General features: G+C 43.1%; 1 protein-coding gene across 1 annotated transcript; it reads left to right on the top strand.

The window, feature by feature from the left end:
- Positions 1-50959: 50959 nt before the first annotated feature.
- Positions 50960-117528, top strand: TNFRSF21 (TNF receptor superfamily member 21). The gene is made up of 6 exons (XM_030870523.3): positions 50960-51493; positions 69709-70360; positions 71903-72397; positions 90170-90435; positions 113008-113236; positions 114580-117528. The coding sequence occupies exons 1-6, from the start codon at positions 51407-51409 to the stop codon at positions 114807-114809; spliced, it is 1959 nt and encodes a 652-aa protein (XP_030726383.2). The 5' UTR covers positions 50960-51406; the 3' UTR covers positions 114810-117528.
- The last annotated feature ends 26651 nt before the right edge of the window (positions 117529-144179 follow it).

Genomic DNA, 144179 nt, shown 5'->3' with positions numbered 1-144179 from the left:
TTTCTGAGTGCTGGCCCCTAGGCCATGCAGCCAGGATCCGTAGCCACAGGCCACATCATGCTGTACGCTGTGAGGGCTGCTGAAGGGGAGAGGGCTTCGCTGCTGCTGGCCACAGGGACCACGGAGCCAGTGATTCTGGGAACTCAGCACAAGTTTCACCAAGGACGTTCTGGAAGAGCTGATGCCTCTATTGTCATTTCTGTGAAATGGTAGATTGCAAGGACTCCTGCTTCCTAAGGTTGTTCACTTCCGGAGTGAAATCTTTATGATTATGTCTGATGGGTGAAACCTAACCGTCTCCAGAGATGGATGCCCCACGGAGCTAATGAAGCTTCAGCCGTGGGACCTCTCATCTGCACAGACCCCTTCCAAGGCCCTGGGAGAGTCTTAGGATGGTCATAGGTTTTGGAAAATTTACACAAGAAAGATACTGTAACTGCAGCCCTGTCTTCCCGGTCCCACTTACTAAATTTACACAACATGACCAGCTATGTGTTGTGAAGCGTAAAGAAACTTCTCTAAACTATTGACAATAATAAAAAAAACTTTGACCAACCTTACTAAAGGACAGTCTCGAGTGTCTTTCTATTCTTTATTAAAAATATATTATAAAGCCACTGCATGTGAAGAGGCAATCAAAGACTATGCAGCTAAAATAATAATAAATATATAATAAAGAATAATAAAGAAAAATATTAAAGAGGTGCATTAGGCAATTGAAATTACACTCTTTTTCGGGATTTGTGATGTTTATGGTAGTGGTCAGTTTTTTTAATTTTTAATTTTTTTTCTCATTCTATATAAGTACTTAATTTTTAAACCTAATTTTAAGTTCAAAATTTGGCTGCTTTTTATTATGAAAGAAATTTCCCCTAAATTGCATTAGCTTCAAGCCCTACGAAACCAAGATCTGCCCCTGGGTGAATCCCTGAACCTTAACTAAGCAGGTTAAGAAAACTATGGGGAATTCCCCAGACACAGGAAGGATATTTAAACATGCCAGGTGGCCCTAAACATGATGAATGTCCTTTCCATTGTGCTTGAGCATGTGTATGGAATGTGGGAAGAGCACCTCTTTTGAGGAAATAGGTTTTAGAAAAGGAATGGAGAGTCAGGAACTCGTAACAGAAATATTACATAGACATGGTGAGACACTAGATTGTGCATGACACCAGAGGACCCTGAGGATTAGCATAGACAGTGATCAGGATGGTGATGCTAATAGCCGGGATAGAGATCTCAGAGCTGATTCAGATTCAGGGAAGAATTGGGAAGACAGAGCTTGTTTTTGAATATTCTAGGACTCAGATTGTGTAAGCCTTCATAAAGACTAAAGTTAGTAGATCTTCTAGTATTAACTCATTCATTCATAGCCCTGAATGAAGGGTAGTAACAATTACAGTTATAAACTGTAACTTGGCAGCCAAAAGAAAATAAAGTAACAGATTAGTTTAGAAAAATACCAACAAACGTAACTGAAGGGCAAGGGTAACTAAAAGGCAGATCAGGCGAAATGTTACTCATGACTAAATACTAGAGATCCTGCTTTGATGTTAAACAAATTTTAATCTTGTTATGCTAAAAAAATAGCAAAACTAGGTAGGAAACCCAAAACAAAACATGGTTGTCTTGCAGAAATATTTGTAATAGCAGCGGGTATGTATGCTTTCTATGCTCTATGTATTATACTAAATAACATAAATAAATATATAAATATATATATATACATATATATATAAAACTTACATAACTTACATTATTTCTTATAACAACCCATTATGGTAGTGTCATTATTCTCATTTTACACATGGATAAACTGAGTTTTAGAGTGGTTAAATTACCTGCCAATTTGCAAACAGTGGTCTGGACTCTAAAACCTGTACCAGAGTGTATAACCAGTGCACTATACTGTTCTGCAGCATTCAGCTACCTTGCCTTCATTATTTTGCTGGAATATGTGGAGAGCATTATGCAAATATACATGCTTTGTTCCACCACAGACATATCAAGTTAAATGTATCTTTGATAGTCTCACACCCATACTAAGGAACAGTGGCCCATTCAGAGCTGCACAGGAACCAATGACCAGGTAGACTGGGTTCCCCGAATGAGTGGCTTTTGGCAGCCTTGCTGTTGGGGGTGTATAGGTTGTTTAAGAGAGGCAGCACGACTTAACGTGAGTCTGTTTGAAAAACAGGAAGAGAGAAATTATTTGTACATTGTGGATTACATTCAGTCTTTCTTTTCCTTTTAAGTTTCTGATGGGGGATTTAAACACCGGGCTTCAGGGAAAATGGGACCAGGAAGTTACGAGCATCCCTACCCACTGCTTACACAGGGCTAATGAAACAGTCCTATATTCCCGTACAACTGAGGTAGAGAAGGAAGAAAGATACGCAGAGGCTGCAGTTTGCTTCCTTTCCCTCTTTTAGTCAGTGCAAGCAACTGGTTATCTCTATGCAAAGTCACACACTCCAATTTTTGGTCCCTTTTGTTTCTTTCATTTTATTCATCATAATTGTTTATCTTATTTATTTTCTGACTTCTGTCTTTCCCCTACAGTATGCATTTTTCACAGGGATAATATCACCCCAAAGGGTAAAATTTGGTTCTTTGAGGGACAAAAAAATCTTAATCTTTCTATGTTTAAAGCACAGATATACACAATACGTAAACAGCTATATAATATATCTATAGTATTAAACACAATACATAAACAGATATACAGTATATCTGTAGTATTAAAATTTCATAGTGGAGCCAGTCAGAAAAAAACATTTCTAATAAATTTCCTTTGGTAGGGGGCAAGCATGGAAAAGGGTAGAGAAAGACTCTTCTAGGGGATGAGCTTCAGAAGGGCAGGAGCTGCAGAATCCTTGTAGATTGTAGCCCCAAAGTTTAGAAATGTCTTGCACAGAGTAAGGGTGTAATAAATATTGAGGCATCAACCCTTCATTTGCCTTGCTAACGACAGACATGTTCCACATGGAACCATTCCTTTAAAGGAGGGAGAAGGAGAGTGGGGAGAAGGGAATTATGTAGAGAATTTTTTTTTCCCCTGAAGGAAGCTAGGCAGAGTACATGTATAAATTATCAAGGTGTCAACTCAGACGTGAAGTTACTTCTCCATTTCTTTCAGAAAGCTACTTTGTCACCATCAGCTAGTGTGGACTTTTAGATATCTCCATGCAAAATGCTTAATTTAAAAACGGGCACACAGTGTTTCAATCAGAACTTTGCTGTCATTCTCACGCTCTGCCTCCTAACAGACTAATATTGAGTTCCTTTTAGATCAGGGTTGGGACAGCTTAAGATAATTGAGACAGTGGGGCATTTCTTGTGGTCTCTTTCTAATTCCCCAGTCCAAGACTTCCTCCTACATCTTCCTCTCAAGAAGTAAGAATCACAATCTTAAAGGGTTCTGCAGAAACAGAAGAAATGCCAGTCATGATCTGGTGCTAAATGATTTCTCCACAGCTCTATGCTTTAAAGGCCCATGATGGGCTTCCCTGGTGGTGCAGTGGTTAAGAATCTGCCTGCCAATGCAGGGGACACAGGTTCGATCCCTGGTCCAGGAAGATCCCACATGCCATGGAGCAACTAAGCCCGTGCGCCACAAATACTGAGCCTGCGCTCTCGAGCCGGCATGCCACAACTACTGAAGTCCCTGCGCCTAGAGCCCGTGCTCCACAACAAGAGAAGCCATGACAATGAGAAGCCCGCGCACTGCAACGAAGAGTAGCCCCCGTTCACCGCAACTAGAGAAAGCCCGCGCACAGCAACGAAGACCCAACACAGCCCAAAATAAAAACAAATAAATAAATTAATTTAAAAAATTAAATTAAATTAAAAAAATAAATGCCCGTGGTCATACCGGGAAACTTTCGATACAAGGATCTTCAAGGACACTCCATTCTTAAGTGTTGCTTCTGTATACCTCAAATGGCATGAGATTCTGTATGTTGACTTAACTAGACAGAAATACTCTTTACAACATATCATACCTAGATGGAATTTCTACATATTGATTAGAAAACTCCTGAGTAAGGCAATAATAGTAAGAGATAGGAAATAAATCTCTTTGGAAAAGATAAAATTATTTGTTTCTTCTGAAAGAGGTAACTGAAGAATTTTTTTTTTTTTAAAAAAGGTGGTACTTTATTTTATTTTATTTTTTTTTAATTACATTTTGCAACTTTTTGTTTTTCAATTAATTAATTAATTTGGCTGTGTTGGGTCTTCGTTTCTGTGCGAGGGATTTCTCTAGTTGTGGCAAGTGGGGGCCACTCTTCATCGCGGTGCGCGGGCCTCTCCCTATCGTGGCCTCTCTTGTTGCGGAGCACAGGCTCCAGATGCGCAGGCTCAGTAGTTGCGGCTCACGGGCCTAGTTGCTCCGCGGCATGTGGGATCTTCCCAGACCAGGGCTCGAACCTGTGTCCCCCGCATTGGCAGGCAGATTCTCAACCACTGCGCCACCAGGGAAGCCCTGAAGAATGTTTTAACAAACAGATGAGGTGTGAAAATATGTCCCCATAGTTCTTTGTCCATTTGAAAATGATCTAAAGGTTCACAGAAATGATTACGCAAGGATAAAGGAAAATTGGAGCATAGGAAAATGGGTTCCGTCGGACAAGAGGAGATTTCGACTCTGAGAAGTTGGTAGAATTTAGAACACAGGAGGATTGTTAGCCTTTGAGAAGGGTCCACTCTTCTCTGAGACTTTTGGAGAAAGAAAAGATGATGGAAACAGGGAAATAGAAAGGTGGAATGTTAGCCAGAGTTTCCATGGTGGGTGTCTCTTGCTCTCAAAAGGAACTTTCTCAAGATCTGGCCTCAGTAGAGCCCATATTCAAAATGATTTTCCCAGTGCAAGTAAACAGCCCCATGAGCCTCCTAACCCATTCCATCATCTGTCGTGCGTTTTGTGAAATCAGTGAGCTCCTGAGACAGTGAAGGTCAGAGCTGGCAGCTTGCTTCCAGGCAATGGAGAGCTTAGCCACCCTAACACTCCGTAAGCTGTCCTCCACCCCATTCCCCCCACAGGAGGGTAACAGAGGTCATCACCGTTAAGTGAGGGCAGTGAGGAGGAATCGGGAACTTTGAGTTGGGTGAGAGTTGGAAACAGCCCATGTGGGAAGTATATCTGTGAGTTCATGTGCCCTGAAAAAGTGTTACTGATCTTCAGTAATCAAAGATGAAGGACATTTATACAGATATATATTTTTTAATCTAGAGAATGCAAACAATCAGGATGAATTTTTTGAAAAAGAGTAAAATTTTGAAAGTACAGTAGAAGCTCTCTTAACAGACCTCCATTTAAGCGAATGTCCAGATTATCCAGTCCTCTCCCTCCTCTCTGTAACATTCTGGCAGATGCCCACGGCATGCTGTCATGAAAACTGCTCATAACTAGTTCACTATTTTCTAGCTCTCTTCTACTCCCATCTGTTGAATTGCTTGTGCTAAGAGCACTTGGTTTGTTTTTTTGGGTTTTTGTGGTTTGATCATCTTGAATATTTATTTATTTATTTGGTTATGCCGGGTCTTAGTTGCAGCAGGAGGGTTCCTCAGTTGTGGCATGCGAACTCTTAGTTGTGGTATGCATGTGGGATCTAGTTCCCTGACCAGGGATCGAACCTGGGCCCCCTGCATTGGGAACACAGAGTCTTAACGACTAGACCACCAGGGAAGTCCCAAGAGCACTTGTTATTTTAATTATACATTTTTTCCTTTTCAAATGATCATATATTAAAATTTACTTTTTTGGGGTACAGTTGTATGAATTTTGACATATTATATTGTATGTATGACCTACTGTATAGATTAGTATACCACAATCAGGATACAAAAAAATTCCATGGCCCCCTCGCAAAAGTCCCTCACGCTATTCTTTCATGACCACAGTGTCTCTCCATCCTTACACTGGCAATCACTGATCTGTTCTTCAACCCTACAGTTTTGTCCTCTTGGGAATGATATAAATTAGTTTATATAGTACCATAAGCTTTTGAGACTGGCTCCTTTCATTCAGCATAATGCTTTTGAGATTCATCCAAATTGCTGCTCATATCAATAGTTTATTCCTCTCTCTATATAGGATTTTATTGTATAGATGTACCACAGCTTGTTTAGCCATTCACCCACTGAAGGACATTTGGATTGTTTCCAGTTTGTGGTTACCATGTACAGAGGTACTAAAAACATTCAGGTACATATTTTTGCGTGAAGATAAGCTTCCATTTTTGTAGGGTAAATACAGCAGAAGTGGATTGTTGTGTCATGTTGTAAGGGTATGTTTAACTTTATATAACTGCCAAATTGCTTTCCAGAATGGCTGTCCCATTTTGTATTCCCATCAGCAATGTATGAGAGTTCTAATTGCACTGTGTTCTTATCAACACTTGGTACAGTCAGTATTTTTTTAAGCCATTTTAATAGATTTGAGGTGTTATCCCATCATGGTTTAATTTTCATCTCACTAATGGCTAAAGATATTGAATATCTTTTCATGTGCTCATCTGCCATCTACATAACTCTTTTGGTTAAGTGTCAACCATTATTCATTCAAAAATATTTTTAGCACCACACTTATACTTGTTTCCTTCTTGGACTCCAGTGAATCAAAGGTTAAACCTTTTGTTAATATCCCACAGTTTCCCGAGGCTAAGTCCATTTTCTTTCAATTCTTTTTCTCTGTTGTTCAAATTGGATATTTCTATTGATTTATCTTTGAGTCCATTGGCTCCTGCTCTATTATCTCCATTCTGCTCTTGAGCCCAGCATGTGAGTTTATTTCGGTTATTGTATTTTTCAGTTCTAAAATTCCCTTTTGGTCCTTCTTTGTATCTTCTCTGTGCTTGCAGAGACTTTCTAGTTTTCTATTTGATTCAAGTGTGTTTGTGATTGCTTTTGGAGCATTTTATAATAGCTTCTTTAAAGTCTTTACCGGGTAATTCTAACATCCATGTCACTCATCTTTGTAATTCTAACATCCAAGTCACTCATCTTTGGCATCTATTAATTGTCTTTTCCTATTCAGATTGAGATTTTCCTGGTTCTTTGATAGCAAATAATTTTGGATTGTATCCTGGACTTTTTGAACATTACGTTATAAGATTCTGGGTCTTGTTTAAATTCTACGGAGAATGAATGTTGCTATTTTTGTTTTAGTAGGCAATCAGTCTGGTTGGGTTCAGGTCACAATCTCTAACCCACCTCCAGTGGGCTATGTTTTTAATGCCAGTTTAGTTTTCATGCCTTTGCAGTGCTGTTTGGACCTGTCCCATGTGTGCACTTCCCGTTGGCCAACCTGAGACGTGAGCAGGTAGTCTGTCTGTTAAATTTAAATGCTGACTTGAGTCAGATCCATGTATGTGCTACTCTGGAGTGAGCTCAGAATTCATAAATAACTTCATGGGGTCACTTTCCTGAGCTGTACTCTCTCCCAGACATCCAGGTACTTTCCAGTTTCCTGAACTCCCATTTTGGTTCTCACGTCTGAAAGGTGGGGCTCTTTTTAACCATTCTTCTGCCAACTTGCACAACTTTGCCCACTTGTGGGGCTAAGCTTCAGGAGGACCAGAGGAAAAAATGCAGTAAGTTCAGTGCTGCTTCAGTCAGAGGTACTTCAAATTCTGGGCTTTTCCCTTCAATTTTCCATTATTCCAAAACTTCCCTTCAGTTTGCCATTATTTACTTTTCAGACAAATAGCTTCTCCATGCGTTCTGTCCAGATTTTATAGCTGCTATCAATGAAAGAGACAGGGAGAAGTGTGCTTATTCTTATTTGGAACTTGAACCTCTATAGATTCTAATTAAACATTGTGTGAACCAAAATCATATGAGTACAGAAACAAAAGTGGTTGAAGTTTTTCATAGTTTTGTGGGGTTTTTTTTTGCGGTACGCGGGCCTCTCACTGTTGTGGCCTCTCCCATTGCGGAGCACAGGCTCCGGACGCGCAGGCTCAGTGGCCATGGCTCACGGGTCCAGCCGCTCCGCGGCATGTGGGATCTTCCCAGACCGGGCAACGAACCCGTGTCCCCTGCATCGGCAGGCGGACTCTCAACCACTGCGCCACCAGGGAAGCCCTGGGCTGCTTGCTTTTTAACAGGACTGAGAATAACAAACAAAACACAAAGGAGAAAGAGGGGGGCTGGAGGCAGAGGATGCTGTTTGTTTTCTCAGCATGTTGATAAAATATTTGCCAAGATCAAAAGCAGGAGGTATTGAAGTTGAACTCCATGGCAGGAAGCTTAGAGCCAAATTCAGCTAACAAAATATAAAATTTTGGCATCATCGCTAAACATATAATAAGTACTGCATCTAATAAACGTGTGTTGGTTTATTGTTGACTTTTTGTTTCATTTTCCTGCCTTTCATCAATTTGTTATTAATTGGGGACTTAGGATCTCTAAGGGAAGCTTATTGTTGTTTAAAAACAATATGATAACTAATTGTACAATCGTTTGGGCTATTTCTTGGGAAAAATGAGGAAAGAAAGCCCAAGTTATCCAGTTACAGAAAACGGTAAGAAATTAAATTTGCTTTTTAATTGCTCCGCCCTTCTTTTGTCTTGCTGTAGTTCTGGGAATGGAGAGTCAATGTGATCTAATTGTAAATGATGGGGATTTGACATGCTGGATAATGATTATCCATGGGCAAGGAGAGTTTGCCAGTCTTATTCAGACCCAAAGTATTTCTCGACAAGAAGGAGTAATAGAGCCAAGGAGCCTGATAATTGGGGGAAATTCCTCTTCTTTAATTGGATGCAAGGCATACTAGTACTTAATGTAGGAAAGACATTTAAGAAGTGAATTGCCTCTGTGTACCTGTCCCTTTGCTTATTTCCTTTTCAGGAAACATTACTGTTTTTAAACTTTAGAGAGGAGAGAAAAGCCAGTGTGGGGATGGCTTTAGTTAAACTAGAAATGTGTGGTTCTGGAATGTTTACTCCTATTCTTTTTTTTTTTTTTTTTTAACATTATCTCTCTCCTTTCGACTCATTGCAATACTAATTTCTCGTAAGGTACCTTCAGGCTTAGAAAACGCATTTCAGTGTTTCCTATTAAAGCTGAAAGGCAGAGTTTTCTTTTCATTTCCTTCTTTAGGAGTTTTAAAAACCAAACTGTTTTTCTAAAGCTCCACCTCCAAAGTTCTAAACAATTAAATGCATTTTATAGGTTTTTCACAAAACCTAAGAATGATTTGAGGTTAAAAAATAAAATATCTTGAGCACAGGGAACTATACTCAATATTTTGTAATAAAATATAATGGGAAAGAATCTGAAAAAGAATATATATATACACACATACATATATATATATAACTGAATCACTTTGCTGTGCACTTGAAACTAACACAACATTGTGAATTAACTACATTTCAATAAAAAATAAAATAAATCAAAAAATAATAAAATGCCTTGAGCTTTATTGCTAATCAGACCTCAGTGCAAGACTTTGACCAGCATGACTTAAAAAAACATTTTCCCCCTATTCTGATTACATTTTTAAACAATATTTTGCTTTTCGACATGGTAAAGACATTTAGGTATTTGAAAATGATTTTGTTGGTAGCCAGCAATAGTTGTATTGGGAGTAAAGTTGGATAAATTTTTGTGTGTAATGGGGTGAAACAGGTTCTGTCCATGGATAATTATGTTTTAAGTGATCTCAAGCTACTGTTATGTATGTTTGGACTAGGAATGAATGTCATCTAATTTGTGGCTTCTTCATATTCTTTATGAGGGATATCCTTATCTCTTAAATATTACAAGTCAGTTTGCCCCTCCAAAGTCAGGAAAGAGATACTTGAGTTAAAACCATTCATTTGTGTACCAGTCAGACCTCATTTTTCAGATCCCACAGATTTCAGAATTATCATTCTTTACCTGCCATTGAATTAACTCTCTTATAAAGGCATGGATAATTGCCCAGAACTCCACAATGTACATGAGAATTTGAGAGGACTATTAAAGACAATAAACTATTCCCCCTTGCCTTTAGCAAAACAACTCATATTAATTCATAATAACCGAGGCTTTATTTTAAAAATTAATTTACCACATTATTTACCAAAAGAATGAAGTTGGACACTTACCTTACACCATAAACAAAAAATAACACAAAATGGATCAAAGACCTAAACATAAGACTTAAAACTATAAAACTCTTAGAAGAAAACATAGAAGAAAAACTTTCTGGCATTAGGTTTGATGCTGATTTCTTGAATATGACACCCAAAGCACAGGGAACAAAAGAAAAATAGATAAGTTAGACTTTATAAAAATTTAAAATTATCAAGAGAGTGAAATGGCAACCCAGAGAATGGAAGAGAATATTTTCAAATCATATATCTGATAAGGGGTTAATGTCCAGAATATATAAAGAATTTACTCCTAACCACTCAATAACAAAAATACAGATTACCTGACTACAAAAATGGATAAAGGATTTGAAGTGACATTTCTTCAAAAATGATATAAAAATGGCCAGTAAGCACATGAAAAAATGCTCAAAATCACTAATCATTAGAGAAATGCAAATTAAACCCACAACGAGATCCCACCCCATGTCCATTAGGATGGCTATTATAAACAACAACAATAACAATAGAAAATAACAAGTGTTGACAAGGAGGTGGAAAACTTGGACCCTTGTGTATAGCTGGTGGGAATGTAAAATGGTGCGATCACTGTGGAAACCAGTATGGTGGTTCCTCAAAAAATTAAACATGGAATTACCATGTGATCCAGCAAGTTCACTTCTGAGTATATACCCCAAAGAACTGATAGCAAACACTGGAAGAGGGGCCTGTACACCAGTGTTCATAAGAGCATTTTTCACAATAGCCAAAAGATGGAAATGAATGTCCATCAATGGACGAATGCGTAAACAAAACGTGGTCTATACATACAATGAAATATCATTCAGCTTTAAAAAGGGATGAAATTCTAATACACGCTACAACATGGATGAACCTTGGAGACATTCTGTTAAGTGAAATAAGCCAGATATAAAATAACACATAGTGTATGATTCTACTTATATAAGGTACCTCGAATAGTCAAATTTATAGAAGAGAAAGTAGAATCGTGGTTACCGGGGGCTGGAAAGTCCGGGGACGGTGGCAGGGGCAGGCGATGGGGAATTGTTAATGGGTACAGAGTTTCAGTTTGGGAGGATGAAAAAGTTCTGATGATGGATGGTTTGTGATGGTTGCACAATGATGTAATGCCATGGAACTGCACACTTTAAAATGGTTGAAGTGGTAAATTTTGTGTTATGTATATTTTACCACAATTAAAAAATCCATTTGTTTATATACTCTTAATTTGGATTTCCCCAAAAAACAGACCTCGTGGGACAAGGATTTAAGAGGAAGTGGTTTCTATGGGATCCCAAGTAATATCGGTGAGTGGGGAAAAGGGGCAAGGAAGAGAAAGCAACCGAGATGTGTGTCATCAAGCCAGTTACCACTATGAACAACTGAGACTTAATCCAGCTGGGAGCTCTGGGATCCAGTGCGGCACAGACCTCAGAGCTAACTCCCTGCGGATGAAGGAAATGGGATATTGCCCCACTAGCTCCCATCTGTCTTTTTTTTTTTTCACTCAAACTATAAACTTTATTCAAATTTCACCAGTTTTTTCCACTTACGTCCTTTTTCTGTTCCAGAATTCAATCCAAGATCCCACATTGCGTTTAGTCATCAGGTCTCCTTAATCTCTTCTAATCTGTGACAGTTCCTTAGTCTTGCCTTGTTTTTCATAACCTTGAAAGATTTGAACAGTAGTGGTAAGTTATTTTGTAGAATGTCCCTCAGTTTGCATTTGTCTGGTGTCTCCTCTGGTTAGACTGGGGTTATGGGTTTTGGAGAAGAGGTGACGTGCTCTTCATATCACATCACATCACATCATCACATCACAGGGCGCATGATAGCAACATGGCAATGCTGGTGATGTTGTCCTTAGTGACCTGGTTCATGTGGCATCTGCCAGGCTTCTCGAACACTGTAAAGTTCCTTTTTTGCCCTTTCTATACTCTTTGGAAGTTCTTTCTATGTTCTTTGGAAGTTGAGTCACCAAGACCAGTCTATAGCAAAGGAGAGGGAATTAAGCTCCACATCCTAGAGAGGAGAGTATCCTCATATGTTATTTGGAATTCTCCATCAGTCATTTTTTTAAGGGCTACTACCCAGGTGTCTAAGTCCTTTAAGCCAGGTGCAGCAGAGTGGACTCCAGTGTCCAGAGAAAGTCATTGGGCAAAGGGACCCTAAAGCTGGCAGCAAACTGGATGACATTATTTAAAATTGAAAGAGATTTCTTGATTCAATCCTGAATAAAGCACTGTAGGACCTACTGGATGTGAAGTATACATTAGGCATCACATCACCCCTTTCCTGTGACTGTCTGTCTTTGAACTGTGTGCTCTGCAGCATCCTCAGCTTGGGTCCAAGTCTTCGCTTCCCAATCTGCTCCTGAACCCCTGCTCTAGTAAGAAAAGACACACAACGACCTTCTTTTCCAAAGAAGGAAAACTTGGACAAAAATGTCTGTTTTCTTCAAATATACCCAATATCTTGTAATAATCTATAATGGGATATAATCTGCAATAACACTGAATCACTATGCTGTATACCTGAAACTAACACAATGTTGTAAATCAACTATCCTTCATTTAAAAGAAAAAAGAAAGAAAAACGTTTTCTTCTGAATGTAATTAAATCTTGTTATTTTTGTATTCCCAAACTGCTATATATATCTACAGCTTTTCCTGTAAGTATTGAGTAAATGAAGGAGGAAGGGGAGGCAAAGATGACAATGTCTTGGAGGACAAGAGCTGGGCAAGACTCTCAAGAACGAAGCTAAGGAATTCCCTGGTGATGCAGTGGTTAAGTGTAATAACACTGAATCACTATGCAAGGCACAAGGCCTGGTCTGGGAAGATCCCACATGCTGCGGAGCAACTAAACCCACTAAGCCCGTGTACCACGACTACTGAGCCCGCGTGCTGCAACTACTGAAGCCCGTGTGCCTAGAGCCCATGCTCCGCAACAAGAGAAGCCACCGCAATGAGAAGCAGGCGCACCGCAACGAAGAGTAGCCCCCACTCGCTGCAACTAGAGAAAGCCCGTGCGCAACAATGAAGACCCAAGACAGCCAAAATAGAATATAAATAAATAAATTTAAAAAAGAACTAAGTTAAACTTTAGAGTAGTGAGAACCATCAAAGCTTAATTTCACTTACGTTTCAATGAATACCAGGGACAAGTCTCATTGGGAGACAATTTATCGTGGAATTGTTTGAAACTTTGTAGCTTTCTCTTTGGTGTTTTAACCCCTTTGGGGTTTCCTGTTATAATTAAACAGTAAAACAAAATCGAACCAAACAAAAAGTCCTTGGAAAATCTTAAAAAGTTTCTGTGGTTTCAAGGCAGTCATGGGGTCTCATCGAATTTTTTGATGCATGGTGCACTGGGAGGGCTAAAGTCCCCATGGAAACACCATTGAAAATGAAGCTGATGACCCCACCCTGATGAGATGGGAAGAAAAAAAGAGCCCACCAAACTTTTTACCTTTGACCTCCAGCTACAACTTGACACTCTGGCTTGGAGCTGAAGAAATTCCCACTACCTGGGGGAGTGGGAAAACTAGAAGACAGTCTTTTGGCATACTAAGTTGAATCAAAACACTCCCCATGGAAACATTTTTAGATGTGATGGTTAGGTTCTGAAGTGCTGACAGCAAAATTACAGCTTAAATAAGTTTTGTGGTTTTAAGACAATAATGACTTACCATTTCTCACTTTGGGGACCAAACCCATTTTCATGTCAGGAAATTCCTCAGCTGGAAGATTTAGTAAGAAGAAAAGTTAATGTTAACCACTGAGGAGATTTTGCTTTCGCTTACCTGCCTGGCTTGTATTTTTAGATTTATACACGTATAGGTTTACACATGCCCTTTCTGAGGTAGGGATATTTGAGTTAAAAGTGTACTATATGACAAAGACCTATTGTATAGCACAGGGAACTCTACTCAGTATTCTGTAATAACCTATATGGGAAAAGAATCTGATATAGAATGGATATATGTATAAGTATAACTGTATCACTTTGCTGTACACCTGAAACTAATGCAGCATTGTAAATCAACTATACCCCAATATAAAATAAAAATTAAATGTAAAAAAGTGTATACTATATGAGCTATCAAGCCACGAACAGACATGGAGAAAACTTAAATGCATATTACTAAGTAAAAAAAAGCCAATCTGAAAAGGCTACAAATTGCATGATTCCAACTATATGACATTCTGGAAAAGGAAAAATTATGGCGATGGTAAAAATATTACCGGTTGCCAGGGACAGAGAATTTTGAGGGCAGCAAAATTACCCTGTTTGGTACTCTAATGGTGGGTACTTGTCATTATACATTTGTCTAAACCCATAGAATGTACAACACCAAGAGTGAACCCTAATGTAAAGTTAGGACTTTGGGTGATAATGTTGTGGCCATGTAGGTTCATCAGTTGCAACAAATGTACCATGCTGGTGGGAGATGTTGAGGATAGAGGAGGGACGCATGTGCGGAGCCACAGAGTATATGGGAAATCTCTGTACCTTCTGCTCAAAATCGCCGTGAACCTAAAACTGCTGTAAAAAAAATAATAAAGTCTATTTTAAAAAATGAACTGTATGTTCAGCTATTGTGTATGTACACCTACCTATTCCCCTGCTTTCCTTTCTCCTTTCTTAGAAGAGCAGCATTGTCTTGGGTGGATGCTGCCACCTCGTGGCCAATATGAGAAACTGTCAAAAGCAAGACTTCTGCAGGGTGAACTTAAACCAGGCTTTCTTTCAGATATTCACTAACAGCTCAGCAAATCCCACCAAAGTGCCTTAAATGTAATAAACACTGAGTCCTCATAAATACAGAGAACAGATTGTTGGTTGCCAGAGGCGGGGATTGGAGGTGGGCAAAATGGGTGTGAAGGGGGTCAAAAGGTACAAAATCTCAGTTATAAAATAAATAAATCATGGGAATGTAATGTACAGCATGGTGACTATAGTTAATAATATTGTATCGCATATTTGAAAGTTGCTAAGAGTGTAGGTCTTACAAGTTCTTGTTAAAATTTTTTGAAACTATGCGTGGTGATGGTGTTAACTGTGGTGATCATTTACTATATACACAAATAATGAATCACTATGTTGTACACTTGAAGTTAGTATAATGTTATATGTCAATTATATCTCAATTAAAAAATACTCAATGAAAACACAGAGCTTCATTTTAATTAGAATATGCCACTACAAAGGAAATTAAAAGTGATGGATTTTTATTTACAAAACCATCTTGGGCCAACGTATATTCAGATTCCTATTGAAGTTCAAATAGCTTAAAACTTTGAGAGGCTTTTAAGCAGTATATATGATTCCATTTTGGGTACCCTATTATCTGCCACTAATCCACAAGTCTATTTTTACCAAGAGGTCTAATCTCAGGGATTCATTATATTCTTAGAACTGGAGCACCGGCAGAAAGTTAGCTTTTTAAAACATGAAGTTTGTAGCAGATGCATGATTAAGAAGTAACTAAATCTCTTAAGAGAACAATTTTTGGATGGTTCCACATCCTCCAGAATCTCTTATTTGATTTAAGCTCCTTAGTAAATCAAAACATTTGTTCTAAGATTGACAACAAGCTTGGAAGCTTTCAACAGATGGGATCTCAAATAGCTCTGGATTATGTGAAACAAAAAAACAAAACAAAATAAAAAATCACTACAATCTTCCCAGGGCTTTATAAAATTATAAAAGAAACTATGATTTGCTTAGTTACGGATTTCTGCCTAACCCTGTTTGCAGAAATACTTCTGAGACCAGCCTCTGTGATCGCCCAGATATCATATGTCTGTGACTCAAGTCTTGGGTCCAAAGCTCTAGCTTTCAGTTTGTTACCAGGGGTAAAAGTGTTCTTTGTAGTTGTAGCTCTTTACAGACTTCATTCTGCTGATACCTTCACGGCTGCCATCTTCTCCAGGTTGTGTCTGTGATTTGGGAAGATGGCGAAAGCAGAGAACTGTGCTGCCCCTGCCCTGGCCCCAGTAACGGCTTAGAGACAAACACAAGACACACCCCTCCTAGATGGATTTTTATGATATTGTATCTTATGTCCGTAGTGCTCACTGCAATCTATGAAAACATGCTTGCGTTCATCTCAGGAGCACACCTTTGCACCCACATACTTCACAATAATTTTCCTCTACTCCACACCCATGTGACCAAGGAATATTTGCCAATCCTTTTGACTGAGTAATCATTTATGCGAGACATCCTTAAGTGCCTCGGGCCTGGCTCTGTCCTCCAGGGAGCTCCCGGTTGGGACGAGAAAGTACCTCGTCAGATTCTTTACCACCTAGAGTGAATTTGGTCGTTAGCAATGGAGACTGAGCCAGTGACATCACTCAGGAAGCTAATTTTTTTCTTTTATTGAAGTATAGTTGATTTACAATGTTGTGTTAATTCCTGCAGTAGAGCAAAGTGATTCAGTTATACATACATATACATTCTTTTTTATATATTCTTTTCCATTATCCTTTATCACAGGACACTGAATATAGTTCCCTGTGCTGTACAGTAGGACCTTGTTGTTAATCCATTCCATATATAATAGCTTACATCTGCTAACACCAACCTCCCACTCAGGAAGCTGAGTATTTTGAATGGCGTAGGTTTTTGTTTGTTTGTTTGTTTGTTTGTTTTGCCGCACTGCGCAGCTTGTGGGATCTTAGCTCCCTGACCAGGGATCGAACCTGGACGCTTAGCAGTGAAAGTGCAGAGTCAGAACCACTGGACTGCCAGGGGATTCCCTTGAATGACCTTTAAGGACTGGTATTTCCTAGGTTTCCTCAGTCCTCTTCTCCTCCCCAGGATATGCATTCTAATAGCTTCAGTTTCTATTTATATGTTGATGACTATCAATTCTATCATTTTAACCCCAAACTCTCTCCTGAGATCCAGACCCATAGAATCATCTGGCTATCGGACATCTCATCTTGGATGTCTCTTGGCTACCCTATGGAATTCGTCATCACTTCCCTCCCCTCCCAAAATGTTGCTGCTTTGGAGGGTGATTCTTATCTCGGTGAGTGACACACCATCCATCCAATTTCTCCAAGCAAATATCACACTTCACTTCTTTCCTCCAGCATCTCCAACATGCACACATATACACCCATTGTCTCTCTTCCTCCGTGTATCCAGAATCCATCTAATTCTCTTCACATCTGCGGCTACTATCTTCATCCTCGCTGCCCCTCTAAAAGCCTGCCTACACTTCCGGCCTCTGATCTTGTCCTTTTCCAATTTTCCAACTGCAACTAGAAAGATCTTTCTAAAACACAATTTAGATCGTTATCACTCCCCTGCTTAAACTCTTTCTAGAATCTTCTTTTGCCCTTTAAATAAACACCAATGCAGCAATCTTAGTTCTCATTGCCTTCAATGCTGTTTACCTCCTCACTTTCACTTGGCTAACTCCTATCTAATTCTAAGGGTTGAATTTTTAAATTATTTCCTTTGGGGCTTCCCTGGTGGCGCAGTGGTTGAGAGTCCGCCTGCCGATGCAGGGGACACGGGTTTGTGCCCTGGTCCGGGAAGATCCCACATGCCGTGGAGCGGCTGGGCCCGTGAGCCATGGCCACTGAGCCTGCGTGTCCGGAGCCTGTGCTCTGCAACGGGAGAGCCCACAGCAGTGAGAGGCCCGCGTACCGAAAAAAAAAAAAAAATTATTTCCTTTGGGAAACCTTCCCTAAATTCTTCAGACCAGGTCAGCTACTCCTCCATTTTCACAGCCCCTTGTGTTTATCCTTCATAGTAGCTATGTTATTTTATATTAACTTGTCTGTCTCCTTCATGTACTGTAAGTTCCTTGCTAGAGGGAAGTGTGTCTAGTTCAGCACTGTAATACCTACCAGTGCCTAGGAGGCACTCTGCAAATATTTACTGAATGAATGAAGGACCTCAAGCAAAAATCATCAGCACTGAGAAGTAGTTAGTGAATGTGTATGTGCCCTACAGCAACAGAATAAAACATAAAATGGGAAAATTTAAGATTCTGTGGTCCGAAACAACAGAATTGTGAGCCATTACTGGCAAAGTATGATTCTTGCTATATTCAGAAGGTATTGGAATTGTGGATGAAAAATGTCACCTGCCATATCAGGATGTTGTGGCCATCAAGCCATCAGCCACCACGCCACCTCCTGACTGTTCACCCTGAGGGTATTCAGGATGGGGAAAAAACAAAACAAAACAAAACAGGATACTGGCCTTAGATAGTTGTGGTGCATATCAAAGGAATGATTTCAATGAACCCAGACTCTTGCATCTTCCCAAATAGAGAAAAGCACTAAATTATTCATTCACTTGAGATGTATGATTTTCTTTAATTAGCAGTAATCTTTTGAGGTTCTGACTACCTGGGAAAACTCCTCTATATCCTGGCTCCCCCCCTACCTCTTTGGAGCAGTCCCCCAGAGCCATCTGAGAGGCTGTCTCCTGGCCTTAAGTCCTCGCAAGTCCACTGAATAAAACATAATTCTCAAATTTTACGTTGTGCATTTTTTCAGTCGACAGAACGAAGCATAAAAAAAGCAAGATGATTAATTCATTTATTAACAAACCAGTAATGGGGGCCTACTGTGGGCCAGGCCCTGTGAGGGGCTTTGGACATCCTGAGATGATTGTTCCCCAGTTCAAAGCTGAGTGAGTGACAGACTCACAGAATGCTAAAACCGGGAGGAGATACGCAGGAAATTCGATTCAGCCCCCGCATTTTACAGAGGAGACTTAGATGATTTCTACAATGTCTTCCAAATTACTCAATAACTGTATAAAAAGAGAATATTTTCCTTTTACACAACCAACTTTTCCCCACCTTCAATTAGGGAACCTCCTTAAAAAGGGAACACTGTATCAGTAATACTCTGAAATCCAGCCCACACAGGCTCACCTTGGAAGGGAAAAAAAAATGAATAGTCTGCCAAAGCTGCCTGGAAGGATACATTTCTATTTAAAATCTTGGCATCGTGAACGCTTTAGGGGTTAAAAAAAAAAAAAAAAAACCTGTCTGCATGAAATAGTTAAAAATGATCATGAATTAAAATCATCAAGCTATGTTAGCAGGATATGGGAAGAATCTGATCACATAATCGTTTGACTCAATGACCAGAAACTGGTTTTCAAAGAGAGACTGTCATTATTAAATTAAGATAGAATTAGTTTTTAGTGGACCTTTTAGACGTTTTGGTAAAGTGACAATTTGTACACACTTCAAGGTGTTGATGTCACGCAAAGATAGGCCAACTGCTTTGCATCAGGTGAGAGATGAGGAAGTGTCCTGTCAAAGGCTGTTTTTCTTGGATGAAACAGGCCTTATTCATAGGGTGTGTGCCCCACCATAGGAGACAAGAATAAGGCAGCCTAGAATTAAGAGGTTGAAAATATCTACATCTTCAAGTCAGAAAACCAGAAATGCTCACTTCTGGAGGATAGTGGATGCCTTAAATATCTGTTTCACTCACATGTCACCTGTTTCCTGAAGCTCTGAACACCCATACGTGGGGTTTCACACGTTCTGTTTTTATACTTAGAGGGTCACTGACCTTAAAAGATCTCACATGTGCAAAAAGTTAGAGCCTCTGTAGAGGTTATAGATTGGCCATTGATGATAGTTGTTATGTTATTATAACATCACATACACATATATGAATTATACTAACACATATACCCACGTGAACGTACACATTATTACATATACACATCACTATTACATATACACGCATACACATTATTACAATATGTTTTATTATTACATGCACATATATACATTATTATAACTGTTGGGAGCAATTTTATTAATAAATCAGACTCTTCCTCGGTCAAACTTTGGGCATGATTTTCCCTGTCTTTTTTTTTTTTTTGCGGTACGCGAGCCTTTCACTGTTGTGGCCTCTCCCATTGCGGAGCACAGGCTCCAGACGCGCAGGCTCAGCGGCCATGGCTCATGGGCCCAGCCGCCCCACGGCATGTGGGATCTTCCCGGACCGGGGCACGAACCTGCATCCCCTGCATCGGCAGGCAGACTCTCAACCGCTGCGCCACCAGGGAAGCCCCTTCCCTGTCTTTTTGATTTTATAGTCCACGAGGATGAGGGGAGATAAAAAAGCTTTCCTTTTTTCGGTTATTTAGTAGAGTGGCAATGGTACTGTTCCTTCAAGCAGAAAAGTCAAAAGTTGTATCTCATCTCAGAGAGTCCAACAGCTTTTAATTTATATGTTGATCCGGACTGGAATGCAATGGAATTTAAATTAGGCACACTCACCACAGTGAGAGCAAAACACCCTGCATTTTCTAATTACATAAGCACTGAGGCTTGGATGATAGACGATGGGGGAAACAAATCCCTAAGCAGGAGAGCAGCGCTTTCTTATTGCTCACAGCACTTATTTTCTTCAATGTACGTTTTGAAACATGTGCCTCCTTTGGCTGCTCCCTGTAACAGCGATGTGAATCTGGTCTCTTGCCGTCTGTGATTCTCTGTACTTGTTTTGAGTGTGTGAGGCCTATTTCCCTTTCTCAGTTGCCCACTTCTAGAGATTAGGGATTAATGATACACTGAAAAGAATATAATAAGTGATTTTATTATTACGTGTTGTATGTATGTGTGTGTTTATTATGCTATTTTAGAGATATATATGATTTGAATTTGTTTGCAAATACAATTTCCTCAAATTTGGGATTATGACCCCATTTTGCAGTGGAGGGGATGTGGTGTGTGTACGACTTGCCCAAGTTCTCCCTGCTGGTCTGTAGCGGAGCCAGGGTTAGAAGCCAGAGTCTGACTCCAGAGCTGTATTCTTTCCTCCATCAATTTCTCTGTAAACCCTACTCCTCCTCCAGGCCAGCCACCCCAGCATTTAACAGGGTACCCAACCTTATGGTGATCACTCAACAAATATTTGTGAAATTGATGTGAACTCTAATTGTAGATTTGCTCACCATATTACTTGAACAAGACTTTGCAGGAAGTGGAGAACAAAGCAGACACACACACCCAGAGGTTAACGTGAGTCCGGAATGCCACGTGGGCCCGGAATGCCGCGTGCTGCTTCCCTCCCCCCTTCCCAGCCCAAAGGAGAAAGACTTCAAAATGACCCCAAATTAATTCTGCATAAGTAGGACAAAGAATGCAAAGCAAGTATTGCCAACTCACTTGAGAGATGGCTAGGAATGAATCTGGTTCCAACTGAGCAGAAATTCAATTTTGGCATCCACTCAGCTCAGAAATAAGGTCAGTTGTTTAAAACTGTGTCCCAAGGAAAGCCTGAGTGTCACAGGTGATTATCTTCAAACTTCCGCAGCATCCTGGGGGACCCAACATCAGTCGTAGCATTCTCTCCTGAGAGCATTTGCGTAAGTGTTGATGACAGCCTTGTTCCCAGCTTGGTTTTTATAGTCACAGGGTTAACTCCAGGGCTCCATACCACTGGGTTTTCCCAGGTCATTTAAAAATCTCATGTCCCTACAGCAATGACTTTTTGTTTGTGTCCATCTTGCATATCCTTCTCGGGGAAGACAAGCCATCATTCTCTTTGTTCCTAAAGAGGCAGCCGATTATGGATTTTTATACTTAGGACTCTGAACTATGACATTTGGGACAGGCTTACTTTCATCTACCAATCCCTAGGGCATAATCTAATTACCAACAATGCCCACAGTCTTGTAGAGAACTCTAGAGTAAATGCTCTATATTGACCAGAGACGGAAATAATAGGTAATTAATTCATGAGCCAGCATTTATTGGGCACATTGAACATTACTGAGTGTTAGATAGGCCACATGATGGTAACTAAGTGGTGAAACTTCTCAAGGGATTCCCCCAGCGGCTTGGTGGGGTCAATTTCCCATCCAGTAGTGATGAAGCCATAAGGATTAGTTCACATTTCAGTGAAGACGAATAGGTCTCATCTACCCTTCCACTGGAGGGACAGCAGCACGTTCCCTGAGTTGAGAGGATGCTGGTTGCCAGGTGTGGAGGAGAAGGGAAAAGAGTGGGTATAGGAGTTCTTGGATGGGCGGCTTAAAGACCAGCTATGTATGGGGAGCTAACCCATAAACAGTGTCCAGTCCTTCCTCCAACAAGTCTCCATTGAGTAGCTGGAGGCAACTTCTCCGTCCTGAGAGTCACACAGCTTAAAGTTCTAGAGTGAATTTCCAACATATATGTGTGTGTTCATGGGGGCAGGGGGATCCCGTACATCCAAGTAATTCTCTGACTCCAGCTGCGTGTCCTACAATTCAACCCAATTCTAACGCTGCAGTTGGTCCTTTCTGTCTTCGGTTTCTGCATCCGTGCATGTGGAGGGCCTGCTATACTATGCCATTTTATACAGGGGACTTGAATATCCTCAGATTTCGGTATACGAGGGGGTCCTGGAAACAATCCCCCTGCAGATACAGAGGGTTGACTTGGAGATAGCATCAGATCCCACAGGCTAAGGACTCAGTCCTACAAGACTGTCTCCCCTCCTACTTCAGATGCCAATTACAAGTCCAGGCAGTCACTTGGGCTTCTGACCAACAGGCTATAGATCAGAGATTCCCACAACCCCCTACTTGGGGGGTTGATTAATTTGCCAGCACACTGAACTCAGAACGTTTTACTTACTAGATTACCAACTTTTGAAAAAAAAAAGATATCACTCAAGAACAACCAGGTGGAAGAGATGCATAGGGCAAGATATGAGGAAAGGGCACAGGGCTTCCATGTGCACCAATGGTTCCCACGTACACCATTTTCCCTGAACCTCCACAGGTTCACCAGCCTGGAAGTTCTCCAAACCCTGTCTTTTTAGGGTTTTATGGAGGCTTCATTACACAGACATGACTGATTAAATCATTGGCCATTGGCCATTGATTAAACTTCCAGCCCCTCTCCCCTTTCCAGAGGTTGGAGCGGGGTGCGAATTGGGACTGAATGTTCCAACCCTCTAATTAAATGGTTGGTTCTCCTGGCAAGTTAGCCTCCTTAGGTTCCTTCCAAAAGTCACCCATCAACATAACAAGACACCTTTGTTGCTCTCTTCACTTGGGAAATTCCAAGGGTTTTAGGAGCTCTGCCAGAAAGAAGTTTGAATATATATACATATCCTTATTATATATATTTCTTCTTATAAATCACAGCATCACAACAGCCCTTCATCTAGACAGCTCCCAGTGCAAGGGCTTTGTCTATTCTGACCTTGGCTCCCCTGGTAGTATTTGGCTTGCTTCATATCTCAATCCTGGATCCTGACTATCCCTGACAGGGAATGCACAGTGAGTTTGACCTGTCCTAGATTAAGCCCAGGTTTAACTATGTCTTTATGGTTCTGATGTGACCTGTTGAAATGCTAAACAGTGTGAAAAAGCTGATCATTTTGTCAAGTAAGTTGTCAATCATTCATTCATTCAACAAGTATTTACTGAGTGCCTACCAGGTTGCTTGGCTCTGTCCTGGGTGCTGGCAATACAACAGTGAGCAACACCCCCCAAAAACCCCTCCCCCAAAATCAACCCCCCGCAAATCCTTGACCTCATGGACACACAAGAAAATTAGATAAGACCTTAGACTATAGTGTGTTAGCTGATGTTAAACCCTAAGGAGAAAATAAGGCAGGGAAGAGGGATAAGGAGTTTGTTTGTGGGGTGAGGCTGCAATTGTAGAAAGGCTAGTCAAGAAAGGATGCTCGAGGAGGCAGCATGTGGGTCAGGACCAGGGAGCGGTGAGGGAGTGACTCATAAAAGCCCTGTGGGTGGAGAGCATCCTGGCCAAATGAAAAAGCAAGTACGAAGGTCCCGAAGCTGAAGTATGACTGGAAAGTTCCAAGGCCATGAAGGAGGCCAGAGTGGCTGAATTGAGTGAGGGAGAGGCACAGTAGTAGGAAATGGGGTCAGAAAGGGAATTGCAGAGGGGAGGGAGAAGGTTACAGGCAGGGCAGAGTAGGTAGGACTTTGGGGCCACTGATGATACTTTGACACTTAACTCTGAAGGAGATGGAGGGTCAATGGCATCTGTTATATAGACATTTTTATTTAATAAAAACTTTGATGAGCAGACAGGAAGGGTACAGTGGTGTAGCTAAATGTGTAAGAAGTGAAAATACTTTGCGCTCATTTACGTAGAAGGACATTTCTCTAAGTAGGTCACTGCGGTAGCGACAATTATCTGCTATGTATTCAAATCTTGCCTTTCCTTCTGCCCCCTAATATATCCGCCATCTCACTCCCTCACTTGATTCAGGCTTATTTCCAATGTCATCTACCAGCGAGCCCTTCTTTGACGATTCTACCTGAAATGCCACCCCCGACTGCTCTCTTGTCCCCATCCTAGTTTTGTTTTTCTTCAAAGTACTTAACGGTCCCAGCACTATACAGATGTCCTCAGTATCCCCTGGGGGATTGGAGACCCTGTGGGTACCAAAATCCAAGGATGCTCAAGTCCCTTATATCGAATCGTGTAGTGCCATGAATACCGTCTCAGGTGTTACAGTGTAATACTTGACAGTTCATTTAGAAGAGCTTGTATACACATTAATATCATTTATCCATTTACTGTTATGTACCTGGAGTTTGTTACGGTACACACATTCTCTATTCTTAAACAATCCCGAAAAATACAATGCAATATCTGACAATTGTCCCCGGAATTTTTCATCTAAATAACACAGAATAACAGACAAAGACACTTAGAAAACATTCCCCTAAACTGAGAAACGGCATTGTGCCAAGAAGAGATGGATTTATTGTCCTCATAGTGAAACAAAGCCGCCATCTTCCACCAAGAGAAATATTTATCAGATACAAACAGACTTTGTGATAAGGATTAGAGAGGACAGACTTTTTAGAGTTGATCTCTCTGGGTCACTTATTTACTCTGCCTCTAGGGCATCTGCCACTTTCAGGCCCAGAGGACCCTCCCTGGGACTTCTGGTCTCTTCATTAGACAGGAACAAAAAGGAAGACTCGCCTAGTCAGATGCTTCAGCTCTGCAGGATCTGGAATGAACTGCACTTCTGTAGAGGAGCAGAAACGGTGCAGCTTTGCACCAGCAAAGGGTCTTGCATCTACCAATCCCATCTCAGGCAAGGTCTGTGTTGCTTTGAGGGTAGCATCGAGACCAGGCAGCGTAGGGGATGAAGACATAAAGATTTCAATTCTGTTCAGTCACTAAATGGGTCCTAGTCCTGGACTGTAATCATTTCACCTTTCTGGCCCTCAATTTCCTCAACTTTAATCACGGAATGAAAACAAAAAACAAGTTGCAGAATAACGTGTCTAGTAAGATTTCATTTCCTTTTTTGTTTTGATACTAAAAAACCCTTTACGGGAATTCCCTGGTGGTCCAGTAGTTAGGAATCAGTGCTTTCACTGCAGTGGCCCGGGTTCAATCCCTGGTCAGGGAACTAAGATCCCACAAGCTGCACGACGCGGCCAAAAAACAAACAAACAAAAAAAAGCCCAACCAAAAACTCCCCACTTTATATATGTGTTATGTGTCACACACATAACATACATATACTGTATAGATATATATGGAGGATGCATACATACACATACATTTGCAATACATATGTCTACTTCTACATAGAGATATAGATACGCACACACGGATAAACACAAAGAAAGCTTTGAACATAAGTTATTCTAAAGAGACAAGCAGAATGCTTGGATATTTGGCCCCTGAGTCTCATTTAGTGTCCATAGCAGTAGGTGGGCTGGGTCAGGGACTGCTCCTCCCTGGGGCTGGGGAGGTGAGACTCCAACTCAGTTTCTCACAAGGCTATCAGGTGCTAGCAGATAATGGTCCTAGAAGCCTGGGAACAGCTGGCACCCACGCTCACCCTTTTGGTACTCAAGCGCAAAGCTCTTTTTCCCTACTTGCAAGCACATCCCAATATGTGCCCCATAAAAAGGAAGAGTCACAGAGAGGTGGGATCCTTCCTCTGGAACACAGCCCCATGGTATGTCTGGTAGCATCTATAGCCCAGTCTTTCTATCCACAGAAGAGAAGGGACCCCTGTGGTTGCTTCCTTTCTTCCCTGAGTTGCAGCCTGCACTAAAGGATGCTCGCAGGTACTCATGGGCCCTTGACTTGACGGGAATTCAAAGTGTTCATTTGAAAGTGGGGAGTGTCGTTTGGGGAGTGGGGATGAGGTAATGAGGGGAGAGATTATTAACGTTTCCTGTACTTTTATAGCATACTTTCACTATGCTTTTACTTGTTAAAATGAGAGCACATTTGTAATTAAAAATCTAGTTAATAAAAGCAGGCACCAGGGATACTAAGTATACTTTCCAAGTGCAAAGTACGAGCGATTTTACACGCCGACTCACTGTCCTGTGACATTTCATGTTATTAGGAACACAGTCAAGCATTTGGGTTTTGCTTCTGCTGACCACATTTATCATTGTAAGATCAGAGCCATTGATCGAGACTCATTGTTGCTAGATTTGCAAAATAGAAATAGAGACATTTCGATGTTCATGCAGATCTTTTAAAGACATTGAGATTTTAAAGACACTCTTAAAGCATGAGGTAATTTTAGTAAGAAATTAAAGCTCCAGGCTACCCTAGTCAAGAGTAAATTTGGGGACGTCCCTGGTGGCGCAGTGGTTAAGAATCCGCCTGCCAATGCAGGGGACACGGGTTCGATTCCTGGTCAGGGAACTAAGATCCCACATGCCGCGAAGCAACTAAGCCCATGCGCCATAACTACTGAGCCCGCACGCCACAACTACTGAAGCCCGCGCGCCTACAGCCCATGCTCCACAGCAAGAGAAGCCACCGCGACGAGAAACCCGTGCACCACAATGAAGAGTAGCCCCCGCTCGCCTCAACTAGAGAAAGCCCATGCTCAGCAATGAAGACCCAATAGTCAAAAAAAAAAAAAAAAAAAAGGAAAAAAAAGAGTAAATTTGAACAAGGAAAGAAGGAATTGGATTAAAACTGGTTAAAAGAAACTGACTTTGAGAGCTAAGGGAATCACAGGGAAAGAAAAGCATCTCTGGAGCATCCCAGACAACGTCTGACCCTTCGGACCCTTCAGCATCTTGTTCTTCTGCATAAGATTCTTCAGGATTACACCCCTTACAACCAGTTCTGACACCACAGCTCTACATGAGTTAAAAGGGCAAGAAAAAATATACCCTTCTAATGTGCCACATGGACCAATCCCAGAGGAGAAGGATGCACGCGGCTTTCATATTCCTTACATTTGATTCAAGCAAGACTTATTTCTTACTCTCAGTGGTTTCTTGAGCTATTAGGATAATATTTTGGAAACGGATAGACTGCTTAATAAAAGGCCATTTGGTTACCATGTCTCATTTTCTCATAAAGCAGTATGGACAGCAGTGTAAGGACACTGCTGATTTTCCAGATGGCTTTGGAATAAGTTGAATTCCATTCTTCCCTCAAATTGGTCAATTGCTCTAGGTTTCAAAGACAGGCAACTTCCTGGTACTTTACATGAAAAAAATTAAAAGCTTGCCTGAACTTTACAAACAGGGAATTTGTGAGATGGAAAGAAGGAGAAGGGGAGGAAGGAGGAGGGAAGACAGGAAGGAAGGAAAGAAGGAAGAAAACGTCATTTGACCTGTACCCCTTTAGAACCAAAAGTTAATATGGTCCTCTTAGCTTCTGTGGATACTCCTCTCCTGCATTCAGGTTCCTACTTTTCTATTTCTCTCCCAAACTGGAAAACACGGCAATGATCTCACTTTTAAATCATAGATATGATATCCATGTTACTCCATTTCTGTGGCTTCTGTTAAAGGCAGTCAGCTCGTTAAATACTATCACCTAGGCTGCGTTTCAGATTTTGTGTACAGAACTGCATCAGTGAATGCCATTGCATTCAAAGTTGAGGGCATGACTCCAGAAATATGTCTGCACCCAAAAGTTGAGCGTGTTGCACGGTTTCTGTTGCTTGGATGAAGTAATCCAATAATTAATGTTGTTTTCCATTGAGTAAGTCTTCTCAAGAGGGTATTTTAAAAAGACGTGGCCTGAAAACACTGTGTGTGTGTGTGTGTGTGTGTGTGTGTGTGTGAATTTTAATGGCAGGCAAATAATCAACATGGATTGTGTTTACCACAGGCTTTCTGTGGTAAATATTCAGAACTTTCAAATAATGTACTTAAATGGTTACTAAGGCCACTTAAAACCATCCAATCTATTATTTATCCCCTCGTCCTCCCTCTCATTGTTTGAGAGGCATTTTGGCAAAAGTAATTTCTTCATTTTCCTATCTCCTTTTGTATTTTTTTTTCAAGTTACAGTTTTAAAGATGATTTGTTTATACTGGCTGTTGTGGTTCCCAAACATATCAGAAGCCTTATGTTTATGCATTTATATCCCCTGGGACTCCACAAAGCGACTCCTTTCATGGCATTCAATATCTGTCCTTTCCATACCAATGAGTTTCTTTTTCTTTTTAATAAATTTATTTATTTATCTATTTATTTTTATTTTTGGCTGCGTTGGGTCTTGGTTGCTCTGCGCGGCATTTCTCTAGTTGTGGCGAGTGTGGACTACTCTTGCGTTGCGGTGCACGAGCTTCTCATTGCGGTGGCTTCTCTTGTGGCAGAGCTCGGGCTCTAGGCGTGCGGGCTTCAGTAGTTGTGGCGCGCAGGCTCAGTAGTTGTGGCTCGCAGGCTCTAGAGCGCAGGCTCAGTAGTTGAGTAGCACGGGCTTAGTTGCTCCGCAGCATGTGGAATCTTCCCGGACCAGGGCACGAACCCGTGTCCCCTGCATCAGCAGGCGGACTTTCAACCCCTGTGCCACCAAGGAAGCCCGAGAAGCTACACTCATTTATCTCTATGTTTTTAAACGGAGTGTCAGCAGGGGGAAACCAGATCCTTTGTTTCACCCTCCACTAATACATCAGTGACCCAATCGCTCCTTATTCTGCTGTCACAAAGGGAGCCGGACACTTTATTTTTCCTATGACAAATCTAAAGTAGGTAATCACTCTTTTCTCTAGATAACCAGGCAACACCCACAGTCAAAGAGGATTCTCTCTTTCTAGTTCATTTAAACTCATAATTTCACATAGGCCCGTAATGATACACCAAACCACACAAATAGTTCAGTTTCATCCTACTGCTCCCAGGCAGAGAAAATACAGGTTAGCTGGTAAGGGAGGGTACTGAAAGCAGAAGTTCATCTCAAATCCTTAAGCCAAATGGACAATTTCATGGCTATGTTACCAGCCCATTTCCCCAAGATTCACTGGGAAAAGGGGTGCTTCCTATTTTGGGGGTGCAGGGAGCTGTGTGCCCTGCATGGTGGGAGTGCACAGGGAGTGCCCTTCTAGTTTCCATGTCATGGTCGTCCCCAGGAAGCCAATCACTCCAGGGTGACTGCCAAGGCACCTGGGCCAAAGGACTCTACGCCTTTTAATGTAATACAAGTTTCTATGAAGGGCTATCGCCTTCAAAGGAAGTTAAAGTAATTATAACCTGGCTTTAACATAGAGGCCATTTGTTCCATACGTTGAAATCAATCCAGTTACATTTTGATGCACACATCGTGCCAAGCGGTCACGATGAACAAAGCACTACCTAATGCTTAAGAAGAGCAATCCTCACCCGTGGAGGGAAGACAAGACCTGGGTAGCTTTCCCTTCCTTTTTTTTAAAAACAGCTTTTTTGGGCTTCCCTGGTGGCGCAGTCATTGGGAATCTGCCTGCCAATGCAGGGGACACGGGTTCGAGCCCTGGTCCGGGAAGATCCCACATGCTGCGGAGCAGCTGGGCCCGTGCGCCACAGCTACTGAGCCTGCGCTCTGGATCCAGCGGGCCACAACTACTGAAGCCCGTGCGCCTAGAGCCCATGCTCTGCAACAAGAGAAGCCACCGCTATGAGAAGCCCGCACACTGCAACGTAGAGTAGCCCCTGCTACTAGAGAAAGCCCATGCACAGCAATGAAGACCCAATGCAGCCAAAAAATAAATTAATTAATTAATTTAAAAAAATAAATAAAAACAGCTTTGTTGAGGTTTACTTTGCATACCCATAAAAGTGAAGTACAACACAAAGAGGTGAAGTAACTTGCCTAATATCTCGTAGCTGGCAAGAAGTCAAGTCAGGATGTGAAACATGACAGCCTGCATCCTATCCTCGTAACAACGAGATGGAAGTACCTGAGGCTCAGGGAGCTATAGAACTTGTCCAACACAGCTACTCGGTCACAGTGATTAAATTGAAACTTTGAGTTTGTCTATTCCCAAATCTTTACTTTTTTACTACATTACATTGGTCTCACTGCAAACTGTGGGGAGCTTTGAATACTGTAGCTTCCCAATTACTTTAAAAATGTTTCTTTCGTGCCCATTACTCATTCAACAAACAGTCATGTAGTGAGTGAATTGGGCCAGAGCCACAGAGCTACAGAGAACTAAGGCATGGTTGGATCCTGGGGGATCACAATCTCGTGTGGAAACAGACACGAAAACAATGAATTCTAACAGTAGGAACCTGTAAGAAGTACTCTGTTTGGAGAATAGGAAGGACTAAATTCCACCCAAGAAAGCAGAAACTTGAAGCAGCAGCCCAGGAGACATTGCTGATGACAGAGTCTATTCTTTTTTTTTTTTTTTGCGGTACGCGGGCCTCTTACTGTTGCCGCACACAGGCTCCAGACACGCAGGCTCAGCGGCCATGGCTCACGGGCCCAGCCGCTCCGCAGCATGTGGGATCTTCCTGGACCAGGACACGAACCAGTGTCCCCTGCACTGGCAGGCAGACTCTCAACCACTGTGCCACCAGGGAAGCCCGACAGTCTAGTCTTATTTCTTCTTAATAGGGCACAGCTGAGAGCAGAATCAGACTAGCATTTTAAGACTAGTTGATGGAGGATGGAAATTGATGGAGAGGAGATAAATTGTTAGGTAAATCAGGAACAAGATGCGAGATACCAGGGATCCTAAGTTAGAGCCGTGAATGCAGAGAAGGGAAGGTGGGGACAGATGGCACAGCAAACACACAGTTATGTTTTTTCCACTGTGTTTTTTTTTTATTTTATTAATACCACATCCATTTGCAGTTTTACAGGAACCAAGATTTGAGCTCCTTAGGTGCTGCTATACTTTCATGTTGCATGCACATATACGCACACAGTTTCACTAGTAATTTTTCACCTACAGATTTTTCTTAAAAAAAAAAAAATTCCCATGTGGCACAAAGATCTGTAGGTGTGGAGGCTTCCAGTGCAGAGAAAGGTCCTTTGGAGGGGAAGCCCAAAAAGATGATCAGTGATCAGTTAGTTATTAAGTCCACCAATGTGTTCAACACTGGGCAGGAGGACTTATAGAGGGAAAGGGCGTGAGGGCTCAAGGTGGAACCTCTAATTACTCCTTGATTCAGTGGGGAACTTTGTTGACCCAGAGAAAAGGAAGAGAATCCTAAAGTTCTCATGCATAAAACCTTCCCTCCCTTTTCCCCCACACACAATTCCTTCCTTTAGAGGTCTTTTGGGGTTAGAAAGTTGTCCTCTGGCAGTGCAAATGCTTTTGGGAGAGCACCTGACATCTGAGACGAAATGGATGAGAGGTTAAGACAAATGTTCTCCCATTTTTAATTTTGCTAAAGACTCTGCGGACAGTTTGTGAGAGAAAATTCTAATTTTGTGTAGCTCTTATTATTACAAGGGTACTATCTTCATTTCCATATTTGCACTAAATAATCAAGACCCAGCTCTTCTCTTTGCCATCTTTCCTCTTCCCTAGCAGCCGCAGACAAGAGGGTCGAGCTCTGCAGTTTTGGTGGGTATACAATCTACCCTGGACACCAGAGGCTCTACACCAGGACCTACTGGAAGGTTTTCCAACTTCATAACGCAAATTGCAAGTTGGCGTTCCTTTCCAAGAGGAATCCTTGGCAGGTAAACTAGACTGTTGTCTCCAGAAGAAAGCACAAAAAGGGAGAGGTGAAGAAATTTTTTTTTTTTTTAAACATCTTTATTGGAGCATAATTGCTTTACAATGGTATGTTAGTTTCAGCTTCACAACAAAATGAATCAGTTATATATATACATATGTTCCCATATCTCTTCCCGCTTGCGTCACCCTCCCTCCCACCCTCCCTACCCCACCCCTCCAGGCGGTCACACAGCACCGAGCTGATCTCCCTGTGCTATGCGGCTGCTTCCCACTAGCTATCTACCTTACGTGAGGTGAAGAAATTTTAAAAGGAGCCCACGGTATAGTCAAATTCCAGAGGCCATCACCGGTATAGCCCTTGCTGATATAAGGGCTAAGAGGAATCAGAAAGGCTCAACTAGAACAACCTAACAGGGCTGCCAAGGAAGCAAAAGAGGGCTAAGAAAGCACCTAAAAATACAGCAAAGGCTGCTGCTAAGCCTCCCTCGAAGGCAGCACCTAAGAAAAATATTGTGAAGCCCGTGAAGGTTTCTGCTCCCTGAGTTGGTGAAAAATGTCAAATTGCCACATCAGATTTTTAAAATCAATTAATTATTATTTGTTAGATCAGATTTTAAAATAAAGATCTGACTCTATAAAAGGGATTCCGTTCTTAAAACAAGGCATACATATTCACATCTTTCCCTTTCCTCTATACTCATTTCCTCTCATCTCTGCTTTCTTTTTTTCCCCAACAAATTTGTTCAGAGCCTTCTAGGAGTTAGCCATCAGCTGGACCTTCCCTGGTCCCAAATATCTAGACATGATTGTCTTGAGCCCCATTCTATGCCCCATGGGAGTGCAAAGCCCATCCTGAGATAACCACATTCCCAGGAAGCTTAGAGTTTGTTCTGATCTGAGCTCCTGTTTTTTCCTGAGTTCACAGGTTGATGAATCACCTGGCAAAATTCTAGGTGCTGCCCCTTCTTCCTGCTGAAACTTTCACTCCAAGCATGTGATACAGGACTTCCTGAAGACTTAAGGGGACAGAGGGAGGGTTTACAATGCAGTAAGGCAATATCTTCAAATCTACTGTCATCCAACCTTATCACTAACAGTGACTTTCCACAGTCCCAGCATAGACACCCAGTGACGCCACCTTCCTGCTCTCTTCCTCATGCCTCTTAAAATTCTTCTCTTTGCTTTCTGAGAAGGTACCCAGGTCCCAGGTCCCAGGCTAATGGGGTATTTGAGGGCTCAACAGCACAGTAGGGGGTCTCTATTTAACAGAATCCAGTCTTGGTAAATGGAAATTTGTGGTTGTAAGTAGCAGGTTTCCTCCTCCCCCAACTCTCATTACTCTCTGCCTCTACTACTGCATGTTATCTTCCCTTTAGGAGATTTTAGTCTCTTGGGAATAACACCTAATAAAGATATGTACAAAGTACTGAAAGGACATCAGGAAAGGGAAGACTTGCATGCAAAGGGGCCTGTGGGGATTAAGGGAAAGCGTTATGAACAGTCCATGCATGCCTGTATCCATCCTCCCATCCATCCTCCCACCCATCCATCCATCTATCCATCCATCTAACAATGACTGAGTGCCAGCTTAAGTGCCAGATACCACTCTAGCCATTGGAGATATAGTCATGAATAAGACAGCAAGGGCTCTGCCCTATCAGGGTTTATATTCCAGTTGGGGCCTATGAATTTTGATTCATGTCTTGCAGGAAGAAGAAGCATTCACTGCAGAGGTAAGGGAGTCAAGACTTTTCCAGCAGAGAGAACAGGATACATAAAGCCATAAAGGCAAGAAAGAAAATGAAATACAATTAAAGCACTAGGAAACTTAATATGCTTGGCTCATAGGATATGCAGTGGGAAGGCAAAGATGGAGGCAGGGCCAGGCACGCATATAGCTGGGAGTTTGGATATTATCCTGTGGCAAAGGGTAGGTTTGATCAATTCTACAACGTCCCTGTCTTTCTTTTTCCTGCTGCTGTGCCCTCTCTTCATCTCTATTCCAGTCAGCGTGTGTGCTTGTCATTCCCATCAAATGAGTCCATAGAGATAGGAGCACTGATTTATTTGAGCAGACATGTGTCAACATCATTTGGAGAAAAGGCACCAGACCCATTATATACACTCAAATAATGTAATTAGGACTAGTTTGAAAGCAGCAAACCTCAAGCTTTCTTAATTCAGTCCTGACTGTTTCAGCCCACTCTGCTTCTCAGCCTGTATTCTGAACTAATTTCTACTTCTCCATCTCTCCACTCGTCAGCTCCTTTTCCCCAACACACACACACACACACACATGCACGCACACACACACTTCAGTCATCTCAGGCTCTCCCCTATTGTCTTGACTCTTGTCATGGCAAGCCATGATAGTCACTGGATTTCCACAGCAAGGAAGGGGTAAATTCTTAGACACCATCTCCCTTAATGTGGGCGAAGGTACTATAATAAAAACATGTTTCAATCCTAATCTCTTCACATCTTTGTTGGATTCATGCAATTCTAAAGGCAAGATCTGGATGGGACCTTAGAGACCGTCTAGTGAAATCTAGCTCCTTCATTTTAGAAAAAAACAGATCAGGGGAATTTATCTCAAGCTAACAAGACTCTGGAGCTGAAAGCAACAGAGGCACATCTTGGTTCCCTACTCTGATGGGGGATATGCATGTGTGTGTGCGTGTGTGTGTACGTACATGTGTGTGCGTGTTGGAGAAGAGTGTGTGGTAGGAGACCCTGGTCCATGCAGGCAAGTGGAAAATGTAAGACGCAATCCCAGCAGCCATACACCCAGGCTTTATGGATGTTGGAACATTCTAAGGTTCTGCAGAGGTTGATACAGCACAGAAACCAGGCATCGGGCCACATACCCAGAATTAGGGAATTCTTAGTCCCACCCAAGCGTTACACCTGGTGACAGCCTCACTCCTCTTATCTCTGCCTCTGCTATTCCTGCTACTTCTGCTGCCACAGGTTAATGACTTGAGAAGATAAAAACCAACTCGTCTGTCTCCTTTACGGCTCCTGCTGGCTCTTGGCCTCCCCTAATTGCGGTTTCTGCTTCCTGCACCTCTGTGGATCATCGGCTGTTGCCCATGGCTAAGTCCTTCTCTCAGTCTAGCCTTTAAAGTTCCCAAGAGGGAGTTCCCTGGTGGCCAAGTGGTTAGGATTCCGGGCTTTCACTACTGTGGCCTGGGCTCAGTCCCTGGTCAGGAACTGAGATCCTGTAAGCTGCATGGTGCTGTCAAAAAAAAAAAAAAACCTCCCGAGAGAGGGGCTGATTGGTTCATTTAGTTTCCTCCTCCCTTCTCTCCTTCCTTCCTGCCTTCCTTCCTCCCTCCCTTCCTTTATTTTTGGCTGCTTTGGGTCTTCGTTGCTGCACACGGGCTTTCTCTAGTTGCAGCGAGTGGGGGCTACTCTCTTTTGCGGTGCGCAGGCTTCTCATTGTGGTGGCTTCTCTTGTTGCGGAGCACGGGCTCTAGGCATGCGGGCTTCCGTAGTTGTGGCACGAGGGCTCAGTAGTTGTGGCTCGCGGGCTCTAGAGCACAGGCTCAGTAGTTGTGGTGCATGGGCTTAGTTGCTCCGCAGCCTGTGGGATCTTCCTGGACCAGGGATGGAACCTGTGTCCCCTGCATTGGCAGGCAGATTCTTAACCACTGCACCACCAGGGAAGTCCCTCTTTAGTTTCATAGTTATTCTTCGTGGACAATATTCTTGTGTCAGATCTCGAAGACTGCCACCTGGCCTGGGCAACAGCTGTGCTGGGACTCATTGCCTGTGCCCAGGGTGGCAGTAATTTGCTTTTGTTAGACAGGACTGTGCTGGTGGCAGGGTTGAACCCCCTCTCCAAGCAGCCTCTCCCATAACTTTTAGTGGCTGAGGCAGGGCTCAAATCCAGGTGTTCAGACTCCTTGCTCTGTGCCCTTCTCATCATGCCAAACTCACCTGGTTCTCACTGGTCCTGTGTGTTTCTTCCTCACCAGCTCCCACTCCTCATGGCATCCACTCTCCCATCGAGCAGGACCCAGGGTCAGATCCTGGAGTTATAGAAAAGGACGTGATAAACTAATTATAACTGAGAATGGCTTAGTCTATATCCTGGGTATTTACATTTTAATGATGCCTTAAGCCGAACAAATTACCCTCTAATGCAGCATTTCATACTGTGCTAGAAGGAAAGAAAGATTTGGGAGGGAGCAAATTTCCCAGGGCTACTCCAATTACCATACAAACAACAACTTATTCTGCGTGCCAATAAATATAGCTTCCAGCCTCTTTTACATATATTATCTCCCCGGTCACCACTTTTATTTCACTGATGAAGATTAAGACATGAATAACTTTTCTGGGCATAAGCCAGATTAAGGATGTTGAGATGGGCACAAATAAGCACATTTTATGCTCTAAAAAAGGCTCAGAAGTCACAAGGTGAAGGATGGGAAGGTCCTTTTATAAGGGAAAAAGGTTCTAATTTAAGAATTCTCAAACTTTCCATTACCCATTGCACTCTCCTGCAAGGGAGAGAGGTAAGTTGTCATTCACGGACCTGAAGTTAATTCTCTTGTATTCCTGTAGAGTTATTGAAATGGAGCAGGACCCTGTGCAGCTCCTGGGTACAAACCTTTCTGCGTCTCTCATTTCTTATTTGTAGGAAATAGGCTTCATTCAGCCACCGTGACCTTCCCTGAGTTCCAAAGGGCAGATTCGAACAGTTGCTGATCAGAGAAGAGAGGGGATGCAGAAACAAGGGAGGAGTAGTCAAGAAACAACAGTGCAGCCTTGGGGCAGGGTCCTGGTTCCTCCTCAAGTAATAGACGTAACAATATCTTTGAGCCCTTCTGAAGAACCAAGGCCCCCCACCCAGGTGGAGGATGGCAACTTCAGGCTGAGCACAAGATTCCTGGAGCACCTCCCCACTACCTCACCACCAACCCATCAGAAGAAAGTCACACACCCTGCAGCCCTCACCTCAAATGTTGCCTATAAAAACCTCTTCCCCCAGACCAGCAGGGAGTTTGGGGGTTTTGAGCATGAGCCACCCCTTCTCCTTGCTGGGCCCTGCACTAAACCGTTCTCTGCTCCAGACTGACTTTTTGGTTGGTTTGGCCTCACTGTTTGTCAGGGACATGAACTTTGTTCGGTAACATTATTTTTTAATCAACAAATATTATTATAGTGCCTATTAGGGACTGGGTGATATTTTTAAAATGCCAGTTACATATCCACTGTAAATATTTTAATTTTTACATTCATTTTACCTTATTGTTATCAAACCCAAGTCCATGTGCCTGATACACGGTAAGGCCGAACAAACAGAAACGGAGTTTTGGGGCAGAGAAAGGTTTTTTGTCGGGCCAAGCAGGAGAACAGGTGGCTCATATTCAAAAGACACAAACTCCCCAATGTCTTTTAGGGAATAATTGTTTTAAAAAATTTATTTATTTTTGGCTGCATTGGGTTTTCGTTGCTGTGCATGGGCTTTCTCTAGTAGCAGCGAGCAGGGGTTACTCTTTGTTGCGGTGCGCGGGCTTCTCATTGGGGTGGCTTCTCTTGTTGCGGAGCACGGGCTCTAGGTGCACAGGCTTCATTAGTTGTGGCACATGGGCTAAGTAGTTGTGGCTCTCAGGGTCTAGAGCACAGGCTCAGTAGTTGTGGTGCATGGGCTTAGTTGCTCCGCAGCCTGTGGGATCTCTCCGGACCAGGGCTCGAGCCCATGTCCCCTGCATTGGCAGGCGGATTCTTAACCACTGCACCACCAAGGAAGCCCTGGGAATAGTTTTTAAAGGAAACGTTTGGGGTGAAGGCTGCAGGGGGCATGACTTTCTTCTGATTGGTTGTTGGGAGGTAACGGTGGTTACCGGGAATCTCAATCATCAACCTTCTGGTTCCAAACGGTCTGGGATCTTTGCAGGTAGTTAGCGTCCTTCACCTGGGTGGGGGCCTTAGTTCCTGCAGAACAACTCAAAGATACAGTATCAGATTGTTATGGATATCCCTTGAGGAGGAACTAGGACTCAGGTTTTATCGGTTTTATGTTACATTATTGTTTCTTGACTGCTTTTCCTCAGTTTCTGCATTCACTCACTTCTATAATTAGCAATTGCTTGAATTTGCTCTTTGGAACCCAGGGAAGGCCTAGGGGAATAAAGTCTTTTTCCAGAAACAAGAACTGGGGGACATGGAAAGGCTTTTGTACCCAGGAGGGCTCCACAGCGTCTTGCCTGGTTTCAATACCTCAAATAGAATTGAGAACGTGTGTATGTATATGCATATATGTACAATATTCTTAACTAATATTTACATTAATTTCATGTTATATTACAAAGATTTTTACATAACTAAACATATGGAAAGACATTATTCTCAAAACATATTATTGTAATAACTATATAATATTCCATTATTTCAATATATAATATAATTTAAATATTTCCCTCCTGGTGGATATCTAGGTTGTGAAATTTTCACTGTTGCAATGATGCTATAAGTCTCCTACATAAATTCTCGTTTGCATCAATGATTATTCCTTAGGATAGATTCCCAGATTGGGAAATAGTGAAAGAGCATGATGATGTTTAAGGCAAAAAAAGCTATCTCTGAGGCTGAGTTGTAAAGAAGCTGCAGTGTCAGACATAGGAACAAGGCCAGGAACCCCTTTCCAAGTACAGAGAAACATCTTTGAGTGAACATTCCGTTTCCTCCATCAAGGGAAGGGAGCCTGCACTGAGGCGTGGCTTGCATTTTGTCCTCCATTTTTCTGTTGGAGAATTGTACAGCCCGAGTTTGGAGGGCAAGTAAGTCCTTTCATATCGTTGACAACCTCTCTCGGCTTAAACCGTACTCTCCTTTCAATGGACTTTGCTGAGAATAACATCCAGAGGACTGTCGGGGTTCACAGCATCTGGCCCCCCCCCACCCCGTTGGCCATCTTCGGCATTCTGCCCTTCCTTCAGTGCCTTGAAGGGGCCACGTTCTTTAAAGGCTTTAGTCCATCCTTTTCTCTCTGTCTGGAATATTCTTCCCCACACTCTTTATGTGCTCTTGCTCTTTTTCTTCCTTTGGGACACAGTTTTTTTGTTTTGTTTTGTTTTTGCGGTACACGGGCCTCTCACCGCTGTGGCCTCTCCCGTTGCGGAGCACAGGCTCCGGACGCGCAGGCTCAGCGGCCGTGGCTCACCGGCCCAGCCGCTCCGCAGCACGTGGGATCTTCCCGGACCGGGGCACGAACCCGTGTCCCCTGCATCGGCAGGCGGACTCTCAATCACTGCGCCACCAGGGAAGCCCCTGGGACTTAGTTTTAAGCATACCTCCTCAGAGAGTTCTTGCCCATGTCACTCAGAATGTTGCTACTTTGTAGAACTTATTAAAACGTCTAATTATTTTACTTAATTCTCTTTTTACTTGTTTTTTACCCTCTGCTTCCCACCCGTGATGGAAGAGTGGGTTCTCTGGAATCCCTCGAGCCTCTCGCAGTGACTGGCACGTAGTAGGCATTCTATAACTATTTACTGTTGAATTTCTGGACAGTTTGGCCGGTTGTGACAGGGGGACAAAGTGTACAGTAAGATGAGATGTGGACTCCAGGGCCACATTTGGACAGCAGGGACCTGGGCGCCAGGTCCAAGGTTGAGTTGATCTGTGTTACCTGCCGTGGTAGCTGAATAATTTTCTTTTTCTTTTTTCCTTTTTTTTTTTAAATTGGGGTAGAGTTGTGTTACAATGATGTGTTAGTTTCTACTGTACAGCGAAGTGGAGTTCCCTGTGCTATACAGCAGGTTCTTATTAGTTATCCATTTTATGCATATTAGTGTATATATGTCAATCCCAGTCTCCCAATTCATCACCCCCTCCCACCTTCCCCACCTTGGTGGTAGCTGAATAATTAATAAAAGATGTCCATGTCCGCATTCCTGGAACCTGTGACTATCTCAGAATGAAATACTGAGGTTTGCTTGGCCAAGAAGCCAGCCAAGCAACCAACCCCAAGGTTGGGGTAGTTATGATCTGGGTTCAAAAGCTAGAACACCACCTATGAAGAGTCCAGTTCAGCAGAAATCTGAACTACAGTAGTCCCAGCACCCACGGAGGCCCCAGTTAAACCAAGACAAGACCAGATACTGAAGCCAAAGGTGAGTGTAAGCCTGAATGGACCTCAAGATATATACCCTGTTTGTGGGAGTTGAGTACAGAAAGTATGTAACTGAAACAACATGGACTGTGATATTACACTTTGGTTGGAATCTTGACTTAGCCACTTCCTAAGTATAATAGCCAGGTAAACTTGGGCAGTCCTTTAACCTAGCTGAGATTTAGTTTTCTCATCGATAAAATGTCAGTCAAAACACCTACTATACAGGATAGTTGTGAAGATTAGAAATTCCATTTATGGCATGCCCAGGACATAGTAGGTTTGCAAATGGTGATTATTATTATTACTGGAGTGTCTTCCAGGGACCCATTGCCAGAGTCATGGATCAGGGACTAGGGCTCTATCTTAGCTTGGTTCTAATGGATGGGGTGTTTGTTCCCCCACCCCAAATCCTCAAAAGGGAGGCAGACATAAGAAAGGGATATACTAAGGGATCAGATCCTTTACCCCACTGGCTCCCCTACTTCCGATCCCGAACCCTGTTTAGCACAATTTGGCAAACCATGAAACAGGAAATTTGTGCATTTCTCTACCTGGTAGACAGCCTATGAGACCTCTGTCCAGTAAGTTAACTTTCAATCTCATTTTCTTCATCTCTCAAGTAAGGGTAATAATAGTATCTTCCATGGAGGGTTATTATAGATAGGAAATTTAAATAATGCATATAAAACACTTATCAAGGAACCCGGTATATGGCAAGAGCTCAGTAAATACTAACTGTTGCTGAGGTTGGGGGCAGTGAAGGTAAGCCTGAAGATGCTAATGGTGAGGATGGTGAGAAGAACGAGGTTGAGGAGGATGATGCAATGAAAGTGGCTTCTTGATTAAATTCAGGGGACACCCTGGGACTTAACAGTTCTCACACAGCCTTAGGGCAGAACTCTTTTTGGAGGGAGGATGCTTAAAACGACACAAATTTCTTCTCTTACAATGGTGCAGTCAGAATTTTTAAATCAGTCTCACTGAGCTAAAGTCAAGGTGTCAGCACGGCTGGTTCCTCCTAGAAGCTCTAGGGGAGAGTCCATTTCCCTGTGTTTTTTAGCATCTAGAAGCCACCTACACTCCTGCACTCGTGGCCTTCGTCCATCTTCAAAGCGCATCACTCTAACCTCTGCTTCTGCCATCAAACTTCCTCCTCGATCCTTTGACCTTCTTACCTCCCTCTTCTAAAAACCCTTGTGACCACATTTATGACCCACCAGACAACCCTGAGTAATCTCCCCCCATCTCAAGATCCTTAACGTTATCACATCTGCAGAGTTTCTTTTGCCTTATGAGGTAACCATCACAGGTTCTGGGAATTAGGATGTGGCTTTGGGTGGGGCGGAGAGGCTCCTCCACCTACCCCAATCACCTGCCATCTGTCCCCACGTCCTTACTTCCTCAGCGTAGATTCCGGGACCCACCTCTGTGAGGCCCCCATTGCAGGCACCCTCCAAGCCCTGCTTCTCCCTTCTGTTGTAGGCTACAACTTCACCCAGTCCTCCATGTGCTTGCATCCAAGCAGCTCGACCAGTCTGGAGAAAAACACAACCGTGCCAGCGGGTCCCACCTTATGTTTTTTGCCCCAGATCTGAGGCAGGCCCTCAGCATTAGAGCAGACAGCTTGCCACAGACCAGGGCACAGACAGGTAAGGGAGAGGTAGAATGATTCATTTTGAGATAATAAAGTCCAAGGAAAAACAGATAGCAAAGGTTAAATGGGGATAAGGCAATCTCCTTTGGATCCACAAATGAATTGTGAGGACCATTTGCCCTGAGTGGGAAGAGTTTTTATGCAAAGCCCTCTGGGTGATGGAATTCTAAGGCAGAGGGAAAGTTACGTGGCCAATGCAGAAAAGGGGAATCTTTCCAGGTCTGCTAAGAAGCTAGAGGAAAAGGTTGTGTAAGTACAGGGCTTAAATTCTTATCAGGGAGACAGAACATGATAAGGTAAACACATAAAAATAAAATACAATGCCAGGTAAAGAAAAATGCTGATAAAAATAAAACAGGGAAGAGTACGGAAAATAACAAGGATTGTTATTTTAGAACGAGGAGTTGCAGTAATGACCTATATGGGGAAAGAAGCTAAAAAAAGAGGGGATAGATGTATACATGTAACTGATTCACTTTGCTGTACAGCAGAAACTACACAACATTGTAAATCATCTATACTCCAATAAAAATTAAAAAAAAAAAGAAAGAGGAGTTGGAGAGGGCTTCTCTGAGGAGTGGCATGTGAGCAGTGAGGGAGGAGGAAAGAGAGGCAGGGGAGGAGGGGAGGAAGTGCAAAAGCCCTGGGGCAGGATCTGGGTAGTGAGTTTGAGAACCTGCCGGGGAAGTGGGTGTGGCTGGAGAGGAGTGAGCCTGGAAAGGACTGGTAGGTGAAAGTGGGCAGGTTTCCAGGGGTTGTACCCCAGAGAGTCTTAGAGGACCTTCTGTCTTTGCTTGGCTGTTCCTCTGGTGGGGGAGACAGAGGCCCCTCTCCTCGTCCCGACGGCACAGCTAAGCTGGCTTCAGGAAAGCCATCCTCGTGTGTCATCTCTGCTGAGAAGCCCTCCTGTATCCCCTGAAGGTGTAACTGATCATGGCCGCTTGCATCCTTCCATGATCCTGAGAGTCCCCACCTCGGGCAAGTCTTTATTTCTCAAGATCCCAGCCTCTGCATCGGACCAGCTCAATCTTCCTGCGGGAGTCGAAAGGAACCATCCCTTCCCAAGTTCTGATACCCAAGTCATCAACCCATGACAGCTTCTTTCAGAGGATTTGCTTCTTCCTCTTATATTTGGAAAGATATTTGGCTTTCTTCTCCATTGTCTGGTTTGGTTCACTTCTCCTATTGTTGCTTTTGTTCCATGATTAGCATCTTGGACATAGGGGATGAAGAAGGACTCCAAAGTGTAAGTGAGGTCAGGGGGAGGTGGGAGAAAGCTTGGAAGGTGAAGCTGAGAACATGTGATTCAAGGAAGGGTAAAGAAACAAAACAGAGCAAAGAAGGAGAGTCTGACACCCCTGGGAATCAGCTTCCACACCACCGCTGCTCGCACCTTCTGCCTGGTCCAGGGGCCAGAGGGGACATCCTTGACTGTCTTTACCAGGCGGCCCAGCCCTGCCTGCTCTTGCAGCTGAAATGCCAGAGGGTTGGGGAGCTCATCTTTGAGGCTGAAAATGGGCCACAGGTTTTAAATCTGGTCATTACACTGGTCAAAATTGAGGACTGAAAAGGCAAAGCCCAATATTAACAACAACATAATTACAAAAACCAAATGTAATTTTTTTTTTTTTTTTGCCATGCTGCGCAGCTTGTGGGATCTTAGTTCCCCAACCAGAGACTGAACCTGGGCACTGGTGGTGAAAGCACGGAGACCTAACTACTGGACCGCCAGGGAACTCCCCGAATGTAACTTTTGAGACAAATCTCACCACTCTGGTTTATTGTACAAAATAATCCAAAGAGTAGGCCAGCTAGGCAAGCCTGGGTTCAAGTCTTGATTCTGAAACTTCACACCTGTGTAACTTAGGTATCTAAGTACACTGTAAGTACAAAGCTTAAATTCTTATCAGGGAGACAGAACACGATAACGTAAACACATAAAGATAAAATACAGTGCCAGGTAAAGAAAAATGCTGATTAAAAATGAAAGAGGGAAGAGTACGGAAAATAACACAGATTGCTATTTTAGAAAGAGGAGTTGGAGTAATGACCTGTATGGTGAAAGAAGATTTACTTCTTACAATGTAAGAAGTTACATTTCTTCACACTTGAGTTTTTCTTGCATGTAATTGTGGATAAAATTATCCAGCTCACAAGTGCACAAATTAACAAATGAGATCTACCTAGCAAGTTGCCTAGCCTGTAGTTAGCGCTCTTTCCCTTTCCTTTCTAGCTTTCCCTCCCTCGGTCCCTCCCTTCACCCCTTCCTTCTGATTTTTTAAAGAGTGCTATGACAGTCTAAAGATATTTAGAAAGTACAGATATACCAAAAAGATTTTAATAAACATGTTGACATGTTTCTAAGGAAAAGTTTCAGTGTGTATAACAGGTGTCATACCAAACCAAAAACAATAAGGAGAGAGAGACAGAGAAAAAGAAGGGAAGGAAAGTAAGAAGGAAGGAAAAAAGGAAGGAAGGAAAAGACTACATAATTCTCTTTCTCCCCTTCCTTTCTCTCTTGGAATATAAATTCCTGGGGGGTAAGCTTCCCAAACATATTCTTGTTTTTATATCAGCTCAAGTCAAAGTATCCCAGAAAAAAGTTTGGATTTACTACTAATCTTGAATTAAGCAGGCAAATGTTTCTCAAGCCCCTGTTTGAAGAGTATTGTTCCAAGTGCTGTGAGGTAATACAAACACGAATAAGAAATAAGAACTACCAGCAATCCCACTTCTGGGTATTTATCCAAAGAAAATGAAAACACTAATCCAAAAAGATATCTGCAGCCCCATGTTCACTGCAGTACTATTTGCAATAGCCAAGGTATGGAAACAGCCTAAGTGTCCATCAATGGATGAATGGATAAGGAAATTCTAGTATGTGTGTAAAAACGAAGTAAAGCGTGCCATTTGCAGCAACATGGATGGACCATAAAAAAGAAGGAAATCTTGCCATTGGCAATATAACAACATGGATGGAACTCGAAGGCATTATGCTAAGTGAAGTAAGTCAGACAGATAAAGACAAATACCGTATGACTCTCTTATATGTGGAATCTAAAAAAACAAAACAGGGACTTCCCTGGTGGCGCAGTGGTTAAAAATCCGTCTGCCAATGCAAGGGACACGGGTTCAAGCCCTGGTCCGGGAAGATCCCACATGCCGCAGAGCAACTGAGCTCCGTGGGCCACAACTACTGAGCCCGCACGCCACAACTACTGAAGCCTGCATGCCTAGAGCCCGTGCTCTGCAATAAGAGAAGCCACTGCAATGAGAAGCCCGCGCACTGCAACGGAGAGTAGCCCCTGCTCGCTGCAACTAGAGAAAGACTGCGCGCAGCAACAAAGACCCAACGCAGCCAAAAATAAATTAAAAAGCAAAACAAAACTCCCCAAAGACAAGCACATAGATACAGAGGACAGATTGGTGATTGCCAGAGGTGGAGGGTAGGGGTGGGAGAAATGGGTGAATGGGGTCAAAAGGTAGAAAAAGCCAAACAAACAAATTTGAAAAACTTTCAATAGTGTGGATATATAATGGCTGGGGGTAGGGGCAGTGTACATAGTGAATTTAGAGATCTGTCTTCAGCGAGGGTCGGAGGTAAAGGGAGGATGGATCTCAGGTTCTTTCCTGATCTGAGCTGAATAAAGTTGCATTTCTCAAACTGGTCTTAGTTTCTGCCACGAGCAGGAGTCATTGCCAAGCAGCTGGGTAGGATTCTAGCTTTACTACTTGGCCGTGTGAGCTTGGACCAGTCACTTGCCTCTGAAAATTTGTCTCTTCATCTGTAAAATATGATTAAGGATTCCTGACTCATAAGATTAATGTAGGATGATATTTGTGAAAACGTCTGGCATATAGTAATCACTCAAACTAAGAGCTTATGACCTGTGAAATTTCAAGTTATACCTTTCTCTGAGTTCCACAGAGATAACACTCAACCTTCTACCCCTGGCTTCCCCATCCTTAAATTTTGTTCTCTGCCTTGCAAATCCCTCTGTCTTCAGCCCACCAGACAGGAGAATTTGGAAAAAGAAGCAATAGGGAATTCCCTAGTGGTCCAGTGGTTAGGACTTGGCGCTTTCACTGCCAAGGGCTCGGATTCAATTCCTGGTTGGGGAACTAAGATTCCACAAGCCGTGTGGCGCGGCCAAAAAAAAAAGCAATAGGAATTAGGGTGCAGTTATTTTTTTTAATTGCTTGTAAACAGATACACTTATTTTATTAGGGAAACAGGAATTTAATGCCTTAAAATGAAACTCATTTTTACACTTACTTCTAAGAGAAAAATTGCATAAAATACCATTTTAGCAGCCAATCAACTCATTTACAATCCTTAATTTTAAAAGCAGTAAATGTTTCTATATAAAAAACAGGGTCTTACTGATTTGGGAAAAGACATAAGAGGAGGATGGGTTTTCAAACAACCCCGTTCATAAATCAGTTCTAGAAAAGACTACATTAGGATACAAATATCCATTGTGTTCATCATTATGAATCTTTTATTTAATATTAGTTTTAGTGCTGTGAAGAGAGACGGCTGAAAATCTCACAAAGTGACAACCACATTGTTGATTACTCTAAGGCTTTTGAATAGTTCAGATAATTCCATAAAATGATTATTTTCCAAGCAAAGTTCATGCTGCTTTAAAAGTGACTTCAGATACAAGCAAGCTACTTCAATTGAGCCTAAGGCATAGTGTGAGCAGAATGTCCCCAAAACCTTAAAGTGGTTTCAAGCTTTCATTACTTCAAGAGTATATATGTTACAAACAACAAAAAAATCATTTGAAAGTGTTAGTATTTCAATTTCTTTACCTTTATGCATTTTGGTGCATTTTGAATGACTTTGTGTTTTGTTTGTTTTTTGTGTTTTTGGCTGTACCACGTGGCTTGTAGGCGGCTTGTGGGATCTTAGTTCCTGGACCAGGGATTGAACCTGGGCCATGGGAGTGAAAGCACCAAGTCTTAACCACTGGACGGCCAGGGAATTCCCTTGAATGACTAATGTTTTCATTTTTGTTTGTTTGTTTGTTTTGGTCAATGTTTGCTAACTTCCATTAGAGGGACAAAAATTAAAATTAAATATGAATTATTCTAAAACGTTAAAAATGTAGTAATTGCATGAAGAAGTAAAAAAAACTGAACTTTCAAATGGTTTCTAAAGTTTGTAACGTATATACTTCTGAAAGGATGAACACTTAAAATTGCACTAAGACCTTTGGGACATCTTTTGTCAAATACTATACATAGTAAGTGCTGTGGAGAATAAAAGTGAAAAAGGTCGAATCAGAAGGGAAAATTCCCTCTAAAGAAAAAAAATCCCTTTTTCCTTAGATCAGTTGATGTAGGCAGGGCACCAAAGACCAATCATCCAAAAAAACCCTAAAGGCCCTTGACGGGGTGAGGCAGGGTGTGTGTGGGATGGTGAATTGGGGGGTATGTGATTATACTGCCTAAATTTCCATTGCTTAAATGATTCTGGGTCCAATTTTCTCTTGCTAATGAAGTTGTTTCTCTGTCCATTCCCCTGCATGGAAGAGCTTATGGTATAATGAGAACATTACAGGTGTGAACTCCTAAGGCACAGGTATGATGGGCAATTCAAGGTCAGGGCCACTTTTCACAGTGCTGCAGGTGAAAAAGAAAAAGGAACTAATTTAATCACCTCACTGTTCCTGGGAGTGAGACAAAGATGTCATACCTTCAAATGATCGGCTATTTTATTTTTTCAAATCATCCCCCTTTTACCATCCAAGAGAGAAGGAAGCTTCCAGAACCGTGCCTGCCTTGCAATCCTATTCCCATTTGATCTTCTCCAAGAATGCCTTCTTTGTAGAATGTCATCATGGAGACTTGATCAAACCACGCCCAGGCACTTAATCTTGCAATCTGTTGCAGAATGGCTGATACTCCTTCTTAGGCCAGAGAACGGCAAGTTCTTAAGTGAACTAGTTTAAGGAAACAAAGCTGTGGACAAAACACTTAACCCAAGTCCAGGACACGGCACTTTAGCAAAACACAAGATTAAACCTGTTATTATTTGTATAACACAACTCAGGATGTTTGATTTAAGGCTTGGAAAAGGAAAAGGTACGTCAGGTGTGTTAACTGTTCCATGGTTTGTTAAACTTTCCAAGTTTGTTTCACTCAACAAATATTTATTGAGCCAGGTCAATATCTTGAATCTTCACTACGGAGATAGAAGATGATTAAGACATAAACTTTGGACCCAAAGAGCTCAAGATCTGGCCAGCGACACAGAGAGGTAAACTAACTATAGTATAATGTCATACATGCTGTAACAGAGACATGTAGGATAAAACTAGAGGAACAACTGTCTTTCCATATGAGGGTAGAGAAGGTGAGGAGAGGACATTAGGAAAGGCTTCTGAGATGAGGTACCGCTTGAGGTTGGTCTTAAAGGGAAGATTCAATAAGCAGAGGAGGGCAATTGAAAAGAAAACAACACCTAACAAAGGCTCAGAAGTATGACAAGGACAAGGTAGTTAAGAAACACAATGATCTAATGGGATTAGTGTGTAGAACCTGGGGTTTGTAGGGACTGGCAGGTACTGGGGATGAAACTAAGCCGGATGTAGGAAGTAAAGGCTCTATGTGCCATATCTGTACATGTTTACTCGACCTTGTAGCAGGGGGGAGGGTTGAACCATAAACAGAGATCAGAATGAATTGTTTTGTTAGGATTTTGAACTTCAAATTGAGAATAATGAGGAAACTTTGTTGGGGATTTGGTGAGGAAAGAACATGACCAGATTTAGGTTCTAAAATGTTCATTATCCTTAGGGTGTGAAGAAGAGATTTATTGCAGGACTGAGAGGCAGGGATGCCAATCATGAGGTTTGTGTAATCGTCTAGACAAGAGGCTTTGACCAGAGCAGAAGAGATCTAGAGGAGGAGCAAAGGGGGAAAAGTGACAGAGATAGAATTAGATTAGAATTAATTGAGATAGAATTAGCAGGTCTTCATGACCTTGGATGGGAGGGATGATGAATAACTAAGGTCTAGCCAATGGCAATGCTTCCCAGAAGACACACATGGCGATTCTACTTGGCCAGAATTTTAGTCACATGGCCATACCTAGGAGCACTGGAGGCTGGGAAAAGTAGTCTTTTATTCTGGGCAGCCACATGATTTTGAAATAAGTATGCACCTATAATTGAGCACAATAGCCATCTCTAACACCCAGACCTGCTGTACTATTTTAGTCATCTTTTAACCTTTCTCCTCCCTGAGACTGTGAATTCCTCAAAGACAGGATCAGTTCTTAATATTGTTTCTGCTGTACCCAACAGTGCCGAACACATAGGAGATACTCAGTAAGTGTTGAAATGAAACAATCTTGCTGTTGCTTAGATGAATTTCATGCTTTTTTTTCCCCTTTGAGTGTGGCTTTAAGCTGATTCTTGTAGCTTTTGTATGCTCACACCTCTTCCCATCAAATTCCTGTCATTCATTCCTTCATGGATCAGCTTGGGATGTTGACCATAAAGCAGGCACTACTAAGAATGTGAACTGTTATTTTCATTGTAAAAAGTGGGTACTTACATTCTTTTTTTTTTTCTATTTTAAAGTCTTTTTATACATGACAAAACCAGACCTCAAATAGCTAAATCTGCAAACTTCCTATATAGCATAGTAGGAATTCTACAGTGTTGGGTCCAAATATATATCTTAATAGTACTTAAATATTTCAGTGGATTATTTTATAATACATTTAATTACTGACCTGTGTGCAGTCGTTTCTGAGGCTCCCTTTCTTGCAACATAGCCTCTGTTAATATATTGAGGGTTGGTTTGTCACACTTCCTCTTAGCAGGGCTTTAATAGAAATATACTTTTCAAAATTCTTCTCTCAAGGTCCAAAATTGCTATTTGCCCGTAGCACACAAAGATGCTGTGACTGGCAAAAACCTTCTGCTTTTTAGTAGCCAGCTCTCATCAATTTTAGGTCTTCTTTATTTAACTTAGCAGTTCATCTTTTTCCATTTGGTAACCACTTTTCTTCCACTATTCTCGCAACTGCCTTGCTAAGTTACCTTCAGGAGTACTGTATTGAGTCTTGAAGCAGATAACTGAGAAACTGTGTTATCTTGAAGTAGAAGGGGTCAAGGAAAGCTAGAAGAAGCCCAGCACCATAGGGTTCACAAATGAGTGGTATGAGCCAGATGGCCAAAGAGGTAATTTCAATACAGTGTGCCCTGTGCTGGCAGAACCTAGAGGATGGACACTGTACCAGAAATGGTGGCAGCTCTCAGGAGACTCTGCCTCCCACCAGGAGAGACAAAGAAAGGAAGGCCAGGTCCTCTCTCACATTGAGAAATGCAGGAGATGCCAGCCAACCAAGGGAATGCTCTGGTTGCTCTTACTTCTGAGGCAGAATATTACCTCCCTCTCTACCCACTCACATCCCACAAAGGCATTTGGAACTCAACTCAAAATTTTTTAACACTTTTTTTGAGGGGAAGGGTGTTTCTTATCTCTGTTATAATCTGATTCAAAACTTTGGATCCTTTATTTAGGAAAATGCACCGGCCCACGTATTTCAAGGATTTCCAAGACCTCTGGAAGACCATCCACAGACTCAGCTTCCGCGGACTCCGGGTTTGGAATTCTTTAGTCTGGATTTCCTTAACTGCATTCATTAGCCTAGAGGATTTCAAACTTTGCCCCATAATCTCCTCAAATCACCTGGAGAACTGAAAAAATTCCCAATGCCCAGGCCACATCCTGTTCCAAGTAAAGCAGAATCTCTGGGGTAGGACCAGGCATCAACGCGTATGTTTTAAACTCTCCAGCTGATTCTAAAGCGCAGCTACGTTTGAGAACCAAGTTGCTGGTCTCTTTATGGCATACAGTTGATCTAATGCTTTATGGTCGTTTGCTGTCCTTAATCATTGAGCCAGAAGCAATAGAAAGGCGTCTGTCACAGGAAATAATTTACTGAGAATCATCTTAGAAAAAGGAAATAAATTGGGGTCAAGGGTGTGCATACCTTCGCAAAGTTTTCCCTGGGTCAATAAGCAGCTGCAATTTCTTCGGCGAACGCCAGGCGGCAACTTCTCCCGCCGCGCTCCTCCTGGACCGCCTTCCCACTTCTGATCGCACAAAGAGCCGGCCTCCTTCGCGGTGACATCACAAAGGGCCGATTCCCCGCCCCTTCAGCACCACCACGTGTGTCCCCGCGCCCGGCGGCCACCCGACTCATTCCCTCGCCGGCCGGTCTGGGCAGCGGAGGAGGGTGGTTGGCAGCGGCTGGAGGCTTCGCTATGGGAAGTTGTTCCTTCGCTCTCTCGCGCCCAGCCCTCCTCCCTGGTTCTCCGCAGCCGCTGTCGGAGGAGAGCACGGGGAGGCGCGGGTTGCAGCCGCGGCTGCTTCTCCCCGCCCGGGCAGCCGCGCAGCTGGGCAGGTGCTGAGCGCCCCCGGAGCCTCCCTCGCCGCCTCCCTCCTCTGTCGGGCTGTCCGGCTGCCGCAGTGCACATGGGGTGTTGGAGGTAGATGGGCTCCCGGCTCGGGAGGCGGCGGTGGATGCGGCGCTGGGCAGAAGCAGCCGCTGATTCCAGCTGCCGGGGGGCCACGCGCCCCGGGCGCCCTGCGAGCCCCGGGCTCAGCCATGGGGATCTCCGCGAGCAGCAGCACCGCCCCGGCCTCCTGCAGCCGCATCGCCGGAGCCACGATGATCGCGGGCTGCCTTTTCCTGGTGAGAGCTTGGGGTTGCTGGGGGCGGGGGGGGGGAGCCGGGGGCGGCGGCCGCGTGGGAGCAGAAGGCACCGCGCTCCGGGAGCCGGGCGGGTCCTCGGGCCGGGGCTGCGGGGGGCTGGGGTCCGGCCGGCTGGGTCGGGAGGTTTGCGACCGAGGGAAGGCAACACAGCGGAGGGCTCGGACCGGGTCATTTGGGGGAGCCGTAGGGCTCAGCCGGGACTCCGGAATGAAGGCGAATTGTTTTCCTTGCAGTCTGGCTGCGCCGGGCGAGGTGCGGGAGGTGTCCACCGGGCTTCCTGCGCATTTCAGGGCTTCTCCCCCTCCTCGGCCCCTCCGGGGGCCTCCACCCCCTCCACGCACCCCCACGGCCACCGGCCGCTGCCCCCGCCGCGTGGAGTGGGGCTGGGGCCGCGGGGTGGGCGCCGAGGCTGGCGGCGGCCGCCGCTTTGTTGCAGCTGCAGTGTCATGTCGGGATGCTACCGCAGTGGGAGAGCGCGGGACCTGTGCGCGCCGGCTCCCAAGACCGCCGCGTGCATCCGCGCCTAGCGTTCGGCGCGGGCGCCTCGCCCCCTCCCCCCATCTCTCCGCTTTGGCTGGGTGGGTCCCGGTTTCTGCACGCCCAAAGAAGAGCCCTGAGACCCGCTCTGAGGCGCCTCCAAAGCGCCGGCTCGCAGCCAGGCAGCCAGCGCGTTGGCACTTGAGTGGGGGGAGGGGGAGAGAGCTCTCCATAAAGGAAGCTGAATTTTCTCCAGTCTTTCCTATCGCTCGCTTACCTGTGGCCGGGCAGGTGAGCCTGCAGGGTGAGGCAGCTTCCTCCTTGGGCACTCGGTCTGCATTCAGCTCCAGGGCGTGCTCTGTAGGTAGTCCTTCTGTCACTTATCTGGTCAGAGCCTGAAAGCACCTTTGACCCAAAACTTATCCCCAACTTCCCCAGAACCCTTCCCCTTCTTTGCAAATGTTGGGGGGAATGGGATGAGTTAGGGGGAAGAAAGTTGACTTAAGATCAAGCCCGAGCCACCACAAGCTTCCCGTGCATATCTTTTTGTCTCCTCAAGGAGGATGGAGATTCTTAGCTAAAGGCCGAACAAAAACAAAAAACAAGAGCCTATTTTCATGGCAGGGCTGTGTCAGGGAAAGGCAGGCTTGCTGTCTCCTTCTCGCAAAGGGCTTAATGCCTGGCCAGCCAAGATCTCTTAGATCCCAGGGCATTGCAGTTGCTATGGCCTGGGAATTCATCCTACAGACACTCTGGTTCCCTGTGTTAGGGTGTGTTTTAAAGGGGAAGAGAGAGACTAAAGAAAAGTTCGGTGCTGTTAGCATTTATAATGAGGCAAGTCCCAGTCTTCCTTCAAAGACCCTTTTCTGCCCATTTTATAGAAATGGCAAAGTCAAGATTTTTATCGTTGACTCAAGGGTGGTGGGTGATGAGCGGTAGAGGGGGAAGGTCTCTTAAAGCAGGGAACCTGGATTGGACAGTCTTGGTGTGGAGAAAAGCCGATCTAAGGCCCAGGGAACATTGATCCTAAGATGAAGTAGGTCCATCCTTCAGCTGCCTCCTGGTCAGCCTTAGATCTACTACTGTGCCCCACTGTGTGCCACCCCACTACATGCCTGTCCGATCCCTCCAACACATCTGATCATTAAGCTCCCCATAGAGCCCATCTCTGGGTTAAGTCTTAAGTCAGTGCAGTATTTCATTGACTTTCCATTTCTGCATGAGATGCTTAAAGTAAGGTCAGAACGTAATCCAAGTGCAGCTTGCTTTAACCTCCGGAGAAAGAGCCCAGCTCCTTTTCCGAAATCATTAAGTCCAGTTGACCTAAAAATTGTGCACTGAATTTGCAACTGAAGACTTGAGAATGTAAGTTTGGCTGTCTTTAAAAAAAAAAAAAAAAAAGAAATTTATAGTCATGTTTAGAAGCAATCTCAAGATATTAACTAAAATGAGTCCTTATTCTTCTGCTAATTATGATAAGAAAGGTTCCACTTCAGTTCACGGAATGGCCTAGAGTTGACCCCTTTGTCCTGAAGGGAAATTGAGAGGGTGGACCAGGGGTCACCAGGGTGGGGAGGCAATGTCTTTTATTTTTCCTGTTCCCGCTCTGCAAGCTCCAGTCCTCAGCCCAGGCATTGTTACTGTATAAAATGATGATCTCATGGGACTTCCCTGGCTGTCTAGTGGTTAAGACTCCACGCTTCCAGTACAGGGGGCACGGGTTCAATCCCTGGTCAGGGAACTAAGATCTTGCATGCTGCAAGTCACGGCCAAAAAAAAAAAAAAAGATGACCCCATGACATCGTTATAAGGATTCTTTATCCCACTGGGATTCTTGGCCATGTGAAAATGACAGACTCCAGGTACTGGAGCTCAGGTAGACACGGAAGCACGCTCAGAACACTGCCGGGGCCAGTGGGGAGATAATGCCCTACCCATTCGTTGCCGTTAGCTTCAAAAATAATAAACCCAATAAAATGTTTTTTTATTATGGCTTTCCATCACTCTTCTTCTTTCAAATATCTCCTTTTTTGGGTGACAGTGTTTGTTGTTGTCATGATTTTTGACAATTTCTTTCGTGTGATGACAGGCTAACTGAAAGAGAACTTACTATAAGCTTTAAAAAATCTTTATATAATATATAATACATATACATATAACATATAATATGACTATTATTATTGTATGTGTCAGGTGCTTTATAGAGAGTATCTCTCTTACTCCCAACATCTCTGAAGCAGGTGGGATGATTTCCATTTTACAGTTGGGAAAATGGAGGCTGCAAAAACTTCATTGATTGTCCTGGGCCACCCAGCTCCCAAGGGATGATGGCACTGGAGCTGGGACCGAGGACAGCCTGACTCCCTCTCCCACTTCATGCCTCCCTCCTGTGCCACTCTGCAGGTTTCACAACTCCAAATTGCCCGATGATGAAATGTAACAGGAGAGAAGGCTCACTGGGGGAGAGTTGAGGCTGGTGGTTTGGTCTGTTGCAGGACGTTGATGAGAATTACACCAGTGCCTGTGGAGGAAAGTGTTTTCGCTGCTTGCACTTCTGTCTCTGATGCGTTTATTTTTGTTGTTGTTTTTTTTTCTGGCCACACCACGTGGCTTGTGGGATCTTAGTTCCCTGGCCAGGGATTGAACCCACGCCCTGTGCAGTGGAAGCACGGAGTCTTAACCACTGGACCGCCAGGGAAGTCCCTGTTTCTTTTTTGTTTTTAATTAATTAATGTGTTTATTTTTGGCTGCGTTGGGTCTTTGTTGCTGTGCGTGGGCTTTCTCTAGTTGCGGCGAGTGGGGGCTACTCTTTGTTGCAGTGTCCAGGCTTCTCTTGTTGTGGAGCACGGGCTCTAGCCTCGCGGGCTTCAGTAGTTGTGGCTTGTGGGCTCTAGAGCACAGGCTCAGTAGTTGTGGCGCACGGGTTTAGTTGCTCCGTGGCATGTGAGATCTTCCTGGAGCAGGGCTCGAACCCGTGTCCCCGGCATTGGCAGGCGGATTCTTAACCACTGCGCCACCAGGGAAGTCCGAAAGCCCCTGTTTCTGATGCGTTGAGATGTCTGTGTGATATTGGAAAGTGAACCACACACTGAAAGGCAAAATATTGCGTGTTTCAGGGCTTCCCTGCTGAAGCCCACACGCCTGGAGCCCATGCTCCGCAATAGGAGAGGCCACTGCAATGAGGGGCCCCCGCACCTCAGCGAAGAGTGGCCCCTGCTCGCCGCAGCTGGAGAGAGCCGCGCACAGCAACGAAGACCCAATGCAGCCAAAAATAAATAAATAAAATATATTTTTAAAAACCCCAAAAAACAATATTGCGTGTTTCAGGCCAAAAGTCTGAAGAGCAGATAAATGAGACCTTAAGGTTTGTGCCGGAGTTAAGGAATGCCCTAGAAGGGCTTGCCCAGCATGACACAACACACTCAAAGGTGTCTCTTGCCCTCAGGGAGTTGCTTTGACTGGACAGATAGAATATTGGCAGTGGGACAGTCAGAAGAAGGGCGCCGTAATTGATAAGGAAATGAGGTCTGAAATTTTAGAAACCACTCATCTGCACAGATTATGAATTCCAGATAGGACAGTTGCTGTAAGATCCTTCAGCTGTGCTAGTCTAGAAAGTCCCAAGTATGGTGTTTGTCAGTGTCTTTGAGACTAGATGTCTAGCTTAATGCCATCTCCTGACCTTTGCTTATCAAAGTTAATTTGATAATTTGATAGTACGTTTGGTGTATAAATGTACGTGGCTATCAATAGTGCTGGTTGGGTTTCACGCATTCAGAAAGAATCAGTGGATGAATGTACTATACTCAAAGTAATACACAAAATGGGATAGATGTTAACATCTTTAAACTACTTGAAATAATTTTGGCTTTTAGTCTGAAAGTCAGAAGAAGAAACGTCTTCCTACTCTCAGAATGATATCTAGTAGCCTTGGTAGGGAAAGTGACTTATGACTCAGAAGAGTAGGGAATGCAGACCTGTCCCGGAAGGCAGGGTTTCTCATGTACCCCGGGAATCTCCCATCCCTGTTGTCAAAATTTATAGAATGGGATCGAGCTTTCTCATCTGAATTCTCATCTCAACTGTTTCTAAAGGCATATGGCTGAATCTGTCTCAGGCCCAGTCCGAAACAAATAAACAAACGTACCGTGTAAAGAAAACACACAGGCGCACCAAATCAGCAAGAAAACGATTCCTTGTCATGGAATGCATGCTACCTTAAGTTGAGGAAGTACCCGGGACTATATCGGCATAGGTCCACCAACCGGCTAGATTACATATTTTCGTGTGGCTAAATTTGAACAGAGTCTTTCAAGCTGGATGTGGTTAGCACAGTTAATGCTGTCTTTTCCAGCACTGTTTGCAGAAGGCCCCTTTCTCCAGGTGGATGGGGTGAGTGTGCGTGGGCTCAGTCTGCTTGTAGATCAGAAGACATCACATTTCACCTTACACGTGACTCCATCTGTGAGGATGAGAGGTAACGTCTCTTCGGAGATTCCATAGAGAAGTTGCAAATGGGTTTTGTACTCAGCCGGCCCTTTATAAAGCATTCAAACTATAATTGGCTCAAGTAGACTTTAGTGTGTGTGTGTGTGTGTGTGTGTGTGTGTGTGTGTGTGTGTGTGTGTGTGTGTGTGTATGTGAGAGAGAGAGAGAGAGAGAGTGATGGGAAATGGCCAGCTGCATCATCAGATCATTCAGGGGCCAGTGTGCACTGAGTGACTTTTCTTTCTGTCAACTGCCATGCTTTTTTTTCCGGTAAGCACTCGCTCTGCTGGCCCTCTTCCCCCAAGCAGGCCTGGCAGACTCTGGTGATGCCAGGTCTCCCGGCAACTTCCTGGAAAACTCAGGTGCTTCTCTTCGGTGACAAGAGCCTCTCATCGCCCTTGGGCGTGTGCCCGACGACCATTTGGAGTGATGCAGTCTGGAACATGAGGCGCAGCTATGTCTGACAGAATGAAAACGGAAGCCGTGATAGGAGTTAACCTGGTCCCCAAATTGAATCCCCGTTTAGCGGTAGCGGGACCCTGGGCATGACTGTTGCTGAGATAGCAGCTGCTGAGCCTCGATTCTTTAGGGGCGGGGTGAGGTCGTGAATAAATACTGGCCTAGCCCCAGTGTTTGTATTTGTCAAATACCAAAAAGTAAACAGGCATCCTAAATCGGCTTGTGTGCTGCCACCTGGCTACTCTACCACCTCCCATTTCCAGCCTGAGTCCAAGAGGAGAGGAGCCAGGCAGAGATTATAAGTAGGGAGGAACCTGGCAGATGTTTAAGTGTCTGCTGAACGCTCACGAGAGCTGTAGAAACCTGGCGCTCACGGACGTTTAGGCCGTTGCTTGAAAGCAGTGGTGACCTCACGCTTCGTAAGAGCTGCTGAAGGCCTCCAGGAACGGTCCGTTCTCCTGGCTTCTGGCTCTCTGGAGTTTTTCCACATGTTAGCACCCTGGCCTTGGAGATGATGGATGCTTGCAGTGGTGGGAAAGTTGCGCTCAGGGGGTCCTCAAGCAGGGGTGGGACTGGGCGGGGCATGGGTGGGGAGTCAGGGCAGCGTGCTATAGCCCCATCTTCTCACGGCAAGCGGGGGCCACTCTTCATCGCAGTGCGCGGGCCTCTCACTGTCGCGGCCTCTCTTGTTGTGGAGCACAGGCTCCAGACGCGCAGGCTCAGTAGTTGTGGCTCACGGGCCCAGTTGCTCTGCAGCATGTGGGATCCTCCCAGACTAGGGCTCGAACCCGTGTTCCGTGCATTGGCAGGCAGATTCTCAACCACTGCGCCACCAGGGAAGCCCCAAGGCTTCATTCTAAACGAAAAAAAACAAAACCAAATTTAAAAAAGACGGGGCTTCTGGGACTTCCCTGGTGGTCCAGTGGTTAAGACTCTGCACTTGCATTGCAGGGGGGCAGGGGTTTGATCCCTGGTCAGGGAACTAAGATCCTGCATGCCACATGGCGTGGCCAAAAAGTTAAAAAACTAAAAATAAAAAAGAGGAGGCTTCATAAACGAAGTCACAGCAAGGCTCGTGAGCTTATCTTGATATAATTTTTTTAAATTTTATTTTATTTATTTATTTTTGGCTGCGTTGGGTCTTCGTTGCTGTGTGTGGGCTTTCTCTAGTTGTGGCGAGTGGGGGCTACTTTTCGTTGCAGCACGCGGGCTTCTCATTGCGGTGGCTTCTCTTCTTGCGAAGTACAGGCTCTAGGCGCATGGGCTTCAGTAGTTGTGGCACGTGGGCTCAGTAGTTGTGGCTCACGAACTCTGGAGCGTAGGCTCAGTAGTTGTGGCGCACAGGCTTAGTTGCTCCGAGGCATGTGGGATTTTCCCGGACCAGGGCTCAAACCTGTGTCCCCTGCATTGACAGGCAGATTCTTAGCCGCTGCACCACCAGGGAAGTCCCGATATAATTTTCCGTTTGCTCTTTGGCCACCAGGACTGCTTGGTGGCTCTAGTTCTTGGAGCCATTTGCTAGTCTGTTTTGGGAGAAGGAGCCTGAGTTGAATGGATTTAGGAGAAAGGAAAGGAGTGAGTTCATGGGTTCTGGAATCCAATGAGCAGTGATGGCTTTAAGAGGCCTTTGGCCCTGACAGCCCAGAGGGAAGGAATAGTAATGGCTCTTAATATGAATCATCGATGTTGGTATCGTTAAGCTTCTATTTATCGAGCATGTTACCATTGACATTGTGTTGAATACCTTCTACAAATGATCTCAATAAAACCTTGAAGTCCATGAGGTAGTAGCATTAGTCCCATTTTGTAGGAAATGAGGCTTAGGAGAAGTTATGGTCAAGCAGTTGTCAACTGCCAGAGAGAGAGTTCAGATCTAGGCCGACCTGGCTTCCTACACACTGCTCTTTCTGCCAAGATGTGGGTAGGGCACAAGTAACCTTAATTGACTGGAATTTTGTTTCCCGTTAAAGGAATGCTTTTACCTGAGAGTCGAACATTCTCTTTCCACTGGGTGAGCATTTCTGCTCCACGATGGCATTTGGACGTTTAGCCCAAAGGGCTGATTACAAAGTAAAAGCAACCTGTGTGTGTGTGTATTGAAAGGGGAGGGCATGGAGCCATTGGCAAGCATTTTCCTATGGTGTGATTCTGACAAGGAATGGTGCTATGGTTAAGATGGAAAGATACTCCTGCACATTGAAATGTTATAAATAGGGAATAGACGCTTTGCTTTCCTGCTCCTTGGGTCATTTTGAAAAATATTTGCTTAGTGAGTAACAGTATGACACGGGTTCTGCTTAGCATGGCAGTTTCAACTCATCCTGAGAACTTGAGGACCTCTTGGGCTTTTTTCTTTGCTGCCAGCCTGAGTATTTGTATAGGATCAGTGCATGGGTTTGCCTCATCTGTTATTAGTATTTTCTTTGTTAACTTTTCATTTCAGGTCTCTTAGAAACTGGTTGGGCTCCATGATTTGCGTGGTCTTGTAGGTGATGTGTTTGTGTTTGGCTTATCACGCTTGTAGCGCTCTCCTAAGCAAGGTTTTCATAGATTGTAGGTGCTGAGTAGACTAAAGAAAGGCATAAGGGGAGAAGAAATGTTATCACTGGTTCCAGGAAAGAGGTTGGCATTCTGGTTTCCCAAAGAATCCTTTAGAGACAAGACCATAATCTGATACCAACTTAGGTATGGCCACTTCAGCATAACCAGGGTTAATAGAGGCAAGAGGATGGGAAGGGGGAAAAGTACTCAAAGGCAAATGGTGACAGGTTCCCAGAATAATCTAACTGGGCGTTAGTCACTCCTTGCTCTTCCTTTACTTCTGGACGTCCATGGCTCTTCTCTCTTTGGTTGAAATCTTGTGTACCTGGTCCAGGAGAAATACGAAATCGGACAAGATCTGGGTATGCTTCCCTCCCCATGTGGGATGCTCAGGGCCAGCGTTACTCCATTTCAGCTTCTTACTGACGACAGACAATGTGCTATTCATCTTTGTGTTTCTGGCTCAATGCCCTGACACATAGTAGTTAAGCAATAAATGATTGTTGAATGAATTCCAGAAGGATTTTGCTGTAAACTAACTGTTCATTCATTCTAGACAAGTTAGAGGGTAGTGAGAGCTTGATCTATCTCTCAATACTTTGAGCTACATCTCAAGGGTATTTGAGTTACTAACAAGGAACATTTTATTTATTTATTATTATTTTTTTTTTAGCCACGTTGCACCGCTTGTGGGATCTAAGTTCTGTGACCAGGGATTGAACCTGGGCCCGGGATTGAACCTGGTCCCTTGGCAGTGAAAGTACGGAGTCCTAACCACTGGACCGCCAGGGAAGCCCCTTCCCAATTCATTCTTATTCTTGGATGTTACACAACCATTCCTGTACGGTTAAAACTAATATGTACGTGCTTGTGCTCTGCGTTTCTTTCTGTAGCTATTTTTCTGTGATCTTACAGGGACATATTTTTCACTCATTTAATAAATATTTATGGTGCATCTGTTAAACATCAGGCATTGCTAGACTCTGGGTATGTGATGGTAAAAGGCTATTAATGGGTCCTCCCTCTTGAAGTTTATAGTTTATCAGGGAAGACAGAAGGGTTGATATTTAAAGACTAATCTTCTGAAAGAGCAGAAGGGTGAATATTCCAGTAAGAGGGAACAGCACGTGGAAGGGCCCAGAGGTAGGAAAGGGCCCACATGTTCAGAGACTGGAAAGAAGGCCATTGTGGTTGGTGCTCAGCGAATAGAGGCAGAGGGAGCATGGACTGAGGTTGAAGAGGTGGGCAGAGGCCAGACTGTACAAGATCTTTAAAGATACGAATATGTCAGGATATCACTCAGAGTACAGTGGGAAGCAGGGTTATAATATGGCTTTAATTAGATTTTTTTTTTTAATAGATCACCGTGGCAGTTCTGTGGAAAATGGGTTGGAAAGGAGAAACGTAGATGCAGGAGGCCAGTTGGAACCTTTTGCCATAGTTCAGGGGAAAGATGATGGTTCTGGGGCGGTGGCAGTGAACATGGGGGGCTACCAGTTAGATCTGCAAGAGTTTGAAGAGAGTTTCCTGATGGTGAAATACGAGCGGGCAGGTGCGGTGAAAAGAAAGCAGTCATCAAGGCTGGCTCCCTGGCACCGTGTGGCTTGTGGGATCTTAGTTCCCTGGGGGGCACAAGTGTCGAAACTATGCCCCCTGCAGTGGAAGCTCGGAATCCTAACCACTGGACCGCCAGGGAAATCCCATGACTCTCCGCTTCTTGAATTTAGTCTTTGATGGTCTGATTCCTTTGAAGGGGAGGCTGGGGAAGGAGTGGGTGGGATTGGGGCACCCAAAGTTTGGATGTGAGTTTGAGGTGCTGTGATTTGTGTCAGTGCAGTCTTCATGCCCGCCAGTTTTTAAGTCCACCTCTTCTCTGGTTGGCCGTTTGTTGAGTCATCCCCCTGTTGTTGGACACTTAGGTTATTGTCATTGTTTTCCTACTGCAAGCGAGCAGCAGTAATAGAGTTGTCTCTGTACAGACGAGCTGCTCTTTTCCCTTTTGGGTTGTTCCCAAAAGTGAGGTGCATTTGAAGTGTATTCCCCAAAGTGGAATTGCGGGGTCGCAGGAAATGAATGAACCATTTTATGGCTCGTGCTGCATGTTGCCAGATTGTCTTTAGAAAGACTACATTCATTAAGAACATCACCAGCAACCTATAAATGTACCTTCTACCCCACAAGCCTGCCAACGTTGAAGTTTCTCATTTTAATTTATTTATGCTGCTTTAATATAGGCACGTAGAGGTCCTTGGTTGTGCAGATTTACATTTCAGTAGTTGCTAGGGATATCATCAATTTATCCATGGGATAATTTCCCTTGTAATGTTTCTGTCTCAACTATTGAGTGGAATTTGTGTTAACCTCCTTTGCATTAATTCTTTATATTTTTAGTTGTAAGCTTTTATTAGCTATATGTGGCATATATTTTTCCAGTCTACTTTTAATGTTTTTATATTTCGCAATGCAAACATTTCTGTTAATGTTTTTTTTTTCTTTTTCTTTCTTTTTCTTTTTTTCAGCCGTGCCGTGTGGCTTGCAGGATCTTAGTTCCCTGACCAGGGATTGAACCCGGGCCACGGCCTTTAAAGTGTGGAGTCCTAACCACTGGACTGCCAGGGATTTCCCTCGGTTAATTTCTTAAACCTATTTTCTGAGAGTATCAGAAAATGAGTGTATCTTCTTTTGTGTCTGAGAGTATCTTCTTTTTTGTTGTTGATTTTTGTTTTCATAGTCAGACATTGATCTCTTTTTTTTTTAACATCTGTATTGGAATATAATTGCTTTACAATGGTGTGTTAGTTTCTGCTTTATAACAAAGTGAATCACATAGACATATATCCCCATATCTCCTCCCTCTTGCGTCTCCCTCCCACCCTCCCTATCCCACCCCTCTAGGTGGTCACAAAGCACCGAGCTGATCTCCCTGTGCTATGCGGCTGCTTCCCACTAGCTATCTATTTACATTTGGTAGTGTATATATGTCCATGCCACTCTCTCACTTCGTCCCAGCTTACCCTTTCCCCTCCCCGTGTCTTCAAGTCCATTCTCTACGTCTGCGTCTTTATTCCTAGACATCGATCTCCTTACAGATGGGCTAAATCAACTATTGCTATTACTTTAAATTTTATATTTGATCTTTTTAATGTTGGGTTTATTAACCTTTCTGGAATTCAGCATCATGTTGGTGGTGAGACCTACATCAGTGTGTTCTGCAGAATGTTCATACTCCTAGTGTGAGTAAAGGATTTCATGGTCAAATAAGTTTCACCATTTTCTGCAGCCCTCCCTCTGGGCCTCCTGGGGCCATCATCAGGCTGCCATTAATTGTGCCTCTGCAAGACAGGGCGCCAGTCAGGAGCATTTCCTAAACTTTTAGACCAGGGGTTGGTGAACTTTATCTATAAAGAGCTAGATAGTATTTTCGGCCATGTAGACCCTGTGATCTCTGTGGAAACTACTCAACTCTGCCTCTGTACTTTGAAAGCCGGACCTAGGCAATGCCCAGAGGAATGAGTGTGGCTGGCTTCCAAGTAAAACTTGATTTGTGGACACCGAAATTTGAATTTCAAATGATTTTTTTCATGTGTCACAAAATTTTATTCTTCTGTTGATATTTTTCCCCAACTATTAAAAATGTAAAAGCCGGAGTTTGTTCACCGGTGTTGTAGACCCTAGAATCGGGAACCTCTGACTTAACTTCTTCTCCCTTTGTCACCAGTGTACCGACTAGTAACACATCCTTCCTCCTCTGTGTTTTCTCATTTGCTGTATAGTAAGTTTATCTTCTAAATCTGTTTGGAAACGCCAGTTGGTCCTTGCTTGTCTTTTACCTCTTTGCCATGCGGTCTGTATGTTTTGTTCTGTGTGGGCTCCTAGCCTAGTAGGGTGTGTTTTAGGATTACAGTGTTTTTTGTTTTTTTTTTTTAATCTAGAGTCTTTGACACACTTATCAAGAATCGGATATTTTCGTGGTTTTTTTTTTTTTTTTTTTGGCCGCACCTCACGGCTTGTGAGATCTTAGTTCCCCACCTAGGGATGATGGAACCCGTGCCCTCCGCAATGAAAGCACGTAGTCCTAACCACTGGACCTCCACGGAACTCCCGTGTTTTGTTTAGTTTTTTAATAAAAAGGAGGCTACATATTTATTCTTTAGTTAGTGTTGTAAAAAAACAGGTATTATTTATTTTTTATTTTTTTATTGAATGAAAGTTTCTTTAAATTCTGTAGTGCTTTACAATTTTCAAAAGTTTCATACACGTGATTCGTATTCATATAATCCCATAGTAACCCTTTTTCCCCCATCCCTGTATTGCTTCTCCCCCTTGCCTCTTTCCACTGGTAACCACCAGTTTGTTCTCTATTGGATATTTATGTTTTAATTGAGGTGTTTTAAAAAGTTGTCTAATCCCAAGGGACTGAAGCTAAACTAGAGTAAAATGACAGTAGAAGGAGTGATGATTAAAATAACTAACATTCATGGAGAACTTCCTTGGGTCTTGCGTGTTCTACCTGCTTTATGTGTGGTAACAATTAATTGTGAAAACAACCCTAGGATTGTTATCCTATGTATTATTTTTACTGCATTATTATTAAAATTATTTAATTGTATTATTATTATCTCCATTATATTAATGAGGAAATGGAGACACAGGTCAAACCACTTCCATACCCTCCCCCCTCCTCCCTCCCCCCCTGCCACCCCCAGCTCCAAATCAGGATCTGGTAGAGCTGGGCTTGCTCAGATGCTTCAGGCTAAATTAGGTTTTGTTTATACTTTCAGGCTGGAGTTGCTGGCCTGGCTGGTGGTGTTAGTTTTGCCTTGGTTTATATGAGGATTCTATAAATTCTTAGTGAGCCCAGAGGCATGTTTCCCCTACACCTTTACCTGTCTTATTTATAAGTTGGCTTCTCCACGTAGGTGGGGTCTTAGCCTATAGAATTAGCCATCCGTGATGGGTGGAGGGTGATGCGTTTCTGTGGTCCAAGGCCTGAAGGCTGAGTACACACTCTTCTGCATTGTAGGTTCCAGGGAAGACAGCATCCGGGTTAGTTCAGTCTTGCCCATTTTTTTCCCTTTTCCCCTGTGTCCCCCGAGCTTGCCTCCTTCCGGTCCTGTTGTCAGCACATTCTAGCCTCAGCATTCTCTAGATCTGCCAGCTTTAACAGCAGTCCCTGCTTTTACCCTAGCAACAGAAGGCTTTTTTATATCAGAGAGGATAGTAGACAGTGCCAGAGCCAACCACATTTATATAACACAACTGAGAACAGGTCTGTCCGTGCTTTGTAGAAGCTTTATCCCTGGTGCCTTTCTCTTTGTACATTCTTTTTCTTTCTTCAAGTCTAGAGAATTCCCAGCAGTCAGTGTCCTGCGATTACAAATTTAATGTGATGCTGAAAATAAAATGGTCAGAACTTCTGGGGGTGTTTCTACCCTGCCTGGTTTTTGCTGTTTGAGCATCTATTAGTATGTCTTATAGTCACCATCTCAGGAATAACTTGGTTCCCTTTTCCTTGTTATCGTAACCACAGTAGCGGAGATTCCTTTTGATGTACTAGTTTTAGGCAGCATTGAACCATTTTCTATAGCAAACTCACAAGTGGTCTTCCTGCTGATCCCTTACGAATAGACAAAAGTTTATCACTGTCTTGAGTTTGCTCATTTTCCATGAAAAGTGATTGGAATTTGATAGGGAACAAGAATGACATAAACACGTTGTACTTATAAACTGCGTGGAATTTCTTCCCCATTTGTTTGAAGGACGACGTCACGGGATAAGAATTGTTAGAGAAATAGGCATCAGTATTCTGACATGTATCAGCACAGCTGGTGCTTCTTGGGTCCATCTCTGTGCCCTAGAGTAGAAGCGATATAACAGGACAGGTGTGATGTGTATCACCAAGGTGAGTGTGGAGGCCTTTATAGCTGGTCGTTTTAGAGCTACCTCTTCCCTCCTTTGAAATTTGCTTTGTCTTGGGTTTTCCCTTTTAATCACTTCATAAGTATTTACAGTGCTCCCATATCCTGTACAGTTTGGGGTGGTACACTGATATTTGCTCATTTAACCATGATTGGTGGTGAAATAAGTGTCCTAAGTACATGAAATTTTTCAAATAACTAAAGTTGAAGCTAAGATGGGACATAGGTGACTTGCGGAGAATAATCTCATTACACTGCTTATAATTCCAAGCACCAAGTTAGTGTAATCTTTTTATGAAATGAAGGGGAGGTATTTTAAATTCTTCGTTACATTTGCTTGTCATCTTAAGCACCACACAAAGCATAATTCTTATAAGCCAGCTTTGGTTCTGTTAAAACAGAGTGATATCCTCAGGGGCTTTGGAGGCGAAACTATTTGCCTTTCCACCGAAAGGTGCCAACCTGCTTTATCTCTTGAGTGATGATGGCTACGTGGTGGAGGCATTTTGGTTTTCTCTCACTTGCCTTTATATCCGTGCTCATGCCCAGCAACCTCTTCCATCCCCACCTTCTACTTTGATGCTTCTAATTACTTACGGTCTGCAAAGCCATTCATTCATTTAGCCAACAAACCCTCGCCAGTTACACCACACATTGGGTACTGTCCTCAAGGACTTGGAGAGCATCAGAATGTAACAGAGTCTATTCTTATCCTCATGGAGCTTGTGGTCCAGAGGGGAAGACAACACTAAGCAGATGAATGTGTACAAAATAAAGGTAGTCGTATAGGAAAAACAGGGATGAGGGGATGGATAAACAACAAGGTCTTACTGCATAGCACAGGGAACTGTATTCAATATCCTGTGATAAACCATACTGGAAAAGAATATGGAAAAGGATGTATATATATGTATAACTGAGTCACTTTGCTGGACAGCAGAAATTAACACAACACAATATAGTAAGTCAACTATATTTCAATAAAATAAATTAAAAAAAATAAAACATTTATTAGCCTAAAAAAATGTATATGAGGGGAGAATATGAGACCAGTTTTAAGTTGGGGAGGGGAGGGCAGGGATGGCATTTCCAAGTAAGCCCTAACTCTGGTAAAGGTTTTGCATTCCATCGTAAGTCATGTGGGGAGCCATTGAGAGTTTTAAGCAGGAGGTGGAAGGATCAGATTTGGCGTGTCCGTTGCAATGGGTGTCAAGAAAGGAAGCCACGAACTCCATACTCTGCTGGACTCTCCGAGGAGGTATGAGTGTTTCTGTGAGTGAGCTCCTGGTCCCTGAATTTTTTGACATTTCTTTTGACGGCTGAGCACAGGTATTGGCAGGCTTCTTCTTTTTTTTTTTTTTTTTTCCTTTCCTGTAAAGAGCCAGATAGTAAATACTTTAAGTTTGCAGCCATATGGTCTCTATTGCAACTCTCCAACTCTGCTGTGAATAACACGAAAGCAGCCATAGACAGTACCTGAATGAATGCCGAGGTTCCCATAACACTCATTTACAGGAACAGGGGGCATGTAGCTTGCTGACCCTTGGCTCAGAGGATACGTTGTTTATCATTTCCATGATCTTCGTCACAGGTGGTTGAGCAAGGAAGGAAATGCAATCTACGTGGTTGACCCTGGCCTCGGGCTGCTTATAATCATTATGGGAAGATAAGTATGTACACTGAGGAAGCCGTCAACTAACATTACAAGGCAATATGTCCGTTAGGCACCAACACGATGAACAGAAGAAGCAGGAAATGTGTTGAAGAATTTGCTCATCGGCTTGGCATCTGGGTGTCTAGGAATGGTTGTAAAGGCTTCATAGAGAAGGTGGAACTTGATAAACGATCACAGACACCTTGAAGAGGTTAGAGTTGAATACAACCTAGTCCAACCTGATAATTTTACAAGCATGTAAAACCGGGTCCAGTTGATCTTAAGGCAGAGTCTGGACAAGAACACAAGTCCTCCGTTCTCTAAATCTTTGCCCAGGTATTCTTCGTATTTCAGGTCTGGTGCTCTCGTAGGCTGAAAATACGTATCTAGTAAATTCATAGTAATAAAGAGGGGAAGGAGTGAGAGGTTCCTAGTTCTTTGGTCCTTGAAGAAAGGGGTTCTCGAAAGACTGAGGGCAGCATAGTTGTAGCTGTCGTTTGGGATGAGAAGGAAAGAAGAGGGAAACTGGGGTGTTGTGTGGGAAGGGAAGGAGGCGAATACGGATTATAGAAAGACACATGCGTACACTGACACATGGACAGAGAAGCAGTCTACGTGTCCTTAGTAGGAAGTATCTCTATTCTTTACCACGCGCATGTTCAAAGGTATAGCCATACTGTTGAAGAGAGCTTGACCGTTATAGAGAAGGAAGTACCTATGTGTTCAGACAGGGAAAGATTTCGGTGATGCAGTATTAGAAGGTGAACGAAAGCAAGTCACAGAATAGTGGGTGTGGCCTGTCCCCTTTCTATACGTAAGCCAAACCCAAACCCAAAGTAGCTGAACTGGCCAGCTGAAAGCATGTATGTGTGTTTTATGTGTAAATGCTCAGAAAACGGTCTGGAATGGTACACACCAGAATGAACAGTGCATTTCTCTGGGGAATGGGTGGATTTGAGCAAAGACTTAAACATTTCACTCTATTTCATAATTATTAAAATTGTGACAAGAATGTTTATTTTTGTTATAAAAAGAATCATGAAAAAAGAGTAATATTAAAACAGTAAAAAGTGCCAGGTTGGGTGAGAGGCAGAGGGAAGGGCTCTGACCGTGGGACTGAGCTGTCTCAGAATCATAGGTGATTAGAGCCCCAGGAGGCCCGTCGTGGTTCAGGGGGTCTAAAACTTAGTTGGGGATGAGAATCACTTGGAAAGCTTAACAAGCAAACCAAACCAAAGCAAAACAGATTCCTGGCCACACTGCAGATCCACATGATACCAGGTGATGGGCTGGGGATGTGGACTTTTAAAAAACTTCTCAGGTAATTTTGATGCTGCGTTTGAGGCCCGAGTCTTTGTCTGAAGCTCTGATTTAGTTTCCCTGCCTCTGTATCAAGGAGAGAAGTAAGGATCTTGATCAGGGAGAGCCAGCTTCGGGTTTTCTGGCTCCTGTTCTCCTGAACTTTTCTCAGTGACTGTGTCTCTCGATGCAGGTGTTTTCCCTAACATCAGATTTTCGGTATCATCTAAATTTGTCTTTACATTTTATAGGGAACATTCTTAAATACTGTTTTGTTTTGGTTTTTTAAAAATAATTTATTTATTTTTGGCTGCATGGGGTCTTTGTTGCTACGTGTGGGCTTTCCCTAGTTGTGGCAAGCGGGCTGCACTTTGTTGCAGTACATGGGCTTCTCATTGCAGTGGCTTTTCTTGTTGCGGAGCACGGGCTCTAGGCGCGTGGGCTTCAGTAGTTGCAGCACATGAGCTCAGTAGTTGTGGCGCGCAGGCTCAGTAGTTGTGGCACATGGGCTTAGTTGCTCCGCGCCGTGTGGGTTCTTCCCAGACCAGGGCTCAAACCCGTGTCCCCTGCATTGGCAGGCAGATTCTTAACCACTGTGCCACCAGGGAAGTCCCTTAAATACTGTTTTTGAACTTGACTGTCCTCCTCCCCAAGCTTTGTGCTTGGGCTCCTAGGCGGCTGCAGGTTGACTGTGGCCTTCAGAGGCTCAACAAACAGGATGTGCATCTAAAAACATTAATTCTGTTATTTAAAGCTCGTTAAGAATGCCAAGGGCCTGCCTCTGTTTTACAAAATACAAACAAAAAACATTTACCTTTGTCTATTGGTCAACTCCAACCGGGTCACCTGTTAGGGAAGTAGCAGCTCAAATATTTGCCGCGCTGCTTCTCAGCTGACTTGTCCTGGTATCAAGAAATGGCCACGCAACCTCTGGGTCATAGAAGGAGGACACTATTCAGCAAGTTATTTTCCTCTTGCATTAGGATTTTGACTTCTGTGTAGCGTTTTTAATGCGAGTCCCAAAGTGCTTTCACATTCATATTCTCCATTGATTTTACAATCAGTTCGAGAGGTACTGTCAACTTCATTTTACAGATGGAAGAAAAGGAAGCTGAGGCAAAGGTCAGGCAACAAAACCAAAGCTTCACAGCCAGGAGATCAGGCCCCCATACGGAACTGGAGTCTGTTTCTCTCTCTGTTATGTTGCAGCCGCAGTGTTAAAAGGGTACAGAACGGGTCAGACCTTTCATGGGAATGATGATGATGGTGGGGTTGGGATTCTTCCATCCTTTCTCCTCCTCTTCCCGTGTAACACCTTCTTGGTTTTTGTCCCCCCACCTGCTTTTTCCTTCTTTCAGCTTGGATTCCTCAGTACCACCAGGGCTCAGCCGGAACAGAAGGCCCCAAGTCTCATTGGCAAATACCACCATGTCGACCGTGTCACCGGCCAGGTGCTTACCTGCGACAAGTGTCCGGCAGGAACCTATGTGTCTGAGCACTGTACCAACACAAGCCTGCGTGTCTGCAGCAGCTGCCCCACGGGGACCTTTACCAGACACGAGAACGGCATTGAGAAATGCCACGAGTGTAGTCAGCCGTGCCCCCGGCCGATGATTGAGAAATTACCTTGTGCTGCCTTGACTGACCGAGAATGCACTTGCCCACCTGGCATGTTCCAGTCAAATGCTACCTGCGCCCCCCACACGGTGTGCCCTGTGGGTTGGGGGGTGCGGAAGAAGGGGACGGAGATGGAGGACGTGCGGTGTAAGCAGTGTGCTCGGGGGACCTTCTCTGATGTGCCTTCCAGTGTGATGAGATGCAGAGCGTACACAGACTGTCTGAGTCAGAACCTGGTGGTGATCAGGCTGGGGACCAAGGAGGCAGACAACGTCTGTGGCACGCTCCCGCCCCTCTCCAGCACCACCCCTCCTTCCCCTGGCACCATCAGCCCTTCCCGCCCTGAGCACATGGAACCCCACGAAGTCCCTTCCTCCACTTATGTTCCCAAAGGTAACTTAACTCATGAGTTATGTATGTGAGGAAGGCTTTGTGCCCCGTGGAGGTACCGAGAATGGGCTTGGACCCAGGATATTTTCTCCATCTGGTCTATTCCAAAGTCACCCCTTGAAGAAAGGGCTTGCGTTTTGTGGCTATTTAAAGTCTAGCTTCTTTGGACCTGTTAGAAATATTGAGACTCAGAAGTTATCTATTGGGGAGAGCAAGTATCTGAGAACTAGGTGACATCAAGCTAGAAAATAAAAACTGAGAGAAACGAGGTCAGCGTGTGGCCTTATGGAAGTCACTGAACTTCTCCAGGCCTTGGCTGCAAACTTGTCAATCGTATGACACCATAAATGAGTGATTTAGCTGTTTTAAGGTCCCTTCTACATGAAAGGTTTTCCAACACCCAGTCAATGCTGGGGAGACACAGCCTGAAGGTCAGAAGGAGGAGGGGAGAAAAATACCATGACATCTGGAAGGGAGGGATGAATGTTGGATCTGAGGTGGGCCAGAAAAGGAAAGTAAGGCAGAAGCTTCAGGAAACAAGCACATCCGTGTCACATTGAAGGTAACTAGCGTTCACATCTAGAAAAGAATTTCTTTTTTTCAAAGGACTTTATGTCCTCCATTAAGTGTATCCCAGTTTTCCTCAGAACTCATTTTGAACCTCAGGCAAGAATAACATTGTTTTTATTTTCATGTCCTTTTTGATTAAATTTAATTTTCATGAGATGACAGCCAGTGTGAGCTGTGCTTTCCAGCAGACTCTCACGTGTGGTTACGTTTGACCTTCCTGATGACTCCATAAGGAGGGCCTTCTCACAACCGCCAGTTGAAATGAAGTAACAACCTCAGAGAGATCCCATGACCTGCCCAGGTTTCCTCAGGGGTTGATTCAGGCCAGGTCCTGTCTCTTGGGACTCGAATTCCCAGGCTTTCACTCCTTAATAGAGAATGCTTGTGGAAGCTTCTCCGAAAGCAGTCCACGGAGCTGCCTGCCCAAATCTTGTTCCTCTTATCACCAGCACATACTAAGCAAGTCCTGCCCTGATTTTATTCACTGACCTGTCTCACCGAACCTTTCACTAGTCAGACTTAGATTGGAGTTCGAGCTCTTTTCTTTATTTTAGTCATAGTCTCCACTTTACCACTGCACCGTGAAATAGCCAACTGGTGGGAGAGTAGCAATAACGAAACTAAAGGACAAAGGAATTCAATTGGAACTAGTTTTCTGAATAATCAAAACAATTAAGGGTTGACTCAGTATGTGCAGCACAGAAGCTGCTGTGAAGCTCAGACACTGGATCCCTGAGGATGCCCTTGGTTTTGACATGAGGAAGTGAGTTTAGCTGTTAAGCTGAGTTTTCACCTTCTCCATAAAGGTGCTGTCAGGGTCTTTATGAAAATGTACAATGACGTTTATTCTTAAGCTCCAAAGGTCGTCTTTTCTTGGATTATCTGGCCTGGTTTGGAGATGTCTAGGAAGAGGAGGGAATGTATAGAGCCCCACATATAGAAAAGCTCTTCCCCCCTCCTTACTCTTTTTTCTAGGCGTGAACTCAACAGAATCCAACTCTTCTGCCTCTGTTAGACCAAAGGTGCCGAGTGGCATCCAGGAAGGGACAGTCCCTGAGAACACAAGCTCAGCGAAGGGGGAGGAAGGTACGAACAAGACCCTCCCAAACCTCCAGGTAGTCAACCACCAGCAAGGCCCCCACCACAGACACATCCTGAAGCTGCTGCCGTCCATGGAGGCCACCGGGGGCGAGAAGTCCAGCACGCCCATCAAAGGCCTCAAGAGGGGCCATCCCAGGCAGAACCCACACAAGCACTTTGACATCAATGAGCATCTGCCTTGGATGATCGTGCTTTTCCTGCTGCTGGTGCTTGTGGTGATAGTGGTGTGCAGCATCCGGAAAAGCTCGAGGACGCTGAAGAAGGGGCCCCGGCAGGATCCCAGCACCATTGTGGAAAAGGCGGGGCTCAAGAAATCCATGGCCCCCACCCAGAACCGGGAGAAGTGGGTCTACTACTGCAATGGCCACGGTAAGCCTCCCACCTTTCCCCCTTGCTTCCAGATCCCCCGCCTCTCCCTGCCTAGTCCCTGTGGGCGGAAGGAATGGGAAATGCAACGTTTCTGGAATCTCCTTTGAATACCAAGTGCTGTTGGATCTCAGTCGTGTTCCGAAAAAGGAGGTGGTCAGCATTCGACATAATAACGTTCAGAGAGAATAACTCCTCTGTCACCTGTCCCCATGGCACAGTTAGAGGACAGTGTTTTGGCATCAGAGACGTGCGAGTGACCTTTAGGGACTTTGTTCAACCTCATCATTTAACAAGTGAGGGAATCAAGTTCAGAGAGGTTTGGCTGCGTTGACCCAGGGGAGTCTTTTGTTCGGGACAGATGGGACTGAATCCATGTCTCCTGACTTTGGAGCCCTTGCGTCTTCACAGGGGACTGCTCAGAAAATTGAGGGAGGAAAAAAACAACTTGTCTTAAATTTGCCTTGTTGAATTTGAGCCTTGCTTTTAGGTTCCTATCACTTTTCTCACATGTACTTTTTCCCCCTTATATTTTTAGGATCGCATTTCTATCAGGAAGATCGAAAGGTCTTTTGGGTTTTAGACACTCAAAGCTTAGTATATCGGTTATCATCTGAGGCTGGGCCCTGTATCTTTTTCCTAGTTGTCAGTGTGTGTGGATATAGGCTGGAATATTTCATTTCTTCCTCTTTTGAGGGCAAAAAATAGCTTATAGAACTTGTCCTAGCAGCTAAGTGTGATCTGAAGACTACAGTTTTCAGACTGTGGCAGTAACTTCCATTTCTTTAATATTAAATGATATTTCAGCTCAAAGTTTTGATAATCCCATTTGGGATCGTTTTCCTTAAAGATAAAGGGGTGGGCTTCCCTGGTTGCACAGTGGTTGAGAGTCCGCCTGCCGATGCAGGGGACGCGGGTTCGTGCCCTGGTCCGGGAAGATCCCACATGGCCGTGGAGCGGCTGGGCCCGTGAGCCATGGCCGCTGAGCCTGCGCGTCCGGAGCCTGTGCTCCGCAACGGGAGAGGCCACAGCAGTGAGAGGCCCACGTACCAAAAAACAAACAAAAAAAAGGTAAAGGGGTAAGCTTAACTTCCTAAAAGGTGGTTTGGCCTTTTGTATTGAGTCTTAAAAATGTTTATACTCTTTGACCCAGCAATTCTATTTTTGTGAATCTATCATAAAGATATAAACCAGAAATATTTAAAAAAAAATTTAAGCACAAAGATCTTGAACTTTTAATTCAGCATTATTTATAATAAATAAAAACTGGAAATACTCAAAGGGCTGGTTTTAGGGAAATGGCTATGTAAATTATGGCATATCTATATAGTAGAATATTATGTTGACACTGAAGATTTTATTATGAAGTTTTTTACTTTTTACCCATGACATAGGAAAATGTTTATACTAGGTTAAAGAATGGGAAAAAAAAAAAGCTCCCCACTACACACTTTATAGAATATTATCCTAGTTCTCTTAAAATTTAGGAATAAAGACTGAAGGAAATATGCCAGAATGACGATGTTTCTTCCAGTTTGGTGGGATTTGGTGAGATTTATGTGGATTTTTTTCCTTCTTTATTAGTTTTCTGTCTTTTCCCCAAATTTTCTATGGTAAGTACATGCTACTTTTGTAATCAGAAATGTAGAGAAAGTTTAAAAGAACAACTCATTTTGCTTCTTTTTGCTAATTTATATGAACGATCAAACCAAGTGAAAGTCAGACTGGGGTGAACCTCCGACTTGGGATGAGCCTATACAGACTTGAATAAAACAACCCTTTGCAGGCAACCATCTGGGCAAGGGAGGCTCCAATTCTTCCTCCTTTTTAATAAAAAATTTTTATTTGGATATAATCTCAAACGTATGGAAAAATTAACCAAAATAGTACAAAGAATATCTATATACCTGTGCCCAGATTGACCTATTGTTAACATTTCGCCCTTTTGCATTATCATTTGCTCTCTTTCTATAAAAATATAAATTTTATATTATAAAATGTGCCATGTAGAATAATCTGTGTTATATATAATGTTATATAATGTTCCATAGTACACAATATATAGCATGTATATGCACCTATATACAGACATAAAATAATTTTTCTGAACCATTTTATGACCATTTATGCCTAGATTCTTCAGTATGTATTTCCTAACAATAAGGATATTCTCTTAAAAAACCAGCACAGTTTTCGGCTTCAGGAAATGTAACATGGATGCAATATTTTAATTTGCTGTCCATATTCCATAGTTGTCAGTTGACCCAGTAAGGCCCTTGATAAACAGCATACTTTTTCCTCTGGTATAGGGTCCTGCCTAGGATCCTATATTTCATTAAACTGTCCTTTAAGGTGGCCAGGCAGAACACTTGTTCTAATATATCTAATTAGCAGAAAACAATGTTCACATTGTGCTTAATTATGTACATATTTGGAACTCTCCTCTCATTATTCATTTTATTTTTTAATAAATTTATTTATTTATTTATTTTATTTTTGGCTGCGTGAGTCTTCGTGGCTGCACGCGGGCTTTCTCTAGTTGTGGCGAGCCAGGACTACTCTTCGTTGCGGTGTGCGGGCTTCTCACTGTGGTGTCTTCTCCTGTTGCAGAGCACAGGCTCCAGGCACACAGGCTTTAGTATTTGCAGCACGCGGGCTCAGTAGTTGTGGCTTGAGGGCTCTAGACCACAGGCTCAGTAGCTGTGGCGCGCACGGGCTTAGGTGCCTCAGGGCACGTGGGATCTTCCCGGACCAGGGATCGAACCCGTGTCCCCTGCATTGGCAGGCGGATTCTTAACCACTGCGCCACCAGGGAAGCCCTCACTTTATTAAAGAAACGACTCCATTGCTTTAGTAGCTGGATTTATAGATTAGATTATGGTCAGCTATAGTTCTAAACTCTCTTGCAGTGCAGTTTTCGGAATTCTTGAGAACACAGGGAGTTGTAGAAGTAAATCTGGTCCAGCAGCAGAAAGCAATTTAATACCATGATCTTAGGCATTCTTATGGCCACTGTAACCTTGTAAACTACTATGTCTGTGTCCTTGAAGCAATCCTATTTTGTAGAAGGAATGGAAGTGCTAAATTAAACAAAACCTGAGCCTACCTTCCGAGAAAGCAGTATTTCAGCAATACACTTCTCCAACTAAATCGCAGTCGTCTCGCTCAGATGTTATTATCTCTTCCAGTAGTTGAACCTTTTTCCCCGGGATTTTGCATTGGGAAGTTTATGTTTAAGGTGTTTTTTTAAGGAAGGTCTGTTTCCAAATTGCTATTCTCAAAGGTACACCCAGGTAAAATCCCATAACAAAGAGAGGTTCTGTTTCAGAAAAACCATTCCAGGTGCTCAGAGAGGCCTCTGGAAACAATACCGTGTTGATCTGATTGCAGTGAGTTCTGGGCAGCAGATAATCCTGTATAATAAGATCGTTTTCTGGTCCTTGTCCATTTCACACTGAATTGTTCAAGAGGACGAGGGTGGGGATAAAATCACCTAGTCCTGTGTATTCTGTATAAGAGGTCGTGTAGGACCTCACTTAACCCTTACCCGCCTTAAGCAGATGGTGCCGTGCTCCTGAATGCCTTGGAGACCCCCAGCACTGTGAAGCCAGCCCAGTGGTTCCCATCTTTCTCACCAACAAGAGCCTCTTTTGGTTCCACTCATCCTTCTCTGCCTTCCATGGGTTTACGGTTTTAAAGCTGAACTCCACAAAACTGCCTCCCTACTTCCATGGAATCCTAGTGTTGGAAACACATGACGAGACCTTATGTGGCCAGGAGGATGGGAGACTGAGGGGCTGTGGCATTTTGTATGTTTCCTTCCTTTCTAGAGTCATAGCAATTTTCTGTTGGTAGATTGGGACTGTACTGTGGTTTCCTGTAATACGTCCTTTTCAGCAGCAGGAATTGAATGTCCATTCAGAATTTATTTAAGAGTTTATTACTAGGTCCAAGTATCATCAAGATGTAAGTCTATTGTTAATGCTTAATGTGCCATGTTTTTGTCTTTTTCTTTTTGGCTATGTTGGGTCTTTGTTGCTGCGCGCGGGCTTTCTCTAGTTGCGGCGAGCAGGGGCTACTCTTTGTTGCAGTGCGCGGGCTTCTCATTGCGATGGCTTCTCTTGTTGGAAGCACGGGCTGTAGGCGTGTGGGCTTCAGTAGTTGTGACCCACGGGCTCTGTAGTTGTGGCTTGCAGGCTCTAGAGTGCAGGCTCAGTAGTTGTGACACACAGGCTTAGTTGCTCTGAGGCATGTGAGATCTTCCCGGACCAGGGCTCGAACCCATGTCCCCTGCATTGGCAGGAAGGCTCCTAACCATTGTGCCACCAGGGAAGTCCCTTTTTGTCGTTTTTAAAAATTTTAGTTCTTTTGATAACATAACCCAAGCATAATGGGGCAAGTGGGGTTCCAAAATGTTCAACTTAAAGCTTAATGTGGGTTCATGTTATTTGGGAAGTTACATGGAAAACAATATTTTTTTTGTCTGATCGCTTTGGAAACAAAAAGCACCAAAGTAAGGAGAGTGACACTCCTTGTGTACGCACTGACCGTCCATTGCACTGAGAAAGTCTCAAGTGATCTTAAAACAGTCACCTCATTCACTTCATTAGGATTATGGATCATACAGAGCAGTGTGGTCCTGTCCCAGTTAAGGACAGAGATGGCTTGAGAACGGGAGCCAGTGCCGTTCTCTCGGTGCCGTTTCTAATATGGGTCCTTGCTATTGACTTTCCTTCCTTTGTTCCTCTCCTCCCTTCTGCCTTCCCCACTTCTCTCTCTTCCTATTTGTGACCTGTAACTATTTGTGATGAGTATGAAATTGGGTTCCCAGCAGCCCCGTTGCCCTTGGGATTTTGAGGGGAAGTTTGGAAAGCAGGTGAGGTGTGGAAATTGCCCTGAAATACTTGCGGAGGAGGTTCTGGATAGTGAGAAAGGGAGCAAAAAACGGACAATGTCTCTCTTCAGTCACATTCCCTTTTTCTTCCAGACTTCAGGCTATGAAGAAAAATGAGGGGAAAAAAGGGTGAGAGACAAAGGAATTGGACTTACCTTGTTTAAACTGCACTTAGTTCCTGATGGGCACATTCATAGTCCTGGATCTTAGGGAGATCGGAAGCATTTGACGGGGACAGTAATCCTTCCCTGTGTAGTTTCTTAAAGCGCGTGTTATATAAAGACAGCGTCTCCTTTCAGTGGACTGCAGGAGGGATTGTGAAGGTAGCTGGTGGATGTTTTCTCAAGCAGACCGTTTTGTACCTGCAGCAGCAGCAAAAAGGCAAAGGGCTCATTCTGTAGAACGAGATACTAAGATGCTATTTCTTTTTTTTAAATTTTTAAATTAAAAATTTTTTAAAATTGGAGTATAGTTGATTTACAATGTTTTGTTAGTTTCTGGTACAGCAAAGTGATTTGGTTATATCTATCTATCTATCTACCTATCTATCTATATTCTTTCTTAGATTCTTTTCCATTATAGGTTATTATAAGGTATTGAATATAGTTCCCTGTGCTATACATTAGGTCCTATAGTAGTCTGTATCTGTTAAACCCAAACTCCTAATTTATCCCTCCCTCACCCTTTCCCCTTTGGTAACCATAACTTTGTTTTCTATGTCTGTGAGTTTGTTTCTGTTTCATAAATAAGTTCATTAGTTCATTTGTATCATTTTTTTAGATTTCACATGTAAGTGATATTATACGGTATTTGTCTTTCTCTGTGTGACTTGCTTCACTTAGTATGAGCATCTCTAGGTCCATCCATGTTTTTGCATAACTTTGACGTCCCAATCTGTACCTAAAGACTGTTCTTGGGGAAAACGATGCTGCTTAAGGAACAGGACAGAACTGGCCTAGTGCACTTACTTAAAAGGTTCAGATATTGTCCTGGCACTGAGCTCTATTTTAGATCTTGAGTTTCTGGTAATATATTTTTTATTTCTTCCATCCTTTCCCCCATCCACAACTCACTGCTCAAGCAAAGCAAAACAGGACATCATCCTGCCTTATCCAGCAAACAAGCAGATGCACATCCCCTCCCATCTCTGTGGTCTTTAGGTTTTACTCAGTAACGACCATGTTCTCAGTTCTGGGTCCCTACAAATCCCAACAATAGGCTGAGAATAAATGCTTCCTTTCCTCCCAGAATTCTGGTTCCTTACGAATCCCAGCAATAGGCTGAGAAAAACTGCTTCCTTCTTTAGGATTGGCCCCATGTGGGAGAAGCGGTTATTATTGGGGCTTATGAAGGAAAACCATCCCTCAGTTTTGCAATTCTGCAGACTTCATCCTCTTTCGAGGGGAAGCAGGAAGATGCCATGGAATTGTAAGAGCGGAATTGTGATTGTGTGTCTCTTATAAATATTTCCTCGAAGTTGCAGGGGTTGGTTAGGGACAGATGCTGAGTAACTGACATCTGTGCCTTGGATGCATTGGAACAACATCAATATACTCTTCAGTCAGGTTTCAGGAATGACATAACATTTTGCCTGAATTATTAAAACCACTATAAGCAGTGTTGAGAAATGAAGAACGAATGAAGTGCATTAGGAATTCAATAATAAGTACTTTTCCACTTTACATTTTTCTAAAGTGAGATTAGGGAGTGTTTGCTACCACCCACATAGGCAAGATCTTGAGGTGATTTTGGGGTGCAAAAGATGGAATAAACCGTGACTTACTAATATAATTTTCTAACCTTATAAGAAAGGTTTCTGCTACCATTAAGTTTTCATTGTCTACTTTTCTTTAACAAAGACTTGTATCGTGCTTACTGAATGCCATATCCTGTTCTAAGCATTTTTTATAAATATTAACTTAATTTTCTTAACCATATGAGGTAGGCCACTATCATTGCCATTTTACAGGTGGGAAAACTCAGGTACAGAGAATCACTTGCCCGAGGTCGCACAGCTACAAAAGGGCAGTGCTAGGCTTTAAACCCAGGCACTGATCTGACTCTGGACACTGCCCCTTGATTCTTAGAATCTGGATTTATTTTTCTGGTTCTTGGAATCTGAATTTTAATTTTTCCAATGTTAGAAATTTCTAGTTTCTATGGTTGATTTTTTAAAATTGTGCTCAATCAAGAAAAATTTATTTCCCTTAGCAAAACCCAGCTTGTTCTGAAATAAAACAACTGAAAAATTGTCACCCATGATGAGTTTTCCTCCATAGAAGTCACCCCGATTTCCTACTTTTCACTGTTTTCTTGGATTGCTTGAAATGGAAAAATTCTAAAGCCAGATACCCAATGGCTGAAGGCTCTGAGGGCTGTTTGAAAACATAAAGGCTGTTTCAGATAAGTCAGAGGTGATGGAGTCGTGCTAATTGGAACTCACATCTGTTGAACTTGGTGGTAGTTTTCTCAGCCCCAGGCAGCAGCAGCTGCAACCGAAGAAACCCTCCTCCCTTTGCCAAAAGGCTCCTGGACTCCAAATTCTAGACAGTCATCCTGTCTGTCAGCCCAAATTTCCTACGGGAAGTAGACTTGACATGTAAACACCGGGAAGCCGGGCTGAAGGGAGCAGATTATTCCAGTTAAGAGGTTGCTGTGCCCTTGCTCTGCCCCAGGGCCGCAGTCATTTTCTGGGAGCAGGCAGGAACAGGCGGGCTGGTCTCCATCCCGCGCTCCCCAACCCCGGTCTTTGCCACCTTTGCTTCCGGTAATGCTACTTCCAGCCGACGGCACCTTTCGGTTGAACCTCTAAGATGTTTGAGAATTATAAAGCACACACAACCACTGCAGTAGAAAAGCCTCTTATTGCGACAGCCTCAAAAGCATTATCTCGTGCACAGAGTCTAGAGTCTGTCATACAGAGTGAAGTAAGTCAGAAAGAGAAAGACAAATACCGTATGCTAACACATATATATGGAATTTAAGAAAAAAAAATGTCACAAAGAACCTAGAGGTAAGACAGGAATAAAGACACAGACCTACTAGAGAATGGACTTGAGGATATGGGGAGGGGGAAGGGTAAGCTGTGACAAAGCGGGAGAGAGGCATGGACATATATACACTACCAAACGTAAGGTAGATAGCTAGTGGGAAGCAGCCGCATAGCACAGGGAGATCAGCTAGGTGCTTTGTGACCCCCTGGAGGGGTGGGATAGGGATTGTGGGAGGGAGATGCAAGAGGGAAGAGATATGGGAACATATGTATATGTATAACTGATTCACTTTGGTATAAAGCAGAAACTAACACACCATTGTAAAGCAATTATACTCCAATAAAGATGTAAAAAAATAAAAATAAAGCACTAAAAAAAAAAAAAAAAAAGAAAGGTGTGGCCTTTGCCCTTGGAAGCCTGTTGTCCTCCCCAGGCCCACCCACCAATGGCTTCTTCCTCTAGGCTTTAGAGGACAGGTGTTTATGTTTTAAATGTATATTTTTTTCTCTAATTTATCGAACAGCTTTTGAATTTAAGCTGTTTGGGATACTGAAAAACACATAAGCATTTTCCCCACGTAGGGCTAAAATACAAGTAGAAAAGAAAATCCTTACAAATAAGTGTCCTTGAATCAACCTGGTCAGGTATTATGTAAGCAGATTTTGCAGAGAAGGAGGAATTTCTCTAATTCTGTTGATTGTTCTTCACGAGTAATTGGTCGTTACCCTTGCAGCGTATGAACAGAATTTGTCGTATTAGGTTGTTGATGGTATGTCAGATTGTAAAAATTAGGCGAGTTCAAGTTTATAAATTAAAAAAATAATAGTTCTCACTATATTTCGTCAAATCTAAGACGCACCATTATTTTATACACCACTAAGGAAAAAAGCACACTGCAACCAAGCTACGGAAAGGCATTGGTTAAAAACATATATATCACTTATGTGTGGAATCTAAAACGCTGATACAAATGAACTTATCTACAAAACAATTAGACTCACAGATTTGGAGAACAAATTTGTGGTTACCAAAGGGGGAAGGAGTGGGGGAGGGATGAACTGGGAATTTGGGATTAACAGGTACATACTACTGTATATAAAATAGATAACCAACAAGGACCTACTACTGTATAGCACAGGGAACTATATTCAATATCTTGTAATAACCTATAAGGGAAAAGAATCTGAAAAAGAATACCTATCTATCTATATATCAATCTACCTATATCTGAATCACTTTGCTGTATACCTGGAACACTGTAAATCAACTTTATTTCAGTTTTTAAAAAGTGCATTTAGATGTTTTAGCACCTCTAAAATATGGTAGCAATGTTTTAGCCCCAATCTGGCCTCTTTTCCACGTAGTCTGACAGCACGATTCTCACTGCATTGTTCGGTTCTGAGTTTTCCTCTATGGCCTACTGGGTCCCTTGGTTCCCTTCTTCCTGAAACACTTCCTTCGGCTTCCTGGACTCCACCCTCTCTTGCTCTCCTCCCACCTCTCTGGCTGTTCCTTCTCCAGCTCCTTGGCTATTTCCTCCTCTTGGACCCCACCTCCTCTGAATAATGGAGAGCCCCGGGGCTCAGGACTCAACCCTCTTTTCTACCCTCATACACCCCTTCCCTGGGTGACCCATGGCTTTAAATGCCATCTATCTTCTGCTAATTCCCAAGTGCATCTACCCAGCCTGGAGCCGAACTCAACATACAGATAGCCTCCCACCTGCCTGATGGACCCAGATGTCCAAGAGGCACCTCCCACTTAAGATGTGAAAGCCTGAATCCCGAACCGTGCTGTTCACATCAATTGCCCAGCGCAGAAAATGGCCCCTCTGGTCTTCCTGCTGCTCCGAGCAAAACTTTAGCATCATCCTTCACTCCTTTCCTGCTTTCTCACCCCATATTCAAGCCATTAGCCAATCCAATCAGCACTACCTTCAAAATAGATGCAGAAGGCCACCATTTGCCCTCATTTCCACAGCCACCACCCTGGCCCCAAGGCACTGTCACCTCCCTGCTGGATCATTGCCATGGCCTCTGAACTGGTTGCTCCACTTCTGCCTGTGCCCCTTTTAGTTTATTCTTTTCACAACGGCCAGAGTGATCCTGTTCCATGTAAGTCACATCGCGGCAGTCCTGTCCTTGAAACGTCAAAATCCCCAGTGACTTTTCACTGCACGGGGAGCGGCAGCCTGAAAGCCCAGTGCAATCTGTACTCCGCTCCTGGCCATTCGTATCTAGCCTCTGACGCCCACCACACTCCCCATCACTCACTGTTGCAGCCACACTGGTCTTCCTGCCCTCTTTGTACATGCCAGCACCCATCCTCCCTTTCTACCTGCGGTTCCCTCCGCAGGACTTGCTCCCTCACCTCCATTAGGGCTTGATTCCAACGTTAGCTCAGTGGAGCCTTCTTTGAGATATCAGGGAGAAGGCCCCATATTTAAAATTGCAGCCCTGCCCCCTCGGTCCCCTTCCCCTGCTGTCTTTTACTCCTTAGCACTCCTGGCTGTGCAACGTATGGAATATTTTATTACTTCCCGCGTTCCCCAGCAGAACGCGGACTTCACCAGGAAAAAGGATTTTGTTTTGCCTCATTCGCTGCCACGTCCGCGATGCCCAGAATCGTGTCTGGTGCTCAGTAAGGGCTCAGTACATTTTCATTATATGAATAAATGAGCAGCTTCATACAGAGGCTGAGACAGGGAGGAAGAGGGCATTTCGTGTTGTTTTGTTTTCCTCCTGGAATGAAAGAAAAGGTTATTAGTTTTGTCCTCACAGCCTCAGTGAAATTTATATCTTCCATTCCTACCGCTTTGATAGAGTTTGCCCTTGGTAAACAGTTCTTCCATTAACCGCGAGACCTTTGCACGGTGGCTTTAGCGGCTCCCGAGATTCATCTGAGCTTGTAATGATTGCCCATTGAACCTTCAACAAGATACTGATGAATTCAGCTTTGGAAATCACTTTTGGGGTTTCAGGTGAAATCTAAACAGTTCCTCCAACTTTTTACCTCAATAGGGAAGGAGTATTTTTAACTTGGGGCCAACCAAGTTCCCGGCGTGGATGAAGCAGTTTCCTGTGTGATGCTTTGGGAGTGATCACTTTAGATATAGTATGGTTTTTGTCTTTTGTTTTTGGCCACGCGGGATCTTAGTTCCTTGACCAGGGATCGAACCCATGCCCCCTATAATGGAATCGTAGAGTCTTAAACTCTGAACCGCCAGGGAAGTCCTGATAGAGCATGTTTTAACCATCCTATGACATGCTGGTTACTGCAAAAAAAAACCCATGCACATGTGGGGTTGTTGCTTTTAGGAGCATTCACTATGTTATCAGGCGAGCCAGACCGTGGCCTGGATAGCTTATCTCTGGAGGAGGTTTCCGCCATGGTGGGACCTCTTTGCCTCGTGCGCTCTGGGCCCTCACATGGATTCAGTGGACCGCCCTCAATGGGAAGAGGGCGCCAGCAGAGGGAGAGGTTATTGCGCAACGGCTGGGTTCCTGTGCCAGGAAGCCCACGTTTCCCCCATTGGCAGCCCCACGTGGGCCTTTCTTCTTGTCATAGAGACTGTAGATCCGGCGGGGCTACACGGCAAGGATGTGCATTTGGTCCCTTTCAGGGACTTAAGTTACAGGGGCTAATGGGGTAACAAATGGTGGGGAGGAGGTTCAGGCAAGAGGGGAGGCATGTAAAAAGGCTCTCGTTCATTCATTCAGAGATATTCATTGTACTTTTGTTATGTGCTAGGCTCCGGGAGTAGCTGGGGATAATGGTGATCGAAGCAGACATGGGGCTCGGGCAGAAGGTGGCCAGAAAAGGCGTCTCTGAGGACATGACCATTGTACAGGGAAGGCCATCATGGCATGCTAAAGCCAGACTTTTTTTTTTTTTTTTTTTTGCGGTATGCGGGCCTCTCACTGTTGTGGCCTCTCCCGTTGGGGAGCACAGGCTCCGGATGTGCAGGCTCAGCGGCCATGGCTCACGGGCCCAGCCGCTCCACGGCATGTGGGATCCTCCCGGACCGGGGCACGAACCCGTGTCCCCTGCATCGGCAGGCGGACTCTCAACCACCAGGGAAGCCCCACCATGGCTTATTAATGATGGCACTCATTTCAGATATTTATCTCCAAAAGGAAGGAGCGTTAATACCTTCTCTTGAAAAGGTCAATTCAGGTTCGTATTAAAAGAGGAGGAACTTTTTTTGCATACTGACGTTGACATTGAGCCTCCGATGAGGGTTGTCACCCAGATTGTATCTGATTCAGGGTTTTATAACGCATGGGAAAATGCCATGTCTTCCACAATAACCCAACTGCTCACCTCGTGCCTTTTCCTTGAGCTCCCTCACAGCAGGGCTGGGCAGAGTCCGCTCATTCGGAAGAACCCCCCGAGTCCTGTTATGATGCCCTGTGTGTGGCGGGGGGCAGCGTTGACCTCTCACATGTGCCTTTCTGTGGGTGGTGCCCCTCTTGTGCAGAGGTGCCCCTTCGGACACATACTGGTGAGGTTCTGAAAAACCCAGGAGGCGAGGATGCTGGTGCCCGGCCTCATTGTTCAGCGCCTGTGGTCCTGGTGCTAAAACCGACGTCTATGCAGAACTCCTTCCGCCTGTCAGCTTCGTTGCCCCAGTGACTCTTGTCCAGAAATGCAGGGGACAGAGGAAGGAGAACCAAAGTGCTTTACAGGTTTAACACTTGACCCCGTACATCTCCTTACCCAGCCTATGAGATAAGAGGTGGTATTTTCGTTACTGATGAGGACACTGAAATCTTAGAGGTCATTTGCCCCATGTCACACAACTAACAAGTCATGGAGTTTGAAACTGTATCTTGGGATTAGCAAGTTTATGATCTTTCTACTACCTGCACCTTCAAAGTCACAAGCCATTTCCCTGGTGCCAGAACCACCTTCTCATACACAGCCCCTGGCAAGTACAGCCCCTGGTTTATAGGGCTGGGCTGCGTCATGACTCCTTTGGAAACTTCAGCCATTCTCCAGAGCTCCAGGACCTGCCATCACAAGAAAAGCGAAGTTAAGCTCGTTGCCTATCAATCAGCACTTCTGTGGGTTGACGGTTGTCAACCTCTTTTCAACCTAAGAAAAAAGAGATTTTTGGCATCACGCTAAACAAGTTAGATTAATTCAACACATGGTGACTGTCTCCATTCTAGATGAAAATTGTCGGAACGCTGATGGACAGGTGACCAGGGCACCGGGCCACGCAGAGATTTGGTCTCTATTTTACTAGCGTTTCACATTGAGATTGATCATTGGGGTAGGAACTTTCATTTTGGGGGCTTTGTGTGTGTTTGTGTTTCTTTAACAATGCTTTTCTAAATCTTTCTGCCGTTTGACAGTCTAGCTGTGGTCTCTTTAAATTGCTACAGTTTCAGGGGTTGGAGAACTTTAGCACGTGGGCTCATTTGTACTGCTTATGGCCGCTGTCACCTAACAACAGAGTTGAGAACTTGCAACAGAGACTGTATGGTTCTCAAAGCCTAAAATACTTATTCTTGCCCTGTACAGAAAAAGCTTGCTGAAACTTCCTTTTTTTTTTTTAAAAAAAAAAAAGGGTACCATAGTTTTAAAGGAAAGAGCTACACTTGCTAGCCCTAAAGAAAAACTTTCCAGGCATCTGCTTGGTCAGTAATAACAGGCCAGGAAGAAGTACACACACCATGGTCTATGCCGAGTGCATTCATATGTGGACTGTGCCCTAGGAGCATCATTCCAGCGAATAGCAATGTTCCTCTGCGATACCATATTCCCTATTAACCACAACAGAGGTACCACTAACTAGCTGGGCAACCTTGAACTAGTCACTAACCTTTCTACCTGAGATTCCTCACCAATAAAATTAAACATTAAAAAAATTACGTATCCCACATCATAGTATGTATAGGTATGAAGTATATGCAAATATATCTATATATGTGTGTTATATATATGTATGTAGCTTTAAAAGGAATAATAACATAAATATCAAATACAATAATAAAATAAAAAGAAGACCCATTTCCCCACCATCCAGCTTAGGAAATTGAACCTCAGGAATACCTTTGAAGTCCCCTCTGTGCACCTATCCAGTAGGGGACAGCTACCGTACCCCCCCCCCTCCCCAACGGTAGCTATCTCAATTTAGTTTAATCATTCTACTGCTTTGCCTTATAGTTGTATTGTTTAGTGTTGCCTGAAACTTGTTTTCTAAACGAAGAGCACTTTCAGATCCCATCAGATTTTGTACTTCATCAGTGTGACTTCATTTTCTTGGTGCTAAACTCTTTGTCTGAAAATCTCCCAAGGGCTTTCAGTCCAGCAAACAAAGTTAACACACACAGTGGCTGCCCAACAAATACTCTTGAAATATTCCGCAGGTGTTTCTTTTCCCTTTGGTGGCGATAGTGGGGTCGGGGGCAGGGTACACCAAAGCCGTGGGCTAGTTCAGACTGGTCTTCCCTCCTCCTGCTGTTTGTGATCCTGTGCTAGGCCGAGAGGCTGGGGTCTCCGGAGGTAGTGGTTGTCTCTGTATTTATCAGCTCCGAAGGGGGAGGGGCCCGTGGTGAGGAACCTTGTCGATCCAGGCTGGTTCACAAAAGTTGACTCCATGTTTCCATAGTAAAAGAATAAGGTGAAACCTGATTCGTGGACCTAAAATTTAGCCTCCAGTCAATTTTAGTTGAAGGAAAATCTCATCGCACCCATTCTTCATGTTTTCCATTTTTTTTTTAATTTTGTGGCAGAAAAAAAGTATAAATACTGGCTTTTGGAAGAAGGAGCTATTGTTAAGCGTAAGCCTTTTAAACTCTGTAATTACTCTGTAAAGCCTGTGTGTTTCCATCAGAAATGCATTTAGTCTTAAGTTGTTGTGCCCAGTGTATGGAACATTTATAATGATGGGGTACTTCCAAAAATAAATCCACTCTATAGAAAATGTTAATCAGCTCATCCCCAGGGACCACACTGAGTATCTGCATTGTACAAATGAGGAAATGAGCATGACAGTTAGTGGTTTGCCCAAAGCCGCACTGTCACTGGCACTACGAAGATTTGAGCAAAGGGCCCACATACAAGAAAACAGTCATGTTTCCATGTAAGACACTGTGGGCCTTCGTTAACTTGACCTAAATTAAGATTCGGGGGCTAAGAAGCCTTTTGGTGTTTGGAGGAATTGACCACACCAACCACCAAGAGCTGGCTTGCTTCTGAAAGTTACCTGTGGGGTTTTAAATAAGATATGCTGTTTTTTGAGGTGTCTGTTTGCTTGAAATCAGAAGCTCTGTATCTGGCTAAACATTGCTATGAAAACTGAAAAGCAGCGGGTTCAAGTGTATTTCACACTGCCGGGGAAAATAGTGTGGGAAGTACAGTCGGGTCTCAGTCTGTGGCATTCTACTTTTACAGTTGACAAGAAAGCAGCCTGCTACCAGGAACTTACTTTCCGAAACCATTTTCAGGGGGTTGGTTCAGGATGTCCACGTAAGTCTTCCAAGTCATCTGCTTCAATGGGATTGCGTGGCAGAGGAAGGGTTTCCATGGAGGAACCACAAATTCCTCCATTTACAAGGAAACTTCGGGAATTGTTATTGCTCTTCTCAGGCAAAAGTTGATAGCTCATTTTATAAATATTTTCCCCAACAACTGATTGGAGCAAAAAAGGTTTTTTTCTTTCCTGCCCAACTAACCTCTAGTTAATTGAAAAATTCAATTAACCATCACAGTAAGCTCCTCTTCTCTTCTTTTGCTTTCTTCCCCAAGTTTCACTTGGGAACTTGACTTCATTTTTTTTTTTTTTTTTTGGCCTCGCCCTGTGGCCTGTGGGATCTTAGTTCCCCGACCAGGGATCGAACCCGTACTCCTTGCAGTGGAAGCACAGCGTCCTAACCATTGGACCACCAGGGAATACCCCCCTGTGGTTTTTTTTTTTTTTTTTTTGAGTAGTAAGTGTTTTGAAGACTTTTTTTCAACTTTCCTTTTAAATTGAAGTGTAGTTGATTTACAGTGTTGTGTTAGTTTCTGGTGTATAGCAAAGTGATTCAGTTATACACATATATATTCTTTTTCAGATTCTTTTCCATTATAGTTTATTATAAGATACTGAATATAGTTCCCTGTGCTATAGAGTAGGACGTTGTTGTTTATCTATTTTATATATAGTAGTTTGTGTCTGCTAATCCAAAACTCCTAATTTATTCCTCCCTCACTCCCTTTCCCCTTTGGTAACCATAAGTTTGTTTTCCACATCTGTGAGTCTGTTTCTGTTTTGTAAATATGTTCATTTGTGTCATATTTTAGATTCCACATATAAGTGGTATCACATGGTATTTGTCTTCTCTGTCTCACTTCACTTAGTATGATAATCTCTAGGCCCACCCATGTTGCTCAAATAACACTATTTCATTCTTTTTTTTTTTTTTTTATTCGGCTGCACCGGGTCTTAGTTGCGGCGGACGGGCTCCTTAGTTGCAGCTCTCGGGCTCCTTAGTCACGGCTCACCAGCTCCTTAATTGTGGCTTGTGAACTCTTAGTTGCGGCATGCATGGGGGATCTAGTTCCTTAACCAGGGATCAAACCCGGACCCCCTCCACTGGGAGCTCGGAGTCTTATCCACTGCACCACCAGGGAAGTCCCTATTTCATTCTTTTTTATGGCTGAATAGTATTCCATTGTGTATCCTCTTTGTTAGCTGTAGTTAGCCAAGACGTTGTTAACTATAATAACTCTGGTATCTGGGTTTGTGAGTATGGCCTCATTCAAAGATACGGTGGTATTGATTCAGAAGACTCATTCACCTGTTGTGATACCTACCAGAGCCCTTACTGTGGGGTTATATATACACTCCCTGGATAAATTTGGGAGAAGCCAATACGTAATTGCAGAGAGACGGTACCTTAAAGAGGAAGACACCAAAGTGTGCCACTCAGGGAAAACCCCACCTCACAGAGGGTCGGTGCCAGGCGCTTATCCTGAGTTGTCAAATCCCAAGATTTGATTTTGGCATTTTTACCCTCTGTTCATCAGATCTGGGGACTGCAGACCCATGCTGATTGAGTTTATAAGTAACTGATGAGCCACAATGACTCCATTTATAACGTTATCCAGTGAGTTGGGTTCAAAACCCAACGCACCTACCTTTGTGATATTGGGCAAGTTGCCTGACTTTTCTGTTTTGTTTTTTTTTTCTTACCCGGGCAGTTGGAATGTTAATGAGCGAATGCCTTCACATAATACCTGGAAGATAATAGCTAGTGTTAGTATATTGTCATTTTGCTGTTGTCTTCGTTATAACTGTGCAAGTCAACTTTAGGAGACTGACTAATAGATCAGAAAGTTGCCTCTTGAGCATAGGATTTTAGAGCATGGGAAGTTAGAAGTTCTGAAGGAATGCCCCCATTGGGCTGGGTCAGTTGGGAATTTCATCAGTTGATATACAAGACACCATAGCCAGACCCTGACCACCCATTACCCAGACCCTGCTGGATAAACTCCACTGCAGTTTGAACCTGTGGCTTACCTTTTCTAGATTTTATAAAGTCGCCACTTTTTTCATCTGAGAGTCTCTAGTTTATTTGGTTCCAGTTTTTAGCAGCGATAAAGGAATCACTCTGAGTACTTTGTTTGGGTTTGACTTTCAAAATATTGTTTAGGGGCGATTTATTTTTCTTCCAGGTTGCTCCTCTGGTTCCACGTTCTGGAAGTGACATTTGCAGGAGGGTACCTAACTAGTCTCCAGGATGGCCTGCATGTGCAGTAGGAGGCCCTGCATCCCTTTGACGGACGAGAGCCATGGGAAAGCATGCTTCTTTAAGTGCATTAAAACAGATTGGCCTTCTGTAAAGACCTCACATATCTGTATTTGTGTTTTATTTTATTTTGTGTCTGGTATAGGTATTGACATCCTGAAGCTTGTAGCAGCCCAAGTGGGAAGCCAGTGGAAGGATATCTATCAGCTTCTGTGCAATGCCAGCGAGAGGGAGGTGGCCGCTTTCTCCAACGGGTACACGGCGGACCACGAGCGGGCCTACGCAGCACTGCAGCACTGGACCATCCGGGGCCCCGAGGCCAGCCTGGCCCAGTTAATTAGCGCCCTGCGCCAGCACCGGCGCAACGATGTCGTGGAGAAGATCCGTGGCCTGATGGAAGATACAGCCCAGGTAATGCAGCCCGGATTGTCTGTCTTTCCCACTAACCTTTAGGCCCCTGTGCTTTACCAGGTATATGTAATAAGGAGAAAGAACTGAGAGTCGGTGTCTAGGTTCTGTCTCTCTGTCTCACTCACACACACACACCCCTCTTCTAGGGCAGTACTTCTCAATGGTTTTCCATTAATCATCTAGAGAACTTTTTAAAAATTTTGGTATTTGGACCCCACTGTAGACCAGTCACTGTAGGGACAGGACTAGGAACCAGTATTTTTAGGAATCAGTATTTTTAAAAGCTCTCCAAGTGATTCTAACGTGCAAACTTGAGAATCTTTGCCTTTGGAGTGGATTCTGTCATCAGACTGTATGGCTAGATCTATTCCTTGTTACCCAATTTACAGTTTCATTTTGCATAACACATTTTGAACAAAAGCAAGAAGGAAGACTTTTTTCTATTCCCTTTCCCTTCCGGACGATATTTTCTGTGATGTGGTTTAAGAACGCTCTGTCTTACTCCTGAGTACCCCCAAGGATGCAGGTGGTACTGGCAGTATTTAGTAATAAGATTGATATTTCTTCTTGGGCTTGTCCAATCAGTGCCTCAGATGAAACTGAGGGGACCCCGGAGTGTGATTTATTTATAATCGTTGGTCCATGAGCCCTGGCTTTGGAGTCAGACAGCACTGCATAGGCATCCTGGCTCTGACACTTACTAGCTGGGTGACCAAGGGTACATTACTTAAACTTTCTCTGCCTCTGTTCTCTCCGTTGTAGGCCAGGTTTATAGGGTTAATTAAGACTGGAAATAAAGTATATAAAATGCCTGACACATTGAAGGTGTTCTGTAAATTGTAGTTATGGTCATGATGTAACTCATTTTACTTAGCCTTTCCTTAATCATAAGGTGCTTCCCTGAAAGGCCGTGAATTAAATACAAATTTGGCTATTGAATCATATTTCTTAGACTTCGATTGAAGTTTTGTAACGTGTTCCCAAAGGAAAAACGCTGCCCTTGGGCCTTGATAAAACCCGCTTAAAATTTAAAAGGCAATTCAGCCTGTGTTCTTTTCCAGTGGTCCAAACTCATTACCTAAAAGTGCAGGGGAGAGATTTTCCCCCTGTCCACTCTAATCTACTATCATTCTGTACCACAGTTGTATATCAAGGGACTCAGTTTTATACATTTAAGAAGTCCAAGTGCCTTTATCTTTCTATACTAACAGTGTAGTGTTTCTTCATTATTGAAATAAACATTCATCAGGTGGATCTTTTATCTAAGTGACTAGATAAAAGTTCATCGGTGCTAATTGACTTTAAAGGTAGTCTTTAAAGCCCCTGGTGTATTTTTAACTTTTTTGAAATGTGGAATTTCAGAAAAGAGATTTACTAATAGAGTCGGGGGTAATTATTCAAAGGCACACACCAGTGTCTTGTGACTTTCTGCGAAATGATCTCAATTAAGTATGGTTCACAACTAAAACGAGGCTTTGAGTAGCTGGATTTGGGGAAAGGAGAGATGCTTGGCCCCCAATTGAGTAAAATGGCTGCAGTTCAAACAAAGGATCTCAAGAGGCAAAACATTATTGTGGGGCTTCCCTGGTGGCGCAGTGGTTGAGAGTCCGCCTGCCGATGCAGGGGACACGGGTTCGTGCCCTGGTTCGGGAAGATCCCACATGCCGCGGAGCGGCTGGGCCCGTGAGCCATGGCCGCTGAGCCGGCGCGTCCGGAGCCTGTGCTCCGCAACGGGAGAGGCCACAGCAGTGAGAGGCCCGCGTACCGCAAAAAAAAAAACAAAGAAAAACAAAACAAAAAAAACATTATCGTGCTTCCTTGGAGTGCTGGCTTTAAGGAAAGAACTGCTAGGGCGAGCAGAAGATTTGAAGAAGGATTTAGATGCTTGCGAATAAGCCACTGGATCGCCTTGATAATGCCTCCAAAAAAGAGAAAATGTAATCGATGCGATGTTCCTCCAAAAAGAGAAAATGTAATTGATGTCGGTTCAATGGAATATTCAATAAGGTGGAAGGATGATCATGATGTATTGTTAAGGGTTCGTGATGTATTGTTAAAGGTTCAAAGGTTTCTCATTAGAAAAAACAAATATAAACATAGGAAAATGCATACATGTTAATATTATTAAATCTAGGTGGTTGAATTAGAAGTGATTTTTTAAAAATTATTTTCTATAATGAAAACATTACTTTTGTGGTTTAAAACGTTTTTTTAAATGACAGCTGAAAAGGCCCACGAGGAAAGATAGGTAGGGCTTTGTTTTACTGTGCTGAATTAAAAGACGGAACCATCCTCATTTTAATTGAGGAGAAGCAGACAGTGGTTTACGCGCCATCCATTCTTCCTTGAGGACTGGCTGAGGTTTGCTATGTTGGGTCATGTTTGCCTAAAACATACTTTACTTTTGGGTTCTGCAGATCCGTCTCCTCTCTCTGTGTACACTTAGCAATCACTTAGAATTTGGGCCTAGTCTTTAAGGTACTTCTTAATGGTGGTAATGATGGTGGTAGAATATTGCCTATACCAAATGACGTTGGTATGCTTCTCTTATAGTACCATTGAGTTTCATCAATGTTTATGGAGCACACTTTATTCCAGGCACTGTCCTAGGTGCTGGGAAAAGTGGGCCAAAGGTGCAGACTCCATGGAGGAGACTACACGTCAGGGAGAGTGATTATAGCAAAAATCACTGCGTCAATGAATAAGAGACCAAAACCCTTAGTCCCCAAGTGCCAAGCTCTTGTTCCTTTTAGTTTTTTCCTTCCTCTTATCTCCTCCATATACAAAAGATTCTAGTATCTATTTTTTGTTGTTTATTTTGTAAGAAACAGTGACATCAAGATATCTTGTAGCCTTCTTCTTGGTTCTGGTGTAGCCTGCATGTTAGGATGGAGGCTGAGAAGGCAGTATTAAGCTTCTTGTTCCATGTTTTAATCATGTCCATCATTGTCTGGCAGTGTTGTGGACCCAGCTCTTGCCCTAATTTTAGCAGCCAACGAGCATGGATTTCTGGCTGCCAGCTATTATTGATTGCACAATTTGCTTATAGTTTATCTCTGAGATTTGTAGAGTCAAACAAGAGAATCAAAACGCAGGGGGCATAATTGAGACCTAGTTTCCATTTTCTAGTGGACCTGTATTCTGTGTGTACGGTGGTACTGCTGACAATTTGAGACTTTGCCCCAGGAGTTAATGGACTCATAATATGCAAAAATGACTCCGTGTGTGTGTTTAAAATGGTTAATGTTTTTTCCTATTCATGAGCCTGAGAACACCTATGTTATGTTCCACTCGAAGGATTAGCCCTGGTGTTCCCTTTAGTTACCTCTCTCAGGGACAGCTGGTCCATTATTAACCATGGTGGCCTATTAGCCATTTTTGAGTTAAACACATCCAGAGTCTTACTTTTAAAAAAAATTTATGCATAACAAATTATACAGTAAAATTTACTTTTTGGTGTACTGTTCTTTGCATTTTTTTTTTAAACAAGTTTTTAGAGCAGGTTTAGGTTTAAAACAAAATTGAGAGGGATGTTACAGAGTTTCCTGTATACTCCCTCCCCTCACACATGCACAGGCTCAACCCCTCCCCTCACACATGCACAGGCTCACCCGTTATCAATCTCACTCACCAGCATAGTACAGTTTTCCCAAGAGTGAACCTGCATTAACACATCATAATTACCCAAAGTCCATAGTTTACCATAGGGTTCACTCTTGGTGTCGTACATGTGCTATGGATTTGGACAAATGTATAATGACATATGTCCATCACTATACTATCATACAGAATACTTTTACTGCTTAAAAAATCCTCTATGCTTTCCCTATTTCTCTCTTCCCCATTACCCACCTCTCTCCCACATCAACCACTAACCTTTTCCTTGTCTCTTACAGTTTTGCCTTTTTCAGAATGTCATATAGTTGGAATCATAGAGTGTGTAGCCTTTTCAGGTTGGCTTTTTTCACTCATTCATATGCATTTAAGCTTCCTCTGTGTCTGTTTATGACTTGAATGCTCATTTGTTTTAAGCACCAAATAATATTCAGTTGTCTGGATTTATCACAGTTTTATGTATTCATTGACCTCCCCGACTCTTTCCTTCTCTGAGATATGAGCTGGGTTTTTCAGTTTGCTCTTCTTTCAAGTTCAACATCAAAACTGAACCCAGCCTTCCAGAATCGTCTGAATTCTTTCCTTCCTGGTCATGAGCTTTTGGGAGAAGCAGTAAAGCAGTGGGACAATAGTTTAGAAGTTACTGGGACTTTGCCGAAACTCTTTAAAAAACAAAACAAAACAAAAACCTAACACAGCCTTCCCAATTTTATGTTCTCTCTTTTTTTCCGTCCTTTTACTTTGATTCTTTTCTGTGGCTTTATTTCAAGAAAGTCTTTTGTAAGGAGCATATATTCAAGCTTTTAAAAAATCTATTCTGACAGTTTTTGTCATTTAACTAGAGAATTTCAGTGTGGTTACATTGTTAACGTTATTACCCGTGTATTTGGCCATCTTATTATTTGTTTTGTATTTGTCCTATCTGTTCTCTTCCCCCTTTCCTTTCTTGTTCATAAAGCATTTCTTTATTATTCTACTTTTCCTCTTAACTTCTTAGTTACACATTTTTTCTTTACTTTTAATGGATACCCCAGAGGTTACAACACGCCTACTTAAATTATGAGCCATTTTATAAGTGTGTATTTTCGACTACTTTTCAGACCACACAGCAGCCTTAAAAGACTTTAATCCTATTCCTTCTCTGGTATTGTGTTTTTGTTGTCATACGTTTTAACATTACACATTTCTTAAACCTCCCAAAGGCACAGTTATTACGGTTTTACACAGTCAAGGTCCACATGACCCACCTGCTCACTGATATTTTCTGTTGTTCTTCATTCCCCATCTCTGCCTGAGATCATTTTTCTTTGGCCTAAATAATACGCAGTGTAGGTTTCCGGCAGTAAACTGTTTTTCTTCATCTGGAAAATGCCCGCTGACTAAAATAAATTGCATTATCTGCCCTTTGTTTTTGAAGGTGAGCTGGAAGGTAGAACTTAAGCTTGATAGTTATTTTTCTTTCAGTACTTTCTTGCGTGGGTTTAAGTTTCCCCTGCTAAATAAATAGCAAAGGAGGGGAATGTGATTTTATTTTTAAATCTATATTACATAACGAATTACGTGTGCAATATTATACCAAGGACTTTGGGCAATGCAAAGACAAGGAGGACAGAGTCATTGCTGTCAGGGAAGCTTACCATTGAAGGGAAGAAACGTATACATATCAATGTTTAATCTAAGGGAGTAAACCCAGGAGGGAGGGAGGAGGAAATTGGTGGATGTACAGTTTATCGACATGAAGGCTTCAAATCGGGATGTCAGTGTGGAGATGTGTGCCGGGTTAAATTCCTGTCCAGGCAGCATATCACACTGGGGACTCAATGGTCAATTACTTGACCTCTCTGCCTCAGTTTTTTCCTGAGAAAATGGGAGCACCCTTAGTGCCTGTCCTTTGAGTTGTTGTGAAATTAGGTCAGTGTGACCCACAGAAAGCTCTTGGTGAATGTTTACCATGAATCATTGCAGTTATTCCCAGGCTCTAGCGGCAAGAGAGGTGGAAGAATGTTCCTGACCAGCTCCAACTCACATGGTGGATCCTTTAAATCCTGAACACCAAGGGTTGCTCAGTGTCGGATGGGAAGGGACAGCCAAGTCCAAGACTGCTTGACAGGTAGATGGTTGAGCACCAGAGTTGCCATCTGCGTTCAGTGCCCAAGAACTGGAAATTCTAGTAGTTGTAGATGTTTATTCCTTACTGGCTGAGTGAGCGTTCCTAGGCTGGCAGGGATGTTTTCTCTAGTGAAGAAACAAAGGTGATGGTGTGTGTGTAGACAGGTCTGCTCTCAAGGGCTGTCAGAAAAAGGACATGAAATTGAGCAACTGGATTTCTAGGTTTCCTTACTTTCTTTTCTTCTTTTTTTGTCGGGGGGGGACTTTGTATATTCAAATAGGCTTACCCAGTACTGTCATTTTCTTTTCTTTTCCCCCTCACCTTGGACTTGTTTTTTTTCTCTCTAGGAAACCTTGGGCAAATGATTTCTCTGACTCAGAGTTTTCTATTTAAAATGGGAGTTCAAGTGCTTTTCAGAATTAAATCAGATAACAGCTTGTTGAACTGTGGGATGTAAAAAAAATGAGGTAATGAAAGTGATGCTTACTGGCTAGGTTCGGAAGTCGTGGTGATTTGAATTTTCCAGCATTCCTTTATAGTTTCATTTTGAGAAAGGGAGGCAAAAGGAATTTTAGGTACATTTAAAAATGATAAACAACAAGGTCCTACTGTATAGCACAGGGAACTATATTCAATATCCTGTAATAAGCCATAATGGAAAAGAATATGAGAAAGAATATATCTACGTATAACTGAATCACTTTGCTGTACACCAGAGACTAACACAACATTGTAAATCAACTACACTTCCATAAAAAGAAATGATCATATTGAAAACAACCACAGTCATTTAAAATAATATAAAGTGTTACTTTAGCTTCCTGCTTTGACCAGAGATTCATAAATGAAAAGAGTTGGTGTTGATCAGGCAGGGGGTTTGGGTAGCTCATCCCCCCTGCCCTCCTTCGATTAGCTAGATTAAAACTACACTGTAATGTACCAACCAGTGACTCTGAAGCCAGTATTGTTGTGGTTAACTTCTATGGTAGTAGAATGATTCTTTGTTAGAGATTCTTAATCCTTTCCAGAAACCACATAGGAAACCTACATCCCAGGGACAGAGTTTTCTCTCTGTCTCTCTCTCTCTCAACTATAGTGGACTCTGTGTTGGAGATTGAGTGGTTTTGCTCTGTATAATCAACAGGGAGAATCTACCAGTGAGGCGAGCAGTGGGCATTCTATTTGCGAGGACGGTACCACTGCTTTTGCTGCAAAGGGAACTACGTGATTTTTTTTTTGTTGTTTTTCTTACCAGCTGCAGGATGCAGCTGTCTTTATCTACAGTGTGACTGAGACCAGCTCTTTTCAGAAATTTAATATAGCGAGGGTGAGTGGAGGCAAATACCAGCTGTACCTTTAGCTGTTGACTTTTTGGCTTTTCAAATCTGTCTTTAACTTGCCAGTTGATCATCTCTTAGAAAACAGGGATTATTGTCCTAAGGCCTTAAGATGTTAGCTAAACTCACGTGTGTCGAGCCCCTGACTTCTGTGTGACCACTGTGTGGAAGGTCATTTCAGGTCAAGTTACTTAATTTGCAGGGTGTGACTGTGGGCTCTGGGGAACTTGTGAGGTGGTGAGAAGGGGACATTGTAAAGGCATTGCTGACACACAGTAGGCCCGAACATTGAGTGATGCTTGTGTTTTAGGTGGTTATTGTGTACAAAGGAGCCATGTCTATGAATAAGCCTTTAGACTTTTAATGACATTTCAGGCCATTCTACTTGTTATCACACTCCAAGGTTTCATTCAGTTAGTCAACAGTCTTTTGTCGAGCGCCAGCTGTGTTCCTGGTACTGTGTAAAGAAGAAAGGTGTGTGCCTTTCAATAGCTCACTCACTGAGATGGAGACACGTGCAAATAATGACAATTCAGTGGGATAAGCAAATGTATAATAGAAGTGTGCGCGAGGAATTGTAAGATAGCGTCGGAAGGCAGGGGTATGCGACCCACCAAAATATACCTAGAAAATAAGAACAGATATATATATATTTCCTTTTTTTTTTTTTGGACACAATATGCGGCATGCAAGATCTTAGTTCCCTGACCAGGGATCGAACCTGGGCCCACAGCAGTGAAAGCACCAAGTCCTAACCGCTGGACCGCCAGGGAATTCCCTACTTCTTGAAATTGTAGCCGTCTTGTAAGCATCTGGTGAGATAGAGTGTACATAGTAGAGGTAATGATTGTAGATGTTCAGTCCTGCACTTGACATCTACTAGGGGGGCTCAGTGAATCTTAGCTACTGTTTTCCAGGTTGGAATTTGAACTCTACACTCTCCTTTTTTGACTCAAGAGCAATACCACTCTACTTTCTGTGAAAGGAGATTAAGGAGAAAGGGGACCAGTGTTTGCTGAGTATCTATTGTGTTCCAAACACATTGGGTGCTTTGCATCTGCTTTTATCTAGCAAGCTTCATGGCCCTGTGAGATATAGGTCAGTATTAGAATTAAGATATTATTTCTGTATTTCGTTGAATGCCATGGCAACCATGTATGTACCGTTGTTATAGGTACCACTAAGAAAGCAATAAAAACATTGCTAATTATAGTTGTTAGATACATCCCTATTTCAGAGATGTTAAAATGTGAAAAGAAATATCCACCATAGAATTAATGAAATATGGTAGTTGAGCTTGAAGAGTACAGGTTATTGGGGGAAAAGTCTGGGAAACAGATTCTTGGGATCTTGGGATTGATATACCCTCCCTCCCCAACACACACAGACTTACACATGCTTTTTGTGTTTTTTAGTAGCCTTTAAAGATGAGACAGTTTAACACAAGCAATTTATTTATCATTCGTTAATGGAACACCCATTTTGTTTCAAGCCCTGTACCAGGCACCGGATATACTAAATGAAAACACACACTGTATACATTGGAATACTACTCAGCCATAAAAAAGAACAAATTTTTGCCATTTGCAGCAACATGGATAGACTTGGAGAGTATTATGCTTAGTGAAATAAGTTAGACAGAGAAAGACAAATACTGTATGATATCACTTATATGTGGAATCTAAAACATACAACAAACTAGTGAATATAACAAAAAAGAAGCAGACTCACAGATATAGAGAACAAACTAGTCGTTACCCACATGAAAGGATGCTTAACATCACTAATCATTAGAGAAATGCAAATCAAAACCACAATGAGGTATCACCTCACCCCAGTCAGAATGGCCATCATCAAAAAATCTACAAACAATAAATGCTGGAAAGGGTGTGGAGAAAAGGGAACCCTCTTGCACTGCTGGTGGGAATGTAAATTGATACAGCCACCAGGGAAAACAGTATGGAGGTTCCTTAAAAAAACAAAAATATAACTACCATATGACCCAGCAATCCCACTACTGGGCATATACCCTGAGAAAACCATAATTCAAAAATAGTCACGTACCACAATGTTCATTGCAGCTCTGTTTACAATAGCCAAGACATGGGAGAAACCTAAGTGTCCATCAACAGATGAATGGAAAAGAAGATGTGGCACATATATACAATGGAATGTTACTCAGCCATAAAAAGAAATGAAATTGAGTTATTCATAGTGAGGTGGATGGCCCTAGAGACTGTCATATAGAGTGAAGTAAGTCAGAAAGAGAAAAACAAATATCGTATGCTAACATATATGAAATCTAAAAAAAAAAACAAACGGTTCTGAAGAACCTAGGGGCAGGACAGGAATAAAGACACAGATGTAGAGAATGGACTTGAGGATATGGGGAGGGGAAAGGGTAAGCTGGGACAAAGTGAGAGAGTGGCATGGACTTATATATACTACCAAATGTAAAATAGATAGGTAGTGGGAAGCAGCCGCATAGTACAGGGAGGTCAGCTCGGTGCTTTGTGACCACCTAGAGGGGTGGGATAGGGAGGGTGGGAGGGAGACGCAAGAGGGAGGGGATATGGGGATATACGTATATGATAGCTGATTCACTTTGTTATACAGTAGAAGCTAACACAGTATTGTAAAGCAATTATACTCCAATAAAGATGTTAAAAAAAAAAAAAAAACAACAGGGCTTCCCTGGTGGCGCAGTGGTTGAGAGTCCGCCTGCCGATGCAGGGAACACGGGTTCGTGCCCCGGTCCGGGAAGATCCCACGTGCCGCGGAGCAGCTGGGCCCGTGAGCCATGGCCGCTGAGCCTGCGCGTCCGGAGCCTGTGCTCCACAGCGGGAGAGGCCACGGCAGTGAGAGGCCCGCATGCCGCAAAAACAACAACAACAACTAGTCGTTACCAATGTGGGGGCAATATAAGGGTGGGAAATGGGAGGTACAAACTATGGGGTGTAAGATAGGCTCAAGGTTGCACTGTACAATATGGGGAATATATCCAATATTTTGTAATAACAGTAAATGGAAAGTAACCTTTCAAAATAGTATAAAAAAGAAAAAAAAAAGAAAAAAAAACACACACACACACACCTGAAAACGCAACAGGAATCATCCCTCAGGATGCTGGCCGTTTTATAGGGGGGATGCGTATGTGAGCCAAACTTTAGAATACATTCTGTGAGACTGCCTCATAGAGGACTTGCAGTGGGCTTTTCTTTTTTTCCTGAGACACAGTGTCTCAACATTCAGAAAAGTCTGCGTCTATCAGTTGATGACATTTTCTACCCCTTTAATCCACACCCTTATTGGCTTTCTCAAAATGTGCATTGGAGGGAAATCAGAATCAATATTGTGAAAAGAAGCTTATTTTCTCAATCAATTACCAGTGCTGGATATCATATTTTCTTTTTATTTTAAAGCCAAAACTTATATTCAGATGAAGCTTAATACCTTTCAGTTTTGGCCTAGCTTCTCCACCCTGTGTTTGTGAGACTGTCTGTTCATCTGTTGTAACCCAAGTTCCAAAAGTACGTACACTTACTGATAAGGAATTGTATCTCAGTCAGCAGTAGGTTTTATTGTACACTAGTTAATTTCAACATTTTAATCGCTTATTCCTCACCAGTTCCTTAGGAGGGACAGCTGTCACTACTGAATTCCTCATTATTATTTTTTTTTTTTTTACAGAAGGAACTTTGATTTATCCACAGTTGGGCTGAGTCAGGGGGCAGGCTGGAATGACCAACCATTAAATTGGCTTAGGGAAAAAAGTACTAGGGAAAAAGATGGAGGAAAGTTTTTATTTTTATAATCACAACAATAAGTAAGGCTCTTCTGAGAATGATATAAAACACAGAAGGCATACAAGAAAGATTCAACTACTTAACAATATATATACAAGCCAGAAAACACCTTATGTAAATCAAAGACAAAATAATAACTGGGAAAGTTGTTTGCAATATAGGGTTAATTTCCTTTAATAATGAAGAGCTTTTGCAAATTAATTAAGAAACCAACCATCCAAAAGCAAAATGGGCAGTCTGTGAACAAGACAGTGCACAGAAAAGAAACACTGAAGGTTCTTAAAGGTATACAGATTTTTATTTATTTATTTATTTTTTACCTTGCTCAAATAAGAAAAATTCAAATTGAAACCTACACTGAGATACAACTTTAACCTTTTAGACTGGCAAAGAGGGAAAGGTATGACACCATTCTTGTACTGTGAAGGGAATAAGGGTGTGTACACCAATGGGTGTGTACATCAGCCCTGCCCCTTCAGAGGGCCATCTGGCGTCTTCTACCTAAGGACGTGCCCATTGACCACGGACATTCCACTCTTAGGAGTACGTCCTACATATATTCTTTTTTTTAATTTATTTAATTTATTTTTATTTTTGGCTGCATTGGGTCTTTGTTGCTGCACGCAGGCTTTCTCTAGTTGCAGCGAGCGGGGGCTATTCTTCGTTGCGGTGCTTGGGCTTCTCACTGCGGTGGCTTCTCTTGTTGTGGAGCACGGGCACTAGTCATGCGGGCTCAGTAGTTGTGGCTTGCGGGCTCTAGAGCCCAGGCTCAGTAGTTGTGGCGCAGGGGCTTAGTTGCTCCACGGCATGTGGGATCTTCCCGGACCAGGGCTCGAACCCGTGTCCCCTGCATTGGCAGGCGGATTCTTAACCACTGCACCACCAGGGAAGCCCTACATATATTCTTTTTTAAAAAAAATTATTTTATTGAAGTATAGATGGTTTACAATGTTGTGTTAATTTCTACTGTACAGCAAAGTAATTCAATTATACATATATATACACACATTATTTTTCATATTCTTTTCCATTATGGTTTATCACAGGATATTGAATACAGTTCTTTGTGCTATATAGTAGAGCCTTGTTGTTTATCCATTCTCTGTATAATAGCTTGCATCTGCTAATCCCGAACTCCCAATCCTTCCCTTCCTGACCCCATCCTACATATATCCTTATATACATCCCACATGTGTGCAGAGTGATGCAAGTATAAGTATTCATTGTAGTGTCCCTCATTAATAACAAAAGAGTGGAAGCAACACAAATGCCCTTCAATAGAAAACTGGTTATGTAAGCTGTGGAACATCTATACAGTGTAACAGTATACACCTATCAAAAACAGTGAGTCAGCTCTTTATGTGCTAACCTCAAGAAGTGTTTTTAAACAAAAACGGGCAAGGTACAGGACAGTGTGTGTGTATACCTTAACCCCATATTGTAAAAAAAAATTGTAAAACATGAAAGAGAAGGTCTGGAGTGGGGTGGAGAATATATGTACCTACCAACTGGTATAAGTTTAGACAATGTCTGGAAGAATACACGGGGAATTGGTAACAGTTAACACTGGGGGGGTAGGTACGGAGAAGCTAAAGTCAAGGTTTAGTGAGGGGGAAGTAGTTTCAGGGTCCCCTTTTGTACCTGTGGCATTGTGTACCATGTATAGTCTAATTCTAGTGGCATGAATCCAATTAATGATTTTACTAAACAACACTAATTTAATCAAATTTGGGACGTTCAGAAAACTTGAGTCACAAAGGTCGGCTTGAGCCTTCTTATTTCAAGGTCATGCATTTCCTGTGAAATTATTTTCTATCCTCCATACTTTTTAAAAAAACATTCTAAAGGCTTTATTTAGTACCAGGTAGGCTATTTCATTATAACAGTTGTTAACTTCAAGACAGCCATTAAAATAACTTACTGGCAGCTACTGAAGGCCCCTTGGACCAGTATCTCAGTCTGGGGTTGGGTAGATAAATACTGTAAGATTAATGTACCCCAAATAAAGGGTCAAAGCTACTGTACAGTAAGTGTCTGTACATAGCTTAAGTACACAGGTGCCTTGCAAACTTGAAATGCACAAGACCTCCTTTTATATAGTTGCATACTTCTATCTTGTCTTAAGGCAAGCTTATGATTCTTGCAACCTTTTTTCATGATTAGAATTGTCCAAAGGCTTTTTTGTGGGAAAGCCTTCCTAATAGGTCTCATTGAGTGAAGTTTACGAAAACCCGAGGCATTTCCAACAGCACAATCTTCTCCTATAATGGTGGGGCCCCCTGACTTATCTCTCCTCACTTCCTTTTTTGAGAAAGCTAGCCGGTGAGTCAGCTCAGGGCTGCAACATTACGGTTGATGTCAGCAGCCTGGACTGCTTGGCAGACACATGTGCCAGCAGCTGGTGGCCACGTCCTCCTCTCCTCCCTCCGGAGCCAGCTGGTTCTTACCAGTTTTGGCAGCTTTGCACAGCACTGCTTGTGGCTTCCTGTGGCTGCCCCCTCACCCCGCCGTGCACCTAGTCCTCTTGCTAGGCAAGGATTGGCCACCAACCACACCTTGGCTTAAACGTGGGTGGATTTGAAATGAACTCTTAGACATGATCAGAATTAGCAGATGACATATATACACAAGACTCTGACAACTGCCTTGATTGGGGCTTGAGATACTTAAAGGAGAACCCAGCCATGGCCAGCTGGCCTGGGCTAATGTTTAAATGGAATCTTAAGTAAGGTTGCAGTTGAAGCAAAATTCTTGAATTATCCTGTGCTTGGACAGATGTAGGGGGCGTGCAGGGTGTCTTTTAAAATAATTCCCCAGTGGTTTGGGCAGTTTTTGGTCACGTGAATCCTGTGAGCTTCCTGAGGGTGGGTGACTTGGTTCTGCAGGTGCTGCTGTTGGCTTGCAGCTTACCTGGGCAGTGCATAGCTCAGTGTTCACTCAGCTCTGTTACCTCTGTAGTCTAGCTCAGGGGTTCCCAGGGAAGCTGAACAGGGCATCTTGGCATTGTACTCCTGTTCCTGCTTCCATCCCGTGACCTCCAGTGAACCCAGGGAGATCTAGACAGCATAACGCTGCAGTGTCCGCTTGCCAGTTGATGATTTACGTTTAAGTGTTAGCACTGTTCCCTACTTATGCAATGGAAGCCCCTCTGTGCTTCCCTTTCCTGTGTTCTGGGCTGGGCCGGAGAAGAAAGAAGGAAGGTCAACAAAAGACTAAATAATCAGAAGCCTAGGAAAAGTTTGGGGAATTTCTGTCTTCAGGTTATTTGGCCCTTAGCCTTCTTGTTAATTTATTTATTGTCCTAACTTTCAAAAATAAGACTTAGGAAACAAAGAAAAGTTAAAACACAGTACAACAAACACCCAGAACCTACCACCTAGATTCAACAATTATATTTTGACATCTTTGCTTTATCTATATATGTGTGTATATATTTCCAGTCCATATTCCTGTTTCTAAGACTTCCCTCCAAATTTCTTATAAATGATAACCCTTCTTTTAAAGGTTTAGGAATCAGCGTCTTCTCAATTTCCTCTTAAGTTTTTTCTTTTTGTTTGCAAAAAATTTTGCTGAGTAAATTTGGGTCGTTCTTCTTAAGACCCCTTTCTCTGGGTTGGATTGAACAAGAATTCACACTCGGAAGAATAATTAAAGTCTGTCCCCTATCAGCTGGAACTTTAAAGAAACCCTCCTATTTTCCCCCTTTTCTGTTGGAGGCGGTGTATTTGTTTTATTTTTTTGAGGGAGAAATCCTCGTATACAGGTATTCTTTAGTATCTGAACTTAGGAATTGAATAGATTCAGGTACATGTTTTGTGATAGGGCTGGTAACCAGCATTATCTGAACCCTCATGTAGATCTGAAGTCCTGGAACCACATAGCTTTGGATGACAAAGCGTTTCTTATCATCCGAAATCCTGTTCTCTCAAGGTAGGAACTACATAGATCCAGATATCAAGAGATACTTGTATAGCAAGGAGGAAAGTGCTCGTTTTTATCAGAGCCCAATCTTACATACCTACATGGACCTATGGGAGGTCATGAAATCTAATTTGATCTTGATTACACGGGCAGCTGGGAGAATGGGGGAACAAGCTTCAGATAATATCATCATCCTTAAATAGCTGTAGTCATGTCTTTATTTGTGACTGTAATTCCTTTGAGATAAACCTTTAGTGGAAATTGAATTTGTGTTTTTTTAAATAGTCACTGGTCTGTTGGGATCGGAAATATTTTCTAATAGAAAACAGTTATTGGCCACAGTTGAAGTGTCTGGTTATTTACATAGTCTCTCATCTTTATCTATTTTTTAAATTTTAATATCTTTATTGGAGTATAATTGCTTTACAGTGTTGTGTTAGTTTCTGCTGTACAACAAAGTGAATCATCTCTACGTGTACATATATCCCCATATCCCCTCTCTCTTGAGCCTCCCTCCCACCCCCCTATCCCACCACCTAGGTGGTCACAAAGCATCGAGCTGATCTCCCTGTGCTATGCAGCAGCTTCCCACTAGCCATCCATTTTATATTTGGTAGTGTATATATGCCAATGCTACCTTCTCACTTCGTCCCAGCTTCCTTTTCCCCCCACCTGTGTCCTCAAGTCCATTCTCTACATCTGCGTCTTTATTCCTGCCCTGACACTAGGTTCATCAGTACCGTTTTTTAGATTCCATGCATGTGCATTAGCATACGGTATTTGTTTTTCTCTTTCTGACTTACTTCACTCTGTATGACAGACTCTAGGTCCATCTACCTCATTACAAATATCTCAATTTTGTTGCTTTTTATGGTTGAGTAATATTCCATTGTATATATGTGCCCCATATTCTTTATCCATTCGTCTGTCGATGGACATTTAGGTTGCTTCCATGTCCTGGCTCTTGTAAATAGAGCTGCAGTGAACACTGGTACATGAGTCTTTCTGAATTATGGTTTTCTCAGGGTATATGCCCAGTAGTGGGATTGCTGGGTCATATGGTAGTTCTATTTTCAGTTTTTTAAAGAACCTCCATACTATTCTCCATAGTGGCTGTATCAATTTACATTCCCACCAACAGTGCAATAGTGTTCCCTCTTCTCCACACCCTTTCCAGCATCTATTGTTTGTAGATTAATTGATGATGGCCATTCTGACCGGTGTGAGGTGATACCTCATTGTGGTTTTGATTTGCATTCCTCTAATGATTAGTGATGTTGAGCATCTTTTCATGTGTTTGTTGGCAATCTGTATGTCTTAGAAATGTCTGTTTAGGTCTTCCACCCATTTTTGGATTGGGTTGTTTGTTTTTCTGATATTGAGTTGCATGAGCTGCTTGTATATTTTGGTGACTAATCCTTTGTCAGTTGCTTCATTTTCAAATGACTTCACCCATTCTGAGGGTTGTCCTTTCGTCTGGTTTATGGTTTCCTTTGCTGTGCAAAAGCTTTTAAGTTTCATTACATAATCTCTCATCTTTATCTCAGGGCAGTCATCCAGCTGAGGTTCAAGATCTGCCACTGAGTTACAGGTCCTTGCAGACTGTATGGGCCAGGGCAGCCCCTTGTGGTCATGTGATGTCTTTGTATTGAGTTTACAGGGTTTGTCAATTTCTGTAACTGCAGTGGGTCCAGACAGGGAAGTGACATGACTCAGCAAAGAGGATTACTTGGAAACTAGACCACCTCTGATCTTGAGTCCTGGCTTCTGTGATCTTGGGCAGGTTACTTAAACCTCTTAAAGCCACAGTTTTCTCATCTGTAAAATGGAGCTAATAAGAGCTACCTTAACATCAAATGGATTCCATATATTTCATGCTGAGTTGTTTAGCAGAGTACTGATGATGGCTTATGTTTTAAAGCCCCTTTTTGTTTACTGGATCTGAGTAACAAGCCGGTCAACTCAGATGGAATAGCAATTAGTTTCCGTTGAATTTAGCAAATGGGTTTTCGAAAACCATCATTAAAGTGACAGAAGTTTTCACAAATGTAACATAAGAATTCTTCCTTCTTTCTAAATGTTGGATGAGGTCTGGAGGGAAAGTTCAGTAGGAAGGTGATTTTTAATTGCAAGGTGCTTTCTTCTTGAGTCTATCAGACATATCTGGCTACAGAGGGGAGAGAAAAGGATCTTGTGGAATCTGATTGAGTGATGCCAGGAACCAACGGGTTAAGTTGAACCATTTTAGCAGATTGGCAAGGGGCATCAGGGCTGGGTAATTAAGGCTTCATTTCAGGGGATCACTGATGCATCAAAGTTGTTAATTAGTTTTATGAAAACAAATTGTGCAACCACAGGGAGATTGTAATTAGGTAGTAATTGAAAATAACTCAGTGGTAAACCTTAGTTGAGGAACCAGTGGAAGTAACTTGGAAGGAGAAAGGGAGTTGGGGTCTGTAGGTGGGGAGTGGGGAGAATGAAAGAGCCATAGTGAGACAAACAATAAGACAATTTGAAGAGAGATGACCTAGAGTAACCTTCTTCTTTTAGAAATGAGGAAACAGATCTGAAAAGGGGTGTGGTTTTTCTAAGACCACACAGCTAGTTAGTGGTAGATTTCCTTTCTTCCTTTGCCATGATGTTCCAGGATTGTCATCACTTCCAGTTTTAGGAGTTGACTATGAAGATCATGAAACACGCTGAAAAGAAGGCTTCTGGGGCTGGAGTCTTCCACCCCTGCCTGTTTGCAGAGTATCCTCAGAAATGCTGCTCCATCATAGGAGAGAAGCAAAGTCGTCTCACACTCTTGTTTCGCTTATATGCCACCCTCGACATGGCAATGGCTTCAGCGTCCACGGCTCCACCATCCCCAGGGCTGGAGAAACATTTCAGCCTTCCACAGTGTGTCATTCTCGGAAAGGCCAGTCAACAGGGAAGTGCATTTTGTTTGATGTTAAAAGAGGAGAGTTATTTTATTTTATTTTAATTTTATATTGGAGTATAGTTGATGTATGATGTTGTGTTAGTTTCAGGTATACAGCAAAGTCATTCAGTTGTACATATACATCCATCCATTGTTTTTCAGATTCTTTTCCCATATAGGTTATTACAGAATATTGAGTAGAGTTTCCTGTGCTATATGGTAGGTCCTTGTTGATTATCTGTTTTATCTATAGTAGTGTATATTTGTTAAGAGGAGAGTTATTTTTGAGGTTCAGTTTCAGGTTGTGATTTGATTGTGCACCCAAAGCGGGCATGTCAGTGTGGGGAGCTGGTTGAGGGAGGAGTGGACAGTTGCAAGGACACAGCTGGAAATGGCTCTTTCCAGTACAACCCAGGACAAGTTATATCATTGTTCTCACCGATACTGCTCAAACCTCTGTAGCCCAGAGGCATTCAAGCCCACGAATTTTAATCAATAGCTTGTTTACCTAATCCCTTTGCATGGTTCCTCATACTCAGTGGTTCTGGGAATCTGGAAAGGAAAATAGTCAGGTCAGCAATGGAGTTTTAGGTATGACTCAGCTGTCCTGTAAGGTGAACCACTTATCTCTCTTTTCTTATCAGTTTAGACCAATAAATACAGTACCTGGAAGGACAGAGTGTGTTTGTATGGAAACTAATCAGGAGGACATTTGGGGCTCATGTGGCCAAAATAAATTTCATGGTCTTGAAGTTCATACAATAGACTCGTACTGATTTGGGTTACTTAGGGAGCTCTCCCCTCAGGATCCCTGCCTTCTCCCCCTTTTTGGTCTGTCTTACTGTCTCACCCTGATTTCTCAAATGAGTCTTCTAAGTTAGCACGGTTACAACATGGCTATAGAGCAAAAAGAACTCTACTTTTCAAGTTTCTCCAAAGGGACTTCAGATATCTGGTGGATCCATTGCCTTCACTGGCCAAGTTTTCCCAGAGGCCTTTCGTTTAAGTCTTACTATTTGCTTCACCACAGTAAGTTGGGAGGAGTGTTGTCCTTTTGTGCCTGTGAATGCTTAAAAAAAGTAAAGAGAGGAGCTCAGCCAAGTAGATGATTTTCCAACTGTCCCGTTCCTTGGCTACCAATATAAATAAGAGCTGTTGCGGCCACATTTTCCAATTAACAGAGGGAAAATATACTTATCAGTGGTGACTGCTTTTAAAAATAACATTTATTGTTTTTCTAATTATAAAAGTTAATATGGCCCTGTAGAGAATTGGGGAAGCTTAAAGGAGAAAAAAGAATAAATTCATCCACTCAGGATCTCTTTTGTGACTATTTTGATAAGTTTATGTTCAAATCTTTTCCAAGAGGATACAACCTGCTTCTGTGGACATCTAGCTTTCTTGTTTAGAGAGTTTGTCTTCTCTTTTAGTATCTGAATCTTATTATAAGTGCTCTTTATTTGCTCTAAACTCAATACTGAACCGTGAACTTTCTGAACTAAGGAAATAAAGAATTAATTTATTCCACACATCCTGAGGCTTCAATTTCTTATTAGAGAAGTCACAGGTAACACAATGCTTGAGTTGCAGTGCTGCAAAACAATTTTTTTTTTTTTTTTGGTGGTACACGGGCCTCTCACTGTTGCGGCCTCTCCTGTTGCGGAGCACAGGCTCCGGACGCGCAGGCTCAGCGGCCGTGGCTCACGGGCCCAGCCGCTCCGTGGCATGTGGGATCTTTCCGGACCAGGGCACGAACCCGTGTCCCCTGCATCGGCAGGCGGACTCTCAACCACTGCGCCACCAGGGAAGCCCTGCAAAACAATTTTGATGGATATTGTCAATAGTAAGGTAAAGGGAGGAAAGAAGTAAGTTTCTAGGGGCAAATTTTTTTTTTCCTTCTAGGAAAAAAATGCAAGTAACTTTAGAGAAATCTGCAATGCAACCAGCTACTGTGTATCCTGTACATAGTGACAGATATCTATGCTTGGTAGAGGAATAGATTTTCTAGAAAGATGCTTGTCAAATGGTCTCTGGCTTTAGCTGTGGTTGTGAGCTCCATTGTGGAGCTTCTAAAACCATTCCTAGCGGCATTTTCCCATTCACTTGACTCACTGTTAATGATCGGACAGCATCAATTCAGCATTCTGCCTTCCAAATTATGTTAGAAGTCATGTACTTAATTTCCACTGATAATATCCTTTGGCAAAATTGGGGGGAATATTAAATATTGAAAGTTTTGAACTGAGTTCAGGAAATAGGTGGGTGGATTTCTTAGGCTGTTGGCATGTGATTTGTGGACAGGAATTTCTTTTTTTAAGCAAGAACAGTGCACTATATTGACTGGCCGGGTCATCCAATGTACTGTCCCTGAGAACCAGAGCGTAGACAAGTGTTCTTTGTCTAATCGAGTGAATAAAAAACATGTTTTGGCATGAATGGCCATGTGCATTTTCAGGGAGGAGGGGCACATGCATGCCAGGGCCTAATGAATTCAAATCTTAAAAACGTATCCATAAAACTTGTCTGTGGATCAGAAGGGGGCTGGTAGGAATGCGTGATATCCAAGCCTTAAGACTGCACTGGAAGCAGAAGCAGGATGTGGGTGGTTGTACAAGGGAAAAATGCTGTTGGAACATTAGATGTGCCGTGTCAGAGACCTTCAGAATCTGCACAGTTGCAAGAATTTCTCAGGCTGTAAAGCTTGTAAAAGAGGCAGTTGTGCTTTGCTTTGTGCGTTTTACAACTGGTGAACATCATCCTTTGAAACAAGGGGCAATGTCTTCCTGATTGAGGAGCTTGAAAATGTTTCTCTTGACAAGTGGGAGTCTAGTCATGAGGTTTCTAATGAGCGGTGATTAACAGCTCCGGGAAGAGTGCACATCACTGTCTGCACCCTGCCCCGTGTCATCTGGCCACCTGGCTCCCAGATTTCCCTCTGTGCCAGAAGAACCAATAAAAATATAAGTCAACCGACTAGGAGATGCCACCAGTGTCTGCCAGATTTCTAGGGTATGGTGTCAAATGACAGGGGCAACTAGAGATGTCCAGCTGGCCTGAGTTGAGCACTGACTTTCTCCCCGGGTTTGTGTGCCGTCTCTGGGCCGTAGTCATTTCACCTGCAAAACGGGGTGATACCACTCATCACTTACGCTCATCTCCACTGTGCACCCTGGTACAAGCCATGATTACACGTCACCTGCCCGCTCACTGTAGCAGCATCCTAACTAGTCTTCCTGTGTTGATTCTTACCTCCCTAAAATCCAGCCTCCATGCACCAGCCAGAGCGGTCATGATGCTCACTGTCTCCATCTGAAACCATCTTGTTTGCTTGCTTTCTTGTTATCTTCTCTCTGATCCCTGCCCTGGAATGCAAGCTTCACGGTCTCCCTTACATCCTGAAGAGCCTATCCATTGGCTCCAGCGGGGTGGTTCTCCCTCTCTCCTTCCAGCCGCTTTTGCTCTGGTGTTCTCCTGTTCTCATTTTTTTCAAGCAGTTTTATTTACTTCCTGAGCTAGCTTGAAATGGGAATCAGGAAACAGAGGGTTTAGTTTTAGTTCTGCCACTTCCTGGCTGGGTGCCCTAAAGACAGTCACTTACCTTCTCTGGGCCTGTCTCCTTACTTGTAAAGAGAGGGTGTATTTGTTTGCAAGGGCTGCTATAATAAACTACCACAGACTGGGAAGCTTAAACATCAGAAGTGTATTTTCTCACAATTCTGGAGACCAGAAGTTTGAGGTAAAGCTGTCAGCAGGGTTGATTCTCCTGGGCGTGTCGAAGATGGCCATCTTCTCCCTGTGTCTTCAACATGGCTTCCCCTCTGTGTGTCTGTGTCCTAATCTATTCTTATAAGGACATTAGTCATATTGGATGAGGGCCCAGGTGTACCTTAGTTACATCTTTAAAGGCCCTATCTCCAAATATAGTCATGTTCTGAGGTCCAAGGAGTTATGAGTTCAACATACGAATTTTGGGTGCACATAATTCATCCTGAAACAGAGAGGAATATGCTGGATGATATCTAAGACCATTTCCAGCAGGTACAAAATTATATTTTTGTTGGACATCTTCCTCCTCACTTTCTTGCTCAGTTTCACTCCTATGAGGTAACAGCTTGGTGCGTATGCCTCCTAATTTTTAATGTTCACACATATCCTCTCGTACATTTTGAAGGGTGTGTGTGTGTGTGTGTGTGCGCGTGTGTGTGTATCTAGCAATAATGTAAGTGATGGACTGTCAAAATGGGAGAAGTTATCCACAAAATACTAAATGGAACCCAAAAAAAGCATCCAAGAAGGGCTTTTAATTTCATTTTTTTCTATAATTTTTTAATTTAAAAATTATTTCTATCTTTATTTTTTATTTTAAAAATTGAAGTATAGTTGATTTAGAATCTTGTGTTAGTTTCTGATGTACACCAAAGTGATGCAGTTATTCACATATGTGTATATTCTTTTTCAGATGCTTTCCATTTGGTTTCTATAATTTTTTTTTTTTTTTTTTTTTTTTTTTTGGCTGCATTGGGTCTTTGTCGCTGCGCGCGGGCTTTCTCTAGTTGCGATGAGCCGGGGCTACTCTTTGTTGCGGCGCGCGGGCTTCTCATTGCGGTGGCTTCTCTTGTTGCGGAGCATGGGCTCTAGGCACGTGGGCTCAGTAGTTGTGGCTCGTGGAATCTAGAGCGCAGGCTCAGTAGTTGTGGCACACGGGCTTAGTTGCTCCGCGGCATGTGGGATTTTCCCGGACCAGGGCTCGAGCCCGTGTCCCCTGCAATGGCAGGTGGATTCTTAACCACTGCGCCACCAGGGAAGTCCCAGTTTCTATAATCTTTGAAGTATATAATTCAAAATGGTTTCTTTCCACAGCTGGAAACTGACAAGCTGGCTCTCCCGAGGAGCCCCAGCCCGCTTAGCACGAGCCCGGTCGCCAGCCCCAACCCGAAACTTGAGAATTCCACGCTTCTGACGGTGGAGCCCTCCCCGCTGGATAAGAACAAGGGCTTCTTCGTGGACGAGTCCGAGCCCCTCCTTCGCTGCGACTCCACGTCCAGCGGCTCCTCGGCGCTGAGCAGGACCGGATCCTTTATAACCAAAGGTACGGATGGTTTAGACCCACATTCATTCTTCAGCCTCCCCTCAAAGAGCCCGTGGCATCTCTCCCTCCATCAGTTCCCCATTCCAGTAGGGGCTGGGTCATCTAAATGACCTGCCCTGGACTCCGAGGTGAGGCTGGCCTGCGCGAAACGACGTCATTAGCCAGTCGGGACCTGCCTAGAAAATCTTTACAGCCCCGACTGTCTGGCCGGGAGCCTGTGTCCAGGAGTATCGGTCACCCTTGATCCTCATGATGCTATCGAGTGTGTGTTTCGGGGAAGGTCTGATAACGTGTGGTCTGGCAGGTTTTATTTGTGTGTGTGCAAATTATTTACTAGGCTTGCAGAATCCAGGGATTTAAAGTGTAACTTATCTTGAGAGAGTCTGGGGTAGAGGTTTTAGTGACTGAAATTAAATTTCGCTCTGTTAAGCTTGGTTGCAAATAACAATGTTTTAAACATCATGGGTTGGTACTTTCGGTAAATAATTTGCCACTTGCAGTTTTGAATAGCAGGGTAGGGAATTAGCATGTACACTATACTGATGACAGGTTTTTGTTAGGAATTTCCTAGTTTGGGTAACACCGGTTATATTTTACCGAAAGGGGTATATTTTATGTTGTTTTTTATATATTTATAAAATAATTCTATTTCACATATTTATATTTTATACTTTATATATTCATATATCTCTATACTTATATAAAGATTTATATTTTAGTTTATAATTTATGTTACATATTATATTTTAGAGAATACATCTTATAAATGGTAGTAGAAGTTATAGTTCCTCACTCCATTGTAAGATATGACCCAAGAAGCAATATTTTCTTATTTATGTGCTTTTGCTCTAAGCAGTTTAATTTTAAAATATGACAATGTAATTAGGAAGTCAGATAAGCCGATTATTGACTTGGAATGTTTGAGGGGAAAGGCTGGCCTCATATCTTTGCTTACTAACATGTTACAGATGGGGAAAGTAGTGACGTTTTGTTTTTGTTTTTGTTTTTTTAAAGTTTCTTTAAGTATTTCAGCATTCTCCTGAGTTTTAGGAGAGCTTCGGAGACGTCATTTGAGTCTAGGCAAACGTCATGTTCCATCAACAACGCATTCAAGCAGATGAGCAGATCCTTGTCTGATCTCTGTTACGCACATCTTGTTTGTTATCTTACGTGCCACGTCGGTAAAAACCACGGTGGTGTTTAAAAATGTGCCTGAGCTTCGCTGCCTCACCTTGCAGGGTGGGATGGGGACAGCCTGGGGAGAGGGTCGCTGTCACCGTAGCTCTCCTCCGTCCCCCAATACAGTCCCGTTACAGCTGTCCCCTCTCCTCTCCTCCCTGCAGAAAAGAAGGACACAGTGCTGCGACAGGTGCGCCTGGACCCCTGCGACTTGCAGCCTATTTTTGATGACATGCTCCACATCCTGAATCCCGAGGAGCTGCGGGTGATTGAAGAGATTCCTCAGGCCGAGGACAAGCTGGACCGGCTGTTTGAGATCATTGGAGTCAAGAGCCAGGAAGCCAGCCAGACCCTCCTGGACTCTGTTTATAGCCATCTTCCCGACCTGTTGTAGAACACGAGGAATACTGCACTCTGGAAATTACTCAATTTAGTGGCAGGGTGGCGTTTTTATTCTTATTTTTTTTTAATTTTTGTTTTTTGGTGTGTGTGTGTGTGTGTGTGTGTGTGCGCGCGTGCGCGTGTGTGTGTTTAACAGAGTATATGGCCAGTGTTTTGAGTTCATTCTTTCTTTTTAAAAACCCTCCTGGGAAGTTAGCATATAAGCCTTTTCAACTGTTTCAGAATATCCACCACTGAAGTTTTTTTAGGTTCCATATTTTCTCTGTCTTGCCTTCGTATGTATTCTCAAAATTGTTCTGTGCACTTTAAATTCACTTAATGTATCACAAATACAGTGTGGCTTTTCCCACACACTGGATTATGAGGCTCTTAACTTCTTAAAAGTGTCATAGCATCTTGTGAATGCTATAAGCCGTCTTCATGTCTCAACATTCACATCTGCTTTATTATTTTTATTACTATTTTATTATTTGCCATTTATGAATTTTCTTAAGGGTTCAAGAAACGTAAGACCCCACTGAGTTACTGTAACGCCATTAGATCTTGAAGTACCTTTTTAACATGCCTCGTTGGGTAGTTCATATTTATGGCTGAAACTTGACCACACTGTTGCTGATTGTATGGTCTTCACCTGGACACCGTGTTGAATGCTTGATTACGTGTGCTCCCCTTACGCTATTCTGCTCTGGGCTGGAGACATGAGATCCTCACAAGCCATCATGACTTGCTATTTGAGTGGCTTGACCACTGGGCCACCAAGGAACTTGAACTTCAACTTTTAGAGATTGAGCTGTTCTGGAACATACTGCTGCACTTTGGAAAGTCACAATTGAAGTGCTGGTGACAAATGACACCTTTTCCAAAGGGAATTTGTCCAGCTTTGCTTTACAAGATGTCTTGTTTTTTATACACACATAGTCGATAGGTCTGGTCTGCCCTCAGGGCCTCGGTCTTGGGGGGTTTCCTTCATTCAATCACTTTAGTTAAAAATGGCTGCAGCTTTAAGAACTCTTGTCTGATCTATTTGCAACTCTGCTCCCATTTATACACGTGCTCTTTGATGCTTAGTTGCTGAATTCTAATGCAAAGGTGGTGTGGACTCCCTTTGTGTGGGTGGGGTTTGTGGGTAGTGGTGAGGGACTGATATCAGAAAACTGCCTTCAAGTGTACTAATTTATTAATAAATATTAGGTGTTTGTTACTTGAGTAGTTGAGTGTATTTAATCCTTGCCTTGTTCGTGTGCTCATGTTATAATTCTTTGATTAGTCTCTTGGAAAAGTGTATTCTAAAACCTGAGCGTTTCTAATCTGTGAACCATGCACAGTAGCGAAGGTTTGTGTTTGGAAAAGTACCTAGAGATTCATAGAGAAGGGCTTGCAAGCATTGAGGATGAACAAGCATTTCCTAGTTTATTGGGGGCAAATCCGAGGCTCCTGCTTTTGAGATTGTCTCTGCTTTAAGAAATGAGGATTTGGAGGTGGAGAGGGATAAATGCTGGCTAGGCTTTGGATTATATTCTTCTTAACTCAGTTCCATCTTGGAAATTAATACTCATGGGTGGGTCTATATAAGTTCATGGGCCTGTCTACACAAGTTCATAGGCTTCTATATGAAACCTTATTGCCCCTGATTAACTTCAGGGGGCTTTCTTGGCAGTATGGCAGGGTAGCATCTTATGTTGGTGGGCTATATTACATCATATTTTATCTATTCTGTTATATTTTATATTTCATTGCTTATCTCCCTTAGTTTGGGAACCCTGGCTCCACAGAATTCCCACAGCCAGAACCCTTTGAGGGTTCAGCAACTTTGAGTTCCTCTTTCAGGGAGAAATGGGAAGTAGATACCCTGTCTGAACACTTTGACACCCATGTCAGTGACATGAAAGGGGTTTTCTGGTTTTGTCCGCTTCCATGTGACTGGTTTCTAGAGCGCCATCCTGGGATTTGGTTTCATGGTTCTCGGGCCAAGTTTCCTTTCCTCTTTGTCACCAGAAGATAGAAACTCTTCACAAAAGGAAAACAAACCGGAATGGGTCCTGGATGGTGTGGAGGAGACAGATTTTTTTGTTTCTCAGAGGATTTCAGGACTGCCACTTATTTTATGTGGGGTTGAGAACATCATAAATGATGAATCAGCGTTAACGGTAATTTGTAAATTATTCATAGCTTGGAGATGCTTTTATTAATTTTTTACCAGCTTTATACTTTACAAGGTACTTTTCATATTATGTTATTGAATCCTCACAACTATCCTATAAGACAGGGACTATAATTTGTGCCCATTTTATAGATGAAAAATAGGCTTATTTTAAAGGCTAAGGAACTTGCTTAAGGGCCAACAGCAGAGCTGTAGAGATCAGACTTGAATCTGAACCCAAGACTGTTTATTCAGGACTGTTTATCCAGAACTCTTTTGTCAGGCTGAAACAGTGGACACAGAGATCATGGTGATAACATTTATCTGGGTTATAAGGAAAGCCCTATACCTAAGTTCAATAAATAATTGTGGAAATATAGGGAAGGGGTGGCATCTCTTGATGATCCAGGGGAAAGGGACATAGGAGTTGTGGTTAAACAGAAGCTGAATATTGAATTAACATGATATATAGCTTTTCTTAAAAAAAAAAATAAAAAAGGCAACCTTTAACTGCAGTATTAAAAAATAGAATGTTCTGGGCTTCCCTGGTGGCGCAGTGGTTGGGAGTCCGCCTGCCAGTGCAGGGGACACGGGTTCGTGCCCCAGTCCAGGAAGATCCCACATGCCACGGAGCGGCTGGGCCCGTGAGCCATGGCCGCTGAGCCTGTGCGTCCGGAGCGTGTGCTCCGCAGTGCGAGAGGCCACAGCGGTGAGAGGCCCGCGTACCTCAAAAAAAAATAAAATAAAATAAAAATAGAATGTTCTGATTGGAGCTGATGATAATCTCATTTGTATACTATCTTGATCACTTTGGAGGTTTTCTCCGATTGGAGCTGCCCTGCCTTGAGGGATCTGCTGAACTGGAAGGTCTCCACTGTGGGGTTGGGGGGGAAGAGTAAGAAACAGAATTGGGAGCAGTGGCTGGGAAATCTACACTCGATGAGGAAGACCCATGGAGGCAGGGGAAAGGCTACCTTCAGTGATTTGAAAGGCTAAGCAAGAGACTCTTTCTTTAGAGAGTCATACTGTCTTCTCTAGGCCAACTTAGGCTAAATGCAGAGGAGCTTTGACACAGCTAGGTGAGGCTGGTTTTCAGAGACAATGATTCCTCCTCTGAGGAGAACTTGGACGTGCTTCCGTGCTTCTGAACCTTTCACGTAAGTAAGCGTCGTCTGGGAATCAACAGGCTGCTAAGTAGACAGATTCCCGGAAAGTTCAATTCAGGAGATTTGTGGTGACGTGGAGATCGAGCTTCCCACACCATTCTTCTGGAAATCCTCATTGGGTCACATTGAGAAAAGTGCTTTAGATCCTTGCCACTGTGGACTGGGGACCAGCCGAACGACATCTGGGAGCTCTTAGAAATGCATAGTTTGAGGCCACTTTGCTGTGCTTCTTAAACTTTAATAAGCCATGAAGCACTTGGGGATCTTGTTACAGCACAGATTCTTTTTCAGTTGTTGGCCGGGGAGAGGGGGTGCCTGGGTGGCACGGATGCTGCTGGCCCCCAGATCACACTGAGGAGCCTGAGATGAAGCTTCGGTTTCAAAGGGACTTACAAAGAGTAGCACTGATATGGGAGAAGCTTACACCAATTCCACAGGAGAGAAGGAAAAAATCTCGGATGATCTAAAGAGATTTCCACCATCAGGCAATCCAATCCTGGTCAGAATCTACCGGAATCAGCCAGAGGAGCTTTGAGAAATCCAGTGCCCAAGCTCAACTCCAGACCAATGATGCCAGCCTCTCAGGGATGGGACCCCGACATGAGCATTTTTTAAAGCTCCCCAGGAGATGCCAGTGTGTAGACAGCTTGCACAACTGCTGATTTAAGAGCTCGTGAAGAGAGTGTTTCTGGAGCCTCACCCCAGATCTGATGGATAAAGCTTACAGGGAGGTAACCTGGGGATCTGCAACTGTGATTTTGCTATAGCCAGTCCCACTCAACCCTGCAGACTTGCTTTAGGACACATAACCCTGCTGTAAAATGTTATGTAACTGTTAGCGGGCTTCCTTGGTGGTGCAGTGGTTCAGAATCCGCCTGCCAATGCAAGGGACACGGGTTCGAGCCCTGGTCCGGGAAGATACCACATGCCGCGGAAAAACTAAGTCCGTGCGCCACACCTACTGAGCCTGCGCTCTGGAGCCCACGCGTCTAGAGCCCGTGCTCCGCAACAAGAGAAGCCACCGCAATGAGAAGCCCTTTCACTGCAGCAAAAAGTAGCCCCCGCTCGCCTCAACTAGAGAAAAGCCCAGTGCAGCAACAAAGACCCAGTGCAGACAAATTAATTAATTAATTAATTAATTAATTAAATTTAAAAAATGCTATGTAACTGCTAGGAATTGATACACTACCAAGCATAGTTGGGGCAACAGCTTATGGCTTAATTACACTGAAGAACCCACCTGCAACTAATCAGTTCTTCATGGCTTTGAGCATAATATATAAGGTATGATTAATCAAGAATATTTGGGAAGTGATGTTAGGAACATATGATTAAACAAGAACACTTGGGAAGTGATGTTATCCTGATTTATGTTTCTATCTGTATATTTGATTGAAGGTTCGCCAATTTCAAAGAAATGAAATAAGGTATCATGAGTCATAAACCTGCACTGACTATATCATAGAATCTCAGACTTTTACAACACCTGGGCCACTGGGGCTTCCATCTCATTGTACAGTCCTGTAGATGCAGCAAGGTCCTATCTTGACCTTTGACTTGAGAAAAGTCAATGTGATCTTTTGTTTAGCAGAATTGTAGCCCTTACCTTTGTAGGGAACATTGGACATCATCCAGGGAGACTGTGGTTTTTCAGGTGGGAAGTTAGGGCACTGGTATAAATCATAACATTGTGGCGTCCTAGAAAGAACACCGGATTTGGGGTCAGAAGTCCTTAGCCCACAGCTGCTGGAGGTTTGAGCACATCTGAGCCATCTATCAGAGTAAGGGAATATCCCAGTGGCAAAAGAGGCCCTGAGAGTTCTAAGGAAGCAAGAAGCATAAGACAGACACTGTTACCATGATCGTCAGGTCAGGCTCTGGGTCAGAGACCAGAGACCAGAGACCCGGACATACAAGAAAGAAAATTGATACAGGGAAAAGCAATTAGAAAGTGAGAGTGTGGAGCTGATAACCGAGGCAAGGCTTTGGCAGAGCGAGAGATTTCACCTTCACTTTCTCCTTGGCCTGAAACCAAGTCCAGGGTCATAGGCCTGGCAGGGGTGGGGACAGACTAGGGAATTATGGATTATGAGCTTAGCTTGAGTCAAGACAGAACCCGAAGGTCCACATGGGAGCCCAGCTGGGAGACAGATGGAGGAGGGTTCCAGAGGGTGTGTGTCCCAGGGACCTAGAACTCGTAGGTCACAAGGACAATTTTCAAGGCCTCCCAGTTTAAAATCAGTGGTGACCCCAAGCAGGAGTAGGGTGGGAGATGAGCCAAAGCCCAGAGAGTAGGATGTTAATACTTAGAAGGCCAGCAGCATGGGTTCGGCAAGCAGCCCCTCAAAGATGGAAATAGGGGTGGAAACCCACTCATGATGGTTTGAGAGTGGAGGATTTAAAGACAGGGATTTTAGGCTCCAAGTTCTCCCCCAAAGAGCCCTTCCTCCCCTAAGATCAGATCTATCTCTGGAGTTGGGGACACAATTGCCTTTATAGATGAGGATGAGGGGTGAGTGGACGGCACTCAAGCAAGACAAGACAAGCAGGGCATAAAAAACCATGGGAATTGAGGAAGACAGGTGAGTGAGCCCCTGATTCCAAGGGGGAGCAAGTGAGTGGAAATGAAGTCACTTCTGGATGCAGGGGACCTGGGATTGTCCTGGAACAAGATTCTTTGTGGTCCCTGAATGTAAATATCATAAAATATGAAACTAGATCTCAACGTGGTCAAACTCTTACCTCTACCATCCAAACTTGTCGTTGAGTCATCTTCCTGAAATTTAGTTTAATTCTAACTCCAGCCCACGTCTGGCTCTGCCCCCGACCCCTGGAGGGGAGGGTTCCATCAGAAAGCAGCTTGTCCCATGGTACACGGGCTCTTCTTGATCACACTAGGGCTTAGGTAGCAAATAGCCTTTCCCTTTTTATAGAACATTAAAAGTGATAATACTAATATATAGATATAGATGTAGATCTAGTTATAGATAGTTAAATTTAGTAGCTCCAGATCTCTATGGTCCAGGAACTAGATATCATGTAAACAGAAGGAACCTTAGAGGTCATTTAATCACACTTCTCACTCCAAAGTGCTCTATTGCATACTTCACTGCAATTCAAATTCATGACCCATGAAACTTGAAAACAACCCTCCAGCCCCTGAGCTCTAAAAGTAGTCAAGTGCAACAACTCAAGTGTAAAGTGTGGAATTTTCAACTGCCAAGAAAATTGGGGAAGTGACGAAAGAATAGATAATTCCATGGCAATGATTATCTACACACTCCAATTCAGTGGTCAATGGATTTCATTTTGAGTTTTACAAACCTAACTCAAAGCCTCAGCTACACGATTAAACAGCTCAAGGGCTATGAAGTGAACATTTCCAAATATATTTCCACAGGTGCATTACAGATACAGTCAACCTAATAAAAACAGCCACCATAAAAATGATTTGTCCACATCACCTCCTTTCCATCCTAATTAGCATTTGTTTTGCTGCACCAAGTAAAAGAAATAGATAAAAATAATAAGGTCTGGGACTTCCCTGGTGGCGCAGTGGCTAAGAATCTGCCTGCCAATGCAGGGGACACAGGTTCTGAGCCCAAAACTTATGTAAAAGGTGTGTGTCCCTTCTCCCTTTCCTTTACAAAACATATATCCTCATCATGAAATGCTATGGTATTTTGGATGTGCCTCAAAATAATTTGGCTTTGGGCAGGGAGAGAGTGGGATGTCTGTGAAACAAGCCTGGCCATGAGTTGACTGTTGTTGCGTCTGGGTGATGAATACGCTGAGGTTTATGAAACTTTTCTACTTTTGTATAAATTATTCATAATAAAAAATACAAAAGAAATCCTCATCAGGATTATGAATTCTGCTCTGGTTAAGTAATATTCCAGGCTGAATTATATACTAACTGCTTGTTTATGCACGCCTTCAACAAAAGTTAATGTGTCCGATACTTGACAAGACATCGCATACTTACTGTGGTAAATGCAACTGTCCCTGTGTTTCCTGCTTCCTCCTCAACGTGAATCCTGGTTGCCCTGAACCCTGACTCAGTTCAGGGATGATTTATTCTGGAGGAGATGGTAAGGGTTATTAATGGTCCCATGGCTGAAAAATGGGCAGAGATTTCTCCTCTCAGTGGATGTCACAGAGGGCCTCTTACATATTAAATAGCTATCAAATACGGGGACACTTACCACGCTATCTCCCTTAATTGGTTCTACTCATCTACTATCCCTAGAAAGGAAATTTAAGGCACAGAGGGGTTAAGCAACTTGTCCAATATCACACTGCTAGTAAGGAGCAGATTGAAGATGTGAACCCTATGGTGTCAAACTCCAAAGTCAATTCATTTAATCGTTAAGAACTGCCCAAGTCAGCCCTATAATCACATCCATTTCATTTGTGCTCATACCTCCCCACTCTCGAATACTGGCTTTAGGGACAGTGTGCTCACTCCCTTTCTCCCATGTTAGAGGTTAATTTTTTCTCTCTCTTGTATTCCTGATGCCTGGATTGTCTTAGGTTAAATCTGATTCCTCTTACTCCTCAGATGTAATTTTTCCCCACAGCTATATTATTTTTGGTTCCAGGGTCTTTGAAATTGCCAATTATGGGATGTGGTGATATGATGGCAAAGAAAAAAGAAGAGAAAGAGGCAGAGGCATCAGTTGCTGTCTTAAAACATTACTGAAGACCTTTCCTTTTTCTAGAGACAGCTCATCAAAGAGGTAGTGAAGGCTCACGACAGTAATAGCTAACATTTAGTGACTGCTCCATGGGTTCAAAGGCTGAGCACTTTATATCAGCTTTCCTACTTAACTCTTAGAATAACCCAGTGGGGTAGGCACTATTACCTCCATTTTACAGATGAGGAACTGAGGCTAATAGAAATTAAGCACTTACCTCAGGGCACACAGCTAGTGGGCAGCAGGCGAGGGATTGGCACCAGGGCTGCCGTGCAGGTGGGGTCACCTCTTTCTAATGGGCACAAAGATGTCATACGGACTATCAGATGCCCTGTGTGAACCTGCGCAGCAGACTTGGGAGTCAGACCATTGACTCTTCATCTTGCTGCCTGGGAGCTCTCTTTCCCCAGAGCTCAGAGTCTACATTCCCGGGTGTGCTCCGGATTGTTACAATGACATTTTGAGGAGGGAGAGATCCACGTGAACTCGTAAAGAAGCAGGATTCATGGGAGCAGTCAGCCCAAGCCACGCTTGAATGGATAAGCAGATTATTTTTAGGCAGAGGGAGAAGACAGGATTTCCTGCATAAGAGAGGTGAGAGGAAGGCAAGGGAGTTAGGAATGAGCGGACAGAGTGAGTGTGCAGTGAGGGGAGGGATCTGAGGATGGGGAAGGAGGCAGGGCTGAACTAGGGGCGCCTGGAAGGGGGCAGAGAAGTTGAGACTTGAAGCAGGAGGCACTCTGGAGCCAGGAGAGTGATCCGATCCCGGGAGCAGTGAGATGAAAGCATTTTTTAGGAGGATTAGGCTGGCTGGGGCATAGGACGTCTTGGTCTTAGGCAAGTTCAGACCAAAGGTTGACGAGAAGTCCTGAAGGAGGTATCCTATTCTGAGGTCTGGCCCAGCGTTGGTCCCCCAGACACAGTGACGGCAGCCTGCTTAGGAAGGATGGACTCACTCGGGGGCCCTGACTGTGTGTGTCTGGGACCCATCCCACCACCAGCTTTGCCTCCATGCCATCCCCTCACCCACCATTTCCAGGTCACGGAAACCAAAGGACTCAGCAGGCCGGGGTATTCAGAGGCAACTCCCAGAACTTGCCTGGTCTGGCTCTCTTCCCCTGCAGAGAGGACAAAAGCATTGCTCAACTTGGTCTTTGCCGTCATGTGTCCAGGGCTGACCTTGGCTTCCCTTTGGCTCATCTTATACCCCCTCTCCTCTGTGCAGCCCTTTCTCCCACCTGTTCATTCATTGCCCTTCTTGAAACCTTCTCTAACTTTCTCTGGCTCCTTCTCATGGAGCTGTGGAGGAGAAATTCCACTGCCAGTCCCAGGGGCAAGGTTTGGAAAGACACAGTATACGGCCCAGCCTGGGAGGGTGACTTAATGAGAGCACGAGCCTCATGATTCCTCCTCTCGGGCATTGGCGGTGTTTTATAGGTGACAGAGAAGGCTCCCGGCGAGCATTTGTGCGCCGCCCCACTCAGGTCAGGAACAGAGTCTGAGCTGACATTCTCGCTCACCCAGAGTCTGGTCCAAGCTCACCATCATCTCCAGGTCCTACTTCTCCATTGTGCAATGGCAGGGCTAAGTCCTTTCCAGCTGCAGCCTTCAGGATTCCCTGAGGACCTTCCCATCCTCAGCCTTGGCCGGAGTGGAATCCTGGCTCCAACCAGGGCTGTGGCTGCCCAGAGAGGGCACATGAATGCCACCTCCATGTAAGAACCACTCCCGCAAACAGCAGTCACACACGTGCTCACACACATAGACACACGCACATCTTTGCTTCTCGTGACTCTGACCGCTCTCTCTCTAAGAGGATGCATTTGAACTACACTTCTCTCAAGAAGCTTCAGTGAACCTGTGCCCTTGTCACTAGAACCCTCCTGCAACGTGTAATGGCCCTTGGTTAAGACAAAGCTAAGGGAAATTCTATATGTATCATGGACTCATGTGGTCCCTAAGTCATAGCATCTCTGGATCCTCAGATCTGCCCCATATCCTTGAATTGTCAGACCCTCTTCTCTGCTATTCTCATCCCACAGCAGCAATAGCCAACAGGGGATGGGTAAGTCAAGTACTGGCGACTCTGGCATGGCCCACCGTGCTGTTCCAGACTGGGGCAAGCCAGGGTTTCAGCTTGAGGGAAGATTTCAGTCTGGTTAAGGGAGACAGGTGACCAGTCCTGCAGAGAGGCTTATGAAGTAACTACCCAGAGAGGGGAGAGGCTGTCAATGCCACAAGGGTCCTCCTTTCAGCCAAGGAGCTGATAGGTCCAGGGAAGTTTGCTAGAGGTTGTGCCTGCAGTGGAGATGTAAGGACTGGGAGGATTTGTGTGGGGTGGATACAGGGAGATTTCCCAGGAGAACATGAACCGAGAGGCATGTGAGAAAGAAGACGTCCAAGATGAGCCTGGCCTTGCCTGTTTGAGGCAGGGTTTCATGGGCAGTGGGAGATGATGTTGGAGAGAAGAAGGAGGCATCCGTCAAGGACGCTGGGGATGAGCTGAACGGCTGGCACCTAGAAAGGTGGGCCCATGTTGTGCGCGTCGCCGCTGAGGAAGGTCAGCTGATTGTAGCGACTTAGTTATGAGTTAGCACGGCGAAGGAATCCTAAGAAGACAGCCTCGAGGAAGGGAGCACTGACTAGAGCTCAGTTTGTTTTTTCAGCCAATATCTTTCCTTAGAGTTGAGGTTGGCCTTCCTTGGCTCATTCAACTCCCTACAGCTGCTTAAAGTGATGCCTCATAGACTTTGAACATGGGTTACCTGTAGGCAGAACAAATTGCTAGCAATATTGGCAATGTGTGTGTGTGTGTGTGTGTGTGTGTGAGAGAGAGAGAGAGAGAGAGAGATTGGGATTGATTGAGGACTGATAGAGAGATAACACACTGAGAAGGTAAGGGAGAAAAGACAGTGTACTATCTTACTGTTGGTGCTCAGTAAAACCTCGTGCTGAATAAATGCTGCTGTATTAAACTGAAGGACAGAGAAGATTTGCAGAGCTGGACTGGGACCACCATGCATTCTCTCTCTGGTGGACTCTTCAACCAAATCAGCACCATCTAGTCACCTCTTCGGCAACAGAAATGCTGCAAAATGAGGGAGATTGGATGTTAATTTCCTTGGGGATATTTTTGCTCTTTCTTGTCCTTAGGTTCTGTAGTTCTTCCTATCGTTGGATTTATTTTTATTATTTATTTATTTATTTCTTTTGTGGTACGCGGGCCTCTCACTGTTGTGGCCTCTCCCGTTGTGGAGCACAGGCTCCGGACACGCAGGCTCAGTGGCCATGGCTCACGGGCCCAGCCGCTCCGCGGCACGTGGGATCTTCCCAGACCAGGGCACGAACCCGTGTCCCCTGCATCGGCAGGCGGACTCTCAACCACTGCGCCACCAGGGAAGCCCCTACCATTGGATTTATTAACTTTGCTCCACAAGGAGGCTATTAACAGTACCCATAACCCCAGGTAAGTCACCTTATAAATGCATGGCCCCTTGAGAGTGTGATTGCTTCCACATTAAACTCTCACCCCTCCTGAAGTTACACAAAGGTTGTCTGAGTCTGGTCCAGCACTGCCGTGGTCAGTGATGAATGAAAGGTGACATCTGCCATCTTTCTCAAGGAGCTGAGCTCTGGTTCCTGTTAAACAAGCAACCAATTAATCAAATAAGTGCTAATTGAATGTCTATTATGCTTTCAGTATTTGGAGGTAGCCTCTTGTCCTTTGATACTCCAGGAATTTTAACTCTGACTTGAACTTGCACCTACCCTTACTCCAAAATCATTTGGTTTCTCTTAACTACTTTTGTCTCTTCCTCTGGAAACTGAAGAAATAGCTCTGCCCTAAGTGCTCATGGGGCAAGTACAGAAATTGGGTAACTAAGAATCAGTACAAGAAATTCTTTGTTATTGAGTTCTCCAGAAATTTTGGATGACATGGATATATTCCCTCTCATTTTAAAGGTATGAAACATTTCACACCAAGAGAAAAGAACAGAGAGTAATATCACAATTGTCTGGGTCCCCACTACCCAGTTTTGTCAGATATTAACATTTAACCATAGTTGCTTCCTAATTTTGTTTTCTAAAGAAATGGAGCTTTGGACTTTAATCCCAGTTCTATTGAATGATGAGATGAGTTGGCTATTTCTGTGCTTTTTCTTTAAAATGCGGTGAAAGGTGGGGCTTTGAAAGGGAGGAGGTGACAAGAGTTCCAGATTCCATTGCAGAAGAATTATGTAACATGTTAATAGAAATTCTAAAATATTTTACAACTGGAGTTTATCAATTGTATGAATTTAACAGTCTTTAAGTTGCTCTTAATTTCCCCAACTACTAAATTTTTGAAAGGTTTTGGAAGTCTTTCAGTCTACAACATAATAAATCCATCGAACACTGTATGGTCCTTGCCCTTTTCAAATCAATCAAATCCACATAATCATCAGGTACTTAGAATTTAAGAATATGACTTATTCTTTTGGTTTTCGTCCTTAGAAACCCAAAAGCTCAATGTCATGATTCTATTTTGACTTGGTTTAACATTCCCTAGGTTGTTCTTTGGAAAGAGAGATATGTGTGAATATTAACTTAATTTCATTAATGAGTTGCTATTTGAGTCTTCTGAGCTTGAAAGTTGAGTGGGTTGTTTCCCTTGAATCACAAAGCTGGCTCGTAGAGTATTCATTCATACAGAGATCCAATCTGATAACATCGTATAGAATTTAGAATATGTAAAGCATATGAATAATAGTGGAAAGATTTTGAGAGGCTAAAGATGACTCTAGCAAATCCTAGGATTATAGATACCATGAAAAACCACTGTCTCCAAGGATAAAGATCATGGCATCCGTACCATGTGCTTACATCAATGCAAGCTAGAGAACAGTCAGTAGAGTTCAATTTGGATGACGCCACTGCCCAACGCACTTAGAAACTATGAGAGGTTTAAAGGTGACTAATACACAGCTAGTTCATCGTCAAGTTGTATAGTCAGGGAGACAGGTGTGTATGACTAAATAGATTACGAGGTAATAAGAAGTCAGTGCTATAACAGACATACAAAGGAAATTCCATATGATCAGTGCGATGGGAACAGTTTGCTAATTCAGCAAAGATTTATGTAGCCTGTACCGAGTAATCCATTTTAACTGGCAGGAGTGCAGGGAAGCTCAAAATAAGATTGTATTTGGTCACAAAACACCGAGCTGATCTCCCTGTGCTCCGCCGCTGTTTCCCACTAGCTAGCTATTTTACGTTCGGTAGTGTATATATGTCCATGCCACTCTCACTTTGTCACAGCTTACCCTTCCCCCTTCCCATATCCTCAAGTCCATTCTCTAGTAGGTCTGTGACCACCTAGAGGGGTGGGATAGGGAGGGTGGGAGGGAGGGAGATGCAAGAGGGAATAGATATGGGAACATATGTATATGTATAACCGATTCACTTTGTTATAAAGCAGAAACTAACACACCATTGTAAAGCAATTATACTCCAATAAAGATGTTTTAAAAAATTGTATCTGGGGACTTCCCTGGTGGCATAGTTAAGAATCCGCCTGCCAATGCAGGGGACACAGGTTTGAGCCCTGGTCTGGGAAGATCCCACATGCTGCGGAGCAACTAAGCCCGTGCACCACAACTACTGAGCCCACGTGCTGCAACTACTGAAGCCCGCGCACCTAGAGCCTGTGCTCCGCAACAAGAAAAGCCACCGCAATGAGAAGCCCGTGCACCACAGCAGAGAGTAGCCCCCGCTCGTTGCAACTAGAGAAAGCGCGCGTGCAGCAACGAAAACCCAAAGCAGCCAAAAATAAATAAATAAATAAATTTTTTTAAAAAAGTATGTTCTGTTATTTAAAAAATAAATAAATAAAATAAAATAATACAATAGATGGAAAAAATTTTCAAAGATTTTATTTGATTTGATCTTTAAAAAAATGGCTAGGCTTTCAATAGGAAGAGAATAGGGGATGACAGTCTAGGTAAAATAGGGAAAGAAGCAGGAGAGGAGGAAAGTGGTGTAAATGAGGATACAGCATAAAGATGTAGTGGTTTTTGAATTTCCTCAGATTTGTCTGTAATTCCAGTGCCTCACTGTTAATTCATTTCTCTCTCCACTGTGTTCTAGCCTTTGTCTACATCACTTGTTCAGAGGGCTTCTGGCCAGGTCATCAATGATTTCTCCATTCCAGATCCAATGGACACTCTTTAATCCTCATCTTATTTGACCTCTTGGCAACATGGACGCTGTGGTCTGCTCTTGTCTTCTCACTCCTCCTTTGGTTTCTACAACACTTTGTGTTTCCTTCTTCTTCTCTAATCTCTATTCTCAGTTCCGTTTCTCTGGCCATCCCTGCTTGCCCCAATTCTTTATGCATACATTTTCTTCTCCTGTAGTAGACACTCCCTTCCCATATTATAGCTGAATAATTCTTATTTACCTCTCAGGTCTCAGCTCAGGAAGTCTTCCGTATCTTCCTACTCCCCAGATCTTGCCCCCGTGGAGTCAGGAGCCTCTAGATGAATGCCCATAGCACCCAGCTATCTTCCTAGATTGGTGTTTACAGCACTGTATTTTCATTGCTTGTATCATCTAAATCTAAATGCAGAGGTCATGTTCACCATTATATTGCCAACACTTAGGACAGAGGTGGGCTAATACCAAGCACTTAATAAATACTTCTTGTACTTCTTGAAGAATGAATGGTTTCTCCAGGTGACATCAGGAACTCTGGGTTGGTTACAATAGGGTGTATGCAGAAATAGAGGAGGGGACAAATAGGTTGGGAGAGATTGTTGGCTTTCAAATCAAAACATTTTAACTGCGTGCTATAGACAAAATTGACACTTGGAAGAGAGCTGAGAAAGAGTATGCCGTGTTCTAGCGTTAGTCTAGTAGTCTGTTCTGTTAACTGGTGCAGTATGACCTGAGAAGTAAGGCACATAGGGTAGTCTGGTTGAGCGACTGTAAGAACAGAAAGACGATGATGCACTGAAGAGGCATAGTGACCAGAGGTATGTTGGGGGATGATGAAAGAGAGGATGTATTCTCTTCTATACCACTACCATTCACTGGGACAAGGGGCACAGAGCGAAAGCGAGGATCAGAAGGAAGAGAGTGAGCTCATTATTTTTTTTTTTTTTTTTTTTTTTTTTTCATATACGGTTTGAGCTGACAGGATATTTTGGAGATATTTCAAAGAGACATTTGGAAATTCCAGCTTGTAGCTCAGAGGAGGTTTGAGCAAGAGATGTGGATTTGAGAGACATTTGACAAGAAGTAATGTTTGAAGACATGAAGGTCACCAGGGAGAGAGGAGAAAGGAGAAAGAGGGGGACCTTGAAGAAATCTCTCCTTTTCAGTGGAGAAACACAAAGTCAGCAAAGAAAAGATGAAGACGTTTTTCAAGAAGGGTAGTCACAAATATTGTTGGGGTCAGAGTCTTCAGAGTGTGGAAAAGTAACTTGAAAGTTGGTGGACAGCAGGGCAAAGATGGAGAGAAAGTTATAGTCTGACATGCGTTTCAAGAGAGGAGAGACTGTTGAGTTTAAAAGGTAGAAAGTTATGCAGAGATGATCCAGAAGCAACAGTGGAGTGGAGGGTAATGAGAATGTGCCCTTTCTTGACTGAGATATAGGAGAAATTAGGAAGCAAACTTTACTTGAGAGGGTGAAAAGCTAGGTTAAAGAGAAAGGTGGGTGTTCAGTAGTGCAGAGAAATGAAAGGGGAGGAAAAGGTGGAAGTGTTTAAGGCCAAGGTCCAAAGTGTAAAGAAATTTACTGACAGTGGAATGAGAGGTCCTAAGGTTACAGTAACAAGGTTTAACCAGTCCATACATTTTCACTGAGTCAAGTCAACCTGAAGATAGAGCACACACCTCATCAGCTATCTGTGCAGGTATGTAAACTACAGGTCTGTTACATTTTATCATAGTTAATTGTGTGTTTTATAAAAATAATCATTAATTAGTCATTAGCATTCCACCTTCCTGATTTTTGTCCTTTCAGACAACCACTCTCCTTCTGTTATTTTCTTTAAATGGACTCATTGCTTTCTTATCCTCATTTTAAACAAGAATATCCATGAAATCACTGGTTCATATTTGTATTTTTGTATTCTGTAAATTAAATACATAACAGTTAAAATACAAAAGGTTTATACAGGTAGAGCCTGGGGTCTGACAACTTGATTCAAATCTTACCTCTACTACTTACTAGCTGTGTGACCTTGGGCAACATACTTAACCTCCCTGTGCCTCAGTTTTCTCTTACGTAAAATGAGGATGTTGTTGGATGCTCCGGCCCACTATGATCTCCTCCTTCTCTCAAACTCTTCAGTCACTCTTCTTATCTTGTTTTCTGTACAACCTACTTGTCACCTGTCACATACTATTCTCACTCTTTCATTCCAGGAAAATTACTGAGCACTTACTATGTGCCAGTCACTGAGAGGTTGAAGTCTGGACTGAGTGCTCAGTAAGGTCACCGAATAAAACTTAACTCACAACTTTCAGGTTGTGCGTTCTTCTTTAGCTGAAGTTTTCAACATCGAAGTGCTCATGACATTCTTATTTTGATTTGCTATCTCACTTCATAGGACCTGGGACTATACTGCCTTGTTAGAACTCCAAGGCTTACCTGATTCAGAGACAAGTGAGAAGCCACTTAGATTTGGGCTGGGGAAGGGTGAGGAACAGGGCAGAAGTTCTAATGCCCAGAGAAGTGATGATTCAGTAAATAGCAGGAATGTCCCCATCTGTAGATAAGGTGGCAGAAGAACCTTTAGCAGACTTTCCTCCCTGCCTGGTACTTATTGACACAGTGAAATCTTGGTTCACATTTCAAATCTCTACCTGAAGAGTTTCCAGAGAAACACTCTTTAGTAGCTCTGGTGGATAAACAAAAAGCAGACACAATGCCTCATATCAACAGATTGATTGCTGCTCTCTTTCTCCCCACGTGTAGAAAGCTTTCAGGCTCTGAGTGAGCTCTCTCCATTGAAGAAGCTGTGGACTTCAAAGGCAGTCCATCACGGTCTCTGATATCTGTCGAATTGAATTTTGGAAACTGCAAGGAACCTCATTTCCAGTTCAAGCTCTGGGTAGGTTCTGGATTTTAAACAAAAGGGGTGAAACTCATCTGTCTGGTTAATCAGAAGTCCTTTTGGATAAACACCAGCTAGTTCTCTGACATCTCTGAAGTACAGAGTTTCTTCTGAGGGTCTTAATTGCCTGAATTCTATAAAAAAGAAAGTGAAAATGATGACACTTTTTAGAACTTTCAGGAGCTAGATTTCAACGTATCATGAATTGATCTATTTTTCCTCTACTTTGTATATCAGTAATATACACCATAAAGGCAAATCAATGCTCATCAACTATACTTAGTTATAAACTACATTCAAATTGAGATCTACTGATTGTTACTGGGCATCTGTAACCAACTATGTCATTTCATACATGTCATCACATTTTATCATATTAATCTTCACAACAAATTAGTGAGATATTATTAATCCTGTTCTAGAATTGAAGAAACTGAGATTCAAGGTCACTTAGCTAACATCTTCCTCAAATTGTAACTACAAGAAAATACTTTTTAAAAGATATTGTTTTCTTATAGTGAACCTCAAGGGTCCATGAACAAATACAGAAAACTGTACGAATAACGATTTTCAACGTATAAATTGTCATGAGATGAACAGGAAACTACTGCGGGCCTTAGGCTATGTCTTGTTTTTCTTTTTATCCCCAGGTCCCAGTATAAAGAGAGATTTAATAAATGTTTGTGGAACAACATGGGTGAATAATAATGATTTCCTTGGGCCTTGGATAGATGTATACACTTGAAGGAAATAATAGAATTCTAGAACTGGAAGGGATCTTAGAACCTCTATGCCCATGGTTCTTCAAACATTAACATGGGGCATCAGAATCCTCTGGAAGGTTTGTTAAAACACAGACTGCTGTGTTCCAGACCCCTAGAGTTTCTGGTACACAATGTCTAGGATGGGTTTGAGCATTGGCATTTCTAACAAGTTCCCAGCTGAGGCTGATGTTGCTGGTCCCGGGACCACACTTTGAGGATCACTAACCTGTAACAACAATAACTAACATTTATTAAGTGCTAATTATGTGACAGGCACTGTGCTAAGGGCATAATTCATATTATGTCATTTAATCCTTACAGTAAGTCTAAGGATGGTGACATTAGTAGCATCCTTATTTTACTTATAAGAAAAATGAGACCCAGAGAAGCTAAGTATTTTGCCCAGATTCATCTCTCTAACAATTGGTGGAACCATGCATTCAGGCTGTGTAATGTCAGATCCGGCACTCTCACATGATGTCATAGAACTTCACAGAGTGAGCTGCCTCATACATTGGTCCAGAGGAGGAGACGAATGCTCACCGGAAGTGACTCACCCAAGGTCACACAATGAATTGGAAGAGGAGTGTGAATGAGGACACAGGCTTCCTAATTCTGCATCTGCCTTCTTTTGCCATAGAGCACTGGGAACGGACAAGGGCTCCACGCTTTCTTTCAGTTTAGATTTCCCAGGCCATCACCTTCGAATCAGTTTGAGTGCTACAGATGTCCCTATGGTGTTCTGATATCTTAGTTGTTTTCCTTATTTACTCACTATTTCATAACTAAGGGAGGTGGTGGTTTCCATATAGGAGAGAGTTGGGGTTGACGGATGAGTCATGAGGTTGGAGGCTAACTCCCAGGAAGGAAAAGGGTTAATCAGACTGATGAATGGCTAAAGAGTGGGTGGAAGAAATGTCTCCATGTGTCTTGACAAGTCCTCTGTAATATCTCAACCCACACTTAGAAAATCCAGCTCTCAGGGACTTTAGGTCACTGTACCTCAACCTCCCGAGTCTCCCAGGGATGCTGGGAAGGAGAATTAAGAATGTTTGGTTCGCAGAAGATTGGGCCTGGGAGGGCTCTAAATAACCCTAAATTCAGTCCCCAGAGCTCTGTCCTTAGACGTGCTGTACCTAAGTCCCAGAGTGTGCCCTCTCCTGGGCCAGCTGTTGGACAAACATTTATAACGAGAGGCAGCACAGCGGACAGAGCCCTGGCCCTGGCTCACGTTTTTCCTCCCAAAAACAGCTTCATGAACTTGAACAGAACTATTATCTTTCAGAGTTGACTTCCTCATCTCTAAAAGGGGTATGGGAAGCAGGATAATGTCTGCCTCTGAATCCCTAGAACAATTGGGTGAAAAGATGCATGTTTTGTAGCCAAGATGAGGTTAGAATGACTGTTGTCACGACCCAGCTACTCATCAGAAAAGCATTTTCAGAGTCAGCACAATCACGGACGAGCTTGTTAAACTGCTTTTTTCTTTTTCTCTGACTTACAACGGAGAGCCCACTGTGGTAGCTTTTCTGGTAAAAATAAGTGTAAAATGGAGGCGGTGCCTGGAATACCGGTATTTAGTTGAAGCCAAGTGCATCTTTGGCCGATAAAATGCCTTGGGACTGCTTGGTCTCCAGTCACACCAAGTTACAGGTCCTGAGGATGTCCATGCAGTGTATAAGCTTGTGGTGGTGGGGACAGACAGCTTTGTGACCCTGCCTCTCGCCTGACCCTCAGTCCCAAAGGTCCTGGAATCCCTCTGTTAGCTATGGTTTGGGCACGTTAGTGGTCTTGGATGGTGGCATCTTTCCTCATACTGAGTTATTCTTAATTAAGCCCACAGGATTCAGCCTGGTGTTCTAGTCCCTGGGCAGTCTGTTCCCAACCAACCGTTGTCCCTGGCTTCTACCTTGTGTGACCTGGGTCTCCTCTCAGTGGTAGAATGTTATAGGCATGGGCTCTGGAAACAGAAAAACTTGGTTCCTAATCCAGCTCGATTCACTGTTCTTAACTAGATGGAGCTATAACTTTCCCCACTTCCGTGCCCTTGCTCACACCATTACCTTGGCCTGAAATGCCATCTCTGCTCCTTCACATAAAGGCAAACTCTATTCACCTCTAAGGTCAAGTGCAAATACCTCCTGTGAGCCCTTCCTTTTTTTTTTTTTTTTTTTTTTTTGGCCGTTCCACTCAGCTTGTGGGATCTTAGTTCCCTGACCAGGGATTGAACCCGGGCCCACGGCAGCGAGAATATGGAGTCCTAACCACTGGACCGCCAGGGAATTCTCAATTCTTCCTTAACTGCACAACTAGGTGTGATCCTTCTTTGGAGTTATCTCAGTGTTCTATCTCGTCACCATTTTTTATATCTTGGCTTTAATTGTTCCCAGAGCTCTCTCTCTTCTGAATTTCTACTTTGAATCTCTGCCATGCAACCTATCACACAGCAGGGTTGCCAGATAATATACAAGACACTCAGTGAAGTTTGAATTTCAGATGAACAATGAGTACATTGGTTTAGTATAATTATGGCCTAGATATAATAGGGGGAATACTTACGCTAAAATTTCTGTCGGTTATCTGAAATTAAAATTTAACTGAGCACCCTGTATTGTGTGTGTGCATGTGCGTGTGTGTGTTTTAACTTTTTAACAGATAGATGTGCACTTTTCTGGATCCTTCACTGAAAGGTACAAGATGTGATGATAGCAAGCTTGTCACACTTGCATCCCCCAGTGTTTCTTCCTCAAAGAAGTTGCTCGGTAAATGCTTGTGGATTAGTAAAGGGACTGTCACACCAGCAGGTATGAGCACAGATCCTAAGAGCCTTAGCTTTGGAATCAGAGGACCAGACCGTGTTGTGTTCCCATCACTAGCCTAACCACGTGTGCCTTAGCAAACCACCCACTCTCAAATCGTGCTTATCTGTGAAATGGTAAGAAGACAAGGGTATCTGTTCTGTAGTCACTATCTACCTTCTGTCCTCTGAACGCACATTAAGGGCTTAGCAGAGTGTCTGCTCCATAGAAAACGTTCAGTAATTGTTAGCTGTTACTACTGGAAACACTGAAATACATTCAGACTACATAGCTTGAGTGTAGCAGCAACCACTTTGCTACAGACAGTAAGGACTCTATAAAGGAATCAGTTATATATCATTCGGAAACATAAAAATGGAGGATGGATCCCAGACTTCCTTTGGAGAAATGTCTTAACTCATTTGGTTTTTCTTTCCAGTGTCCCAAGCCAAAGGTATGTCCTACTCTCAGGCTAAGGTATTGTCTGGCTTTCTACGGTGTCAGTTCTTCATCTCTTGTTCTAAGCCTGCCTTGTCAGCACCTTGAGATGTTGTAGCGCCTCATCCAGCCCTTCACGACCATATTTTACTTCCCTCTTCTTCCTTTCCCCTGGTTCTGGGTGCTTTGTTCCCCAACTAGAAATTATTGGCAGCTTCCTTTGGATAGTTTTGCCTTGTGTGTGTGTGTGTAATGTCTTGAGTGTGTGTGTGTGTGTGTGTGTGTGTGTGTGTGTGTGTGTGTGTGATGGGAGAAGAAATAAGTCATTCTGGCATCTCCTAATTATCCAGGCCATTAGCAAAATCACTCACATCTGACATGTATTTATTGTTACTGGGCTACGTGCAAAACCCACTCTCCCCGACTTTAATGGCCCCTCTACCAGGCACCGTGAGATACTTGGCTTACAAAGTCCCATCAGATCCTCACAAGAGCTCATAAGGTAGATGTGCTCAATTTTGTGGATGAGGAAACAGAACGAGCGAGGTGAGGAACCCGCTCTAAGGTCTCAAGGCTGGTACCTTCTAGCTGCGATTCAAACCCAGTTTCTTGACGCCAACCCTCTGGCTCTTTCTCTGAAGCCAAGAGTTCTTCACCCTGGCTGCATTTAGAATTTAGAATCAACCCAGTACATACAACGTATTGATGTCCGGACCCTGTCATCAGAGATTCTGATTTAGTTATTTTTGACAATCATCGCAATTATACTGCTGTCTTCTTGTCCAGTTTACTAGGATATAAGACAAAAAGATCAAACACAGTCTACTTTGATCTCCCATAGTCCCCACTTGTGGAACTTGGGCCCTAAAACTTTCCTATGATTTGTAGTCAAGGATTATTTGTCTCAGTTGCTGGGATTAATCCTAGATAGAAACGTGTTCTGTGTAGCTGTGGACATATGGACACAACTGCTCAGAAGTGTTGAGGTGGAAGCAACAGCATATTCTGCTCTTCTGCTGTGTGAAAAGAGTTCTTAAGAAGGTATTTCGGTGACTTTTCCTCCCCAAGTTTATTTTACATTGCTTTCTTTGGAAATCTTTTGCAGCAAGTTACCCAGTTTTCAGAGACTTGTTTCTTCTCTGTTGATCTTCAGTCTACGTCATCTTTCTCCAGGACAGGCTGGTAGCTGGCCGAGGCTGTGCAATTCATTTTATGTGCTCAACTGACTTCATCTTCTTCTTTGTTTCCATTTCTTTTTAAGGATTTTGCTTATTGTATTCCCTTTTTCCTATTCTCTCATCTTCAGGATACCTTAGAAAGTCTTCCCCGCCAAGAAAATTGTCATGTGCCATTAATGATCTATGTTTGAAGTTGATCTTTCTTTCAATACCATTGGCCTACTTCTTTGGACTGTGATCTTTGACCAATTTCATTTTGGGGAATTTCAGGGGTTTTTTGTTGTTGTTGTTGCTAAATGAGGCGTAACAAAATCTAGCACTCATGATTTCCGTGGAAAATTCATTCACTAAACAAAATTGACGGAGCGGTGGCGCAGTGGTTAAGAATCCGCCTGCCAATGCAGGGGACAAGGGTTCGAGCCCTGGTCCGGGAAGATCCCATGTGCCACGGAGCAACAAAGCCCGTGCGCCACAATTACTGAGCCTGCGCTCTAGAGCCCGTGGGCCACAACTACTGAGCCTGTGTGCCACAACTACTGAAGCCCGTGCACCTAGAGCCCGTGCTCTGCAACAAGAGAAACCGCCACGATGAGAAGCCTGCGCACCACAGCAAAGAGTAGCCCCTGCTCGCCGCAACTAGAGAAAGCCCGCGCGCAGCAACGAAGACCCAACGCAGCCAAAAATAAATAAATACATTTATTAAAAAAAAAAATTGTCCTGTTTATTTGTTTACTATGTCTCCTCCACTCAACTGTAAGCTCTTCTAGGCACTGAGTCTGTTTTGATTACCGCTGTGTACCTGGTGCCTAGAATCATGGTTGGGTTTAGCGGGTGCTCTGTAAATATTGCTGGAATGTTGACTATTGAGTGGACTTGGGAGTCTGACATGCTGGGTTCTGAGTTTCTGCTTCACCACTTACAAGCTGTGTGTTTGTGACCTTGGGCAAGTTAACTTCTCTGAACCTTCATTTCTACCTTTGTAAAATAATAAAAATAGTAGTAGTAGTAATAAACCTCATATGGTGGTTGTAAAGATGAAATGATCTGTGCATATAGAGAAACGAGTTCAGCGCCTGGCACATAGAATATCCTTGTAAGTGCTAATGAAGATGATGATGTTACTTAGAAATATTGATTTTCATGATAATATTATTGGGGAACAGAAATATATTCCAAAATTTAAGAGCTACTAACTTAAAAAAATAATAGCTATTCAGCTCCAGTGGGGCAAATAAATGAAGTAGAAGTTTGTCCACTTGCCTGTCCCTATATATTTTCATCCTGTAATGAGTTTCTATTCAAGAAGAAGAAAACAAAAAAGTTGATTGAATTCATTTACATGTAAATAACCAAGAACTTACTCTGATAATTTAAGGAAATATGAGTATCTTCTCTTGGCCGTAGGAGGCTGCTGATGGGGTGCAGGAAGACTTTAAAAAGAAGGTGGAAAGCAGCACGCATGCCATGGAACCAAAGGGCCCTGGGAGCATAGGCAGCTCATTCAAGCGGCAGTTGTGAGACCCATTTATTTGACTTTCTTCTGTTTGCACAGATAGAAACACCCTGCAGGGTTTATTAAGAGCAGATGTATTAAATATCAACACTGAAAACTGGTTTAACCGGGAAACAAATGAGCATTTAAAAACAGAAAAAAGAGAGAATGAACAGGAGTCGAGAGAGAAATGTGACAACTTACAGGAATCCTAGCCAGGAAAAAAGTACCCAAGTCAAGGTCATAGCCAGATACAGTCAGTCACATAGGGAAGAGAGAAAATAGGTGGGACCGCTAGGGAGCATCTGGAATGCTGGTACCACTGAATTCATATTTTGGGGAGATTAGAGCTTTCCAAAAATATACAAGAGGTCATAGGGGGACCTGGATATCCTAAAAGTTTTCTTCTTTAAAATACCTACAACTTATGAATTAAAGATTTTTTTTAATCTTATACTTCAATAAAAAATTTGTTAAAAATTTTTTTTTAAATCTTTCAAAATGTATCACTATGCTGATTGCAAAGTAAGAGGCAAAATAAATGAACAGATGAGGAAGCAGAGACGTAAGAGAATGATGACGCTGACGGCTCCCCTGTGGGTGTCTTTCTACGCTCAAGTGACCCAGAGACTTGGTTTTAATATCTGCACAGTCTACGTGAGACAAAGTCCAGGGAACATGAGAAGTCAGATCAGAGACCCTCTTATAAAGTACTTTAACCCCAAAGAATATCTCCTCGGTGACAGTTGAAAACAGGAACTTCTGCAACTCCATTTCCCCACTGAAGAGGATAGAAAGGAAACTTGCCTGCGTTAACAGGCTCTGGATAACAGGAGGAAGAAGCTGAGAATTTATGACCACAGGTTAACCTTTTGCAGGCTTGCAGCCAACTTCACACTTTCCCTGTACTTTGAAAAACCCTAGTTGATAGTTTGTTTTAATGGGGCCAAGTTTCTCAGTCTATAAACAAATCAAATCCACACTGAAGGAATCACCTTTATCATAGACCTTACCGATGCCCAGATGTAAAATTCCACAGAACTGGAGTTCACAACTGAAAAAAGGATCACAGGGCACTTGAGGAAACAAGGCCTCATGAGAGAGAACCAGCAAAAACAACAGACAACAGGTATGGCCTGGCAGACGCTTCAGCTATTCGGTTATTGATTATGGAATAAATTGAAGTATATTTAATATGCTTATCAAAGAAAAGATGCTATCAAATGGATGAGTAAAGAATAAGAGATTATTGAAAATGACTGGGCCAACTGGACAATGAAACAGAACCTTCAGGACCAAACACTGAAATTAATAAAAGTAAAAATTATTACGTTTGAAAGGGTTGCATAAGTACCTACATGATTGTACTACCTTTGATTTTGTCTCTTGGTTCCTGAAGCCTAAAATATTCACTATCTGGCCTTTTACAGAAAAGCTTTGCCGACCCACGTGGTAGAGGCCCACGGTCATCCTGAGGGGTCAGCTGAGTACCACACAGGCTGGGCTGACCACAGCAGATGAGGGACACGAGGGGATTGAATGAGGGAGGCCAAGCAAGACTCAGTTGGACACAGTGTTGGTCCTCACAACGAAGTGGGGCTGGTTTCCTGTGTCCATGAATATAACCGGAGGAGCAGCCTGAATAACCCCAGAGGCGTGATGGAACCCGGAGGGCTTGCCTTCTTAACTTTGATGTATGGGGTGGGGACATAAATCTTTGTTGCTCATGAATATCAAAAGTTGAGAGCATGAGTGTGGGGAGGTCTGGGGCAGGAAGAGATTGGTCCATGAATATCATTATTAAGCAATTATGGTTGGCATTCTGCAAATAGAACACATTAAAAAGGAAAGGGAGAAAGGGGATTTCTTTCCCTGAATCGCACGTCTCTGCAGCATGCCTTCTGATGCTCCCTGATTGCCAAATGTGGGTCCAGGCCAAGTGAGTTTTATGGCCATTGGCTGCACCTGGATGGGCCTCAAAGCTTTGTTTCTGAACACCAAGTGCCGACATGTTTGCCCTGAGAGGACTCAGGGAGGGGCGAGGATGCTGGCAGGAAGCTTTGAGGTGGCCCCAGAGTGGTGTAAGCTGCAGGAAGCCAGTGGGGGTAGTGATTTGGGGAAAGGAAAGCAAGAGGCTTGCCACACCCCAGGGTGTTTCTCTGAATGTGGACACCACACCCAGTCTGTCCAAGGCCCTCCCAATCATGTGTGCTCACTTCTCCCCCGTGCTTCAGAAGGGGACAACAAGGATGGAGTCTTAGAACAAGGAGGCTCGTCGTGAGTAACCATTTTCTGAGCCTCCATTATATGCCAGGTGCTTTAGACAACAATCTCATGGAGTAGATATTCACTTCCCCATTTTGCAGATGAGGAAACCGAGGCCCAGGTAGATGCATTAAGAACTGGGTCCAGGGCCACAGAGTGAGTTAGCAATGAATTCAGGTCTCCCTCCAGATTCAACCCTTTCTTCCCTACCAAGCAGGTGTAACCAAGAGCCACATGGAGTGAGCAATACCACTCCTCCGGCAAGAACATGGAGGAAAACAGAAAATTAAGTCCTGCTGCCCTCATGCCCCCTCCGCCATGCCCTGGTCTGACGTCCAGTGTTACTCTGCTAAACAGAGTTAATTTGCCCCTAAATGTCTCTAGTGACTTATCACGGCTTTTTTTGTCTGACATGTTAACACGAGCCTCAGTGTAACAAAAGTACTGTTATCAGGAAGTTGTCAGGGAAATGCTCACGTGTTGGAGGGTAGAGGTACAGAATGGTGTACTGAGATTTCCCGCTGGGAAAGATGTATGAAGTACTTGGGTTTGTGGAAAGTTAAGAGGGTCTAACCCTGATGCTGGAGGAGTTGACAGGTAACACAGAACAGAAGGAAGGTTCTAGCAGGGAATAGAGGGTGGATCACCCTGACAACACCTGAGTAAGGAGGGCAACCTGGGGTCAGTGTGTGGAGACAGACTCCATTCACAGGCTTCATGGCTGTCTTGAAAGCTGGGGTTAGAGCTCACCTTCAACTGGATGGATCAAAAGGACAACGGGAATTCTAGCCACAGGTAGAGGGAAGGGAGAGGAAGGGCATTGTGATGGCTGTTGCCCTTGAGAGCATCGTGCTAAGTGAAGTAAGTCGGACAGAGGAAGACCAATACCATATGATCTCACTTGTATGTGGAATCTAAAAAAAAGCGAACTCATGGAAACAGAGGACAGGTTGGTGGTTGCCAGAGTTGGGGGGTGAATGGTGGGAGAAATTGGTGAAGGTGACCAGAAGTTACAAACTTCATTACAAGATAAGTAAGTCCTGGAGATGTTATGTACAGCATAGCGTGTACAGTTGACAATACTGCACTGCATACTTGAAAGTTGTTACATGTCAATATCACAATTAAACTAGAAAAATGCATTATATATAATTCTATGTATTATATACTATATTATAGAGACTATATATATTTTGTTACTGGTGCACCTCGTTTTCTTATTGTGCTTCACAGATATTGTATTTTATACAAATTGGACATTTGTGGCAACCCTGCCTCAAGCAAGTCTACTGGTGTTGTTTTTCCAAAAGTATTTGCTCACTTCATGTCTCTGTGTCACATTTTGGTAATTCTCTCAATATTTCAGACTCTTTCATTATTATTATACTTGTGATGGTGATCTGAGATCAGTCATCTCTGATATTACTACTGCAAAAAGATTATGACTTGCTGAAGGCTCACATGATGGCTAATGTTTTTTATCAATAAAGTATTTTTGAATTAAGCTATGTACTTTGTTTAGACATAATACTATTGTACACTTAATAGACTACAGTATAGTATAAACATAACTTTTTTATATGCTCTGGGAGACCAAAACATTCATGTAACTCGCTCTGTTGGAGTGGTCTGGAACTGAACACACCATCTTTCTAGAATCCTCCTAGGTTTGTGTCTTTAAAAAATTTTTTTAAATTGAAGTATAGTTGATTTACAATGTTGTGTTAGTTTCAGGTGTATAGCAAAGTGATTCAGTTATACATATGCATATAAAAACTCTTTTTCAGATTCTCTTCCATTATAGGTTATTACAAGATATTGAATATAGTTCCCCGTACTATCCTTGTTTATCTATTTTACATACAGCAGTGTGTATCTGTTAATCCCAAATTCCCAATTTATCCCTCCCCTCCAGGTCTGTGTTTTTGACATGACTGACATATTGAGGAGTTTTTTCCCATGGGAATTTGTTCTATCTCCTAGATTACTGTGTATTAGTGCTTTGGAAACTGGAGAGCAGAACAGGTATCTGAGAATCTTTGTGAAACAAAATGTTAAAATGGTACCTTCCTAAAAATAGCAACCAAAAGAAATTTGCCAATTTTCCCATATCGTAAAATGAGATGTTAGACTATCTAATTTACCGTTCCCTTCTGAACAACCCAATGGGGACCAATAACTCTAAATCAAATGGGTAAAACATTTTTTTAATGACTGTGAAAGGAATATGTGATTATAATGAAAATGCAGAAGAGTAGAAGGAAAAAAATACCTTTAATTCCTTGTACCAGAGAAAACTGCCACTAATGATTAAAGCCTACGTATAATAATCATGGGATCTCGATCAGGGGAACGACATTAACTCTTGGTTAATTTAATTTTATTTTATTATGATCTTATCATAGTACATTATCATATTATTTTAACTTTCAATAGAGGAAGCATTTTTGCATCTTATGGTAAACTTCTTGACATAAACGAAGAATTTGATTTCCCACAACTGGATTTTCCATCCAGCTGACAGCTCTAAGACCTTGGACAAATCCATTCACCCCTATGAGCTAAATTTTCCTAACTGTAAAGTGAGCTGGTTAAAGTAGACAAGTCCTAAGGTCACTTTCAGTTCTGAAATTTAATAATTCTAAGGCATGCATGGTCTAGTGTGTGACCCCTTTCCAACCCTTGTTATCTGATTCTTGTTTTCCACTCTTCTTACTCATCCACCTTTCTTTCTGTTCTCTTTTTACCAGTTTATGCTATAGTTCCTGATAGAGCAAGCTGTCTCCTGGCAATGTTATGAGACACCCTCCCCCCCACCATGTCCCATTCCAAATCTTTTCCCAGAAGCCTGTAAACAATATATCCAGGCTGCTTGGGACACAGTCCTCTCACAGACCCTGGAAGTTGACTTGTTTTGATGACCTCTGCCTGGTGGAGATAAAAATGAAAGACCGTGCTTGATGGCTCACATAATCAGTATGGAAGCCACTTCATCTAAATCTTCGCTATGCTCTCCAAGTCCTTCCTGGCTTGGAGAGAATCTGGTTGGTAAACTCCAGGGCCAATAACACATGCTTTCAATCCCAAAATAGCAATGCCTAACACATGTTTGATCCTGACAAAGGAGGAAAGTTTCCAGCAGTTCTCTTAAAGCTATACAAAAGGAATCAATAGTAAATTCAATAGAGGAACTTGCCTTTGATGACTGGGACAGCTATACAAGCTGGTAGAGAAATTCTGGATGGTTGGAGGAAGAAAAGAATAAGATCAGAGTAAGCTGTTCTGAGCATTGCTCAGTAAGTTTCAAGGTGGCAGTGTGATT

The sequence above is a fragment of the Globicephala melas genome, chromosome 11 (assembly GCF_963455315.2).
Source record: "Globicephala melas chromosome 11, mGloMel1.2, whole genome shotgun sequence".
NCBI classification, from domain to species: Eukaryota; Metazoa; Chordata; class Mammalia; order Artiodactyla; family Delphinidae; genus Globicephala; species Globicephala melas.
This window is presented reverse-complemented; position numbering and strand designations above follow the sequence as displayed.

Excerpts from the sequence above, each read along its gene's own strand:
- TNFRSF21 (XM_030870523.3), top strand. The coding sequence starts at position 51,407 with ATGGGGATCTCCGCGAGCAGCAGCACCGCCCCGGCCTCCTGCAGCCGC. Across the intron at positions 51,494-69,708 it reads TCGCGGGCTGCCTTTTCCTG|CTTGGATTCCTCAGTACCAC; the intron begins GTGAGAGCTTGG and ends TCCTTCTTTCAG. Across the intron at positions 72,398-90,169 it reads CTACTACTGCAATGGCCACG|GTATTGACATCCTGAAGCTT; the intron begins GTAAGCCTCCCA and ends TGTCTGGTATAG.